The sequence below is a fragment of the Chiloscyllium punctatum genome, chromosome 19 (genome assembly GCF_047496795.1).
Source record: "Chiloscyllium punctatum isolate Juve2018m chromosome 19, sChiPun1.3, whole genome shotgun sequence".
In the NCBI taxonomy this organism is placed as follows: domain Eukaryota; kingdom Metazoa; phylum Chordata; class Chondrichthyes; order Orectolobiformes; family Hemiscylliidae; genus Chiloscyllium; species Chiloscyllium punctatum.
In genome coordinates this window covers 88,818,709-88,962,887 of record NC_092757.1, presented here as the reverse complement: position 1 = coordinate 88,962,887, position 144,179 = coordinate 88,818,709, and the positions used below count along the sequence as shown (strand labels likewise).

General features: G+C 42.6%; 2 protein-coding genes across 5 annotated transcripts in view; both read right to left on the bottom strand.

Annotated features, from left to right (window-relative positions):
- Positions 1-51,160, bottom strand: part of cltcb (clathrin, heavy chain b (Hc)) — a 62,724-nt gene extending 11,564 nt beyond the window's left edge. For both annotated transcript variants that reach the window (XM_072590016.1, XM_072590017.1), the window contains exons 1-29: positions 51,048-51,160; positions 50,780-50,947; positions 32,365-32,572; positions 29,281-29,549; positions 28,692-28,853; positions 26,963-27,076; positions 24,967-25,140; positions 22,472-22,669; positions 21,873-22,073; positions 20,430-20,582; positions 18,909-19,031; positions 17,801-17,938; positions 16,509-16,673; positions 16,155-16,335; positions 14,934-15,097; positions 11,921-12,046; positions 11,601-11,743; positions 9,873-10,107; positions 9,433-9,555; positions 8,461-8,606; positions 7,172-7,355; positions 6,897-7,089; positions 5,796-5,953; positions 5,101-5,265; positions 4,589-4,696; positions 4,188-4,355; positions 3,962-4,111; positions 912-1,043; positions 1-47 (exon numbers count right to left, since the gene is read on the bottom strand). The exon at positions 1-47 is cut by the window's left edge and continues 64 nt beyond it. In XM_072590016.1, the coding sequence (XP_072446117.1) occupies positions 1-47; positions 912-1,043; positions 3,962-4,111; positions 4,188-4,355; positions 4,589-4,696; positions 5,101-5,265; positions 5,796-5,953; positions 6,897-7,089; positions 7,172-7,355; positions 8,461-8,606; positions 9,433-9,555; positions 9,873-10,107; positions 11,601-11,743; positions 11,921-12,046; positions 14,934-15,097; positions 16,155-16,335; positions 16,509-16,673; positions 17,801-17,938; positions 18,909-19,031; positions 20,430-20,582; positions 21,873-22,073; positions 22,472-22,669; positions 24,967-25,140; positions 26,963-27,076; positions 28,692-28,853; positions 29,281-29,549; positions 32,365-32,572; positions 50,780-50,821 (4,370 nt within the window). In that variant the 5' untranslated portion in view covers positions 50,822-50,947; positions 51,048-51,160. The remainder of the gene's footprint in view (positions 48-911; positions 1,044-3,961; positions 4,112-4,187; positions 4,356-4,588; positions 4,697-5,100; positions 5,266-5,795; positions 5,954-6,896; positions 7,090-7,171; positions 7,356-8,460; positions 8,607-9,432; positions 9,556-9,872; positions 10,108-11,600; positions 11,744-11,920; positions 12,047-14,933; positions 15,098-16,154; positions 16,336-16,508; positions 16,674-17,800; positions 17,939-18,908; positions 19,032-20,429; positions 20,583-21,872; positions 22,074-22,471; positions 22,670-24,966; positions 25,141-26,962; positions 27,077-28,691; positions 28,854-29,280; positions 29,550-32,364; positions 32,573-50,779; positions 50,948-51,047) is intronic.
- Positions 51,161-65,196: 14,036 nt separating this feature from the next.
- On the bottom strand, positions 65,197-108,055 carry dhx40 (DEAH (Asp-Glu-Ala-His) box polypeptide 40). Of its 3 annotated transcripts, none has more exons than XM_072590013.1 (17): positions 107,410-108,055; positions 105,246-105,391; positions 104,717-104,836; positions 103,412-103,645; positions 100,755-100,821; positions 97,901-98,032; positions 96,376-96,475; positions 93,998-94,084; positions 89,232-89,414; positions 86,561-86,641; positions 84,938-85,095; positions 83,254-83,368; positions 82,039-82,147; positions 81,750-81,844; positions 78,158-78,227; positions 76,926-77,154; positions 65,197-66,388 (listed from the first exon to the last, which is right to left on the bottom strand). In XM_072590013.1, the coding sequence occupies exons 1-17, from the start codon at positions 107,618-107,620 to the stop codon at positions 66,261-66,263; spliced, it is 2,265 nt and encodes a 754-aa protein (XP_072446114.1). In that variant the 5' UTR covers positions 107,621-108,055; the 3' UTR covers positions 65,197-66,260. The 3 variants fall into 3 exon arrangements, with proteins under 3 accessions (XP_072446114.1, XP_072446115.1, XP_072446116.1); XM_072590014.1 differs by lacking the exon at positions 107,410-108,055 and adding an exon at positions 105,566-105,729; XM_072590015.1 differs by lacking the exon at positions 107,410-108,055 and adding an exon at positions 105,566-105,727 and having other exon boundaries at positions 103,412-103,622.
- Positions 108,056-144,179: the final 36,124 nt, after the last annotated feature.

The following is a 144,179-nucleotide window of genomic DNA, read 5'->3' as shown; positions in this document are numbered from 1 at the left end:
CTTTGTACAGAGCGCAGGTAAGGTTTAACCAAATTTAGCTGTTTCACCTGAAGCAAAAATACTTGTGACAGCTATGAGAAAATCTTAAATGAAGAAGTACAAACAAGTGATCTAAAAATCAGCAAAATCTCAAAATTGATTAAGTCTACTCCAAGAAATACAAGCTCCAAATACTTTCATGGAGATTCAAGGTCACCTTAATCTAATTAAGTCCCAAGGGCCAATATCCAAAAGCATCCAGGTGGTGGATGGCTCATTGAATTTGATCAACCCAATTTCAATATACTACAGTCAGAGGGATCTACCTTCTTGCAAGAATAGTTCAAACATTCAAAAGAAAAAAAAACATGTTAATCCCTTGGTCACCACTAATCAGGTTCAGTACCTACACTGAATCACATCCAGTACTGTGGCAGGCAAAAATGATAGCTTCTGGACACAACCTTTCAAGGCCAGAAAGTCTGGCAGCTTCTACACCACAAATATGGATAGCAGCTGGGTGGGCAATTAGAATATTAAAATCCAAATTCAATTTGATTTTAAAGAGAATTCACAATTTTAGGGGCAAGGAGAAAAGCAGGACAACAGTATGGATATTTATACTGAAAACAGCCTGCTGGTACTTGTCAAGGTCTGAACCCAAGAAGGCTAAAAATAGTGACAGAATTGTACCCAAATTGATTTGACAACCCACATTAAAATATTCTAAACTAAAGCTGATTTTTGCTCTTGCAATTACAAACAGCTTCTTCCCCGGAATGGTTTCCAGCAAGGCAGTACTTTACTTCTGCAAAAGAAAAGGGTTCTACACTACCCTGAATGTCACATGCCAGAATGACTCAGTTAGCAGATGTGACTTAAAATGCTTCCATGTGAAAAAATTGGAGTTTGTCTAGAAGAGTACTAAGTACCTTGGTAAAGTAGTTCACAGCACGTGTGTGGTCCAGACGAGGGGATAGCACCATCAGTAGGTCATTCAGTAATAAAGGCTTAAACTCCAAGTAGAACTGTGTTGCTTTGTAATAGAGCTCTACGTTGGCCACCTTAAGTGAAATTGAAGGCAATTATGAAAGCAAAGATTTATGTAGGCTAGCCAAAACACTTCATTTAAAGTGATAGAAATATTAAAACTAATTTACAGCAATTCAATTTATGCAGTCACTTTGCTGACAAAGTACTAAGTTTCCATTAGTGCTTAAAAACATACCTTCCCTTAGCCACCAGATGGCAGTGTCCAAGTAGTGTTTAGCATCACCTAGTGGTTAAAGCTGGAACTAAAGTCTTCCATCCAAATTTCACCATTGTGCAACAGGTTAGATTGCATGAAGTTCAGACCACTGCCTGATTCTAATGCAGGATAATGTTCCAAAACACTCACTTTTGCAAGTTTGAAAGCATGAACAAAGTATCAGTGCAATCAGACCAAGGGGCATGGTGGCTCAGTGGTTAGCACTGCTGCCTCAGCAGCAGGGACTCTGGTTCAATTCCATCCTCTGGCAACTGAGTTTACATATTTGTGCTTGCACAGGTTTCCTCTCAATGCACTAGTTTCCTCCTAATCCAAAAAGATTGGCAGGTTAGGAGAGTTAGCCATGGGAAGTGTCGGGTTAGAGATGGGGGTGGGACTAAATGGGATGCTTCAAGGTTTGCTTTCTACTTGAAAGGCCAAATTGCATGCTTTCATACTGTAGGATTCTATGATTTAGCCCCCTGAACTCAAGCACAAAAATCTCTAGTTTTAAATTCCACCTCCCCAGCTATTCCAGTAGCCTTTAATTCCTTTGTCCAATCTTAAATCTTACATTTTTGATTGGCCTGTGTTTTAAGTGTCCCCTAGATGTGACCCAACCCATGAAGTCAGCATGGAAATAACCACTCTTAAAGAGCATTCAGAATCTCCTACACTTTGAATCAAAGCACATGCTACAGAAAATGGGTATTCAACTAGTCATGTCCATGCCAACAATCATGTTCCTGGCCTATAGTCCTAGAGGTTATGGCAATGGGGGAAAGAGGAGACCAAATATTGCTCAAATGCCAGGGAGTTTAACTCAACCAGCCTTTCAGGCAAAGTCCCAGACAGGTCACCCTCTGAAAAAATGAGTCCAACTCTTCAGCCTTCAAACTCAGCTTAAAAATCTATGCCCCCTTGTTACTAACCAAGGTCAGATGGCCATCAATTCAACTATGCTAGAGTTACTAACATAGGACAGACCACAGATAAGAACTCTTGGAAGCTTGGTTTTCAACCAGGGAGGCTGACAGGCCAGTGTACAAACATCTAAAGACCCAGAAGTGACTCACCTCAACCTAGATGGAACAAAAACCCAAGCAGGACAAAACAGCACTCCAGAAGCCATACTGTTATCCAGTATGGTAATGAGGCATCTGCATGATAGCTCAGCTAACCAGCTAACCTCAAACAAGGCCTTTTGGGCCATCTCTTATCCTCTCAATCTTTGATTCAAGGAAAACAAAAGCCTCAAGCCAAGCAAATCTTTTAAGCAAAGACCTCCAACCCAAGCAGCAAATGTGATAAAGTTGCTCCACATCCTTCCTACAGGAATCACATGGAGCCTAGAATCACATACAGTACTCCAATTGTGGTCCAAGTATTTTGCATAGTTCAACAATACCTTTTGCTCTTAGCTTTATTAGCCCAGAAATAGCTACAAGTACCACTTGTCTGAGATCACTTTCACCTTGAGGGAATTGATGTAGATTAAAGTCCCTACCATGGGGCCACTGATTTGCCTGGATAGCAACAAGTCTTTACTATCTCAGTAAATGGGACAATAAATCAAGTGATCTGACTTGTTAGCCCACCATAATTTCATAGTGGTTCTTCTGGGTTGACATTTGATGCAACTCTGCATACCTGATTAGGATAGATTATAAACTGCTGGTTACAGCTAGCTATTCTTGCTATTGACCTCATTTAATCCCGATTAAAGACTGGTTCTGCACATCTTTCAGCTACGTCTGTCATAGACATGGCATTATACCAAAGCCTCTGTACCTTAATCTGATCTGTTCCTCAGGAAGCTTGCATTAACATATTGGTTTAATCTTTCTAAAGTTGGGCCTCTAGCTTATGTTTGACTTCAAAATCTTGCCTCTTCAATTTAATCTTAGGTTCTGTACCCTCTGAACTACTTGCCAGGATCCCGTCACCCTTCCAATCTATTTGGAGATGCACCCTTACAGCCTCAACAAACCACTTTTGGAGGATCTTCCTGTTCAGATGCAACTAAGTCAAAACAAAAAATGTCCAATCATCCTCAATTTTTCATACCAGGCAATCTAGTAAGGCTCCTCAACCTAGCCAGAAGCACTTGTGTTGCTGGAAAAGCACACAGTCAGGCAGCATCCAAGGAGCAGGAGAAATCGACATTTCAGACATGAGCCCTTCAGGCTTAAGGGCTCATGCCCGAAGTGTTGATTCTCCTGCTCCTTGGATGCTGCCTGACCAGTGCTTTTCCAGCAAAACTTTCAGCTCTGATCCCCAGCATCTGCAATCCCCACTTTCTCCTAAAATACATTTGTACTCATCCTTAGGGAGACCAAAATTGCATATTGTCTCACCAATACCCTTTATTATACTTCAACTCCTTAGATACAGCTCAAAAGGCTAACAAGACTAACTGCATACAAACAGTGCTACTTGTGCACTAGGACCCAAAATCTCTACACCTGAAATTCAGTCCATCTATTCAATACTTCATTCCTGCTAGGGAAAAAAAAAGGTTCATTGTGCATATTATACTCACTGCCAAAAAATGCACTGGGATAAAATTTAATTGCATTTAATACCTCAGATCAGTTAAGTGAAAGCAGGTAAAAAAAGGGAAAGTTCTCTAGTACCAAGGAACCTTACTCAAGCCACAAGCTAAATTAACAGTTGAATCCTCAAAGCAGCCCATCACCACAGGTTCAAATTTTGAACATCTGCAATGCTTACCTTGGTAATTATGTCCTTGAACTGTCCTTCCTTCCATGCATCAGTTGGATGGTTCATCATGGTAATGATAGCATTGTCATATTCTTCATACTTATCATACAGGAAGACTAGCTCTGCCCACAAGTGAGCCTGCTCAGCAGCTCTCAGTACCTGTTCAATTATAGCCAGTTAGTAACTGAACATCCACAATTCCCTTGCATTAAGTCATAAAAAAGTGTAAGCTTACCTTGGGAATGTTGACTCTGGACCAGAAGAGCTCCAGGTGCTCCCTCATCTTCTGGGGCTTGTATTTGGAGTATAGGATAGCCAGTTCAGTAAACATGCCCATATGAGCACGTTCCAGACCAAGTGCTGCCTCTAACATGGTGATCAGTTCCTCAAAGTAACCACGGTCCTACGAACAAGAAACAAAGATCAATACAAGCACAAGTTTGCTTTCAGCCACATGAAATTCAGCAGCTTATGGGGAAGTTTTAAACATAATTAAAAGCCAGGTCAAATTCATTCCTATTTGGGTGGACTAAAACCCATTCCTTAATCAAGTTTGAGATACAAGTGGGAAAACATTTGTCTGTATTGCACTTTGCACAAAGTACACAAGCTGGACTGATCAAAAGGACATGTTACCTGGTAATAGTTAATAAGTTCCTCCAGTTCATCAGCATGTACAACAATATGGAGACCACACATCTGAGCCAGACGGAACTCCTTTCCCTCAACACAGGCAAAACATACCTAAAAAAGAGAGGTTAATGAGCCAGAGATTTGATGTTGCATTCAACTTACTCCTCTGTATCAAGTTATGGAAAATTGCAAACAAATTTCCAACTTATCCTAGTTTCAGAAATACCTAGGGTCACAAACTTGTATTTAAGTTAAGTTTGATTTCGCTACTTGGATTCTTAAATTCTTCAGGTTACCTCCACATCTGTTCATCGCGAAAGAACTCCATTCCAAGTATTTAGCAATTCTTGGAACAGAATCAAGGGCTTCTCTTACTTCTATTCCTAAGGGAACTAAATTGCAATCCATTACTTTGGGGGAAACCAAAGACCAACCCACCACTGTCTAGAAATTAAAGTTGGATTAGTCAAGATGTCCTGCATGGTGATCAAGTTAGAAAGACAAAAAACATGTACCTCCTTCCAAGTACGAGTGCTGTTTGCTTTGCGGGCACCATCCACTGCAGCCTGATATTCCCCTAGATGAACCAGGGTTGATGCCAAGCGGCCAAAGTTGGACACATTATTGTACAACAGCTTAGCAGCTTCGTACATATGGTCATCATAGCAGCGATCACCCACCTGGGAACAGAAAGGTTTGCACTATAGAACCCATCAACCAAAAGCCAGGTCTCAATTCAGTGAGCAGCTTCAAATTAAATCCTGAATGTACTTACAGGGTCTAATATAGAACTAAAAAGCACCCATTTTTTTGAAAATATAGCTTGGAAAGTAAACTATAGACTTACATCCAGTCAGAGACTACTTGAAAGGCTAGAGGCCACAAAAGATGCAATGGCATATTCTTAAGAAAGGTATCAAAGAGTGACTCAAAACCAAGTTTGTCCAAGGTAATCCAAAAACTTCTAGTCCAGCACCACAACTTACAGGTGTTTAAAAATGGTTTTTGTTTGTACTTCAGACCCAGTCATGGATTGTCTGCACTTAATTTCAGTTTTTTGTAGCTTTAAAAATTTTACAGCTGATGTGCAATATGAAATTCAGATTTTAAAAGTATTAGATGTTGTGTCTGAACTAAATTAGTGGTGAAACATAGCACATTTTGTATCTGCGGATGGGTTAGACTTTCTCCAACACTTATCAAAACATACTTGCTGAATGTGAGCATTGTTGGGACCATTTATAAACTCTTCCAGCTCTGCTAAGCGGTTGGTTTTTGCCAGTGCAAAAATAAGTTCAGTCTCCACATAAGACTCACGGGCCTTCTTCCGAGCCATTTGCAAGTACTTTACAAGGTCCTCCCAGTTACCTGAAAAAAAAGCAGATTAAATGCAGGTGCAACTTGTCTGGTTTAGACAATACTAGTTGAGCAAGTCTATTCTGCTTTAATATGCAGACAAACTGAGCTCAAATTTAGAGTTCACAGCTGACCCATTTGATACTTTTTATTCCCTTGCCAAAGGATCAAAACCCATCTTAACATTCAATGACCTCATCTCAATCACCCAAGGCAAAGTTAGTCACAATCCTGAAGTGGCTGTAAGGCAGCACTCAGACATGGCTTCCCATTATGGAATCAAAATGCCATATGCCTTATCAGGGTCATTCAAGATTGGTAGGTGTCAGAAGTTACCAATCTTTCCTCATCAGGCAACTACTTGTTCCAAGTATTATCCTACAAGTTTGATCTGCCTTTAATACTTTCATCCTTCCTTAAAATTGAGGAAACTGAATAGGTATATTAATAGGGAAGGTGAAGTGGATGTTGACAAATGGTCCTAGATTAATTCAGGATCAGATTGGCACAGAAATTAGACCAAGAGGTCTGTTCCTATGCTGTACAGCTGACTATAATGGGAATTAAAACCAGCCACAGCATTTAAAATGCTGTCTCAGCACCTTGTGTAAAGTAAATGCTAATAGCAAAAAACACATTCTAATAGCATCCCATTAGCGTCCATGAGCTGTATGTGGAGTACAGCACAATGTCTTGGCCTTTAGATACCTTTGGCTGCAGAAATTTGAAACATTCTATTTCATGAACTCTGCATTTTTCATTCAAGTGACTAATTTCCCCACATTAGAGATTTGTGGAATTTGACTGTAGCTTTTGTTCTGAAGACTACTTTCACTAGTTGCAGTTTAGCAACCTCACCTTTGCTTTCTGTCAGTCAAGGGATTTGACTAGAGGCTTAAAAACTAGTTGAAATCGGAGTACGGATTTAGATGAATAATCTTTTTGCACAAGTTACCACTTTTGTTGGCTGCTTCTACAACCTCCATGTAGGATGATGGGTCATCTGCCTTTATATAGGAATCAATGGCCTCTTTAACCATCTCTTTTTGAAGCTGGGCTTTAGCAAGTTGGCTCCATACTGCAGGCTCATTGCACCTTTCAGCAAATTCATAGGCACGGTCCAGATTTCCAATGTGTTCAATCAGCACCTTCAGAATGCAGGGCAATGTTAAAACAGAGCAACTTAAAGGGATGCTACATTAAAAATTGCAAAAATACATTACATCTCACCTGCACTGCAGATGTATTCACATCAAATTTTCTAAAGATAGCAAATGCTTCTTCAAAGAGTTCATTGCTAATGGCTATGTTGGCAATGTCAGGTGCATCATAGTTGTCCAGACGATTAATGTACTCCATCACACGGGTACGGTCAGCTTTGATAGCAGTGAGAATCAGCAAGTTCTGCAGATTTCTAGGTTGGAGAAACTAAGTGTTACACCAAATTGTGTGCATTGGTTGTAGTGGTCTAGTAGACTCAATGGCAAAGGGATTGGTGAGGGAACATGACTGCAGAGATTCTAATAAAACCAGTGTCTTATTCAGCAAGATTTAAGGATTGCAGGAGATAAAAACAGCATTTGTACTGATCAACAGGAACATAACTGGATGAAAGACTCCAATTGATGTGGAATTCTGGAGATTAAATTTATGATTGCAGGTTCAGCCTCAAACTACAGTACTGTCAACCCCAGGTTGAAACTGAATAATTCTAGATATTAGGAATAGTTGGAGAATCAGACTGGTCCTGAGAGAAGACCAAGGAGTGAGTAAGCATTGGTAGAGGTGTTAAGTCATGAAAAAGGGCTTGAATGAAGTAGATGGAGAGAAAATTACAGAACTAGAGGGTAGATTTGTGACAATTGCTAAGAGCAATTAGTATGTACAAAACCCTAGTTAGTGTCTGAACTGCACTGCTTAAAGCGCAGAGGAGCCTGACTTGATTAAATGCTCAAGAACTGAAAAATACATGAAAAGTTCTATGGCTATAGCAGTAAGCCTTAAGATTTAGTGCTTAATAGCCAACAACATTAGCTCAAAAGTCCATCCTAATGACCCAACTTAAACTTGTAATTTGGTGTAGATGAGCATAAAGTAACTTATTGGACTGTTGTCAATTTGGGCATGTTTTGCTGCCAAGTCAAGTTTGATTGCCTTGCAAATTCAGGCAGTGCACAAGATCTGGGTTCTAGATTTGATGTTGCTTATCTTGGACCATTGCAAATGGAGTGCCAGACCTTTCCTATATCAGGAGTTCCAAATCCAGCAGCTAGGTGACATCAAGCATACTAGATCAAAGATATTATGCTCAGTTGTGTCAGGTCAAGAAGTTAGTTTAGCCAAACAGGGCTGTTGTTGCATCCTTTGGAATTGAAGTCTGTATTAAAACCAGCAACTTCAAAATAACCCAGGTTAGGATTTCCAAATGCCATAGCTGCTGGATCACAAGATGAATCAAGTTGGAGGTGAACATTAAACATAGCTGCAAGTGCAGATAAAGATCAACTTCATTGTGCTACCTGTGCTCACTGAAGACAGAATTGTCCAAAACAATTTTTTCCAACAATTCAATTAGTTCATTTGGAAGGTCAGCAGTCATGAAAGCCTTTACAGTAACAGAAACCTCCTCAGGGTCTTGAGTTTCTGACAGAGCTGTTTGTACAACCTGAAAATAAAAGCACAAGAGAGATTTCCAAACATTTGATAACAAACCCATTCTTTACAAATTTAATGAGTGCCCCCCGTTAGACTTGATTAACCAAAAGGAAATCTAGATTAATATTGATGAAGGTAATTTGAAACTTTGGCAAGCTCACGTTATTCAAACCAACCTTTCCTAGAAGGACTTTAGACTAAACCTTCAGTTTGGGAAATTAAATTGATGGCCAATAAAATAGCTGGAGTTGAAAAGTTGTCCTGCACATTACTCCAATGAATGTTAAAAATGTTGAATAGCTTTGTTGATCCCTGCATATAAAAAGTTACTTTTGAATATAGTTGGAAAGGAGTGTTGTCCAGGATTGGATGCCACCCTCCCACATTTTAGATCAATTTTAGATGGAAGTAGCAAAGATCCTAATCTTGGTTTGACCCAGCTATTGCTTATATTTTCACTTATTGTCCAGAGGTGAAAGTTCTAGTCACAAGTGTTCTTCTGATCAGATTCTAGATAAAATCAGTTAATAATTTGCCACCATCTGACAACTTTTAAAACTCAGACTTCTTTGGCAATACCCCAGATGAAAGTCAAACAATTTGACTCCCATAAGTGATCCTCAAACTGGTTTTCTTCAGTTGAAGGTTGTAGGCTTCTCCTCATGTTTAAAAAAGTCCTATTTTCACTAAGTGCTCTGAAAGTAAGCTTGTTTACTGCAGATAATGCAGTTTCATAGCAGTCATTCTAAACAACTGACAAGTGAAACAAAGTGTCAAATTTATAAGTTCATAAAGCTATTTGCAAACTTAAGTTTAAGCTGTCAATTAGTTCTTACCTGGTCAATAAGAGGTCTCCTATAAGGATTAGTCTCTTGCAGGACACTTGCCCAGAGCTCAGGATCTTTCCGACGGACTAAATAACGGGATAGGCTCTTGAACAGAGAGTTTTCATTACACACCTGTGGGTGTTAAAAAAAAAGATAGCAGCTCAAGGCAAGGTTTTTTAAAGACCAAGCAAAAAAAGTGCCAGTCTGAAGGCATGTTTTCACATCACCTGTAAATTAGAAGTTATTCTAAAGAGCTGCACCACAATTACTAAGCCATAGTCACATCACTTGGCAACATTCTAGCTGTAATATTTATCTACTTAATTCTCTATGCCAATTGAACTAAAGTATCTAGCTATAATGTGCTAAAAGACAGAACTAAAGTGCTTTACAGCCTGATTTGCATTTTCTGTATTCACCATACTTAAAGTGGAGTTTAAGTCACTTACATTGATGAGCTCCATGTCACACTGGCCACGCTCATAGGCCACACAAGCCAGGTGGGGGTCTCTCTTCTCACAGTATTTACCAACCACACGGCTATCATAATATGGGTTCTCCCGGAGGAAGCGCTCAGGGTTATTGTTGCTGTCAATGTAAATTTTAGCAAGTGCATTGTGGGTAGCAGGTTCCTCACAGCCTTCATGAATGCGTGATTCCAGCCAGGGCAGCAGCAACTTCAGTCTGAAAAATGAGCTCAAGTTAGTGAATAGTGCACTAGCATTAAACATTGCTAGTGAGTCAAGGCTAATCCAGAAAACTATGCAACTGATTGCAAGTTTAGTAGAGTCTTCGGACAAGTCCTCAGGAAAAGCAGTAGAGAAAAAAGGTCATGTGACTAAGGCATTGTGCAAAATAAAGACTGATCTTCAGAAAGTTGATGTGATGGAGACAAGTAGAATTAAAACATCAGGTCAGCCATGGCCTGAATAGCAAAGCCAGTTTAAGGAACTGGAGTGCTCGTTATGCTCTATGTTCATTAAAAAAGTTATCTGCAAATAGATTTAGTGGATCAGGTATGATAGCAGATCCACAAGTGCTTAGGAAATCACATTAAGTGTGGCCTATTGTAATTTCAAAAGCAAAGGGAGGGCCAATGGGCAGATGAGTTTAATTCAGATAACTGAGGTGCTGCATTTTTTGGGAAAGCAAATCTTAGCAGGACCTATATACTTAATGGTAAGGTCCAAGGGAGTGTCGCTGAACAAAGACCTTGGAGTGCAGGTTCATAGGATAGTGAAGGCAGCATTGACCAATAAAGAAAGCATACCCAGAGTATGAAATACAGGAGTTAGGAGGTCATGTTGCAGTTGTATAGTACATGGGTTAGGTCAATTTTAGATGGTGTGCTATCCTTCCTATTTGATATTGAAAAGGAAGTTGGCAGGTGAGCTATAGAGAGCTTGAATAGGCTGGGGCTGTTTTTCCTGGAGGGTCAGAAGCTGAAGGGTGACCTTAGAGGTTTGTAAAATCTGAGGGGCATGGATAGGATGAATGGACAGTCTTTTCCCTTGGCAGGAAAGTCCAGAACAGGAGGGGATAGGTTTAGGGTGGAGGGGGACGACAAGGACCAAAGGGGCAACTTTTCATAGAGGGTGGTGGATGTATGGAATGAGCTGCCAGATGAAGTGGTGGAGGCTAGTAGAATTGCAACTTTTAAAAAGGTACCTTGGATGGGTCTGCGAATAGGGGAGGTTTGGAGGGATGTGGCAATGGGACTAGATTAGGTTGGGAGCTGCTTGGCACAGACAAGTTGGACAAAAAAAAAGGTCTGTTGTTTCCCTGCTGTACATCTGTCAGACCTACTGCTCAGTCCCTGGATCACCTGGAAAAATCTGCTCAGTGAGAGAGAATGTGGGAAAGTGCAAAGCAGCTTTAAAATTAGAGGCTTGGAGACTAACATGTGCTTGTAGATTCTTCAAGTCTATTGAATGGCTTTTGAGACCAAAATAGAACATCTAGGAAAGGTTAGCATTACTAGCACTGAGCTGCAAGGAAGTAGTTCTGAAGTCAGACTTAATTTTACTCCAGATGCCGGATCAGTTCCTCCAGCAGTACATTCAACATAGTTATTAATTCACAAGTTATGAATTGGAATGAACAATACTCAGCTACCAAAATTTCAAGCTCAAATTAGAAAAAAAAAGTGTCCTAGACAAGTTTGAGATTTGCTATACCTGTTCCTTTTTTCTACTTCAGCAACCAGTTCATCAGTAGAGAATTGTCCACGTACAACAAGAATTAAATTCTTAATGACATCTTCTGAACAATCTACATCCAGAAGCCCTCCAACCACAACTGGCAAACGACTTGGGTTTACCTATCAGGACAAAATGTTATTGTTCAACAAGGATTTATTAATATTTCCTAGTGGCAACTAATCTACAAGAAAAAAAGTTGTTTAAATTTAAATGTACTACACAGTTAGCTAACATCTGCTCAAATTAGACATAACAGTTCATAGGTCCAAGCCATTTTGCACCTCCCCCACACTCACCTTCTGAACATATATCTCAATATACTTCTGAAGGTTGTTGCGGTACAGGTACAACACCAGATCATGCACGAAGTCAAAACGATCACAAACGATAATCAGAGGCAGCTGGTCAGTCAGTTTGGCTTCCTATAGAAATAAGGTACTTTGAAATTGGGTAGATTCAAACTAGCCACCAGAATTAAAAGCAAGACAAACCTTCTAAAAAGGCTTGGAACTTTTGAACTGAAGCCATTTCAGGTCTACATAATGGTTGAGAACACATGGGAATAAGAAAAGATTCCTACTGTAGATCAATTTACTAGCTTTGTTAGTTCAAACAGATGTTGAAAGGCAACTCTAATTGACAAAAGTGGCTCAAATCATTGAACACAGCAGGGACAAATCAAGTGTGCAAATTGAATGAGCCAAAACTGAAAATCTTGGTCAAATTAAAAAATTTTCAACCTTCAACTGATCAGGTTGAGAAATAAATTTTGTAGCTTGTTCAAAGTTGGTCTACTTGGCCAAAATGATTCTACAAAGTTGAAGTTTAATAAAATTTAAAAAAATTAATGACTGAGGACAGTGATGGCCAGGCCAGCATTTACTGCCTATTCCCAAGAGGATAGTCAAGTCAACCAAAATTGCTATGGGTATGGAGTCACATGCAAACTGACCAAGCATGGTAGACTTGCTTCACTATGAAGTTAGTAAACCAGATGGTTTAAAAGCCAAGTGATTAGGTTGTTCCATATTTTATTAAATTCAAATTCCATTTGTCACTGCAAGATTGGAACCTGGATCCCCAGACCTTACTTGGTCTCTAGTCTCCTATTGTTCGAATATCACAGGACAGAGATTTTAAGAGCCATCTTCTCACTAGAGTTGGATTTCACTTCTAGAGGCTTTGTATGAAACATGTAGGCAAATGTTTGGGTGAAGCTATTTATTCTTAATTCCCAAACATTCAAGTTTGGAAAAACTCATCTCCAAGCAATGGGTAGAACAGTATAAACCCTACATCTACAATAGTGATGGTATTGAAGCTAGCAATTACTGCAGGAACAGCACTGATTGTTTAGATTTGTAATCATTGACTGCTTTCCAAAGTATCACAGTTTAAGCTCATTAAGCAAATGAATAACTGCAGTTGAGTCTGACTGCAACTAATCAGAATTATTTTCCCTTTCAAGCTTAGCCGCAGTCTGTAGTGGACTTTTGTATGAGAAGAGGTTCTGGTCAATTTTAGAAATTCCTCTTTTTACAAAGTTAGTATTTAGGATACCACTGTGCTATATCCTGCTTTAGATACACCAAACAGGCAGCTTATTTCTAGTATTGGTTTGAGTCAAAGGTGCTAAGTAACACTCCAACTTGAATATATGGTTATTCCTTCAATGCTGGAAATCTCTGCAACTGGACCCCACAGATCTATACTGTCACAGGGAGCACTTGACCATTAAAGACATTAGTGGCAATGGACAACTGCCCACAAGCTGAATTGGGACAATGCAATAAGTGTCTTGCAAGCTGACAAAAAAAAAAAGAGGGGACTGTCAATTCATGACTGCAATAGCACGTAAGTGAACTTCATGTGAAACGGAGCCAACATTGCCAGCTGTGCAGTCATGCTTTGCATCACATCCTAACAGCTGGACATCTTACCCTAAACCCCCCCCCAAAAAAAAACCGAATACACGATCTAGCTTCCTCCATCTACACAGGAGAACTCCCAAATTCAGCCTGGTTTTGGACTTGAGACCATTAAAGGTTTGCAAGAATTAAGTGTTCAAATCACTTCAGTGCCTGAAGAGGTCTCAACTTGATTGAAGATGAATAGTTGTTCATACTTAGCTTTTTCACTGAAATCATGCTCTGCACTTTAAGTGCATTGCAAGATAAATGGCTAATTATTTTCCCCTCTGCCATTTATACCAGCTAGATTTATGAATGAGAGTCAAAATTGCTGCTTTGATCCATTAATGGAGTTAAGCTTTAGAACTACCTGCTCATTAGTTTTCTATTAATCCTAAAAAAAGATGGCTACATGATATTTGAGGGTCATTCTACTGTCACCAGTCCACAATGATATTCTGTCAATGTCTTAGCACATCTCAGAGCACTATCCTGCACAAGTAAAGGACACTGCTAGAAGGAAGGAAAAGGAAAGGGGTTGCCTATGCTGCAAGATTTACCTGGTACATGTCCTGCCCAGTCCAGACAAGGGACAGCACAAAAGATAATAGCTTCCATCAGGAGCTGGTCACTTAACATATTATACAAACTGACAAGCAGCAGAATAGGTTAAACATAGTTATTGAATCATCTGATTTACAGCTAAAACAAAACAGCCTCATGTAGGTGAAACTGGGTCTGAAATAAAGTGGTTTATGGGTCTGTTGACCAGTCAACAGAAGCTAGTTTCACTAGACTGCTTAGTCATTAAACCAGTTAAATTCAAGCCACAAATGTACTAGTTACTTTAAAAAATTGTATTTGATCACATTTCACTGGTTTTGAATGCATATCAGTAAAACCAATTTACACTACAGGAGGAGTGTAGCTAATGTAATTATGGCTAGCTCCAAGTTCAGGATGGGATTCAACCTCTGGTTAAGAGGGAACTGCTTCCAGTCAGGTATTCTTAGAGAACTTCTCACTTATGTATTGCTGTTTTAGAGAACTAAACTAAGTCTTGCCTGACCAAGCTGGGTTCAGCAAGAATATGCAAGCTGGTTGGTTTGGCAACAAAATTGGAAATGAGAAACTTGGTCCTGAACTTAGTCTTAGGCAATTCCTTTGCTATAAAAATCGTACTGCCAACACAACATTACAAGTCATTTATTGACTAAAGTGCAAAAAAAGCTTTACAATCTAAAGGAAATTTGAAACATTACTTTTTAAAGGCAAGCCACAATTCCAGTTTTACTCTGCAGTACACACAGAATTGCAAAATTTCTCATTTACTAAACTGAGTTACTTAAGTATATCCAGTGTATGCCCAAACCAAAAAACCAGGACAAATTGTTTTTACCTTAAGGAAGTTCTTCACACGTTCTGGATCATAGCAATTGCTCTCCCGACAAATTCGTTCCACTTCTTTGATCTGTCCAGTTTTACAAGCAGCCTGAATGTACTTGAAATGGACTTCTGGATCTTGACTGAAATTTACAATGGAGCCCAAAAAATAGAATAGGCCTTACAAATAAAGCAAAGTAGATGTCAGATAAGCAGGGAAATCTTGTCCAAAAAAGGTAGCTAGAAGTTTTGTTTGCTGTGACTTGGCCCACAAAGTATTTCAACTGCAAGATTCATTTCTATATACAGAGTTCCCACAACTTAATACTAAAGCGATGTTCTGTTGAAAGTTTTAGCCAGGTCAGACTATTAGTGGTCTTTATTTTTAAAAGGAGGCAATCCCATAATGACTCCCAATTAAGCAACCAGGTTCAAGGTTAGAAACAGACAATTACAAAATTATAAACAAGCCATTGCCTTTTCCACTTGTTCCAAATGCAATCTCTAGGCTGCACTGACTAGATGCCATGGCTGTTTAGTTAATTGCAGTTAGTTATAGGAAATTGAGATTAAATCAAGAATGCCCAGAGAAATTCACAAAAGCAGGCCACAGTAAACAAATTGAGAAGTTTGCATACAGGGTTCCAAAAAATTTAAAATGAGAGATTACTAAATTATTTGGTAGCTGAGAAAAAAGGATAGAGGGACAGGTCAAGTACAGTACTAACAGGGGAATAAGGTTGAAGATTTCAAAAAGATGGTATAGAACAAGCACTATGCAGTTTAAAAAAGAAATTAGATAAAGTCAATTTAGGTCAAAAACAAAAAACAATGGTTGCATGAACTTACAGCAAGAGAGTTTGACAACACTAGAAGGTTAAGAGGACAGGACTGGGCACTTTTGTCCCAGTAATGACTGGGACTTTGAATGCTGGAAAAAAGGTGTTAAGTGTATGAAGTAATGTGAACCAAGTTGACATAGCAATCTTAGTTTCCACTGCAAGTTGAAACAAGCACTGTTCCCTCAAAGGAACTCTTACATCTAGATAATTGTGCAAGCACTGCCACTGATTCATGGACTTGGTACAAAGACAAGTCAACTTTGTGCATTTAAATCTATACAAGAGGAAATTTGAGTGATGAAAGCTTAGCTTGTGTAATCCCCTTTCTACCATCTGAAATAAAGTTATCCATAGCTTTAAAAACTCCTTCAATTTATTAAAAGTTAAACATCTACCTTCAAAACTCTTGAAAGATTCAAACAATTCAATCAGCTGCTGTGTACCAAGTTGTTCATGGTATTTGGAAGCTACTTGCACACAAATCTGCAGATTCTGACGGATATTAGCAGACAGCATGGCACGTAGACATTCAACAGAATCTTCAACAGACAGGGAGCCGAAGTAATTGACAAGCCACTATAGGAAGGAAAAATGCAGTCGTTTCAGTTACAATTGGGGAAAAATTAGCTTCAACTGCTAAATATTCTGATCAAGCTATGTTAAGCTCAATTTTAGTTTTAAACTAGGCCTCCAAGTTGGATCAAATTTTAATCCTAAAATCTGAGATTAGACCATAACCATTTACTGACCTCTGGATTTAGCAGATGGGTGTGCACCACAGCACGCTTAATATCATACAGGTCTGTATAATGTTCTAGGGCTCTTTGTAGTAGTCCAGCTTTTTCACAGAGCTGAGCAATGTGCGCACGATCATAGTGAGTGAACATCTGGTTACCAAGAATAGCATCTGCAACCTGAAAACAAAGTAATAGTATTTAAGTCTAATATTCTGGGGAACCTCATTGGAAAGAGGGACTGAGTGAAGAGGGAGCACTAATTAAAACCTTCATCTATTGGGAAAAAAAAAACAGCTTTGCTGATGCAAAGCCAACATGCAAAACAAACTTGAGTGGAGGCAATCTGTAGGATCAGGGCACCCATGACTTAAAAATCAGTGACAAGGGAGGGAGAATGCTCAGAGCATATTAGGTAGATGCACCAATTCAGGAGGTGCAAACGCTGGAAACCAGATTCTGGATTAGTGGCGCTGGAAGAGCACAGCAGTTCAGGCAGCATCCAAGGAGCTTCAAAATTGATGTTTTGGGCAAAAGCCCTTCATCAGGAATAAAGGCAGTTCAGTCAGTCAAGAACCTAACTACTTGATATTAAGCTGTACATTGGTTGTCCAATTCATTTTTCCAAAGTGGTTAAGGTGCACATCATTCATGCAGCCACTAGGGGACTGAAATGTTAACAAGTTTATTACTGCAGTAACAGCTGCAAGATGAAACTAGTCATTAACTGGCAGGATTCTACCCAAATTTGTTCCCATAAAAATCAAAGCTGGATTTCACGTGACCTTGAAGTCTCACTGGAATAGATTAGTGATGTAGCAAGCAATTACAAGTCTTTAATACAGTGTGCAAGACAGACCCAAACATATACTCCAAGTTTGCTCTCACCCCTCCACATTTCACCTTAATGTGGTGCATTTCTTTTTAAAAAGCTTACTGTTCAAAACCATGATATGTACTAATTCTTTTTAGATTTAACCTATTTTTGTTGGCAACCTGTTTGGAAATGTCATTACAAATCTCTGGAGCAGGTGGAACTTTAACCCAGGCCTCTGGTTCAAGGCAGGGACACTACCTCCACCAAAAGAGTTACTTCTGACTAAAGTTCCATGTTGTGATAAAATAGTCACTGAATTTTATTGGCTTTTGTTACAGAGGTCAAACCATAGAAGTCAGCTAAACCAATTCCATGAAGCATATTTAGACATTGCCAGAGCTCAGTGCAATATTCAAATCTTGAATGCTCTGGGTAGAAGAGTAACTGTCTTTGTAAAGTACAGTGAAATAGTTAATGGAAAGATATATACTTGAGGTGCATGCATGAGATTCATTTCCAGGAGGCGAGTCTGCAATGGTCCTTCTGATGGACGGTTATTCTTGAGGGCATCCAGCAAAAAGGAAGTGCACTGTTGGATCAGGTTGTATTCCATGAACACATCAACAATCTGCAACAATAACCAATAGCAAGTTGAATTAAATATTTTCAAATGTTCGATACGTGATTGGAGTAAGTTTCATACAGTTGAAAGTTCAAGAGGACAATTTCAAGTTGCAGCAAGACAGTGGGATCAGAAGGTTACACCTTGAGGCAATAAGATACTTATCTTGCAAAGACTACTTGACAAACCATTTCTGGCAATGTGCCAAAAACTTCCTGAAGTTGGGGCTGAATGCTTTAAAAGCAAACTTTTGGCACAACTATTCATGTATACATGATTACCATAGGTTATTAAACCAAGACAAACTCATCCCACTACAAGTTCCCATTCAGCTCAGACACCCACTTCCACTTTCCGTTTCCTTTTATAAAAGGACTGATCTGTTGCCCACATCCACAAATGAGCAAATTCCAAGTCAGAACAAATTGCAAATATTTAAATACAAGTTGAAAAAACAACATATTGACATATACAGCTTCTATGTGAGACACTCAGACATTCCAGGGTTACAAGCTTTTCCAGGAGATATCACTAAATACCCTCTATAGTAATCAAATTAGATAAAATGGATCAAATCTGTAGCCTCCTGACCAAAAAAGGTCCACTTAAGAATAGTATTATCTCCATATCACAAATGGAAATTCAGCAATGGCAAGTACCTGCAAAGCCATGAGATCACTCAAGAACATTCTAAATCTTATACACTGAAGGCCATAGAGCCTGTAGTATAGGTTGGGTAATTAGACCTAAAGTTTTATTAGAAAGCCATCAACCCAGAGCCCTTCATTACAGGCACACTTCATGCACGTTCAATGCAATGCAATTTCTCCAGGAAATGGAGAAAAGTGAATTTAAAGAAGCTGGGGCAATGTGAATTTAGTTCAGAAACAAGGGTTTCACCTTTGCAAAGCCATTCAAAGTTGCAGCAAGTGGACAAAAAGTTTGTAGGAAAAATGTCTTAAGCAAAAAAGTTCACCTGAGTGATATCTGCAAGAGGTTCTTCATCCTGAACCAACATCTGAGCAAATTGAAGTCCTTGATCAGGGCCGACCCTCATTACATTCCTCAGCAGAAATATCCAATCAGGGGAGTAACCAACCTGAATAGAGATCATATAGGAGATTATAAAAAATCCAAGCATGCAATGTCATCTAGCTACATAATTTCAGCTGGTTTGCACCACATTTCTCCATTTTTGGAGAAGTTTACAGCAAGATTAAGTGACTGAAACAAAGTCACTAAGCAGGATCACAACCCAAAAGCACCATTTTAAAATGTGGACAAGTAAGAAATAGCAAGAATGGACCACTTGGCCCATTCTGATTACATCAGGTATGAACAGACTTTCTGCACTTGGTGGCATTCTTGATAGTCATTAAGAGTGTGACTGCCCCCAAAAGCCAGAAAGAATTTGAAAGATGGTGTGGAACACAAGTGTTAATCTTGATAAGCTATTATTTACCTACCATAAGTGGACCTCTTGTAATTACATTGGATCATACCAGATGGTTGCATATTGAAACATTTGCGAATGTTACAGGACTGCGGCTTGCAAGGTTTAATGTTTATCTATTTAATTGTTCCAACCTAAAGTAATTCAGGTTGCAATTAGTTTTTGCTCATCAGTGCAAAGGTCTCAGCTATTTAAAAATGTCATCTAAGGGGGCAATGAGATGTTTAAGGTTCCTGGTAGTAGTAGAGTCCAATTGGATATGGGCAAACCCTGGCAAATGGTGTCAAAGTAATGGGACATTTATTTATAATTAAAATGTCACTTAGACAGTAATGGTGTGCAGATGCATTGGAAGATCATGGAGTCATTTTAAAAAGTTAACATTTTAGGTATGGCAAGACAACAAGTAGCATTTCTGCCTTATCCCAAGGGATCAGAATACAAGTTCAAACAGTCTTGCTGAGCTCCAGATCCTGTAACAGAAGAACCAGTCTCCTTTTGTAAAGGGAGATGGATTGATCTTCAGGGCAAGGGAATGCAATATTCCAAAATTAGTAATGACAAGATGAAAGAAAGATAATCTCATTTGAATACAATGAGATAAGGTAGAGGCAGTTTGCCCTGATTTCAAGGATCTAAACCAGATGTGTCAAAATGAAGGGTTGGAGTAGAACATTTAAGGGTTCAGGTTTCTTACCAAATAGAAGGTATGTAGATATTTAAGCTAATCACACAGTCAAGGCAAAGATTTGTCACAAGGAAAGGTTCAGGTCATTGGATAAGATCAGGGAGGCTAGTCATGATCCTAGAGGGAAACAGTGCAGGTTGTTACAGCCCATTCTCGGCTTTGTGCTTCCAAGAAAGCCTTGTGCACAGCTACAATTAGGGATTTTGTAAAGCTTGGAACTTAAGTTTCCATTAAGTTGATCAGTTAGATTCAGGACAGCACTCTTGTTCTAAGTCTTACAGAATGAAAAGTTTAACAAGTTCTATATTTGATTAGTTTTGAATATTAAAAGTATGGACTAATGTTAGAACACTTACTTTCTTTGCATATAGCACAATCTTCTGAAACTGACCGGTTTCTGCAAAACACTGGATCACTTTGTTGGGGACATTTGCCCTCAGGTAGACACTCAATGCCAGTGTGGGATCCACAGACTTCACAATATCACCAAGCTCCTCAGAGCACTCCAGCTATAGGAACATCAATTGAGCCCATTACAAAAGTAACAAGTTCAAATTTTAGTTTACTATAAGATAGTTCTGTACCACTAAAAATTATACAGGCACATGAGAACTGGAAACAGTGTTAACACCTTTTCCTCCATTGCTACCTGTTCCTGTGGAAGCTTGTGATGTTCAAATTAGTTTTAATATGGTGTCTAAAGCCTGGCTAACCCATTAAATATTTGGTGCCAATGAAAATGAGATCAATTGAGCACAATGCATTAGCTTGAGTTATGGTCTACATGCAAATTGCAGATTTGCTACAGATGAGTTAAGGCACGAGTTCACAAATCTAAATACTGTAGTGCAGGGAAGAATGGATGCCTAGAGTTGAACAGATTGTGAAAGTGAAGACAAATGCAACAGATTAATACAGCCTTCCATATTTGGAAGGACTGCCAAACAACTTAAAGGACTGCTGGCTGCAGTAGATGACATTTTAAAAATGGACACTTTAGATATGATGCAAATTGGGCCAGTGAATACTTTTAGTCACCACAGCAATCTTACCTCCAAGATTTATCCGCCTGTTGCTATCCTACTTGTCTTCCCTAGCCCCACCCACTTTCTCAACCCCCCTCCCTCAGTCCTGCTTGAAATGTTGATTCTCCTGCTCCATTAGTGCGGTTTGACTTGCTGCACTGTTTACAGCTCCACATTGGTGGTCAACTGACATTCTAGTATCTGCAGTCCTCACTATCTCCAGGTTCAGAGGCTGCTAGTAATACTTTAGACAACATTATGTATTTAAGTGGAGACTTTAATTTAGACAGACTTCCTTTGAAGTGCATGAAAACAGTTATTGGCATGAGCCAAGTTGGTTTAAATTTAATCTTTCTGGTAAAGTCAAACCTTGTCTGACCCTAAAGTATTACAGACCATAAGGCTTCAGCCTTAGAGAGAAGCTGGAAAATAGGACAAGGAATTTGCAGCATTAGTGGATTGAGGGGTTGGCAATGCCAGGATTGACTCAAGTTTGAGTGAAGGGGTATTTAAAGTTCCATCTTTGTATGGGATTGCTCTCAAGTCACAGGTTAAGTCAGGAACTCATTTGGATGAGAACACACTAGCACTTGTTTCCCCACACTGAAAATCCAAAGTTACACAGTAGTAGAGATAACAGTTCACTTATTTTTGCCAAGACCAATGCTGCAAGCATAAGCAGGCTAATATTTTAAATCCTAAAGTAGCAAGCTTTAGTGCTTCATTGTACAAAGCAAGAGCACCTGGAATGAACAGAAGTGGAAATTCAGTTACCTTATCTTCTTTTAGCCACTTCTCAAGCAACTGCTTACGCCCCTGCTGTAACACTGGCCTACATAACTCCAAAGACTCAAATTTGTTCAGCTGTCCTTGATCAAGCAGTATTCCAAAGTACTGAAGCAAAGGGGATGTCTGTCCTGGCTGAGCAGTTACACTCTGAAAACGACGAATAGTGTCTGGAGTGCGCAAAATACCCTGGTTTAGAAAAAAAGACAGATTAAAATTAATATGCACAAACTTGAAAGCAAGCCAAAATTCCGTGATGAAGCTTCCAGTTGGCAAGTGTCCCCTTGTCCAAAAGGGATTTCAGATATCACATCCTAAATCAAAGAAACAAGGTTCGGATGGCAAGCAAAAAACAAGCCATAGGTTCAATATACTGTCCTGATTTAATACTAAGCTATTAACTGTCAGATTTTGTAGCCACCTTCTGTATTAATACTTGCATGTTTTAGGCAGATAGCACAATTTAAAAGAGCTGCAACATCTTTAAGCCCACCTGGGTTGTTACAGCCAATATCTAATGAACCTTTGTCCCAATTCAGGATACATTTATCTTGTCAACTCAATTTTAGACTACACTAATACATTACCTTTGGTGCATTTGCAGCTATTTTTGCTGCCTCTGAATAGTTTCCCTGAGCAAAGAGAGTATTGAACTTGCGAGCAAAGAGCTCTTCTGCCCCAGCTAGATTATTGCGCACAGCCATGCGCAGTGCAAGGTCTGGGTTCTGCAACACATTGGTGATATAAGGGATGATGTTTTCTTCCTCAACACAGACAGATAATACCTGAAATAACAGGAGGAGTCAAACATTAGCTTGAGAATGCATTTAACAATTCAACTAGACATTTTCATGGAACATTAGGCAACCTTTGTCAGAAACTATAGCATGACTGAATTACTGTTAGTACCATGACAAACATTAATTCAAACACAGTTTTGCTTAGGCATCAATGTCTTTCCATAGAAATGAAAGTTGGCTGATAGAACAGTTCTTGTATCTGTAAAATTTATTACTTGTTTATGCCCAGGGGATGCTGCTGTGCCCTTAACTGCAGTATCACTTCCTTAGCAAGTTCCCAGCTCACTTGTGTTATGTCTTTATGTCTAACTGTTATGCTACAAAGGCTCAAACATTCAATATTCATTAATTCAGAATAGGCAGTCCTTGTATATGGATTAAGATCAATATTGATCAATATTGATCTAACATATCCACACAAGTCATACATTCCCTTGTTGGTAGAAAACAGGTTTACTGCATCAGTGCTCAATCAAGAATTCTAATCCTCAACTACACAAATAGGAATAGAGTCATTAGAGCAAATAACTTCTAGGACCACAACAATATGACTAATTCAGGCTGCCACATCAACAACCCATCTCTAGTTTCTTCTGAAGGGTCAGGCCCATGCACAGTAGTAACTGCCTAAGCTGGAAGATACTGACATACCAGTGTGGCAACCTGAGCAACTGTACTGCTTGGAGGTAAAATTGTAAGGGACACTGAAAGGATGCAGAAGAGTTTGATTATTCCAGGGATTGAAAATTCTAGCTATAGTCTTCTGTTGGAAAAGTGGAGGTTGCTGTCCCTGGGATAGATAAAATTTTAGAATCTTTCAACACAAATTTAAAGAGAACTTTTATATGATAAAAGGACTTAGTACAGATTGAAAAGTTGCAAGATGCAAGCACTTTCTAATGTTACCTGGGAATGCAAATCAAGAGCAAAACGAATTAGGATTTGCACTGACTGGATTGGAAAGCAAGCACAGATTCAGTGGGCCAACTGTGTGCTGTAAGCTTGCTGCCATTTACACTAAACCTTGTAACAGTTGGTTCACTAAACACCAACTTAACTGTCAAGTTGAGTGAAAAGAATTCTGGCCTACATACTGGTTTGGTGTTGAAATAAGCGAGGTTAGCCTACCCACAGTAGTTTATGCTGACAACTATTTGATCAAGACTGGGTCAGGTTATGGGTCAATAATGCAAGCTGACAGCCATTGTACAGCTTTTAGTTTGAGAATCACTTGTGATGAAGTGACTTGGCCCATGAGTCTCCATAGATTTTATAGCTCGTTAAAATAGATAGAAGGATCAGACTGGAAACAACTGCATTATGCAGAATTTTTTACAAAAAATTATAACTGAAGTTCAAGATCATAGTAAATACTAAAAGGTCAACATAAACTGAAGCTTTTATTCTGACCCAAAAATAGGGTCATTTGAACTGACAAACAGCACCTCAGGTAAAGACATTCCAGGTTTTAGTTAAAATGAAAGTTAAATTGACATGCAATTTGTTCTACTGGTAACCAGAACAGTCTGTTTATAGCATTAGATCTGGCTTTACATTACCACAAAGGAAAATGGCTGATCAAGAATGCTGTGCCAGATGTCTTAGGAACAAAAAGGATATATTGGATGTCTCAAACAGAAGACTTAGTCCAGATGTTGGAAGAATTCACAACCGGAGTAGTTCAACTGATACTAGATAGGGAGATGTTTAAAATTTCATTGATTCTGAAGCAAACTTCAAATTAAGTCTACATGTGCTGACCTGTTGTTTGGGATCAGGTGATGCATAGAGTTGGAGAGCAGAGGCAGATCTGGAAAAATGTTGAAAGAGAAGAGGAACAATAGAAGTGGGTAAAGAGCTGGAATTGTAAAATATTTAAGTTGAATTGGTCAGTTGCAAATAGGCCTGTCTAGATTAATGGCTGTGGCCAAGAATATTAAAAATTATGGCATGACAAGGCCTTGCCACCTAATTGGAAGTAGTTACTGTCTTGGATGTGCCAGGAACTAGCAGCAGGGGGCCATAGCCAAATGTCGCTTACACAAGTTCATGGATATACAAAGGGGCAGCACATACATACTGTTGAGGTGTAGCGCAAGTCTCAAGACCAGGCATTGAATCCACTTTAAGCATGAGTACTTAAGATGCAGACTTAAGAATAAATGACATTGAAATCACTAGAAGCTTTTGCAGGTTAAATGTTGGATACAATTTTAAAAGCATTTATAATTCAGACATGCAAAAGCTACCAACATTTGCAGCCAAACCAAATGCCTCCATACCTGACCCTTTCTATTCACTCCAATTATTCCAGATGTAGCATCATGTCCTGCTGTAACAAAGATGGTCTCTCCACTGATTCTGTTCATGTAGATGCAGGTGCCGGTCTCCAAGTCATATAGATGGATGTATCCATATTTGGTGATCAGGAAAACAACATCATGCTTTGCACTTATCTTTAAGGGAAAGAAGTTTAATACTTTGTAATGTCTTAAATGGTATGCAATGTTCAGTTAATACACATTTGAGCCAGACTAGCCTCAGTTCAGTTGAGTTTTCACAGATCACTTAACTGGCTTATCACAGTATTTGAAGTATCCTATCAAGGGATCAATTACATCTGTTACTTAAGTTTAAGCATTGGGTAATTAAAATCCATTTGTGCCAAGGATAATCCTGCATAGAAGGACTTCAAATCTCAACTAAAGATTTTAAACAAAAACTTCTAGTGTTTGGTAGAAGTTAACAGGAGCATTCAAGTTATTAGGTTATAGTTATGTTGACAGCTATTAGCCTCATGGCATAGCCGGTTCTGTATTTGCCTGCATGGCGCATGAAGACTTGAGTTGAAGATACCTTTGGGATATTTGTAGCTGCCACTCCAAAGACCTGCCTGCTTTAAACCAAGCTGGAACCTAGATTTTGATCAGCATGCTGGCTACTACAAAGTTTCTCATCACAGCAACCAGGTCAAACAGTTTTGTCATCTAAGTTTAGATTTACTTCAAATGGCACCTGGACCAAAGTGCAATTCAGTGATCAATGACATTTCACACTTCCACTTTCTAGCATGGAGAAGCTACTCATTAGCTTTTATGTATGTTAAAAAACAGGAAGACTGAGGAGGAAGTCAAGTCAGTGGAGGAGCAAAATTGACTGGTTGAACTATTTCTACAAAGACTGCAACTGACTGAACTGTTGACTTAAATGAAGTGAGGCACAGGCATGTAACAGCATTCCACTTTTACACAAAAAAAAAAACACTAAAGAGAAGGTTAGTTCAATCTGATGATCTGTCACAAACTCCCTTCACCCATTAATTTGCATATACTTTTTGGACTTTGAGATTGGAGCTTGTGAAGGGTGATGAGATGACAAGCTTAGGGAACAAGTTTTAACCTTGCAGAGAAACATCAGGGTAGTGAAACTATGCATAAGTATTCAAACCTAGAAAGTTTCTCTAGGAATGTGAAACCATGCAGTTATATAGCACTTGATCAAGTTTCTCAAGAGCAGATCTAATGAAGTGCTTTACATGCAAGTTATTGTTGAAAAATACCAAGTACTAGCCAGTTGTGTACAGGATTCCACAACATGACAATAACCACAGTCTGTTCTGGAGATAGTTAGATTCATAAATATTAGATCAAAGAAAATACCCCCCCTTCAAGGAACTAATTGATCTTTAACATCTACCCAAGCAGGTGATGGGAATCATTTGTAGAAACCAGCACCTCAACAATAAGTACTCTCTCAGCACTGCACAAAGATATACTACTGATTTATACTTAGACCTGAAGTCAGTGAACCCAGAATTGGATGCCTCAGACAAGGGTGCTCTCCATCCTACAAGTTTCTAACCAGCCACTCCTACACAACCTTGAATTTCAAAAAGAGGTCAGATTGGTGGGCTGAAAGCCATTACTGTAATTTTGCTATCTTTTAGGATAGCCACAGTACAATATGCCAGACTGTTCATACAGGTTAAATGGGGCATGCAAATTAAACCTCATTTATCTGGCAAACATCCATGGCCATGGAGCTTCACTGAGACAATGCTGATGCCAGCTGCCAATGTACAGGTAGTTGCATATCAAGTCTACTTGAGCCAGCCAAGTTGTGTAGGAGCATAGCACTCAATCTTTGCTTATAGAAAGTGATCCAAACTGCATGCAGGAGTGTCATGGCCTTGAATCATTAGTGTAAACCATTGCATCATATCCTATATTGATTCTAGATTCTTCAAATCAGTATTTTTATTGCACATGTTCAAGTTACCTGCATTGCAACAGGAAAGTCATTTTGTGCCTCTGGTGGGAAGAAGACATCTACTGCTTTTTTGGCAAAGGGCTGGTTTCCTGTAGGGGGAGTACCCACCTCAATAATGTGAAGCTGTAAAGAATTAACATGCACATAGTTGTGAAAGTGATCTATTTAATATGAATGTTGTACAGTGTTTTAATATTTAAAACTGCAAAACTAAAAACTTATACCAGTGGTATGTAGAACAATTCAGCTAGAGATCAACTAGTCAAGCCAAAAGGTTACAATAACACACCATGAACCTACAGCACAAGTTATATAGAGTCAGATGTACAGCATGGAAAAGACCCTTCAGTCCAACATGTCTATGCCAACCAGATATCCCAACCCAATCTAGTCCCACCTGCCAGCACCTGGCCCATACTCCTCCCTATTCATATACCCATCCAAATGCCTGCAATTGTACCAGCCTCTACCACATCCTCTGGCAACTCATTCCATACACATACAACTTTGCATAAAAACATCACCCCTTCGGTCTCATCTTTCCCCTCACCCTAAACCTATGCCCTCTAGTTCGGGACTTCCCAACCCCAGGGAAAAGACTTTGCTGATTTATCCTAGCCATGCCCCTCAATTTTGTAACCTCTAAGGTCACCCCTCAGCCTCTGGCACTCCAGAGAAAAACAGCCCCAGCCTGTTCAGGCTCTCCCTGTAGCTCAGATCTTCCAACCCTGGCAACATCCTTGTAAATCTTGTGAAACTTGAAAGGGTTCAGAACATCTTTCTGATAGGAAAGAGACCAGAATGGCACACAATATTCCAACAGTGGCCTAACCAGTCATGCACAGCCACAACATGACCTCCCAACTCCTGTACTCAATACTCTGACCAGTCAAGAAAAGCATACCAAACACCTTCACTATTCTACCGACCTGCGACTCCACTTTCAAGGAGCTATGAACCTGCACCTCAAGGTCTCTGTTCAGCAACACCCCCTAGGACCTTACCATTAAGTGTAAGTCCTGCTAAGATTTGCTTTCCCAAAATGCAGCACCTTGCATTCTTCTAAATTTAACTCCATCTGCCACTTCTCAGCCCATTGACCCATCTGCTCCAGATCCTGTTGTAATCTGAGGTAATTTGCTGTCATTACATCTCCAATTTTGGTGTCATCTGCAAATTTACTAATTGTACCTCATATGCTCACATCCAAATCATTTAAGTAAGTGACAAATTAAAGAGCCCAACACCAATCCTTGTTATTTCAACTCCATTTACAGCTTAGGCCTGAAATTGTTTCAGAAAAAGCAACTGTATGCCACTCCATACTCCAACTTTATTCAAACAGTTCATTCCAACTCATGAGTAGCTGTGCATTGAACAGGCTAGACAGTGAACATAAATATTGCCACTCATCTCCAACGGATTTCTGGAGCTGGGAGAAGTTACCATCCATGGGCCCTCACTTTTGCTTTAATCAGTGCAGCTGTGGGCCAAAGTAGTCAGTCACTTTCACTAGCAAGTATCAGAAACCAAATTCAAATACCTAAACAGAAAGTATCTTAATAGATCAATAGCATGACAAATGCTGCTAATATCCCAAGCTGGAGATCAGGAAATTGAATGGTAAGCTAGCATATATGCATTTGGAGACAGCTTTCACCAAAAAGCTCAGTCATGAAAACATTTGCCCATCAACTTTGGGGCCAGTACTACCCTCTATATGCAATTGTAAGCTTACCTTCCCTCCTGCTTGCCCTCTGACTGCAAAACAGAATAATGTTGACTCTTCTGCATTGCCTTCCATCTTGAATTGCGCAAAGGCTGCTGCATGACCTTCAATTGGCTGAGATACCTTTCTGTCCAATGAGTAAAGCTGCATTGCTCCAACCACACGATTTTGCTGTTGAAAAATTCAAAAGTTAAATGTTTACAAAGTCCCTACAAATGCCTGTCATTTGCAGACATGGTTTAAGTCCATACATAGTCATTGGACACATGCCTTAGTTACCACAAGTACATTTAATTTCAATAAAAACAGCTTATGGGCCTGCAATTTAAGTATTTTAGCTATTTCTCAAATAGCTGGAAACAGAAGACCAGCTGTTCAACGTTTATAGAATGTTTTATAGAAACATCCTGGTAGGAGCTGGTTGCCAGAGTTGACTGTTGCTTATGCCATCAGCTCTGAGGCATTGATTGTAACAATTGCTGACAGCACTGGAGTATGCATAATGCAATTTAAGTGAATATCATTTACCACATCCCAAAACAGGCTTACTGGCAAAGCCTTTAGTACAAATGAGAAAAACATCTAGTGAATGCCATACCTGGGCAGAGATGCCAATGAGCAGTAACCATTTCTGCTTAGCATCAGTGCGGTAATTGATGATCTGGCAGCCTGCTAGACTAGAGTGTCTATCAAAAACTTTCATTGGCTGAGACTCTCCCTCCATGCTCCAGTGATACACTGCAGAGTCTGTTACCAAGGCAATTGTATTGAGAGAGATCCACTTCCAGAAAGTGACATCATCCACCATAGTGTGAGCCTTCATCTTACTTTTCATTTCTATATTAAATATTTGCAGTGTTTTTCCAGCTGTAAAAAAGTTAATTTGAAAGATTAAGTCAAAACAGATATTGCTTAAAAACTAGTTTGCCATATCCTTTTCCCTTCGATGTTTACTGGCCTATTGACAGTTAATTTTAAGATTAAAAAGGCATTAATGATTCCTTAAAAAGGCAAACTGAGAAGTTAAACAGATCTGATGACCTACACAATTAAACCAGGACATTCTTGGAAGCATTTTTCTTACTGGACTGGCCATGGTTATTAAATTTTTGTTGGCATTAGCTTTTTGATCAAGGATCCTTAAGCTCATAACTCAAGTTATCCATTTGACCCCAAGTGCATAAAGACACCAAGGGGTATGCAGTACTGGTCTACAGTTAATGCTTTGTAAAAAGCTAACCTTTTACAAAACTGCATTACATGTGAATGGCTGCAGGTCTGAACCAGAAACATTTGTATGCAGAGCACACAGCACTAAGGATGGGAACATCTTTAACTAGCACTCAATTCTCCCCACAAAAGCTGAGAGAATTAGTCAAAGATTGTACAATTTCCATATCATTCATCTGATGTTTGGATAGTATGAAATTGCTAACTTCTGGAGATGAGGGGCATCCCTAAACAGGGATCAAAAGAGCATGAATGACACCACCACATTCCACCTGACAATAAATGGAACACAAGGTGAAAAGCTCCTAGATGTAAAGTTAAGTACAATTCCAAAAGGACTAACTGCTTTGTGCCTTGTTCCCATCCCAAGTGTCCAGTTATACACAACACTACATAGCAATAAAGACAAAATTCCAGCTCATGGCTCTGGTCCAGTTCATAAACTAAATGCTACATTCTTGCCTGAAAATTTAGACAGTTCATGATTTTAGATCAATTAATGGATGTCAGCTCAAATTTAAGATACTTATCCTAACAAGATCAGATGCTACTTACTTGCTAGCCCCTTTAAGCTCTAAGCCAGAAATCTTTATATTAGGTAACATTTCGTACTCACCTACTCAAGTCAGCAAAAGCAGCTTTAAAATGGACTCAATTCTAACCTCTCTATTGTGGGGAAATGCTCAGCATTTAAACTTTGCTGCAAAAAAGTTGTACAAGCAAAACAGGCTTGTCAGTTTTACCTATGATTAACTGTTCATTAAACTTGAATGTTTCTGAAATATCAAGCAAGCTGGTCTTAAAACCCAAAAAGCAATATACTTTATAAACTGGACCAGGAGAGTCTATATTTAAAAGTAACTCACCATCTGCTTATACACAAAGAAAGCAGTAAAGAAATGCAAAGTTATTGGATCAGTAAAACAAATTCTAGATAATGACAAGCAAGCTTAAGGTTAACCTTTGGTAGCCCATGTTTAGATTTAAATCCCCACTTCTAGAAAAAAGTTGCAAGGCATTTCATTAACACGAGAGGAGACTGCAGCTTTTAAGAAAGTCCACATTTAAAAAGAGAACATTGAAATCTTCCAGGAAGCTCGTGAAATGGCATCAACAAAGTTTTTGAAAAAAGGTCTGGAATTAAATTATTTTGAATTAAATTCAGAAAGTGTATTGTCTAGTTGGGCTTTGAATTTGTTAAGAGGAAGTGTTTTCCCCCTTGTTTTTCCCAAAATAAAGCCCAAGGTTAGGGGCTGTCAAGGTAGTCAAAATCTGCTTCAAATGCAACAGAATACAAGGAAGCTACAGAAAATCTCCTATGGCAGATTTTGACTGGGCTTTGGAAATCCCATTAAGTTTCCAGAATCTCCAAGGCAATACAGCACTTATAGGCCACAAGACAAAAAAGTGATCTTAATGTGTGATCAATTTCTGCAATGAGGATGGTTCTGCATACTTCCCTGTTTATTTTTCCATTGCACAAGTGCATATTGCATTGAATGGAATTAGTGACACAGCTGGCCAAGAACACAACTTAGTTAGGTGTGATCTATACTCAAGTGTTTACATACACAGAACCAAAAAAAGGAGCATTGTTTGAAACCTGGATGTTCAGAAACTCAAGCCAAGTTTAACAAGCTATGGCACTTCTCAAATTTGTCAAAGTTTGACTTTACACCAAGGACAATTCTAAACTACACAACTGTTCACAATCATTCAGAAACAGAATTACCTAAAGTTTTTCAGGATGTCACTGCTCAAGGCAGTTGATATTGTACTCATCTCAATCCAAAGACAAAACAGGTTAGGAATGTATCATGCTCAAGACTGCAATTACTGAAGTCTTTCAAATGTCCCAGATCCAGATTAAAGTACTCAAGCAGTACAATAAGTGGAAGATGGCTACACTGAAAGAATTCTTATACTGACCAGATGAAGGGATGGGATTCAAAGTCAGAATCCACACTTTGTTCATATTGAACAGTGCAGAGGAATGCAAGTCTTATTTATTCACTCAACTATCAGGTTCAAATACACATTAACTAGCATCAATCACTTCACCTAGAATTGAACATTAAGCTACTAAAAACTTAATATTCTAAATCCAACCTTTTTTGAACATTGGAGTAATGTTTGTACAAATTAGTTTGAATACATCAGCTAAACTGGAAGTTTAGATAATTGCTACTGGAATAATCTTTGCTTAATGTGCACCTAAAACTACTGAGTTAAGGTAGACTTGCATCATGGTCATGAGTTCATACACCCATGTGAAGAACCCATACAGGTTATTTCTAGTCCAACAAGGCTAGTATAGGCCCAAGTTACCCAAAATCTAAAACTGAAGATCAAAAGAAAATCCAAAACAATACACTGCCTTGTAAAAAACCCAGTACTAAAAACCAGTCACCTGCTTGTTTTTAGTGTTTTAACCATTAAAATACATGCTTACCTTTTAATGCAATAACCTTGCTGGCTGGGTTCATAATAGCACTGTCAGCAGAGATTGGACGGCGAATAGGATTGTTTGGTTCATTCATATCAATTATGACTACTTGAGCTTGCTCACCAACTTTCTCCCGAATGCAGATGAATTTATCAGACTCCATAGTAAGGGTGCTGAATCCAATGTTTGCAGGATTGATGCCCAGATTTTGGAGCTAGAGGGAAAAAAGTTAGTGCATCAATGCCAGTCAAGCTCCAGCAAAAACTGGATTCTATAGTTCAAGCTGCACTTAAACTTATTTTCCTGTGTAAAAATCTAATACAAGCCTTAAAAAGGTGTAGATGCAGAACTGAAAGATACATTACATATACTCCAATTGTTTGACAATTGGTTCTACTGAACTAATGCTGGAAAGTTGAAATACTGGTCAGTTGCCTGGAAATAAATTCTGAGGGAGGGATTGGATTTCAAGAGGCCATATATACAAGTTTATGTACAAAATCTGAACCTAAAGATAATGCCCAGTCAGAAGTTAAGTGATCTGCAGTAATATTTAATATAGGAAAGTGAACTGAAGCTAGCTGCTTACAAGCCTAGGTCAACTACAAAAGCATTCTTTTGCCATGACATAACCAAGTATTTCTCAGTTATCCAAGCGCAACTAAGAAATTTGAATTGGCTCCAAGTACAATTCAGTGCAACTGTGACCTGAACACAAGGAAAAAGGAGACAAAAATGTTATTTCAACTAAAAAAGTTAAGGAAATTCCAGTAGCATTCTTGTTGGCAATAATTCACATTAAAGTACACCTCAAAAAAGAGAGAAACTTGCAGAGGTTCATCCTGCAGACAACAGGTGACATATACCTTTGTACAATCTAAAGTGATACAGAAATTGCAAGCTACAATTGAGAGCTGCATGATCAAATGAGTGAAACAGACTTGCTTTATTCTAACCAAAGCTGACAGACTAGAGTCAAAGTTTACTCAAATTCAGGCTGTACCAGGTGTCAATCTATTCCATTGCAGGAACAAGTGATTAGTTCAAAGTAAATTGAACCTGCACAAGTCTAGAAATTTAAGGATAGCTGGGATTGCAGGTATTAAGAACTTGTAGCACCAGGCTCATCTGCAATTGGGACATTTAAGCCATTTTAATACAGCATTTTAAAGCCATCAGATATTAATAGTTCTAAAATCAAATACATATGCCATTAGATACTGAAAAACTCTTGAAAATTCCTTGCACAATCAAGCCCACTTATGCTTACTGAAGATATTAAACATGGCTACCACATTGGTGCAAAAACCAGGTGTGCAAGAGAAGTTAGATGGGCAACATGTGGCTCAGTGGTTAGCACTACTGCCTCAGCACCAGGGACTGTGCTTGGTTCCAGCTTTGGGTGTCTAGAGTTTGTACAGTTTCCTCCTACAATCCAAAGATGTGCAGGTTGGTGAATTGGCATGCTAAATTGCCCAGAATGTTCAGGAATGTGTCGGTTAAGTACATCACTACTTTGCACTTACTCCTGACTGAAGGGGGGAGATAAAGAAATGGGTCTGGGGAGGACTTTGGGCCAAGCAGCCTGTTCCCACACTGTAGGGATTCTTTGATTTTGATGGAGCAAGGCAAACTTTGTAATTGTGTTTCACATTTATTGCTACAGACAGCTATCTAAATCAATGGGAGAGCAGGTACTACATTATTCATGGTCAGTGATACAGAAACATTATATTGGACATTCAAGAGTCAGTCATGCTCTCAGCTATAAGAGAAAAACACTATCCTGCTTGCTGCACAAATGCAAGCTGTGTTTACCAGTTTGATGCAGTCACAAGATTCTCTTGCAAAGGCATCCTTGAAGGACAAGCATCATACTGTTCATGCCATCTGTCTACATTATCCAAGGATTTTACAGACTTTTGTACATTTCATTCCAGTTCATTTAGAGATGCTAAACAAACTTTCCATTGGAGCTTGCTTAGCAAGTCACTGTACTATTACAAGTACAATGAAAACATTTGAACCCTTGGAGAATGGTCAATGGGCAAAAACCTCAGATTGAGATTAATGAATACTAAACAGATTCAACACATCCCAATGTATATCCACTCCAGCCAGAGTCTGAAAGACAGCTAGGAGTAAGCAAGCTGCTTATGCTTCACTGTTTCCCTGGTCATGGATGTAGGGGTATGGTGGGTTACGCTTCGGCGGGGTGGTGTGGACTTGTTGGGCCGAAGGGCCTGTTTCCACACTAAGTAATCTAATCTAATCTGCAATGTGCTGTCAGAGGTGGCAACCTTACAGTACTTAAGAAAAAAAGGGGTAGTTTTTTTTATTGCAGTGCAAGACTATTGATTTGCTGAAACAACATATGTTCACTGCCATTTGCCTGCAATGTCCATGCTTTCTTTATACTTTTAATGATAGCCCATCTTGCAAATGCTGCTAAGCCCCATTGCAAAGATGAGTCCTTAACCTAGACAACTGAGCTATGTAGAAAGATGGCCAGTGTGGATAATGAAGCAACAGCATTAAGAAAAAGGCCAGGTTCTGGAGTGTCTATTGAGTGCTGTGATATTTTACTAAGTGTTTAGAACATTTAACAGTACAGGCCACCTATGTTGTGCTGACCTTTTATCTTACATTAAAGGTCAGACTAACCCATCAGCCATGCATAATGTTAAAAGATTAAATCAGAAATTGAATGTGCAATATTACAAGGGTTGAACTGCAGAGTTAACATTGAAAGATGTGGGATGACAGGAATTCAAATGACACCCACTCCAATTAAAAACAAAACAAGTCATTTATTACTAAGCCCCCTATTAAAATAAACTTTCAATCTCTTCCATTCAGAAGTGCTTTTTAGCCATCCTGAATCTAGGTATGTCACACTTGCATTGTCCTTGGGAATCACTTATGCAAACTATTCACTGACTCAATTCCCAGGATTAGGCATTACTTTATCAGGATGATCTCATTGTCCTGGCATTGGTGTACATGTGACTGAGGGAAGTTACTGGGGGTTGCTCAAGTAGCATGTGACTAGAGTATCTGTAAGCATTGCAGACAGACCTATATGAAGGGATGTGTTCTTATTTCAGGACTTCACTTTGACCACTTCACATGCCTGACCCTCCCTTGAGGGGTCACCTAGCCTGTACAAGCTCAAGTAAACTAAATTGTTCACAAAGGTTGTTGTGAATTGCATCCCATTTATGAAACCTTGGGAAAGAACCCAACACTGCCTATTGAAGAGTTGTTAAAAATGTCTGACTTTACAATGGTTGGCAGTACATGCCACACACCCACTGATGAGCCTACCTCTGACATCTCTCAAACCTTCCTCCAATCACCTTGTGTACAACCTGTGATATAGAGATTTCCACTCTGGGAAAATATCTCTGGCTATCCACTATGCCGCTCACCATCTTGTACACCTCTATCAAGTCAATGCTCATCCTTCTTTGCTCCCATGAGAAAATCCCTTGCTCCTTCAACCTCTTCATAAGACATTACCAGGATGATGCCTGGACTAAAGGCAGAGTGTTAAGACTTTGAGAACTAGCCACAAAAGGACATTACAATCTCACTAGTATCCTCACATACAGATGAGGAAGGACAGCACTTCAACTAGGACAACACATTCCTCCTAGGATGAGCCAAAGACATGCACAAAAATTCCGAGAAGTCAGTCATTCCAACCAGAACTCCAGAGTTAGACCCCCATCTACCACCCCCTTAGAAAAAAGGAACTGTGAAGTTACTTCACAGAAAATGGCATCAACCCAAAGAAACCCAAACAAATAGAAAGCAGGAATTTTCAGCATTGCTTCACCCAAGGCCCACTGAGGATGTTACCTAGTAGGGTAATGAAATGAACCTTCCAGCTATACAAGCAAACCTACATCCAAAGCATCCTGGTAAGTCTCCTCTGCATCCTCTAGAGCTTCCACGTCCTTCAATGAAACTAGAACGGACCACAATATTAGTGTATGGTCTAACCAGGACATAAGAGCAGTAGCATAGCCCCTCAGCTTTTCAACACAATCCCTGCTAATGAAAGCCAACATACCATATACCTTAAAGTTGTCACCAAAGTTGGTAAGGTTAAGTGATCTATGGACAAGAACCCCAAGATACCACTGCCAAGAACCTGCCTTTAACCCCATCTTCTACATTCAAATTTGACCTTCAAAATTTAATCACTATTTTTCCAGGTTGAATTCTGAAAAGTTAAATCTTAAGGGATATTCAGCAAGTTAACCATTTGCCATGCAGAAAGGACTTTCAGTTGCAGAGTTTACCATGTAGAGGAGAATTATGCAATTCTAGAGACTAAAAAGTCACTTTCACTACATTTCAAAGTTGCACAGAACATTGAATGTTTATCAACAAATATGGTTGTAGGAAAGTTACTATATGACTGCATTTTAAGTATAAATTCTGAGGCACTCAAGACTGGTGCCTGATTACAAGTTAAAATGGAACTAGATTACTGACATGGAAAATTTACATTTATCCAGATGCCTGGCTTCTCATTTCTACTCGGTAAGATTTACACATTAGATTGTTAATTTGACAGGAGTATTGCCCACTGGCCAAGGTCACATCTGATGCATGCTTACTGCGAAAGTGACAAATTCGATTTGTTACTTCTGGCTTGGGGATCCTTCAGTCAAAATCCAACCAGGATTCCTATTGAAGGGATCAAAAACCAAACCATCTGTGCTAACTGCCAGCCTATTGGCTCAACAGGATAAAACCAGCTAAGTATTGGAAGTTTGCCTATGTTTAGACCCATAGCCCAGTATATGTGACCTTCAAGTGGGCAGAATTAGTAAGATGAAGGATCTTTGTGTCGAGTCAAAACAAAGTGAAGAACTATTACAAACAGCAAAGTGCACAATAACCTCAACCTTAATGCAATATTAAAATTGCTGCCTGTTCTTAGTTGAATACAAAGAATTTGTCCTTTTCCACATAATTCAGCTATTTTAGCCTGTGTGGCATTGTATTATGAGGAAAGTTAAGGATCATTCAACTTGTCAAATATCTAGAAGTGCATGTGGGGTGGGATCACCTTAGAAAAATGTTAGGCCTATGTTTCCCCAATTGCTTAATTAATGCAAAAAAAAGTGCAAGTTGCCCCCTACAAAGGGTGCTTGTGCACTGCTATTCTGTAGCAGAGACAGGAGGCACATGTTAAAGTTCATCTGCTCCAGGTGTGTAACAACCAGTTGACTGAAAACAATGTAGAACCCTAGAGTTACCATGGAGGAAGAGTGTAGCAGCTAGTACACAAACTAAACCTGCGTTGCGCTCAGGTTGAGAGAGAGAGTGCAAAGCATTGACCAAAGAACTTACCGGTACCTAGAATTAAAAATCAAAATGGGAAACCTAGCCATTTCAATAATATCATCCAGAGAATTCATAACTTGTTTGTAAAGTTCCAAAGTCAAACCATTTAGCTGATCCATCCAGAAGGGATGAACAGAATTTAAGATTTCTAAACCCAAAAAAGATTTCAGCAACATTTCTCCTTCAGAATAGCCAAAAATCAGTGGAAATTGAACCATTTCCATTAAATGTCTGCACTAAGTGTTACAGAATTGTACAGCACAACTGTACACAATTATGGCTATGACGATCAACTAAATAGCTACACAAAAGCTGTAGATTTGTTATTTTCCCCATTTACCCCAAGGCATAAAGTTAAAATTCTAGCATGGTAGCTTAGAGGAATAGTATATTAAGTGAGGGATTCATAACATGTTTGAATAGGTCATGTTCCTATGCTTACACAGATTTACAAGTGTTAACACTTGCATAATTTGGCTTGCTTTGTGTTAAAAAGACAATCTAGGAATAGTTCTTGCTGACTGGCCAGCATTTCTTGCTTGACCCTAGTTGCCATTAAGGTATGGACAGCTACTATAAACTACAGTCCACTACTACAGATTAACCCCCAATACCAGCAGGAAATTCCAGGACAGTAAAGTGATACATTAGTCAGTGGCTTGCAGGGAAATTTGCATGTAGTATACTATGTATCTACTGTCCATCATCCCAGTGCCAAAGGAAAATCATGTAGTGTGCCCCAGTGACTACTGCCCAGTGGCTCTGACCTCAGTATTCAAGGTCAGTCATGACTAATCAACGACCAAATTGCCTAGATCCTTTACACAATTTGTTCTGACAACAGGCCTGAAGATGCCACCTCCACAGACAACTAGGATATGTACATCTGGCCCTTTAATACAAACTGTATTCAATACCATAGTTTCAAACAAACAAACTCCTAATGTGCAGTGTCAACTCCTTTTAACTGAATCCTCTACCTCCTGATCCATAGACTGCAATTACTAAGTGCCACTGCCACAATGGTTGCAAGACTGCATACTGTCTATTTACTCAGAAGATTGTATCTCAGCACAAGACGATACAGGGAAGATTGAGTGCTTAGCAGCATGATGCCTATAGAAACTAAAAAAGGAACTGGTCTTTGACTTCAGGAAGTGGAGTGGAGGCCATACACCTGTCTGCAATGTTAGAGAGTCAGAGATAAATGTACAGCATAGAAACAGACCCTTCAATCCAACTCATCCATACCAGATATCCAATCTAATCCCACTTGTGAACACTTCACCCATCTTCCTCAAAACCCTTCTTATTCATATACCCATCCAGATACTTTTTTTAAAGGTTGCAATTGTATCAGGCTCCACCATTTCCTCTGGCAGCTCATTCTATATACACATCCTCAAGTTATCCCTCAGGTCCCTTTTAAAGACTCTTTCCCTCACCCTAAACTTATGCCCTTTTGTTCTGGACTCCCCAGCTCAGAACAATGACATTTACCCTATCCATGCCCCTCATGGTTTTAAACAGAGGCTATGGAGTGATCTTGCAACACTAGGGAAACAGCCCCAGCCTATTTGACCTCTTCCCTATAGCTCAAATCCAACCCTGGCACCATCCTTGTAAATCTTTGCTGAGCCCCTTCAAGTTTCATAACACCCTTCTAACAAAGGAGACAACTGCATGCAATATTCCAAAAGTGGCCTAACCAACATCCTGTACAGGTGCAACAGAAACTCAACTCCTGTACTCAAAGCTCTAATAAATGTTAGTATATCAAATGCCTTCACTATATCTACCTGCAACTATGTTGAGAGCTATGAAGTTGCACTGCAAATTCTGTGCAGCAACACTCCCCAGGACCTTACCATTAAGGTGTACAAGCCCTGCTAAGATTTGCTTTTCCAAAAAAATGCAGCACCTCATTTATCCAGATTAAACTACATCTGCCACTCAGCCCACTGAAGGATCAATCTAAATCCAATTTTAACTGAAGATAATCTTTGCTCCCCACTACACTTCCAATTTTGGTATCTGCAAACTTATATTCACGAATCATTTATATAAACAAGTGGATCCATCACTAATCCTAGTGGCACTCTGGTCACAGGCTTCCAGTCTGAAAAACCACCCTGTCTACCTTAAAGTCCGTTCTGTATCCAAATGACTAGTCTGCTCTGTATTCCATGAGATCTAGTCTTGCTAACCATCTCCCATGGGAACCTTGTCAACAATGAGGTTGATACAGATTAGGTCTCATGATCTGCCCTCAATCTTGTTACTTCTTCAAAGAAAGTCAAGCTTGAGACATTATGTCCCACAAAGCCATGCTGACTACCCCAATCAGTCCTTGTCTTTCTAAAGAAATTAAATTAGTCCCTCAGGATTCCCTCAACTTGCCCACCACCAACATCAGGCTCACCAGTCTATAGTTTACTGGCTTTTCCTTATGACTTAAGGTATGGCACCACATTATCCAGCCTCCAGTCTTCTGGCACCTCACTTGCGACTATGATACAATTATTTCTGCAAAGGGCCCAGCAATCATGGGAAGCAGAGTTCAGGGTACACTGGAATGAGGTCCTGGGGATTTATCCACCTTCTTGCATTTCAAGACATCCAGCACTTCCTCTAATATGGAGATTGTTTTTAAAAACACAATGTCACCATCCATTCTCTATCTTCCATGGTAAACAGATGCAAAAAGGTCACCTTGCTGATCTTTGAAGGGCCCCATTCTCTCCCTACTTACCCCTTTTGTCCTTCATTTATGGAATCCCTTTGGATTCTGCTTAATCCTATTTGCCAAAACCCATTCCCCCTTTCTGCCTTGATTTCCTGCTTAATTATACTCCTGTCTTTATACCAAGATCAGCTTGATTTCTACCTATACCCAACATAGGTTTTCTTCAAGGAAGCAGCCTCAATTTCTAGTTATCCAGCATTCCTATACCTACAGTCTCACCCTCCATCTTAACATTAAGATGGACCCTTTCCAGCCATTCCTTTACCTGTAAACATCTGCCACCTAACTTTTGAAAGCTTTGCCTAGTACTAACTAAATTGTTCTTCCAATTCAGATCCAGTCTATCCTTTCTTACTATCTACTTTAAGACTCCCTCAAAGAGTTTGCACATTCCCAGTGTCTATGTGGGTTTCCTCCCACATTCCAAATATGTGCAGGGCAGGTGAATTGGCCATGCTAAAAGAGTTGCCTAGTGTTGGGCACATTAGTCAAAGGGAAATGAGTTTGGGTGGTTACTCTTTGGGTCAGTGTGGACTTGTTGAGCCAAAGGGCCCGTTTCCACACTGGGGAATCTTGTCTTAAAGCAAGTTTACCAAGTCAGTTGTAACTGATATCAGTTTCAGTAGCATAGCTAAGACATGAATAAAATGGTTCATGACAGCAATACTGCCCTTTAGGCAGAAGACCTGGATTTAAAACCCCACCTAGTCCAAAAGTGGAATAACATCTGACCAGGTGATTAAGTATTAACAGTTGAGATGGAGCTTCTCAATAAGGGTTGGGTGTAACTGGAGATAAAGAGAGTTAATTCACACTGTCTTACAGGAAATTGTATTTTGAGGCTAGGGTGGGATGTCTGTTCCACAGATGGGAATGTAAAATCCTTGCATTCTATCTCCTGGCACAGCCATTTCTATTTATTCAAATGCCAGTTTACACTCATCTATTTACTTTATCCTCTTCAGAAATCAGTTGGAATTGACTACTTGCTGTAGTCAAAACTATTCACAACAGATTTGGCCATTAAGGGTGATTTACATATTTCTGGAGATGATCAGGTCACTGCACTGTCTTGACTGGCATGTGCCCAAGGGCTTGGCTGGGAGGGGGCTCACGTGGGCACTACTGAGTGAAGATGGTCTTGGAAAGGACTGTTCCATTGTTCAGAGGAATCTGAACACTGCAGGCCCTGCAAAGGATATTTTAAAGGTTCCTCCAGAATGTTTGTACTGTGTTTAATAAAAAACTTGGTTGTTCAGAAGTTGGTGTGTTGCAATTGCATAAAGTATTAAGGATCGGAGGAAAAACCTCAAACTAGAGGAAGTGGTGGCATATCTTGTTAAATTACAAGCACTCAAAATGCAGGGTAAAATAAGTGGGCAAGCAGTCAGATCAGTGATAAAAAAATCCTTCATTACATAGAGAACAGACTCAAATATAGATGGGCAAAGCCTTTAAAGGATATGAATTTCAAAAACTTGACACCTGGATAAAGTTAGAGAAAAATTCCTCTAGTCAGAGAAGCTACATGGAATGGGGATTAAGTCTCCTGCCTCCCCTATTTGGCAAATTTGTAGTAATTGCTGCAAACAGATCAATCTACAATATTGACCAAGGCAAAAAAGCTCAGTTGTTAATAATGCTTAAAGACAATGCTGCAAAGCTGTAGAATATACAATGAATAGTTAAACTGGCCTACGCAAGAGTACTAACTATTGTACAGCACTCATCACAAGAAAGGCCTGGTTAGTCCCAGATTAAAGTAGTTAGTTAAGCTGTCAAAACTTCATTGTCACCTTTAGATTCAGATTGCACTGAAATGAAGCACTTCTTGATGGAGCTGAAAATGTGTTGCTGGAAAAGCACAGCAGGTCAGGTAGCATCCAAGGAGCAGGGGAATTGATGTTTTGGGCATGAGCCCTTCTTCAAGAATGAGGAAAGTGTGCCAAGCAGGCTAAGATAAAAAAGTAGGATTGGAAATACAATAGGTGAAAGGAGGTCAAGGTGAGGGTGATAGGCCAGAGAGGTCACAAAGATGATTGCACATTAGGAAGGTGGTGCAGAGTTCAAGGGTTGGGACTGAGACCAGGTTTTTTTTTGGGGGGGGTGGTAAAGAAAGGTGTGGGTGCAAGTTTTACATTTCTTGCGGTTGCAGGGTGTGGAGGTGGGTGGACCTGACAAGAGAGTCAGAGGGAGTGGTCTTTTCAGAATACTGATGGGGAGGGGAGGGAAATATATCCCTGGTGGGGTCTGTTTGGAGGTGGCAGCAATGACAGATGATATGATGTATATGGAGGTTGGTGGGGTGGTAGGTGAAGACCAGTGGGGTTCTGTCCTGGTGTGATTGGAGGGGCAGAGCTCAAGGGCAGAGGAGTGGGAAGTGAAGGAGATGCAGTGGAAAGCATCAATCATGTCGGGGGGGGGGGGGGGGGAATTGCAGTCTTTGAAGAAGGAGGCCATCTGGGTTGGAACTAGTCCTCCTGGGAGATGTGGCAGAGATGAAGGAATTGGGAACAGGGGGCAGGGTGGGAGGAGGTGTAGTCAAGGTAGCTGTGGGAGTCGGTCAGTTTATAGCAAGTGTCCGTGTTGATTTGGTCGCCAGAGATAGAAATGGAGAGTACTGGAAGAGCACAGCAACGAGCAGCGAAATCAACGTTTCGGGCAAAAGCCCTTCATCAGGAATAAAGGCAGTGAGCCTGCAGCATGGAGAGATAAGCTAGAGGAGGGTGGCGGTGGGGAGAGAGTAGCATAGAGTACAATAGGTGAGTGGGGGAGGAGATGAAGGTGATAGGTCAAGGAGGAGAGGGTGGAGTGGATAGGTGGAAAAGAAGATAGGCAGGTCAGACAAGTCAAGGAGACAGTAAGTGAGCTGGAAGTTTGAAACTAGGATGAGGTGGGGGAAGGGGAAATGAGGAAGCTGTTGAAGTCCACATTGATGCCCTGGGGTTGAAGTGTTCCGAGGCGGAAGATGAGGCGTTCTTCCTCCAGGCGTCTGGTGGTGAGGGAGCAGCGGTGAAGGAGGCCCAGGACCTCCATGCCCTCGGCAGAGTGGGAGGGGGAGTTGAAATGTTGGGCCACAGGGCAGTTTGGTTGATTGGTGCAGGTGTCTCGGAGATGTTCCCTAAAGTGCTCTGCTAGGAGGCACCCAGTCTCCCCAATATAGAGGAGACCACATCGGGAGCAACGGATACAATAAATGATATTAGTGGATGTGCAGGTAAAACTTTGATGGATGTGGAAGGCTCCTTTAGGGCCTTGGATAGAGGTGAGGGAGGAGGTGTGGGCACAGGTTTTACAGTTCCTGCAGTGGAAGGGGAAAGTGCCAGAATGGGAGGGTGGGTCGTAGGGGGGTGTGGACCTGACCAGGTAGTCACAGAGGGAACGGTCTTTGCGGAAGGCGGAAAGGGGTGGTGGGGTCTTTTTGGAGGTGGCGGAAATGTCGGTGGATGATTTGGTTGATGTGAAGGTTTGTAGGGTGGAAGGTGAGCACCAGGGGCGTTCTGTCCTTATTACGGTTGGAGGGGTGGGGTCTGAGGGCGGAGGTGCAGGATGTGGACGAGATGCGTTGGAGGGCATCTTTAACCACATGGGAAGGGAAATTGCGGTCTCTAAAGAAGGAGGCCATCTGGTGTGTCCTATGGTGGACATAGTCCTCCTGGGAGCAGATATGGCGGAGGCGGAGGAATTGGGAATACGGGATGGCATTTTTGCAAGAGATAGGGTGGGAAGAGGTGTAATCCAGGTAGCTATGGGAGTCAGTGGGTTTGTAAAAAATGTCGGTGTCAAGTCAGTCGTCACTAATGGAGATGGAGGGGTCCAGGAAGGGGAGCGAGGTGTCAGAGATAGTCCAGGTAAATTTAAGGTCAGGGTGGAATGTGTTGGTGAAGTTGATGAATTGCTCAACCTCCTCGCGGGAGCACGAGGTGGCGCCAATGCAGTCATCAATGTAGCGGAGGAAGAGGTGGGGAGTGGGTAGAAATGGAGAGGTCTAGGAAGGGGAGGGAGGAGTCTGAATCAGTCCAGATATGAGGTTGGGGTGGAAGGTGTTGGTAAAGTGGATGAACTGTTCAACCTCCTTGTGAGCGCAAAAACTGCCAACTTTCCCCCATACATTCCCTCTTTCTCCTCCCCTCCTTTTTACTTCCCTCCAAGGGATCCTTCCATATCTGCCACAAATTCATCTGCACCTCCACACATTTACTGCATCTGCCGCACCCGATGTGGCCTCCTCTATATTGGGGAGACAAGCCACCCACTTGCGGAATGCTTGAGAACACCTCAGACACCCAGACCAACCAACCCAACCACCCAATGGCTCAACACTTCAACTCCCCCTCTCACTCCAAGGAGATGTCCTTGGACTCCATTGCCAGACCATAGCAACATGACAGCTGGAGGAAGAATACCTCATCTGCCTAGGAACCCTCCAACCAAAGGAATGAGGTCATTTCTCCTCCCCTGACTGCCACCACCCCCCCAAACTGGTCTCAGTCCCAACCCTCAAACTCAGCACCACCTTCTTAACCTGCAATCTTCTTTACCTCCCTGCCCCCATCTCAGCCTATCACCTTAACCTCCTTCCACCTATCACATTTCCAATACCCTCTCCCCCTACCTTCTATCTTAGCCTGCTGGGCACACTTTCCTCATTTCTGAGGGGCTCATGCCTGAAACATCAATTGTCCTGCTCCTTGGATGCTGCCTGACCTGCTGCACTTTTCCAGCAACACTTTCAGCTCTGATCGCCAGCATCTGCAGTCCTCACTTTAATTCTAGATTGAGCACTACTCATTGCTTTTTGATCAAGATGCAAAATTTGCCTTAAATAGACAACTGACCCAATGATAACCTGGAGTGCAGTAGAGTCCTACTGGCATACATGGGCATTTATTATCCAAATAGAAAGACCATGGCTTGCAAAAATTGGATAGATTCCCCAAATGCCTACACTTCAAAAGAATCTTTAATCAACTAAAGTCCTTCAGTTATGGACTGCATAGAATTTTCCCTTAGTCTTCAAGGGAAAATGCACCAAGACCATTAAGGGGCTACTTTAAAAACAAAACCATACCCAATGGCAGATATTAGTCAGTATATTCATAAAAAGTTAGCTACAGTAATTCATGACAGAGGGGTTCAGGCACTAGAAACCTTAAAGGGAAAGGCCCTTGGCAGATCTCTACTAATGAGGTGATGTCTATGTATTTTACTTGACCAAACAAGATTGTCCTATTTCACTTTAAAGTTAAAAAGTAATTAGATTTCAAAGGACTAATCTCCAATAGTATACAATCAAGCTTAAGGAATAGAAACCATGGATTTTCTGGTCAAGTGTGGCAATTTAAGAATAAAAGTTCAGGATAGTCAGTCAAAAACGCCAAACCCAACAAGTGTTTTTTTACATGATGCATCTTTCCTTTGAGGAAAAAAGTTGTGCACAGTTTACCATTTTCCTGAAGATTACTTCTATCAGCAAAAAGTGTACACTTCACTCAGTTCCAGGAAGGATGCAAAACTGCTGTTTAAAGCACCAAAACTGCAACAGGAAGCCAATCACTGGTCTTTGATGCAGACTTTAATCTAGCGCATTAGGAAACCAACAAGGTTTTAAGGTGCTTTCAACTCCTTCACTATGCACCTAAACACTTAGCATGCCATTGATGAGCCTCTGGCCTTGCTGACAGCAACTGAAGCAACAAATGGCTGAAGTCTCATAGCCCTGGTAAGTACAAGACAAATAGTTTAGGATATTAACTGCAGGCCAAATGCAAGTTATGCATATTAACCTGGTCTGGCAGCACCCAACAGGTAGGTCACTAATAATTTTAGTAATTAATGTCAGATGCTACAGATTGGTGGTTTCAATATTTCTAGAATTTGATTGTTGAATCCAGTTGAAGATTTTGGCATCTATTTAAAAAGTTTATTGATGAATCTTTAAAAGATTTCCTGCAGAGTATAGGCAAAATTGAAGTTACTCTTCCAACTCCAACTCCCTCAAATTCACATTTCTAGCTAGCCTGACTCCACCTATCAACTGGTGAGTGAAATCTCACTAGTGCTTTTTACTTGCATACATACCTAGTCCTAACTCAATTCTCAGGCTGGCAGGTCTAAAGACTAAAGGAATTTATTCAGTGTGGACATTCTTGGCAGGCCCTTCATTTAAAGCCCAACCTTTGAGAAATGGATGAGAAATGTCACAAAGAGTGAGGCTAGTGACAAGGAGGAGGTTTCTAGTCAAGATATTGACTGACCTGGACAGTCATTTGCAGCTGGAGGCATTGCTGTGCATTAGCTGCTCACTTCTAGATGTTAGAAGTCGTGATCAGACTAGTACTGTCCAAGGCGTCAATCTGCAGTAGCATGTTGTGCATCAGGAGGGGTATGTTTAGAGATGTGCTGCCAATTATATTAGCCCAGATGTAAAGAGTAAAAAAATGATTCTACATTCAAGTGAGTTGACGAGTTACTCTGTTCCTAGTTTAAGGATGTGGTTTCTGATCATAGTAACCTCCAGGATTTTGATTGTAGGGGCCTCAATAGCACAGAGGTCAAGGGTAGCGATGAAATATTTCAATGTGAATTTGCTAATTAGAAAAAGGTGGCAGCACTGCAGCTGTACTTAGTTACAGCAATTTTGAGGTTCACTGCCTCTACTTTTCAGACCATTCACCCAAATATCTTGGTGTTTCAATCTAAAGGTAACCACCTTCGGAAATTTGCTGTTACTTCACTGTCAAAAATTCTGGCATTTCCTCCTTAGCACTGCACTTGTACCTACAGCATAGACAGCAGTTCAAGAAAGCAAATCAAGGGCAACAAGAGACATGCAAAAAGTGTGGCCAGCCAGTACAGGGCAACAAGGTAGCTCAGTTGTTCGCACAGCTACCCTAGCACCATAAACTTGGTCCATTCAAGCCTCAGGCAAGTAGAGTCTGACATTTCCTGTCTGCAAGGGTTTCCTTCAGGAGCTCTAGTTCCTTCCTACAGTCCAAGAGGTGTGCAGGTTAGGTGGACTGGCCATGATAAATTACCCATTGTGTCCACATATGTGTAGGTTAGGTTGGTTAGCCATGGGAAATGCAGGGTTGCAGGATGGGTCAGGTCAGAGAGAGATACTCTTTGGAGGATCAGTGTGGGCTGATGGCCTGCTTCCACATTGTTAGGGATTCTATGATTCAGTGATGTCCAGTGATAAAAATTGCTATCTCAACCTGTTGAGGGCATTTTAAGTCAACCTACAGACAGAAGCTTGAGTCAACAACGTTTATTTTCATAATTACAAAAAGAGTAAAACACCATAGACTGCAATGATCAGGCTGAACAACTAGTGGAGAAAAACAGTCTTTATACTGAAGTGTTGTGTCTAAAAAAGCTTTTTAGACTAAAAACGACTGCACTAAAATCTTGGTGAGGACTGTCAAGCATTTCCTCACATCCAATTGTGGAATGTTAGACCTACTGCTACAAAAGAAACATGAACTATACAATTTGAGAAGGGAAATTTGGAAGGAGTATGCAGGCAGCTGAACTTATCTGCATTAGATTAAGCCTACATAGTGCCTCAGTTCAAAGAAAAAGGGAACTTCTTTAGATCAATTGAACCCCCAATGTTATTTTAAAAATCCATTAGCTGCCAAGAGAACTGCCACAACTTCAGATAAATGGTTAGCACTTTATATTGGCACTGAGCTATTGGTAAATACTACAGCCAGTAAGGAGCCAAAATAAAGCACACAGCTGGAAACAATGCTGCAATTGTATTTGCAGTCATTAAAAAAAACTAGCTTCTGTGCCAGACACCTACCGGAAGTAGATGGGTTTGACAAGCCAGCTTTCTGGTTTCAGATCAGCTCTCTATTCAATGAGAACACTTCAACTGAGATATTCAGAAGTTGCAAGTAGGACTGCTACATTAACCAATGGGTTTCAATACTCAGTTCCAAAGGAGATTTTTAATTTCAAGCCACTACATTTGATAAGTTACATTTGACTTTGGCTTGCAAGGAACAAACGAAAGCCTGAGTATGCCTGCAACTGTTCAAGCTTCTAGGACTGGATTGTTTGCAATGCCATTTGCCCCAGAGATGACTTTCTGATAAGCTATTTGTCGACAAAAATAACCCATTTCTAGCTCTAAAATATCACTTTTAGCCTGCTTTTATCAGCAAACTTGGTAAAGATTTGTAGCTCGGGTGCTCGTTGTTGTGGTTCTGTTCACAGAGCTGGGAATTTGTCTTGCAAACGTTTTGTCCCCCGTCTAGGTGACATCCTCAGTGCTTGGGAGCCAACATTGACTTGGACCCAATATACCGGCCACTATAGCGGACAGCTTGAACTGACAACCAGAAGTGGCAGAGACAGGCCAGTATAAATGCCAGAGGAAACAGCACAGAAGCACTTTACTGGAGGCTCCCAAGCACTGGAGGATGTCACCTAGACAGGGGACGAAACATCTGCAACACAAATTCCCAGCTCGGCGAGCAGAACCACAACAAACTTGGTAACTTGCCTCACATACTCAAGTACATAAAGCCAGTCAAAAATTCTGTAGCTTACATCCTTGCTCACAAGGTCTACACAGCTACATTAATCTAACTGGGACTAATGTTTTACTTACAGCCCAAAAGGCTGAACTCAAAGACAAACCAGCTCTGAAAGGTTATTGGTACTGACATGATTTAGAAGCCAAGTTCTCATGTGGAAGCGATTTCAGTTGGAAAGGCATCATTTAAATTGCAAATTGTCACAGGACTAGATATACACTACATTAATTCAAATTATCCACTGAATTGCAAAGTTTTCAAAGTTTGGAGATACAAGTATAGGTATTGAACCTTTTGCATTGATACCTTGTCAGGTGTTATCTAGCATCTGGTCAAGTTTTAACCACCTGTACAGGGGCCTAACAGGACATTGCTAACAATGAGGAAAAAAGTGAACAGCAATCCATCTGCAACCCTACACCTTAGAATGACAAGTTCAAATATTTGGGTCCCTAGTCAGACCAATAGCTTTACAGTGGCACAGGAAAATAGTGATTTAGCATCAGGAAAAGATAGGTTGACATGTCTACATATTTCAGACTAGTGCTTTGTACAGATTTATAAATTTTGCCCACACCTATTTGTTTCTAAAATTAGGAAACCATGTGACAACAAACACTTCAGCCCTACTTGAAGTGAAAGATCAACCTGATCATTGGTGTAGCAATGATAGCTATGGCAAACCTTGACTTTTCACATTCCAAGCTCTTTACATCATCAACCCAAGTAACACCCAGTTAGATTTGTTAATAACTCTACAAGTAACTCAGGAAAAAAAATGAAACCTTAGTGTTAAAGCTTCAGTTTTGTGAAGGGTGCTACACAGGTTAAGTTAGCAATTGAAGAATTCATCCACCAACACCAATTGTGAACACTAAAAGGTAATGTTGAGAAATTTCAAATTTGTTGCACCAATTAAAAATTGGTGTAGACTACTCCATTTAACAAACCAACACATCTATAAGTTTATCAAGCAGAATAACTTCAAATTAAAGGGCTGAACTGTCACAACTATTTTGTAATCACAGCTAGACAAAAGTTTACAAAGCAAAGTTGCAACTAGTTTTAAGATATAACTCATTTCCCAATAAAATACATAAATATTGGGAACAAAATCAATGCATTTGTTTATAGTGCAAAATCATTTTTAAAATGCAGGTTCGTTGAAAAGCTATTCAAATTCTAAACAGGTGATCTCAGACTAAAGACGGACAATCATTGTTAGGGTGAAAAACTTCATATGGGTAGCAGTAGGAATGTTTACACGAGCGACTCCAACGTAATTCAGGGCCTGAAATCTATTTTAGAAGCATAAGATGTGCATAGTATTTCTTGTGCCACCAGGAAGGTATAGCTTTAAACCAGGGCGGGGGTTAGAGGAAACAAGATATTGGTTGGAAAAAAAATTGTGCGAACACTAACATATTTCCTCATACGAGTGACATTGTGAAACGGTGCCACGGTGTAATCCCAAGGTTGAACTAAATAGTTCAAAAGGAGAAAAATGTTCAAGAACACGGGGGATACAGCGCAAGGGAAGCAAATCAGGGATTAAGAATAACCTAGAGCCAGACAGAAGGGAGGGAGGTGGGGTCGAAGATTACAAGCGGGAGTGCCCGAGAGGCTGTACGTGGGTGGAGGGGATGACATTTACCCAGGACTCGGGCTGAAAGAAAGGCCTAGATTGCGGGAAGGAAAGGTGACGATTTGAAACAGTTAAAGTAATCGATTAGTGAATTAACTAAATTGACGAGTTTATTACCTGCAGGTGCTCCTGGAAGCGGATAGGCAGAATCTGAGCCATGTCGACAGACGACGCTGGCTCTCGCCGAGTCAAAGAGCAGGCAAAAAAAAAAATTCTCCGGCGAGAGAAGAACGCAGCGACGCAAAAAAAATAATGAGACCAAGGGATAGAGATGTGTGTAAAAATCTGAAAAATAAAATAAATACGATACAACATCGAATGACATCAACTCCCGCGGGTTCTGCCAGCAAGGGGCAGCCACTTCTTTAACCATCCAGACACCCACCTGAAGCAGCTACTGCTCCTGTCCCCCTCCTCCTGCAGCCTCCCTTTTATAAACCGTCGACGGGGCCCCGAGCCGCAGCGGGAGCCGCAATGGCGGAAAACCGGAAACGGCGGAGCACTACCTTCTCCCCACCCCCGCCCGGTGACCCGCCCCTCCACCCACACCATCGGATCACTGGGGTGACGTCACACCCCAAGGAAAACACGAACAATCCCCACCCTATCCCACCTCATCGATTATTACAATCAAATAAAGACAAAGCTCGTCTTTCCGGTGCACCCTCCTTCCGGGTTTGACTGGCAATTGGAATTGGGTTGGCGGGGTAGTGGGACTATTTTCGGTCGTCGGAGGTGTTTTGGGGGGGGGGTCACATCACTGGCACATGACTAAACATCACTTCCGCCAGGGCTTCCGGGTCCCTTCACCTCTCTCTTTCAGCTGCTCATTCATTGCATAGGCAGGTCCTGCTATACCTGCAGTGATGGAGGGAATGTAGCTGTCTTCTCTCTTAAAGGGGGTGGGTGGTCAGTTTGTTTTTTTGGAGATTTTCTTATTCTTGGAATAAAATTAGTGCATTCCCAAAAATATGTGCATGGGTATGTGTGATATATAGGTTCACTACAAATAAATCAAAGATTTTATCTTTCATCTTCCAGCCTTTAATTTTTGGAACAGAGAGCATTTCATGGAATGGTGAAGTCACTTAATGATTTGAAGTTGCCAGTGTTGGACTGGGGTGGACAAAGCTTAAAAAAATCACACCTGACGTAGCTACCTGATGATGGGGCAGCGCTCTGAAAGCTTGTACTTTCAAATAAACCTGTTGGACTGTAACCTGGTGTGTGATTTTTAACAGTCACTTAAGGTACAAGGGAGGCTGTTTAGTCCATTCTGACCCTCTCTGAGCAATTCAGTCTCGTTCCTCCACTTTAGCTGCATAACTGGCAAGTTTATTTCCTTCAAATTCCCCCATCCAATTTCCTAGAAGGAACAAATCAGTTTAGCAATAAAAAAAGGTAACATTTGGAAACTGGAGTACCATTTTGAGGAGTACAAGTTCGTCAAGTGTGTCTCATTTGCCAGTTTAACTGGTTTTGTTTTCTTGGAAGTCAATGTGCATCAGTTAAAGACTACCAGAATGGTTTGGAACATTGAGTTGAGACCGCATCTATGATCTTACTGATTGGCAGACCATGCTTGAGATCTGAATGATTAATTCTGCTACTAATTTGTATGGTCAGATTTAGTATGCTATATGTAGCCACGCTGAAATGGCCTTTTGCTGTAGAGAAAGAGAAATTGAGTTAACATTAAATTAAATGATCAGTTTTCAAGCTCTGTAGTGTATGGTTCCTAGCTCTAGATGACATATTCTGGGAGATTTCATGACTACCAACCTTCCACTACCCCTTGACCAGATCTCTTCCATTGGTCATTCAGTATGTCAATCATTACACAAGGCATTTTCCCAAAACGTTTACTGTGTCCCGCTATTGACTTTTGAATGTCTGGTCATGATTACACTGAGGCAAGTGATTAAGGCTTGCACCAGAAGTACAGTGTCTTAGAGGGCCAAGATTTTAGTATGGAATGCTAGAGTTTAAGGTCTATACAAAAGTAACGCAGTGGGTGGAAATCAGAAAGCCATCCTAATAAATCTGACATCATGAGGGCTGCCCCATCTCCCCTGATCTGTGCATTGGATAGAACCGTTTTGCCAAGTCAATCAGAAAGAATGCAAAAACAAGAAGGGTGACCATCCAAGTAGTGGAGGCACAAAGGTCAAAGCTTTCTGTAGGTAGACAATGTCACCATCTTCTGCTCAGATCCACTGACAGTGAGAAAGGGTGATTAACATCTGTGGCCGGTTTGAACCTGTTTCAGGAGGCAACACAAATCAAGCAAAGAGCAAGGCCATGTTTTTTGGGAACTGAGCCAACCAATCTTTGCTGGAATATGGTTCAGAGGGGCCAGGGTATGTGCTAAAACTGGAAGGAAGAAGTAGTCATTGTCAAACAAGATATGATTACGTAGGAATGATGCTCCCTCTCCATTGCAGGGTAAGAACCCAATCATCAGGCACTCTCAGTGTTGCAGATCTGGCCCATTCCTCACTCCTGTGCCACAATGGTCACCTGACATATTTTCCACTTTATCTGGAGGTTGAAGAAGGACCATGACCCCAGAGACACACTGTATGAATCCCTAGATAGAAGGGGGCAAGATATATACAACATCACCTTCATCCTGATGGCCACCCTTCCAGGTGCCTGCATTCAGCTGTGTATCGACCGTTCATATGCAAACACAAATGTTTGCAGGTTCTACCTATCCCTTGGTGTTATAAAGGATGGGTCTATCTACGCTTTTGTAGAACACTGCAGCTAGATGGACTATGCCATATCACCTGTTCCTAATGAAGGGCTTTTACCTGAAACGTCGATTTTCCTGCTCCTTGGATGCTGCCTGACCTGCTATACTTTTCCAGCACCACTCTAATTTTGACTCTAACATCCAGCATCTGCAGTACCCACGTCCACCTATCCCATATCACGTATCCCTCATGGATAAGTTTAAACAAAACAAAAGTGCATCAGGAAGTAGTCTTCACATAACAGCATCTCAACCTTGTGGCAAAGGGAGATGGTGGATCCCATCAGGATTCCCCCTACGCTGTATGTTGTTGTTGAGGTGTCTATGGTGGAGCAGTCACTATTGTTCACCTCCTTATGGAATGTGTCTTGGCAAATGAGGTCTGGAGAGAGTTTATCCCAAGCAGCTTCATCACTCAGGATTCTACTGTATGGGTTGTTCCCAGTGATCGTCACCAAAACAAATATCTATCGGGGCTAGAGGATGATCAACTCAGTGAAAGATGAAGAGTCATCTAAACTCAAAATATTAGCTTGCTCTCTCTCCATGGATGATGTCTGACCCGCTGTGATCTCCAACATTTGTTGTTTTCAATATGGATTCCAACATTTACTCCGGTGCATTGAAAGATGCTCTGCCTGAAATTTGCCAGTCTTCCAGCTCAAAAACCTGTCTTCAGTCAAGTGATGTAAACTGGCACACTCCAAGACCCATGACTGTACTGAGCATTGTACTAAAGCTTAGGGCAGCCACTGCAGAAGAGCAGTAGAGAACAGTTGCTATTTAAAGCTTTTCAACCATTGTACAATGAGGACTGGAAACTATTGAACTCCTCAGGTTCAATATCCAACAAAGGATTATACATTTTGAATATCAATGGTAATGACATTGTTTTGAGGCACCTCAGCATGGAACATGGGTGTATGCAGAAAAGTTTGTTTTTATTACACTTTCTGTGATTTCCAATTTAAAATGTTTTGATCTTGGGCTGTACACCTTACATGGAATATATTTGTAAATATTTAGACTGTTTCAATCACATTGAGTGGAACATGGTATATGCAGACATATTGAATTTTATTGCAGATTCTGTAATATCCAAGTTGAAAAGTTTTATCATGTAATTTTACAAATTTATGAACAAATTATATTTTTGAAAAATAAATTACAGCTCATTGTGTAACCATTAATGGAGGGCATGGTGGCACTTGGTGAACACTGCTGCCTCACAACAGGGACCCAGGTTCGATTCAAGCCTTGGGTGATTGTCTCTGTGGAGTTTGTACACTTTTCCAATCCTGAATGAGTCTAAATTTTCTTTCGGTCTAAATTTTCTCCAGTCAGTTAGGAGGCTGAAGACATTGGCTTTGACACCAGCCGCAAATTGTTTACTAGCCACTGATTCCACCCGCCTCGCTCTCCACTGTCTCAGTTTGAATCAGGCCACACAAAACTTGGTGTCCTATTTGATCCTGAATGCAGGGCAGTAGAGGTAGGCAATAAATACTGCTCTTGACAGTGAAACCCACATCCCATGAAAATTGACCCCATATCATCTCTGTTATGAAGATTGTCAGCTCCCATCATCAGTCTTCTCCCCTGCTTCAGTCCCATCTGTTGCAGCTGTCATTTTTATTTGTATTTTTGGTATCACTTAATCAGCCTTTCATTACACCCTGAAAGAATTTGGCAGGATAGAACGGCTGTAGAGTCAAGGAAATTGTACCTTTACTTTGTATAGTTACTGCTACTCTACGTTTCAAAAGTATCCCCCTACATTGAGGTGATGAAATGCAGGCTGGGTGACTGCTTTGCAGAACAATTACGTTCTCTCTGCAAAGACTGTATTATAGTCTAAGCTTTGCATCTTACAGATGTCCTTTACGAATGTTCATTATTAACATCCTAGATATGTGCTTCTCTTAATCCATCTGCACAATTTTGAATACTATAAAAATACAACAGTGTATAAGAGTGTAGGTGATGTATCCATTACCGATAATCTAACCTTTTTTATGTAAACCTATTGCATTGACCAGAGTGATTCTCCCACTTTGTATCTGACATTTGCCACTTCACCAGATGAAACCTGAATTTAAATTCCATATTTCATGTGGTACCACTGCACTAGTCAACTTCCTTCCAATGAAAGCCCAACTAAAGATTTCTATAGAAAACCAGATTCTTTCTTCTGCAGAATCTGGTGCTTATCATCAACCGATTAATATATTAATCAATATTCAGCAGCATGTCTGGACTGGAGGCCTATAAGCAGCAATGTGCTGCAAGGATCGGTGCAGGGTCCAACGCATTTTGTCATGTATATAAGTTATTTGGATGAGAATATAGGAGGAATGATTAGTAAGTTTTCAGATGACACCAAAATTCATGATGTGGTAGACAATGAAGAGGGTTATTTCAGAGTACAACAGGACCTTGATCAGAGAGGCCAACAGTCCAACGAGTGGCAGATAATTTAGATAAATGTGAGGTGTTGTATTTTGTTAAGGAAATTCAGGGCAAGACTTATACATTTAATGGTGAGGTCCTGGGGAGACCTTGGGGTGCAGGTTCATAGTTCCTTGAAGGTGGAGTTATAGTAGACAGGTAGTGAAGAAGCCATTGGTACAGTTGCCTTTATTGGTCAGTGCACTGAGTACAGGAGTTGCGATACCATGTTGCAGCTGTACAGGGTTAGTCCACTTTTGGAATACTGTGTTCAACTCTGATCTCCCTGCTATAAGAAAGATGTTGTAAAACTTGAAAGGGTGCAGTAAACATTCACAAGGATTGAAGGGTTTTTGCTATAGGGAGAAGCTGAATAGGGCGGGGTTGTTTTCCCTGGAGTGATAAAGACTAAGGGGTGACCTTCTCAAGGTTTATAAAATCCTGAGGGGCATGGATAGTTTGAATAGCGTTTTCCCAGGGTAGGGGAGATCAAAGCTAGAGAGCATAGGTTTAAGGTGAGAGGGTAAAGATTTAAAAGGGACCTGAGGAGTAGCTTTTTCACGCAGAGGGTGATGTGTGAATGGAATGAGCTGCCAGAGGAAATAGTGGAGACTGGTACAATTACAACTGTTAAAAATTATTTGGATGGGTACAGGATCTGTTTTGGGGCCACTGCTGTTTGTCATTTTTATAAATGATCTGGATGTGGGCATAGAAAGATGGATTAGTAAATTTGCCGATGACACAAAGGTAGGTAGAGTTGTGGATATTGCCAAAGGAGGTTGTGGGTTACAGAAGGACATGGATAAGATGCAGAGCTGGGTTGAGAAGTGGCAAATGGAGTTTAACGCAGAAAAAAGTGAGGTAGTTCACTTCGGAAGAAGTAACAGGAATGCAGAGTACTGGGCTATTGGTAACATTCTTGGCAGTGTAGATGAACAGAGAGATCTCAGTGTCCAGGTACATAAATCTCTGAAAGTTGCCACTCAGGTTGATGGGGTTGTTAAGAAGGCGTATGGTGTGTTGGTGTTTACTGGTAGGGGTATTGAGTTTCAGAGCCATGAGGTCATGCTTCAGCTGTACAAGACACTGGTAAGGCCTCACCTGGAGTATTGCATACAGTTCTGGGTCACCGCATGATTGGAACCAGGTGGAAGCTTTGGAAAAGGTTCAGAGGAGATTTATTAGGATATTGCCTGGTATGGAAGGAAGGTCTTACAAGGAAAGGCTGAGGGAATTGAGGCTAGTTTCATTGGAGAGAAGAAGGTTGGGAGGTGATTCAATCGAGATGTATAAGATAATCAGAAAGTTAGACAGGGTGGACAGTGAGAGCCTTTTTCATCAGATGGTTAAGGCTAACATGAAGGGACATAGCTTTAAACTGAGGGACGATAGATTTAGGACAGATATCAGGGGTAGTTTCTTTACTCAGAGAGTAATAAGGGCGTGGAACGGCCTGCCTGCAACAGTAGTAGACTCGATGACGTTAAGGGCATTTGCATGGGCTTTGACCATACATATGGATAATAATGAAACAGTGTTGGTTAGATTAATTTCACAGGTTGGTGCAACATCGAGGGCCGAAGGGCCTGTACTGTGCTGTAACATTCTATGTTCTATGAATAGGAAGATTTTAGAGGGATATGGGCTAAATGCTGCCAAATGGGACTAGATTAATTTCAGATATCTGGTTGCCGTGATTGAGTTGGATCTAAGTGTCTGGTTCCATGCCGTTCAACCCTATGTCTCTATGTCTTTGGTTATGCTCACTAAAATGATTAGAGTGATTAAATTGACTGTTGCTTTAAGGTTAACCCTGGTTCAATGGCCTGGCACTACATCAAATTGACTTAAACTCCCCTGTTTATCAGGCAAAGACTAAAGGTTATTATTACTACAATATTAGGATAAATCAATAGCAGTATAACATTACCAGATTTCAGATACTTACTTAGCAACAGCACAAAGTTTAATTTTCACTACAGAATTGAAAACTTGAGAAGAGTTTAATGTAACACAGCATTTTGCAAATGATTAAAGAATGCACCTGTAAAAATTCCCTTGAAAAGCAACTGCAAGATAAACTGTATTTTCTATACATCCAAAGTCATCCAAGTCTAAGTCCTTTTTAATCTTTACTTTTCTCTAATTCTTCCTGAGATGTCTGGCTCCTTTGTACAGTTTTATTTCCACAATGTCCTTGCAGTACCTTTCCAAACCTCCATGGATAATCCTAGACAGTGAATATCAATACCTCACTCAACTAAAGCCGTCATCAGGGCAAGGCCCAAGTCTGTCCTCACTCAATACCTGTTGTGTCTGACCTTTAAGTGGGTGAAGTTATGCCTCCATTATACCTCAATAGAAAGGGAAATAATGCAATGTTTCATCATAAGTTCAGAAGTGGGGATGTTCACCGATGATTGCATACTGTTCAGCTCCATCGACTGTTTCAGTATCTGAGGTGTTGTCAATGTCCAAATGCAACAAGACCTGGACAATATCCAGGCTTGGGCTAAAAAGTGGCAAGTAACATTCACGCCACACAAATGCCAGGCAATGACCAAAAAGAGACAACCTAACCACTCCTGCTTGGCATTCAGTGGTGTTAGCATCACTGAGTCCCATACTATCGACTTGCTGGGGGCCACCTTTGACCAGAAACTGAACAGGACTTGCCATATATATAGTGGCTAGAAGACCTGATCAGAGGCTAGGAATATTGCGGCAAGTAACTCACCTCCTGTCTCCCAAAGCTTGTCCATCATCGACAAGGCACATGTCAGGAGTGTGATGGAATACTCCCATTTGCCTGGATGGGTGCAGCTCCAACAATACTCAAGAAGCTTGACATCATCTAAGACAAAGCACTGCACTTGATTGGCACCCCTTCCATAAATATTCAATCATCTACAAGATGCACTGCAGAAATTAACCAAAGATCTTTAGATAGCACTTTCCAAACCCATGATCACTTCCATCTCGAAGGACAAGGGCAGCAAATGAGAGTCAAACAGATTGCAGAGTCTGGAGGCACTTGCATGTCCAACCAGATCACACATAATAGGACAGATTGAATACCTCTCCACATAATACCCTACCACACACCCCCAACAATCACCAAGAATGAGCCAGATGGGTTTTTTAAATGATAATGATAACAGTCACTGTTACTGAAACCAGCTCTGAATTCCAATTGAATTTAAATTCCACCATCTGCCATGATTTGGATTCATGAACTGAACCCACGTCCCCAGAGCATTCATCTGATCTTGTGGATCACTTGCTGGTCAAGTGATATTCCACTGCACCATCAGACTCCACCCCCTGCTATAAACCATGACCAGAAAATAGTATTAGTTCAGAAATACTTCTCTACATCATGACTCTGCACCTTCTACAAACTTCACCTGAGATGGCAGACGCAAATAACGCAAAGGCCCCATGGAAGCTCTCTCTGATTAGCAGTGTGGTTTACTTAGGGAATTTATCTGGTAGTTAAACTAATCTACAAAATGCAACACTGCTAGATTTTAGCCCCAGCCCCTCCTCCAAAATTTCTGGAATACCTTCACTTACCAGCCCTACAGTACCTGTGATGATTCTTCATTATCAGACTATGCCAGCAGTCTGTATATTCTAGGGTCATCAGGGAACAGCGGGCATCACAAGATTTACATCAGTTGTTCTGCAGCCCCAGCTGAGAGCAGCTAAATTAGTCCAGGCGAGAATCTATCTAGTCTATAACTCAGTGGGTGACACTTATAGCTGTTCAACACCTGACAGCTTGTTACTGCATTAATGATATTCACAGGGTGTCCTAAAACTTATCATGGCTAACTAAATGTCTTCGCTGTTGTCTTGTAGACGAACATGATAGCTCGTCTAATGCGTCCATGGTCCAGCTAATTTGATTTGATGGTATTGCTGCAGGAGGAAAGGTGAGACAGAATCTCATGGGTAAGAGGCCACATACTTTCCATTTCTTGGGACTATAAACTGAAATGGAAGGTGTACTGTTATACAGTAATTGAAAACAAAGTTGGGTCACTTTGAAACCTGAAAGTCAAATATTGCATATTGTTGAGCTGTGTGATACGACGCTGCTCTTCGAAAACGGTCGGAGGGAGAACTTGAGACCAAATGGCACCTCAAAGCTTTCAAATTAAGGGAATTCTGCCGAGCAACAGCTCTCTGACTGGTTGAGCTGCAGAGCATTAAAAAACAGCTATTAAGTGTCACAAGCAGCAGAGAGTGGAAAACATCCAGAACCTGCAGACTGAAAGCAAACAACTCTCTCTCCCTCTCTCTCCATGGGATAAAGAAGATGGAAAAGCCAAAAACTCAGTAAAGAAAGAATTCATACAAGAAGAAAAAAAACTAAGATTAAATGGACCAACCATTGAATCAAAGGATGATGTTACTGGACTGTCAATATCATATCGTCATTGCAAAAATCAAAAGAACTGTGAAAGAGAAATAAGTCTACACCTTGTGGTCCAGACATTTGATCTTCAGAATTTTGCTAATCCTGTTTATATTCCTTTTCCACTCACAGTAAATGTGATAAACCATTTGGTCTTTTGTCCGTCTTAACTATTATTGAATATGTGCCTGACAGTTTTGAAGGGGCGTAATTTAAATTGTATAATTTAGAAATCTTTTTTTTATTATGTTGTCAGTAAATAGTTTTTTTATTCCATTACAGAAGAAACCTGAAATGAATAGTTTCTGTCTTGATTAGCAGCCAAGCAGGCAAATTGGTTAGTTTGATGTTTTATTTAGGATTTTATATATTTAAACATTTTGGAACCATGAACCATGATAATTGGTGCATTTTTCCAGTCAAATCATGACACTTGATCTTCCTTAAATAGCTCAATGCACCTTCATCGCTCACCTAGACCAGCAGACAGAGCTAGGTTTAGTGCCTCATTTGAAGGATGCCCTTTCCAATGCTCTCAGAACTTGTTTGCAACAAAACAGCATTAGTATCAGCATTCGGTAATCCCCAAACAATTTAGATTTTTTCCAGTATGGATCTGCACCAGAGCATTGGACTCTATCAGTATTTTTTATTCTCTCACAGGACATGGACATCTCTGGCTAGGCCAGCAATTATTGCTCATCCCTAATTAATTAAGAGTCAACCACATATGGATCTGAAGTCAAATGTAGGCCAGACAGGAAAGGTTGATAGATTTCCTTCCCTAAAGGACATTAATGAACCAGATGGGCTTTTTCAGCAATTGACAATGACGTCATGGTCATCATTAAATCTTTAATTCCAGATTCTATATTGTATTCAAAATCCACCAACTGCCATGGTAGAACCCAGGTCCAAAGAAATTTAGCTGAATTTCTGGAATAATAATACCATTAGGCATTAGCCCTCTACATTTGTACATGTTCTGATGTAAGTCTCATTTTTATTCCAAGACTTTTCAGAGTACAGGGAAAGTCCTATTCTGTTATCACTCACTGCATTAATGTTTCCATTGGTAAACTGCCCAAGCAGAAAATGCTTCTGAAATGATAAGTTGCAATATATCATTCAATATCAGATTTACAAATTATTTATTTGGTCCCCAGTCAAACCACATGAGGAAACCTTCCATCAAGGGAGTTGGCAACAAACCTGCTCCTCTGAATCCATCCATCCACAACAACCTTGGCTGCCAAATTTCTTCCAGCACCCAGGAGATTAGCAGTTTGGCTCTGATGGGTTGTCTGAGAATATCACAAACATGCATCAGCTGCCAATCAGTCCATTGGCTGCTGATGCATCAATTCCCTGCAGCAGTTCATCCTCACAAACTGAGAAAACATCTGCCCCCATTATTTTGGTGGGCAAATGTTCCCATATCTGGCAAGGTAAGGGTAACCAACCCAGTGTTCCCACTTATGATTGCTGCCAGTGACCATTCCCCCTTGGACACATTTCCCAAATGATACTGATATCAAAAACATGTATTTATGTCACACCTGAAATATTGTTATGCATTCCAAAGCTGCTGCACATGATTGTTAATAGCATCTTCTCTCAAGGGTGGGGGGAGTCCAGAACTAGAAGACATAGGTTTAAGGTGAGAGCGGAAAGATTTAAAAGAAACTTAGGGGCAACCTTTTTCATTCAAAGGGTAGTGCATGTATGGAATGAGCTTCCAGAGGGAGTGGTAGAGGCTGGTACGATTACAACATTTGAAAGGTCAGAAATAACACGGTACCAGGTTATAGTCGTTCAGGTTTATTTGAAATCACAAGCTTTCGAAGCACTGCTCCTTCGTCAGGTGAAGTGAAGAAAAGTACACAGGCACAGAATTTATTGACAGAGAGATCAAAAGATCATACAAATGGTGCGAGTGGAGAGTCAGCAGGCTGAATAACAAGTCTCTGCAGGTGATTGAAAATGTCAGATAATGTGAGTAAAGTTTAAAAGGCAGCTGGATGAATTTATGAAAAGGAAGCTTTAGAGGGATTGCGGGGCCAAAAGCTGGCAAATAGAACTTGATTAATTTAGGATACCTGATCAATATGGCCATGAATTGGACCAAAGGGTCTATTTCCAGTGGAGAGATATTACTTAAAAAGGGACTCAAAATGTTGACTTCTCTTTGACTCCATAGATGCTGCCAGGCCTGTTGAGTTTCTTCAGCTATTTCAGTTTTTGTTTCGAGATTTTAGGACAACTGACCAAAATTTGGTCAGAAGTAGATTTTGAGCATCATCTTAAAGATGGAAAGTCAGAGACAGAAAGGTGGAGAGGTTTTGTGAGAGAAATCCAGATTTTAGAGTACAGGCAACTAAGGGCATGTAATTAAAATTCAGGATATTCAAAAGGTCGAATTAGATACCTCAAGAGGGTTATAATTTGAAGGAGATTACAGAGATGAAGAGAAGAAAGACCACCAAGGGGTTTGTAAATAGGGATGAGAATATTAAAATTGAGGTATGACTTGACGTGCAACCAACATTGCAAACTGTGCATTAAGGATAAAAAAATTAATAAGATTTGGTGCAAATTAGGACACAGACTGCAGGATTTTGGATGACTTCAAGTTTACAGAGAGTAAAATGTAAATGGCTGGCTAGGACTGCATTGCACTTGGATAGCTTGCCATGACTCACCATCTGGACTGCTCCCAATCCTGGTCTCCAAACTATTATATCCCAGCATGGCCAAGAAAAGAAACATTTTATGAAACTAAAATACTGCAGATGTTGAAAATTCAACATAAGACGAGGTCTTGGAAATCAAAACTTGTAGGAGTTAACATTTCACATTTACTCTCTGCAGATGCAGCCTAACCTGTCTCCAGCAGTTTCTGCCTTTTTTTCCACTAAATTTACACTCAATCATAGCTCCATTGACAGCCAGCTTGACTCTTGAGTAAGGAAGGTCTGGCATCAAGTTCCACTAGAGAACTTGAGCGCATTAAGTCAAAGCTGAAACTCCCAGTATAGTACTGAGGGCATACAGCACTGTCGTAGCTGCTGCCCCTTAGATGAGACATTAAACTGAGGTTCTATCTGTCTTTGGGTTTGTGTAAAAAATCTCATGACACTATTCCAAGTAACAGAAAGGGACATGTCCCTGGTGTCTTGGCCAATCACGGTTCAATCAACATGACAAAGACACATTCCTGTTCATTACCATAGTGCCATTGTCAGGTGTTGTTGTGCCATGTTTGCTACATGAAGGCAGGCACAACATCAACAACATTTCATTGGCTGTAAAATACTTTGAGATGTCCAGTGGTTGTGAAAAGTGCTATTTAAATGTAAGTCTTTTTTTTACAGTTTCAAACAATGGCTCCCAGTGACTAGCCACAAGCCAGGAATCCAGAAAGGGTGATGATGAAAGGCAGTCAATTTTTCTCATAAAGGTGCTTTCGCAACAACTTTGCATCAGATTTACTGTGGATTGGTGCGAGCCTTGTGAATCCTTTCTGAGTGAATTCCACAGCTTGAAAGAGTGAGGTTGCACCAGATCTATAGTCTGGTTTGATCTTGTCCTTTCCAGTGTAAATTGGACAGCCACAAAAATACGAAAAAAAAAGACGCTCTGCACGTGTTTCAGATCATAAGTACATTTAGGTTGCAAATATTGGAATAAATGTTTAAATAAATACACCAATAGAATTTAAAATATTTGGAAACGGACGTATGTTTTCACTGGCACAAACAGAAGAGAGTGTGTGTGAATGAACTGCAACATTAAACGTTATTTCTTTGTTGTATTTCAGATCCACCTCATTAGCACACCCAGAGGCTGGCCTCATCCTCCAACTGAAGGGAACGAATACAGTTGGCCCACACCAACACCTAATTAAGCGGCTGTATCATTGTGAAACAGTACAAATCTTCCTCCAAAATTCTCTTCATCAAAATGTGAGAACCAATGGTCCCAGCCTTGCACCCCCACCTCTAAGGCAAACTCAAGCAACTGATGCTGTCACGGGGATATAACAACAACTCACATTTATGTAGCACCTTTAAGGGACTCGATGTAACACCCCTTTCATATAAGGCCTTGTCTAACAAAATTTGTCGTCAAGATATCAGGGATATGTGACCAAAAACTTGACCAGAAAGCCAGGTTTTATGGAGGGTCTTAAAGGAGGGCAGATTTACTGATGTAATTCCTGCAATCTACAAATTCACTATCACATAATCCAAACTGATGATGTTAATACTGTTTCACCTCTGATAAAATTCTCTGTGGAGAAAAACATGGTTAATAATTCATGTCTGATATCACCTTTTCTTTCCAGAGTCATATTGGACTCAACACTAACTCTGTATCTGTGTCTCTCTCTCTCTCTATAGATGCTGCCAGACCTGCTGAGTTTCTCCAGCATTTTCAGATCAGATCTCCATCAAACACAGTATTCTGCTTTTGCATGAAGATTTGTTTATTCCATTCCATCTTTTTTTTTACTGTCGATGGAGAACAAATGTTAAACAAATCAGACAGGAAGAGGAATCTAGGAGTCACATTTCATTGGGTAGCTGCCAAACTTGAGAGGAAGGTTTAAATCAGCCGGGATTTGCAGTCGTGCCTGCTGTCTAGTGAAACGTGGAAAGTGCATGTGTGGATGTTGTGAATGGGCTAGGCTAGGCTCCCAAGAGTGAACAGAACAGTAAAGACAGGCTTCATGTATCAAGAATTGCCATACTATACAAACTTGAATCAGAACTAAAACACATGCAGTATTGAGGGAAACAAAGCTATAAAAATAAATTATTTTCCTTTAAATATATTAGTTTCGTGATGGAACATTCTGCAAATGCATTTGGTGTAAAAGCACAAGTGATTAAGAGAAGATTCAGCAGAATTATTTAATAATGAAATATGAACAATGAAGCCTACACAGTAACCAGGGTAGTGTGATGTCCCAATAGCTTCACCATTGTCAAATCTGCTGTAAATGATAATCCTAAATGTTTTAAAAGACAAACAATAATTGTCTTGATACTCTTCATTTAGGCATGATTATAAACACTTTAAATTTTATTCTTAATTTTAAAATAAAGGAATATTACGAAAGTTATTTTTTAAACCTTTTGCTTAATTTCATTGTATAAAAATAACTGAGATTTTAATATATGCAAATTACTTTATCATAACATCCATTCATAAAGTCTTGCAATAGCCGTCATTTATTAATTTCATTTGCTTTTTCACCTAAACTGAAGTGCTGTGGAGGGATTTATACATTAAAAGGGAAATACAAACTTGCTTTGTTAAGCAAATATTATTGTATCGATAACAAACTCACATGAACTGCCTCTGCTCACTACACTCCAAAATGGATGTAAACCTGGCTAGTTACATTTTGAATATTCGGTTGCTAATATTTGTCTGGCAGAAATTCAAGGCACAGGTAATATTGCAGCCCTCAGGCGGCAACATTAGAGGTTGTGGACTGTTTGATGGCTCTTGTTCTTCAACATATTTACATCAATTGAAAAGGCTTTGACAGGTTGGTGTATGGGGCTCATTTGTAACAGAAACTGCACAAAATCTAGTCATGTTGCAATGGCATCTACCTGAAGTCAGAAGATGATTAGATGCGTGACACATTAATGTTGATCTTTTTGCTGTAAATGTGGAATTCATAACAGAAATACATTTTAAAAGTAAGAATGTACACCTTTAGAATAAATTGCCCAATCTCTGCCTCCACTATAGGAGTGGTACATTTGGCCTCAGTTCCACAGATGCATTGACACAGGCACTGAACTAGTATTCACTAAATTTTCCAAAGATTATTTGGAACCTTTTTCCTAGGGAGCCTAAGAGTTGTTAGCATCTACATCATTCAGCCGTAGTGATGCAGTGGGATCTATATGAGACGACTTTCATCTTCCACCAGCTCCTCTGAACCTTCACTGGCCCATCCAACTCTGCTGTGACTTGTCTAATTTGCGCTGTAGATATCTAGCCCGAGCATCAGATATAGATTTCTCATCGTTCCTCTTTTCCAGCTTCTTCTGGGCTGCTTCTAGGGTTTGCTCTAGAGGGAGAGTGTGTGGAAAGTTAGACATTGCCAGTTAAATCCTCAAAGCAGTAGAGTCATAGCACCACACAGAAAAATGTCCTTTGGTCCATTGTGTCTGCACCAGTCAAAAACAACCACTTGATTATTCTAATCCCATTTCCCAGAATTTGGTCCATAGCCTTGTATAACTCAGCATTGTAAGTATACATCTAAATATTTCTTCTTAAACATTATGAGGGTTTTTGTCTCTATGCCCTTAAAGGCAGTCAATTTCAGATTCCAACTGCCCCCTGAGAGTCGTTGAGTTATACGGCACAGAAATAGGCTCGTCAGCCTACCATGTCTATACCAACCAGCAAATACCAAATTACCTGTATTTGGTCCATAGCCTACTTCTCCATGGTATTTTAAGTGCTTATCCAGATGCTTGTGAAATGTTGCAGGCATACCTGCCTCCACCACCCTCTCAGGCGGTGCACTGCATAGTTTATCACCACCTGCACATTTCCTCAGATCTTTTCTAAACTACTTACACCTCCCTTTAAACTGATGCTACTGATTTTAGACACATCTGCCATGGGGAAAAGATTCTCACCATCAACCCTGTCTATGCCAGTCATAATTTTGGATACCTCAATCAGATTCCCCCTCAGTCTCCCCTGTTCCATGGAAAACAAACCCAGCTTATCCAATCTCTCTTGATAATGGAGACATTATCAAGAGGAGCATCTCCTCCACACATTCTCCAGTGCAATCACATCCTCCCGCTTGTGCACATAGCATTCCATCTGTGGCGTAACCAATGTTTTATAACATTGTAACAAGACCTCGTTGCTCCTATATCGTACACCTCGGCTAATGAAGACATCATTCCACATGCCTTTGTCACCACCCTGTCTACCAATGTTGACACCTCAGGGATCTATGGACCTTTACACCAAGGTCCCTTTGTTCCTTACTACTTCCCAGAGCCCTACCATTCATTGTGTATATCTTTGCTTTACGAGACTTACTAAAATGCATCACCTTGCACTTATCAGGATTAAATTTCATCCACCATCACTCTGTCCAATTTACCAGCTGACCAATATCAGACTGTGGCCCAAGATCATCTTCTTCACTACCAACATCACCAATTTTCATGTCATCTGCAAATTTACTAATTATACCATCTACGTTATATCCAAGTTGTTAAAGTACAATGATCCCTGTGGTACGCTGCTGGTCACAGGCTTCCAAAAACAAAAACAACCCTCCATCATCATCCTCTGCCTCCTATTTGCAAACCAATTTTGGATCTAGTTTGTCAACTTGCTTTAGATCCCATGAACTCTTGCGTTTTGGACCAGCCATCCGTGTGGGACCTTGTCAAAAGGCCTTAGAAAAGTCCACGTAGACCACAGCAACTGCATTCCATCATCGATATATTTAGTCACCTTTCCAAAAACCCCAATAAATTAATCAAAAAGGATTTCCCACTAATAAATTCATGCAGACTATCCCTGATTAATCCCAGCCTTTCCAAAGGTTGATTAATCCTGTTCCTCAGAATTTTTCCAATAATTTTCCTACCACTGACATCAGCCTTACTGGTCTGTAACTAACTTACCTAACCCTGTTGCCCTTCTTGAACAAAGGAACTATATTAGCTATCCTTCAGTCATCTGGCACTTCACCCATGACCAGCGATGTATTAAGTATTTTTGCCAGTGCCGCAGTAATCTCCACCACAGCAGCCAGGAATATCTCTCATTTGGCCCTTTCGAATTTTGTACCTTAATGTCTGCTTAAGAATTTAATGCCTCATCCTTAATAATCTTAACATATTCTGGAACCTCACCATCCCAACAAAAATCACCTACAACAATGTCATTCTCCTTTATAAATACAGATGAGAAATATTCATCTAAGACCTCACCCACATCCTCTAGCTCAATGTACAGAATGCCCCTTTGGTCTCTAATTCATCCCACACTTTTCATGGTAATCCTGTTATATTTAACATACTTATAAAATGCCTTGGGATTTTCCTTAATCTTATCTGTCAAAGATATTTTGTGGCCCCTCTTTGCCTTCCTAATTTCTTGTTTTAAGCACCCCCTACACACTCTATAGTGTCAAATATGCTATACCTAGCATATGCTTCCTTCTTTTTGTTTATTAACCTCTCAATATCTCTTGACATCTAAAGGTTCCCTGGACATGCTGCCCTTACCTTCACTCTTAGGGGAACAACTGGCCCTGAATTCTTACTATACTTCTTTTAAATGACAGGGGTCAAGAGTGTGGCGCTGGAAAAGCACAGCCGGTCAGGCAGCACCCGAGCAGCAGGAGAATCGATGTTTTCGGCATTAGCACTTCATCAGGAATGAGGCTTGTTGGCTGGAGGGCTGAGAGATAAAAGGATTGAGGTGGGGGAAGGTAGCTGAAATTGCGATAGGTAGATGAAGATGGGGAGGAGATGATAGATAGGAGAGGAGGGTGGATCAGACAGGTGGGAAGGACAATGGATAGGTCAAGAGGGCAGTGCCAAGTTGAAAGGGTGGGACTGGAATAAGCTGGAGGGAAGTGAAATGGGGAAGCTGGTGAAATCCACATTAATCCTGTGTGGTTGCGGGGTCCCAAGGCGGAAGATGAGGTGTTCTTCCTCCAGGCGTCGGATGGTTAAGGTTTGGCAATGGGGACAGCCCAGGACCTCCATGTCCTTGGCGCAGTGGGAATGGGAGGGGGAGTTAAAATGTTCAGCCATGGGGTGGTGGGGTTCCCAGAGATGTTCTCTGAAACGATCTACAAGTCAGCGTCCTGTCTCCCCGATGTAAAGGAGACTTCATTGGGTGCAACGGATACAGTAGATGACATTTGTGGAAGTACAGGTAAATTTCTGTTGGATGTGGAAGGATCTTTTGGGGCCTTGGATGGAGGTGAGGAGGGAGGTGCAAACGATTGCACTTCCTGCAGGGCAGAGGAAGATGCCAGGAGTTGGGTGTGGGTTGGTGTGGGCGTGGATCTGACAAGGGAGTTGTGGAGGGAATGGTATCTCTGAAATGCTGATAGGGGTGGAGGGAAATATATCCCTCGTGATGGGGTCTCTTTGTGATTGTGGAAGTGGCAGAGAATGATGAATTGTATATGGATAATGGTGGAGTGTAAGGTGAAGGGGGGGGTGATTCAGTCCCTGGGCTTTGGGAGAGGTGGAGTTCAGGGTGGACGTGCGGGAGGTGGAGGAGATACGCTGGAGGACATCATTAACCACATGGGGGGAAAACTGCGGTCTGAGATGTTTTGTCATCTGGTCATTGGAATTGGTTATCCTGGGAACAGATGCAGCAGAGGTGGAGGAATTGTGAATAAGTGATGGCGTTTTTATAGGAGGCAGGGTGGGAGGAGGTGTAGTCCAGGTAGCTGTGGGAGTCGGTGAGTTTTTAGTAGATGTGGTTAATCGGTCATCGGAGATGGGGATGGAGAGGTCCAGGAAGGAGAGGGAGGTGTCTGAGATGGTCCAGGTGAATTTGAGGTTGGGGTGAAAGGTGTTCGTGAAGTTGATGAACTGTTCAACCTCCTCATGGAAAACAAGGTAGTGCTGATACAGTCATCGTTGTAGTGGAGGAAGTGGTTGGGGATGGTGCCGGTGTAGCTGTGGAAGAAGGACTGTTCCATGTATCGATGAGGCAGGCATATCTGGGGCCCATGCAGGTGCCCATGGCTACCCCTTTGGTTTGGAGGAAGTTGGAGGATTGGAAGGACAAGTTGTTGAGTGTGAAGACCAGTTCAGCCAGGTGGACGAGGGTGTCACTGGAAGGGTACTGGTCGGAACAGCATGAGCTGTTCAAATGACTCCCATTTTTGAAACATAGACTTGCCTTCAAGTAGCTGCTTCCAGTCTATGTTTGCCAGATCCTGTCAAATGACTTTGAAATTGGCCTTTTCCCAATTTAGACACAAATTCTGCACTATCTTTATTTCTTACCTTAATGACTTTGAAACTTAAGAGTTATGGTCACTATTCTCAAAATACGCAGCCAATGAAACTTCAACCACTTGACTAGTTTCATTCCCTTAGATGAGCTCTAGTACTCCCCTGTCTCTAGTAGAGCTGTCTATACAGTGGCACAAAAAGCTTTCCTGGATGCACCTTAAATTTTTCACCCCAATCTTTTCACATTGATCCCAGTTAATGTTAACAAAGTTGAAATCCCTTACAACTATAACACTATTTCTCCCGCACATTTCTGTGGTTTGCTTATATATCTGCTCCTCTGACTTTTGCAGCACAGTCCCAGTAAAGCAATCGCCCCTGTTTTTGGTTCTAAGCTGTACCCAAGTATCCACATTTGAATAGCCTTCTCGGACATCCTCCCTTATTGCTGCAGTGATGTTTTCCTTTATCAATAAAGCAATGCCTCTACATCTCTTACACGACCCCATATTCTGTCTGAAATGTGTATACCTTGAAATGTTGAGCTGCCAGTCCTACCCTTCCTTCAACAATGTCTCAGTGGATGTGACAATACCATTTTTCCTCACATTCCCTATAAACTTCTTAAACCTATGCCCCCCAGTCATTAATTTTTCCACCAAGGGGAAAGTTTCTTCCTGTCTCCCCTGTCAATGCCCCTCATAATTCTATACATCTCAATCATATCGCCCCTCAGTGTCCTTCCTATCAAGGAAAACAACCGCAGTCTGTTCAATCTCTTTTCAGAACTAAAACTTTCCAGCCCAGGGAACATCCCAATGAAACTCCTCTGCACCCTCTTTAGTGCAAACACATTCCCATTATAATGTGAATTCTAGAACTGGACACACCAGCTATGGCCTAGCCAATGTTTGATACAATCTCTGCTCTTCACCTCTATGCCTCAGCTAATAAAGGCAGATATGCTCTAGGCCTTCTTAAGCACTTTATTCACCTGCCCTGATATCTTCAGGGTCCAGTGGACATGCACATCAAGGGCCCTCTGACCTTAGTGCTTCCCAGGGACTTACTGGTCATCATGTATTCATTTGCCTTATTTCTCTTGCCCACCTCACACCTATCCAGATTGAATTCCACGCCATTAATTTCAGTAGTGCTCAGCATTCTTGGTCACAGTTTAACCCTTGGTCCAGACTTTTCAAAACTAAACACACATTAAGCTTCCATGAGAAATGAGCAATAAACCTGGTCCAATGCTGAACTGCAGAGGAGGGGAGCGCTCAAGTTTGCTTTCTACTGTGTGTGGCATTAGCTGCTAACAGAAGAGCCAGTATTTGAGGTGTTACATTAAAGGATTGACCTGAGTATCTCTGGCCAAGGAAGGGCAGTGGGATAGAACTGTAATACATCCATTATTCCTGTTCTCAATTGCTACTGATGGTTTCTACCAGGAATTGCATGGATCTACATGCAGGCATGTGTTCAAATAGCTGTATAATAGGAGCAAGTGAAGACATTTCTGAAGAAAGGCTTATGCCTGAAACATTGATTCTCCTGCTCCTCAGATGCTGCCTGACCTGCTATACTTTTCCAGTGCCACACTCTTCAACTTGAGTATAATGTTACCTATTAGTCTATGACAAGCAGTACAAGTGCAAAGCATTAAAGGGCAAAAGGTGCACACGGAACTATTTACTTTTCAGCTCATGTTGTAAAGAGTGGAATGTTACAGCAATCAGTGTTGGGCCCTCAAACAGTTCCAACCATAGCCGCGACAATGGATGAAGGGAACAAATGTACATTTGTCAAATTTGTTGAGGATATATAATACGCAAGAAAGTAAATCATGAAGCAGACATAAGGTGTCTAGGTTAAGTGAGTGGACAAAAAAAAGTTTGGCAGATGGGGTACTAAGTGGGAAAACGTAAGCCTGTCCACTTTGGTAGAACCGAAGGAAGAGTGATACTGGACTCAAAATGTTCACTCCTTTCCTTTCTCTATAGATGCTGCCATACCTACTAGGTTTCCCCAGCATTCTCTGTGATCATTTCAGATTTCCAGCATTTGCAGTATTTTTCTTTTATTCACTGTTGTGTGTAGTAATTTGGCACTTTACACCAAGCAGCTACATATCCAAAGTTATTTTAATTTGTTCAGATTTCAGCTATATGGAATCAATATTTGACACAAGATTTTGAATGGCGCACTACGACTTATTCAGAACTGTGGTAACAGGATGGATTTAACCAACTAGCACAAGCTGAGATGGTGGCTGGACTGAGCCAGGGTAGGCTTGGAACGCGATTCCTGCTTCAGATCACCAGCACGCCAGGACAGAAAGCAATCAGGCTGAGGTGAATAACCAGCCAACATTCCCAAATCCATGGCTTTCATCCATGGGGAGGTTGATGGATGATGTAGCAGGGGGAACACCACTGCTTCCGCATCATTCTTCCAGCTCAGCATTTCCTTCACCAGATTCGGGATTAGTGGTGCTGGAAGAGCACAGCAGTTCAGGAGCATCCAAGGAGCTTCGAAATCGACGTTTCGGGCAAAAGCCCTTCATCAGGAATAAAGGCAGTGAGCCTGAAGCATGGAGAGATAAGCTAGAGGAGGGTGGGGGTGGGGAGAAAGTAGCATAGAGTACAATGGGTGAGTGGGGGAGGGGATGAAGGTGATAGGTCAAGGAAGAGAGGGTGGAGTGGATAGGTGGAAAAGAAGATGGGCAGGTCGGACAAGTCAAGGAGACAGTGCTGAGCTGGAAGTTTAGAACTAGGGTGAGGTGGGGGAAGGGAAAATGAGGAAACTGTTGAAGTCCACATTGATGCCCTGGGGTTGAAGTGTTCAGAGGTGGAAGATGAGGCGTTCTTCCTCCAGGCGTCTAGTGGTGAGGGAGTGGCGGTGAAGGAGGCCCAGGACCTCCATGTCCTCGGCAGAGTGGGAGGGGGAGTTGAAATGTTGGGCCACGGGGCGGTGTGGTTGATTGGTGCGGGTGTCCCGGAGATGTTCCCTAAAGCGCTCTGCTAGGAGGTGCCCAGTCTCCCCAATGTAGAGGAGACCGCATCGGGAGCAACGGATACAATAAATGATATTAGTGGATGTGCAAGTAAAACTTTGACGGATGTGGAAGGCTCCTTTAGGGCCTTGGATAGAGGTGAGGGAGGAGGTGTGGGCGCAGGTTTTACAGTTCCTGCGGTGGCAAGGGAAAGTGCCAGGATTGGAAGGTGGGTTGTTTGGGGGCGTGGACCTGACCAGGTAGTCACGGAGGGAACGGTCTTTGCGGAAGACAGAAAGAGGTGGAGAGGGAAATATATCCCTGGTATTGGGGTCTGTTTGGAGGTGGCGTAAATGTCGGCAGATGATTTGGTTTATGCGAAGGTTGGTAGGGTGGAAGGTGAGCACCAGGGGCGTTTTGTCCTTGTTACGGTTGGAGGGGTGGGGTCTGAGGGCGGAGTTGCGGGATGTAGACGTGATGCGTTGGAGGGTATCTTTAATCACGTGGGAAGGGAAATTGCGGTCTCTAAAGAAGGAGGCCATCTGGTGTGTTCTGTGGTGGAACTAGTCTTCCTGGGAGCAGATCCGGCAGAGGCGGAGGAATTGGGAATACGGGATGGCATTTTTGCAAGAGGTAGGGTGGGAAGAGGTGTAATCCAGGTAGCTGTGGGAGTCGGTGGGTTTGAAAAAAATGTCAGTGTCAAGTCGGTCATCATTAGTGGAGATGGAGAGGTCCAGGAAGGAGAGGGAGGTGTCAGAGATGGTCCACGTAAATTTAAGGTCAGGGTGGAATGTGTTGGTGAAGTTGATGAATTGCTCAACCTCCTCGCGGGAGCACGAGGTGGCGCCATTGCAGTCATCAATGTAGCGGAGGAAGAGGTGGGGAGTGGTGCCGGTGTAATCACGGAAGATCAACTGCTCTACGTAGCCAACAAAGAGACAGGCATAGCTGGGGCCCATACGTGTGCCCATGGATACCCCTTTGGTCTGGAGGAAGTGGGAGGATTCAAAGGTGAAATTGTTAAGGGTGAGGATCAGTTCGGCCAAACGAATGAGAGTGTCGGTGGAAGGATACTGTTGGGGATGTCTGGAGAGGAAAAAACGGAGGACTTGGAGGCCCTGGTCATGGCAGATGGAGGTGTAGAGGGATTGGATATTCATGATGAAGATGAGGCATTGGGGGCTAGGGAAACGGAAGTCTTGGAGGAGGTGGAGGGCGTGGGTGGTGTCTCGAACGTATGTGGGGAGTTCCTGGACTAGGGGGGATAGGACAGTGCCGAGGTAGGCAGAGATGAGTTCAGTGGGGCAGGAGCATGCTGAGACAATGGGTCGGCCAGGGTGGTCAGGCTTGTGGATCTTGGGAAGGAGGCAGAAATGGGCAATGCGGGGTTCCCGGACTATGAGGTTTGAAGCTGTGGGTGGGAGATCTCCTGAGGTGATGAGGTTCTGTATGGTCTGGGAGATGATGGTTTGGGGTCATGATCGAGGGGGCAGTAGGAAGAGGTGTCCTACGTTTGGCTTCAGCGGTGTAGAGGTCAGTGCGCCAGACTACCACTGCGCCCCCTTTATCTGTTGGCTTGATGGTGAGGTTGGGATTGGAGCAGAGGGATTGGAGGGCTGCACGTTGTGAGGGTGAGAGGTTGGAGTGGGGGAGGGAGGTAGACAGGTTGAGGCGGTTAATGTCCTGGATGCAGTTGGAAATGAAGAGGTCGAGGGCAGGTAATAGGCCAGCGCGGGGTGTCCAGGTGGATGCAGGGTGTTGGAGGTGGGCGAAGGGGTCCTCGGAAGGTGGGCGGGAGTCCTGATTGTGAAAGTAAGCTCGGAGGCAGAGGCGATGGAAGAATTGTTCGACCTCACGGCGTGTATTAAATTCATTGATGCGTGGACGGAGGGGGATGAAGGTGAGTCCTTTGCTGAGGACTGATCATTCGTCCTCAGTGAGGGGGAGGTCTGGGGGAGGGATGGTGAAAACTCGGCAGGGCTGGGAGCTGGGATCTGGTGTGGGTGTAGAGCTGGGAGTGGGGGCAGAACTTGTAACTGGAGTGGGTGTGATGGTGGGGGGAATGGGGGTGGAGTCATGAGCAGGGGTAGTGCTCCCCTTGGGGTTCTGGGGGTTGGGGATAGTGACAGTGGGGTTTGTGGGGGCATGTCAGCAGAATGCAGGTGAGTGGCGCTGGTGGGGGCGGAAGTGGTGGTGACCACGGCAGTAGGGGTGGCGGGAGTCACTGAGCATGTGGCATCAGCGATGATGTGAAGGGCAGAAGTGGTGTCAGGTGTGATGCATGAGGAATTGTGAGGGGTGGAAGTGGTTGTGGGAGTGGTCATGATGGGGGAGGAAGTGACATAATCAATCAGCGTGGGGGAGGTAGCTGCATCAGCCGCATGGCTAATAGTGGAATAGGTTCCGAGGCCAGGGGAATCTTCTGGAATGTTTGAGGAGCGCTGGTTATGGAGGTGGGTGGATAAAAGTTTGTTGTACTTACAGTTTTTGATGTTTGAGATGGAATTGAAATACTGTTTGTTGAGAGTATGAATTCTTCTGAGGATGTAGTACAGAGTGGGTCCTTTGCAATTCTGAGAGAGTGTGGCCCTCAGCAGGGGCAGGGCTGACTGGAGAGGGGTTCGGTGCCGGCGCATTGCTGCAAGCGTGGAGTGGAGGATCTTGAAGGAGAACTGTTGCTGGTGTTTTTGAATCTGTAGTCTGTACTGTTTGTCCTGTTCGGGTCCGAACTTTGCTGGTTTAAAGGTGGTCCGGAGTCCGTGTGGGATGAGTTGGTTACGGAGGCAGGCACTGAGGAAGCGAATGTGGCTGTGGTAGCGAGTTTGTTTCATGACATGGTTGAAGAGCTTCAGGGCAGAGGAAATAACCTGGGAGTTGCAGTGGGAGAGGGACTCCCTGAGCTTCTTGTAGAGAGAGGAGGAAAACTTCTTCAAGGCAGGCATTCTTGCAAGAGGATTCGCAGTCGGGTTAAAATCAACTCGGTAAAAACAATGACTGCAGATGCTGGAAACCAGATTCTGGATTAGTGGTGCTGGAAGAGCACAGCAGTTCAGGCAGCATCCAAGTAGCTTCGAAATCGACGTTTCGGGCAAAAGCCCTTCATCAGGAATAAAGGCAGTGAGCCTGAAGCGCGGAGAGATAAGCTAGAGGAGAGTGGGGGTGGGGAGAAAGTAGCATAGAGTGCAATGGGTGAGTGGGGGAGGGGATGAAGGTGATAGGTCAAGGAGGAGAGGGTGGAGTGGATAGGTGGAAAAGAAGATAGGCAGGTTGGACAAGTCTGGACAAGTCATGGGGACAGTTACTGAGCTGCAAGTTTAGAACTAGGGTGAGGTGGGGGAAGGGGAAATGAGGAAACTGTTGAAGCCCTGGGTCAACCCTCACTGACAGCACCTTCACCGCACAGGCTGCAATTGTTCAAGAAGACGGTTCACCGTTACCATCTCAGGGATGAGCAATGAACGCAGGAGTGAAGGGATTTATAAGAGAGAAGCTCACTGATTATGCTCAAGCACAAAAGAACAGACAACGGAGTAATTTACCAGACAGCAACTGAGGCTTAAGAAATCACATCCCAGGATAGGTCACTGTACTGGGAAAAGGAGGGTGAAGGGGAGGTGGTTGGAGAGCGAGGAGGAGCTCACCTGCTTGTTTTTTGGTCTTGTTTAATGCCTCTCTTGGTTGGGCGGTGCTCACTGCCATCTCATCCTTTGCCATGCTGCTCAGCTGGTAAACATCAACCTCGTGTAACTTGGGCAGCAGATCCTTCACCCACTCATAACGGACTGGACACAGTGTTCGCACATAAATCTTTGATGTGGCCATAACATCATGAAAGATGATCCAATCGAGCTGGCTTTCTTGATCAAACAGCTAGAAACAAGTTTGAGAAAGCTACAGTAATGAGATCTTTTATTTTTTAAATTCCATTTCAAAATTTACCCACCATACAACATTTTCAACTCGATGAAAAATATATGCCCTGTCCTTGACCTGGATCTAGACTCCTCACTATCTGTCACCTCTTTTAGCCCAATGAAACATTGTGCCCCTCTAATTCTGGCCTCAAATTATTTTCCCCAACCAGCAATGCCTCTAGCTGTCTAGTTCCTAAGGTTTTCAATTTCTGCAGTAAATTTTTGCCCCCTTTGATGTTCCTTGAAACCCATCTCAATGACCAAGTTTTTGGTCACCAAAGGAACATCTCAATTGCTTTTGCTTAATTATGCTCACGAGACACCTTGAGACCATTTTTTGACATGGAAGGCACTATATAAATGCAAATTTAGCTCAGATCATAGTACACACACTGGGTATGTGCACAGACATGTATCATAGAATTACACAATCATGGAAGGAAGCCATTCAGCCTGTCATGTTCATGCTGGCTTTCTGTTAGTTACTCAGCTAGTCCTATGCCCCTCCCTTTCCCTGTATCCTTACACTTTGTTTTCCACTTCAGATAATGATCAAATCCTCTTTTGAAAGCTGTGACTGAATTTGCTTCCTCTACTCTCAGGCAGGGCATTCCAGATCTTAACAACTCCTTGTGAAAGTATATTTCCTCAGGCAGCCACTACTTTTTTTAAACTAATTACCTTAAATTAGTGTCATCTGGTTACTGACCCTTTTACCAAGGAACAGTTTCGCCCCTGTCTACAAGCCATTATACAATCACAATGTGCTACATGGACTATGGTCTTACTGTCATTGTCTCATGATTTTGAATAGTTCAACCAGTTATCTTCCTAACATTCTCTTTGGGAGGACAGCCCAGTTTCTCTCATCTATCCACGGAACTGAAGTCCCTCAGCCCTTGAACCATTCTTCAAATTCTTGATAAATTCACGATAAACCCAATTATAATAATACATACAATAGAGGACGGATGAATGTGGACAACTGATCCGTGTCCATCCATGGTGTGAAAGGTTTTACCAACAGACCTGCAAGGACATACACCTAATGTTAGTCTTTTATACTTTGTCAGGTTATATATACACCAAATCCTCAGTATCCACAGGGGACAGGGGCATCAACGTTCTAGGATAACAGAAAATATAGATACTGCTACAAAGTAAATCCACCACAAAGAATTGCATAACCAGGTAGGACGAGTCAATGGGGAAAAGTCAGGTGAGGCTTACATCACAACTACCTAGTTCCATGATTAAAAGGAGTCAGTGTATTCTCCAGGCAATCTATGCCAGTCCTTTAAAAGCAAACTTCCTCTGAAGCTGAAAACCTGAAATAAAACAAAGTACTGGAGAAACTCAGCAGGTGTGGCAGCATCTGTGGAGACAGAAACAGAGTTAACGTTTTGGGTTTGGTATGACTCTCCTGCAGAACTCCTGAAGTCACATGGGGCACAAAATGTTAACTCTGTTTCTCTCTCTTCACAGATGCTTCCAGAGCTGCTGAGGTTCTCCAGCAGGTTCTGTTCTGCCCCAGGGTGTTTGTCAGTTTGTACAATAACTAACTTTTGTAAGAGGGTAATTTCCTTCATTCCCTCCCTGTGTGGGGTTTGTATCAGTTACAGAATAAATACAAACTCCTAACTGGGATCCAGGGAATACTTAACAAGGAGGGAAATGGGGCCGAGGAGAAAGTGAGGACTGCAGATGCTGGAGTACCAGAGTTGAAAAATGTGGTGCTGGAAAAACACAGCAGGCCAGGCAGCATCCGAGGAGCAGGAGAATTAACGTTTCGGGCATAAGCCCTTCTTCGGGAAATGGGGCCTGTCAAGGAAAAGATGGGAATCCTGGAAGGGGGTTAGAGATGACCATTCTGGCCTTGTCAGTGATGCTCACACACACTGAATAAATCAAAACCAGCTCAAGTCCACAGCTAATTTCAATTTAACATGAGCCAGAGTCAATTAGAATGCATCGGATTTCCTAATGCCGTCAATGAGAATCATTCCTAATAGACAGGAGATCTTTCTACAAGTCAACGTGGTTCTGCTGACAGTATGATCTTCTACTGAGCTATCGAGGAGACAGTGCATTCAGTCCTGGACTTTCACTTCTGAACTCCAGGTTCAGATTCACCCGAGAGCAGAGAAATTAAAAGCAGCCCAGATCTGCTGGCCGAAAGGGTTCTGTGTGACATGAGTTGGGCAGTCTCTGAAAAGAGGGAAAGGCACAGAGCCAGGCAACAAATCAACCCAAAGTTTGACACAGAATTGGTAGCACAGTTGTAGAGTCACAGTGACAGAACTAAGGGGAAATTTTATCCATATGAATTGGTATCAGCGTTGTCGACCTCGCACCTGCCCAAGTGAAGAGATAGGGAGTAAGGAGGAGGAAATTTGAAATTGGCAACCAATTTCACTGCTGAATGCAGATTACAAAATCCTATCTAAGGTCATCGCCAACCAAGTCAGGTTCGCTGTGGGATTGGTGATTCACCCCAACCAAATCCGTGCTGTACCAGACAGGACAAGCTCAGACAGCCTCACGGTCCTCAGAGATACAGTCGCCTATATGCAGGATAAGGAGTGGATACCTGCCTCAACAGCCTAGACCAGGAGGTCTTTGAGATGATATTGCACATCTACTTGAGGGACATGCTCTTCAAAACTGGCTTTGGGAAGGGAGTCTGCAATTGGATTTCTACTGTCATTGGTAGTGAGGTCTCAATTAACGGGTGGGAATCAGAAAGCTTCCCAATCAGATTTGGAGTCAGGCAGAGCTACCCACTCTCTCCTGCTTCATTTGTGTGTTGCACACAGCCTTTTACTGAATCTATCAGGAAGGATGTTAACCTGAGAGGGGTGACTATTCCAGACAGCGGAGGCCTGCTCAAAGCCTCCCTGTACTTGGATGACATCATCGCTTTCTACTCAGATCTGCTGTCAGTGCAGAAACTCATGAGGAATTGCACAAGTTTGACCTGCCTTCAGGCACCAGGTAAATCGAGGCTAGAGCGAGGCCATGTTCTTTGGGAATTGGACTGACCGATCCCTTATCCCATTGTCGTAAGGACATATTACCTGAAGGTGCTGGGAATATGTTTGGAGGGGCCGGGAAATGTGGAAAACCTTGGGAGGAGTGTATCGTGAAGGTAAGGCAGAAACCAGGCAGATGTGAGCACTGATCCCTCTCTATTGTGGGAAAAAAAGTCTGGTCATCAGGTATGTGTCACAGGTCTGGCCCATCCCTAGGGCATGCACTCCACTTCTTCTGGAGGTCAAAGATGGAATGGGTCTGAAGGGACACATGTACAAAGCCTTAGATGGGAGCAGGGCGGAGCAGAAAGTTGTAGGCTGCACTCAACATTACCTTTATCCTGATGGCCACCTTTGAGTGCAGCTGCGTCAAGCTGTGCATAAACCCTCGGTACACAAACACTAAGTGTCACTACATACTGAGTTTTACCTTAATTATGAAAGATAGGTCCGAACCCATTGCCACAGAACGTTCCAAGTAGTTGGGCCGTTCTGTATCACCTGTCCCTTGTGGAAAAATTTGAGAATGAGAAACACCTTTGACCAAAAGTCCATCAGAAAGTGATCAGCACACAAGGTCATCGAGATCTGCTGGGAAAGAAGAGGGTGGATCCTGTCGGGTGGTTCCCTGAGCATACTGTCAAAGTCATTTGCCTCATTGCCAGAACTTTCCAACAAGCACCAATACATCGTTTGGCTGATGGGGAAAAGGGCAATACCTGTGAGATCCTTCATGTACACTGTCTGCACCATCACAATCTGCCCTCGAAGCAGCTTTGGGGGATGGGGGGTTAGAAAGTCTCACACATCTCCTTCTGGAATATGCCTTTACAAAGGACATCTGGAGGAAGATGCATGATTTGTGTCGAAGTTCATCCTAAGCAGGATTCTGTGCTCTACTACACTCTGTTCCCCAGGACGCACAGCGAGATAAACATCAACTGCACCTAGAGGACCATCAATTTGGTGTAGGACGTTCTTTGGTCCATCCGAAATTTGTTGGTCTTTCCAGAACAAGGAATTAACCTCAATTGGAAATTGCAGACTGGCATATACCAAGGTCCAGGACTATGTGCTGAGGGATGCACTAAATCCAGGGGCAGCCACTGCCAAGGAGTGGTGGGGAAAGACCACTATCTAAGGTCTTTCTGCTAAAGTACAATAGGGGTCCGTTCAGGTAAAGGACTCTTCTGGTGCCTCAGATACATGTAAATAGTACCTTTGATTAATTAAGTAATGCCTTTGGGTTTATTGTAACTATCATGACAATAAAACTCCAATGTTTGTGCTTTTCCCTCTGTCCATAAAGACCATACAGATCTGAACTGCTTTAGCAACTGTGTGTACACAAAGTTTTTTTAATGAATGAAGTACATTTTTGCAATATAAAGAAGTGAAGAGATAGCACCAACGTCTCTCGTCTTGATGAAAGAAAAATTAAAGAATGAAAGTAAACCTGGTCCCGTGAGGGAAGCAGGAGATGGGAATCTCTGGCCATGCTAAGGAGGTACCTGCTTACCTTCTGGCCACGTTGCAGAAATACCCAGCACACAAACATCTTCTCAGCAGCTCAGACCTGGAGCCATTGAAGGTCTCTGAGGGAAAGTCCTTCTTCTGCAGGTAATAACAAAGATTATGGACATTTGATTAAAATTTAAACAGCTGATGGTGCCAGTGTGAGAGAGAGAGCGCACAAACAAATAAGAGTGAGCGACAGAAAATGAAAAGGAAAGTATTTTCTTCACCTGCGGCATTTAAAAATAGTCTTAAAGCTGAAATTCAATGAAAAGACACTCCAGCACTCCTACCTGTTTCAGTTTATCGAGTATTTCTCGTAGCTGTGTCTCCACATTAAATGCAGTCTTCATCGCTCGCCAGTGGATCCAATGTTCACGGCACCAGGAAGCTGGTGAATCACTGAGAATGAGCATCACATGTGAGCATGCACAGGAACAGGGTACAGCAGCAGGCTAACAACAGCTGAGAATGAACAGTTCCCAAAAAGTCCTTGGACTGAGGGGTGGAACTTGCACAGCGTTGTCCCAGATTTCATCCAAATCCTTTCCCGATGGTGCCATCCACACTTTGCCAAAGGGGACACTCTTCGGGTCCAGTGAATTCTGATGGATTTTTGACCACAGGAGGCATCACAGCTTTGCCATGATCCTGTCACTCAGGGTCCGTACAAGTCCCAGCAGTGATTAGCAAACGGAAGCTCTTATCCGATTTTCCCCACTCCAGCAAGGAGCATGGAGAAGAATCGAGATGGTCCTGTTGAGACCAGTTATCTGAGTGCAAACGAGTTATTTCACGGCCTCTAAAGGCCAGCACCACATCAGCTGGTGGATGCATTTGGTAAACCACTGCAATGCTGCATAGTGTGTCACACTCTCAGAGACTCAATTTCTTAATCCAGGCTGACACTCCCAGTACAGCACCAAGGGACTGCTGTTCTTTGGATGAGATAAATTAACCTATCAATTAGGAGCAACAAGATATTGTAAGGCCCCTTCAGCCTGCAATAAGGTCAAGGCTGCTCCAATCATGGCCTCAACTCCACATTCCCACCGACCCTCTTGATCAATCTATCTCAGCCTTAAAAACTTTCAACGATGCTACCTCTATTACTCTCTGGGGAAGAGAGTTCCAAAGGTTCATGATTCTCAGAAAAAGAGAACTCCTTTTCATCACCATATTAAACTTTGCCCTTCTTAAATATTAAAAATCCAGGTTCCCAACATTTCTACATTAACTACACTTCAAAATATTTTAATTGCCTGTAAAGTGCTTTGAGACTTCCCAAGGTCCCAACAGGTACCAGAGAAAAGCAGGTTGTACCTTTTTAATTACCTTTGAGAAGTCCCTTACCTACAACAATATAAAGGCAGCTAAGTTCAGGGATTCCCCACCTCTCCTGTCTACACAAGCCCAGGCATTCTGTACTCTTCCGTCTCTGTTCTGCTAAAGTCAAGTCAACCCTCCCAACAAATTCAACCTGCCATACAACCCTACTCCACACTTACCTCCCTCTGCACTTCTCGAATACGTTGAGTAAGGTGACAAAGTCATTGCTGCCCCCAGCCTCCAGGGCCAGTTCCCGGTGCCTCAGCTCGGCTTCCTGCTGTTTCTCTGGTTTCCCTGTAGGAAGAGTACACAGGATCTCAGCTCACTGTCCTCCTTACCAGCCAGCTATACACACCCCATGCTTTCCTTGTTTCTTTTCCATGACAGAAAGAACAGTTGGCAATTCAGTCCATCGAGCCTGCTCCTTTGTTCAATAAGATTGTGACAGGTCTGGTTGCAGCCTTAACTTCACCCTCCTGTCTGCCCCCCCCATCTCCCCCCCCATAACACTTGTCTCTATCATCAATCATTAATCTGTCCAATTGACCCTTGAATATATTCAATGAACCAGATTCTACTCCTCTGTGGGGAAGAGAGTTCCAAAGACTAATGACCCGAGAGAAGAAATTTCTCCTAATTTCTTCCAGCTGAGGGTGAAGTTGGAGGTAGACAGTAAGAAGGGGTAAGAGGTAGTTACCATGGCTGATCCTATATAACTTTAACACAGGCTCATCTAGCAGTGGCCTTTGCGCAGCAATCAAAGAGTTCCATTCCTGGCTGGTCCAGTTTTTCTCCTCAGTAGAACAAATTGTTGAGGAGGACCGTAGTAACACTGTAGCCACCTGTCGGTGTTCACTCAATAACTGTAGTATGTTATTTCTCGGGGTATGGTGCGCACAGCTGTATTTGGAGCTTTTATACAAGTGTCACCTATATGATTTACTCCCAAATGTGTGTTCTTGCATTAAATTGCTAAGATAGCAAGTCACTAGTATTGGATGGGCTCTCACCCGTAGTCAGAAGGTCATGGGTTCAGACCTCCTTACAGAAATTTGAACCAATAACCTAGGCTACTGCCCACGTGCATTCTGTTTCTTGAGTGACTTATAATAATTCAATTCAAAGTAGGTGGTTTTCCAGATTCTGTAACAGGATCTTCAAAAAAAGGCTTCTTTGCAAAGAATACACTGAGACTTGGATGCAGTGGTGGAACTGGATTAACATTTGCCCTCAGAGCTTACAACTCCACTCAACAATTCCCCGTCCCACTTCATGCTGACTGGCACTTCTTTATATAGATATCTACCTATTTGTTAATCAACTTGTTCAGAGATGTTACAACACACCTCAGAACCAGGTAGCACATGCCTCCAGGCTTACAAGCATGGACACTAACTACCACTGTAATATAACAGCTCTAGACATCTAAATATATTAACTAACAATTAACATTTGTTTGCCTTATTATCTTCAACAGGTAGATATTTAGAATCCATTAACAGAAGCTATTTGATGCAAATACTTTCCTCCAGCAACTAAAATCAAAACCAATATGCATTCACACAGCATCTTTTTTGGGGTATTTATTGGCCAATAATATGCATTCAACCAATTTCCCAGAACATCAGCCTCAGGTTTTGGATCACTAGTCTTAGTGACATTACCAATAACCCCATGCCATCCCTCTTTAATGTGACAAAATGTCCATGAGTTGGCCAGCCATTTCATTGCTGTAAAATCCTACAGAGTACAAAGTGGCTGCCATTTTTCCCCACGTAACAGTGCCTGCAGCTCAATGTTTGGAGGTGACATGATAAGTTGCCAATTCTTACCCAAGAGGTCATTCCTCTGCCCCATTTTTACCTGGTCGAACGAAAACGCTTTCCACTGACAGCATGGCAGCCACTGGAAGCAAAAGATATTCGCAGCCTATGGCCGCGGCTTTTATCAGTGCCCGGGTCAGAGACGGCCGGAGAGGAAACTCAACCATCAGCTGCCCAAGTTTGGTCACACAGCCTGTCCTGAGAAAAGGAGAAACAGAAATAAGCAATGATTAGCAAAGACTCTGCAAGTGCTGACCACTGCCTTGTCTCTCAGGTGAATGTTAAAGATACAAAAGATACACTTCGCGAAAGAGTAGGGGTGTTCTCTGCAGTACTCGGGCCAAAACATATCTCTCAATTAACCAAAACTGATTAGCTGTCCAGTAAGAAGAGGGGGTGTTTTCTTGGTAATGACACTGCACTAGTCACATCCAGAGGTTCAGTTCAACAGGTGCTGGGGCCATTTGAATACAAATAACAAAATTTGCAATTGACAGGTAGTGTCAGCAAAAGTGACTATGCAACTATCAGCAATTGTCTTTGTGAATCTACCTGTTTCACTAATGTACTTCAGGGAAGGAAATCTGCCTACCCAGTCTGGCCAACATGTGATTGCAAAGTCACTGCAGTAATAGTTGCTCTTAATTGCCCTTCAAAGTGGCCCAACAAATCACTCAGCTCAAAGGTAATAAGCAGTGGGTAAAAAATGCCAGTCTTGCCAGCACTTCCCACATCCCATTAAAGACTAAGGAAAAGAAATCTAATTGCTGTTTGCTGTGAAAAAAGAGCCACCATCTTTGCAACATTCCATCAGCACTTTGAGATGTCCTAAGGATGCGAAAGATGTTACATAAATGTAAGTCTTTGTCTTTTATTGGATATCAGGGGTCCTGTTCAGCCAGAGTTAAATGCTACTCTTTAATGAGCTCAGGACTATTAAGGAGGGAGCAGAGGGGTCCTCAATAGGTGAATTATTGTGTTACTCATTAATATGGACCTCTATGTGCCTCAGGTGAGCCAGCTGTCTTCTGTGATGGGGAAGCAGCCTATGTTTGCTTCAAAGTCCAGAGGGTGGTGGATGATTTAACTATCAATTGGAATTCTTTAAATAAAATCAGAACAAGCCAGAAATATGCAAATGGTTATTTAGCAATTTTATGAGAATCATAGAATCTCAACAGTCTGGAAGCAGGCCATTTGGCCTATCAAGTCCACACCACGCCTCCAAACAGCATCCCACCAAGACCCTCACTATCTCTGTAACCTTGCATTTCCCATGGCTAATCCACTTAGCCTGTAATCCCTGGACACTATCAGCAAGTTAGCATGGCCAATACACCTAACCTGCACATCTTTGGACTGTGGAAGCAAACTGGAACACCTGGAGGAAATCCATGCAGACACAAGGAGCATGTGCAAATTCCACACAGACAGTCGCCCAAGGCTGAAATTGAACCAGGGTCCCTGGCGCTGTGAGACTGCAGTGCTAACCAATGAGCCACCATACTGCCCTTTAGACAGTATAAGACAGTTTAACATTGTGTTTGGGCGAGTGTCAGTTGGCAGCACATTTTGTCACTGAGTTTCAGGATTGTGAGATTAACGCTGGCACACAAGCTCATATTCTAGGATCACTTTTTGCAAGATGGAGTCACTCACTCACCTGTCAATAGCATCATTCTGGTAGAGGTTCTTCAGTGCCTCCAGGATGTGCCTCTCCTCTGGGCTATCGAGGTAAGGAAACCTAGGGAGGCATTGAACAAAGCATACTCAGCAGAGTGGAAAATTTTACAGAGGACAATGTTTGCCTGGTTGTGAGAGGAACTGGACTGAGTGACTTATGCTGCATCAAGCAGGAAGACCCCACCCCATTCCATATTGATCTCAATGGAAAGGTTGCTTTAATTAGTCTTTCCTTGTTGTCCTGGAAAGTGGTATGATTGTAGATGGAACTCACCAATTGCTCCCTATCTGAGTGAGGATGCTCCACAATAATCCAAACAACGAATGAGCCTTCCTCATGACAGGATCCATTATTCTGGTCTCTGGATAATCCTGCTAACCAGTGCCATCCTCACTGGGTTAATGCTGAGCATTGCTAGATTTGCCAGTGTGATTTGAGCTGGTCAAACTCCAACAGGACCCCTTAGCATTCAGCCAGAAGGTGACTCCCTGAATCCTGGTTCTGCCAAATTCCAGACTTGGAGGGGGATGTCTGCACCTCTCGTCAGGGCAACAGAAAGTTTAGCCAAGGGCTCAGGAAACTCTTAATTTTTGATTGGCGTTCACACAAACAGAAGCAACCAGTTGATTTTAAATAAAAATCCTTAGTACCCCTCACAGGCAGGAGAGAGGGAAACTTAGAGATCCTACAACTCAGCACTATCCGGTGATACCTGCTGGAAAGTACATGTGGATGGACACCTGGGTTGTACACAATGTGATGCCTTCCATAGTTGATAAACCTGCTGCTGCTTGAGATGTGAAAGAGTTAATTTGTTCTGCTGACACGTAAGATTTGGATGTCCTGGGGGGAGGGTGATATGTTTCTCTGTATTCGCAGGCAGAATGTAAAAATTTATATAGCCATCTCCTGCAATTCAGAATCAATTTACTTACATTGTTTCTGGAAATAATCAAATCACTAAATTGTGTCTTGAGTGGTATGGGGGAGTGGCAGGGGATTGTCTTGTTGGCATTACTGATGGCGCTTGTTCCTTTGTTCAGAGAGCCTCGCTTGACATGCTCCGCAAGCATCACAAAGAGTGTTAAGTGATCCTCCAAAAGCTTGTACTTGCTTAATAAACTTTGGCCGTTCACAGGAGTTGGTGTATTGCAGTTGCATCAAGTGTGTAAGAATCTCAAGAAAAAGAACCCAACACTGTTCACTTGTGAAATTTGGAGCCTGGGACATGGTATCTTCAGGAGACATTTATGGATAAGATATTTTCCTGAGCGCATCAATATCATGTCTTTTGATGAAACCCATCTACAATGTCACTGCAGAAAATCACTCAAATGCTTAGGCGACTACAGTGATTAATGTCAATCTGTCCAATTGGCAAAGTCAGGGCTGCCTGGGAGGCATTGAGCAGAAATCAAGAAAATCCCCAATAGAGATGGAAAGCAGCTGGAGCCCTGGACTTTGAAACTTTGCTGCATTTGTCATAGTTATGTTGGCATGGAGGGAACTCTCTGTGAGAAAAGTATTCAACAGGAGAGGATAGGATTTGGTCCTCTGTGATTCAATCCAATGGAATGGAAAGGGATTTGATTAATTCTGACTCTACAGTAATCGCACACCAGCTCCAGATGTCTGCAGCAGTTTGTCCATACCTGGTTACCACATAATCTCTACTGCATACTTTATACACATGGAGAGTTATAGAGGCATGCAACATGGAAACAGTCCCTTCAGTTCAACTCATCCATGCTGGCTAAGCTTCCCAAACTAAATAAGTCCCATTTGCTTACATTTGGCCAATATCCCTCTAATCCCTGTCCAAATGTCTTTTAAATGTTGTAACTGTACCTGCATCTATCACTTCCTTTGGCAGTTCATTCTGTACATGTACCACTCTGTGTGTAACAAAGGTGCCCCTCAGGTCTCCAAAATCTTTCCTCTCTCACCTTTAAAACTGTACTATCTAGTTTTGTATTCCCCGACACCTTAGGGAAAATACCTTTGCTATTCACCTCATCTATACCCCTCATTAGTTTATAAAGCTCTATAAGGTGACCCTCCAATATCATATGCACCAGAGAAAATTGTCCCAGCCTCTCCAACCTTTCCTTATAACTCAAACCCTCTAATCATGATAACATTCTCGTCAATCTTTTTTGCACCCTTTCCAATTTAATAACATCCTTCCTATAGAAGGGAGACCAAAAGTGGCCTCACAAACATCCTGTACACCCACAACATTATGTTTTAACTCCAATAATCAATGCTCTGACCAATGAAAGCAAGCGTGCCAAATGCCTTTGTCACCACCCTGTCTACCTATGATGCCACTTTCACCCACCCTGTCTACCTATGATGCCACTTTCAAGGAACTGTGTACCTGAACCCCTAGGTCACTCTGTTCAACATCACTCCCCAGAGCCCTACCATTAAGTCCTGCCCTGGATTGTCTTACCAAAATGCCAAACCTCAGATTCAGCTAAATTAAACTGCATCTGCCACTCCTTGACCCATTGGCCCAGCTGATCAAGATCCCACTGTACTCTTAGATAACCTTCTTCACTGAGAGGCCCTGACTGCGGACAATATAATCTAACTCTGTGGCAGAGTGGGAGCAGGAAGAATGGAAACAGTAGCCAAACTACATTACCCTACAACATTATTCACACCAAGACACTTCAGGGTAAGGATCACAAATGATAAACTTGTTCTCTGGATCTCTGGGACCATGTGATCAGGCATGCATGTCTCCCAGAATAATTTGCTGTAAATCCTGTAACATTTTCCAGCAGATGTTCTCCCAGCTCTTCCTGCTCGTTGCACAGCTTCACTCCTGTGACAGACAATTGCAAAGGGGTTAAAGCTGTAAACTGGAAAGAATGTTCACCTTAAATAATACAGACACTTCTCCAGTGATATGCTGAAGAATCAAAATAGTCTTTTCAATCAATGAACCAATCGCTAATTTTAAATTGTTTTTAGATTTTGCGCACAAAAGAAAAATAGGAAATAGAGGCCATTCAGTCCACTGAGCCTGTACCATTATTCAAATAGATCAGGGCCGATTGTCCACCTCTATGCCAATTTATCCCCATATCCTTTGACGTCATTTGTCCCCAGGGTGAACAGGGAGGGCTTAGGGATATTAGATTGCAGATATTATATCATATCAGGGAGACAGAAAGTTACATGGATACCTTGTTCCAAGAGAAGGTCATGCTCCCTGGATTAGGTAATTCAATTTAGAATTAGATTTATTGTCACGTGTACTCAAGCACAAAGTACAAGAGCACAGTGCCATGTGTACAATGTAGCCACAAGTGGCGCCATCTTAGGTACAAATCTTAGGCACTAAAATAGATTAGGTACAGAAATAGAGAAAAGCTAAAAGTTGTACATTGTATATCACAGTTCATGTGTGTGTGTGTTTTCAAGAAAGGCACATATAGCAGGACTGAGGTGGTAGTGGTTAAAGTGTCTGTAAGCATCCAATAGTTATAAACTCTCTGCAAGCTGTGTGGGCAAGAGTAGCAACTGCAAGGTGAATTAGTGCATTGGTCACAACACCATGCTAACACGGGGCAATTCAAATGGGAGGGAGCAAATAGAAGTGTAGTGCTAGGGGACATTATAATTAGAGGGACAAATACTGTTCTTTGCAGGTGTTTGCACAAGTACTGAAGACTGAAATAAAAACAGAAATTTCTGGAGAAACGCAGGAGGTCTGGCAGCACCTGTGGGAAGAAAGCAGAGTTAACGTTCCAAGTGTAGTGACTCTTCTTCAGATTCTGCAGCAATTTCTGTTTCAGAACTTCAGCATCAGCAGGTTTTTGTGTTTTATTTAGTCCCAACGATTGTGTTGACTTCATGGAGTCTGGATTATGATATCTCCTCAGGATTGTGGAGGAACTGGGAGTAGGAGGGGAGGGATCCAGTTGTCATCGTCCATGTTGGTACTAATGACATCGATAAGACTAAAAAGGTTCTGCTGAAATATTTTGAATTCAGAGTTAAAATAGAAAAGCCAAAGTATTACCTTGGGATGACTACCTTTTCCACAAGCAAATAAAGCATTAGGCAAATAAATTCAAGGAATTAAGTGCATAGCTCAAAGATTGGCTTAGGGAGGAACAGGTTTCAATGAGCACTAACACCAACACTCAGGTAGAATGGACTAGCCCAGTTGTACAGGCTTCACTTGAACTGTGTTTAGACCAGTGGCCTGTTGAATCCAATAACCAGGGCTGCAGAGAAGGTTTGAAATAAATGAGTTGAGAAAGAGTATGGGAGGGGGGGAAACACAGGCTTACAATGCAACAGGATATCACTCATTACAGGGTAGCTATTTGAATAATGATGTTTAAAGTGGGACTGGAAGGGACAGGGTAAAAATATAGAAAACTATCAATACTTAGGGTCAAAGGGGGAGAAAAAAATGAAAAAAAGGCAAAAGGCTGGTGTAGCTAAATGTTTATCATATTTTGAACAAAATAAAATGAATTATCATAACAAGTACAAGCTCATGTGCATTATCTTGGAGCCATGATATAATCTTTTAGCCAAAACAGAGACATGGTTAAAAGGAAAACAAAGGTGGGAACAAACTATTCAGCTATTTGTGATTTTTCAAAAGGACAAGCTGGAAGGAAAGAGTGGAGGGGTAACATTGTCCCTATGAAATAGGCTGCATAGGAGAGTGAGAAATGAATATGCATCAGAAGATGTGGACCTCACACAAATGGGAGCAAGAAATAACAAAATGACTGGTGGGAGCAACGTACAGGACACACTAAAAGTAGTGTGTCTGTAGGACAGAGGAAAGATCAGGAGATATTAAGACCAATTAAAAACAACTGTAATTTAATCATAGGTGATTTTAAACTTCATGGGGGGAATCAAAGTGGCAGAGCTCGGATTCATAGAGTGTATTCTGGACAGTTTCCTAGAACAATATGTTGTGGATCCAGGTAGGGATTAGGCTGTCTTAGATCTGGAAACGTGTAATGACACTGGTTTTAAAAATGATCTTAGAGTAAAAAATCTCTGGGAAAAGAGACTATAATATGATAGAATTTATAATTCGGCTTGAGAGGGAGGACTCTATGACTCTAAGAGCTGTGTTAAAATTAAATAAGGATAAATCCAAATGAAAGATGACTGAATGGGCTGGAGTGGACTGGTAAAGGAATTTAACAGAAAAGATGGTTGGGGAACAACTGTCAGACAGTTAAGAAAATAGTTCATGACACACAACAAAGATATATCCTAACGAGAAGGAGGATTCTGGGAAGGGGATAAACAGACCATAGTTAGCCAGGGAAGTTCAGGATAGCATCACATTGAAAGAATTGGCAAGGATTAGTGGCAAACCAGAGGATTGGAAAAGTTTTAAAAACTAGTGGAAGATAGTCAAAACAAAACTAATGATAAAGAAAATAAACTTTAAGTGTAAACAAGCAAGTAATATCAAGATGGACAGCAAGAGTTTCTTTAAATATGGAGGAGGAGGAGAGAAACCAAAGTAACCATAGGAAATAATCACAGGAACCAGGAAATAGCAAAGAAGTTGAGTAAATACTTTGCATCAATCTTCATGATAGCAGATATTAACACCATTCCAAAATTATTAAATAATCAAGGAGCAAAGGAGAGGGAGGAATTCAATGCAACTGCTACCACTAGAGAAAAAGTGTTAGGGATTCCAACAGGTCTAAAGACTGATATGTCCCCTGGATCTGATGGGGTGAACTCCAGAATATTAAAAGGATGTAGTTACAGAGAAACTAGATGAACTGGTCATAAATCTTCTAATAATCCTTTGATACTGGAAACATCCTAGAGTATCAGAGTAACTGCCAATGTAACAATCCGTTCAAAAAGGGAAAAAGACATAGAAAAGTAACCATGGGCCAATTATCTTAACATCTGATACAGGGAAGATTCTAGAATCAATTATAAGGGATATAACAGTAGAATATTTAGAAATACATAATTGGAGTCAGGATGGCTTAATGCAGGGAAAATTATGCCTGACAAATTTATCAGAATCCTTTGAGGAGGTAACAAATAAGATAGATAATGGGGAAACAGTAGGTGTAATATATTTAGATTTATTAAGGCGTTCAACACATTGCACTACTTAAAGGAGCCAGTGGTGTTATGAGTAATATAGTGGCATAGATAGAGGACTGGCTAACTAATAGAAGACATACTTGGATTAAGGGATGATTTTCAGGATGGCAACTAGTGGACTGCCGCAGGGATCAGTGCTGGGGCCACAATTACTCCCAATATATATTCATAACTTGGATGAGGAAAGTGAATTTCCACAGCCAAGTTTGTAGATGACACAAAAGTAGGTAGGGAGGCAAGTGTTGAGATGACACAGTCTGCACAGTTACAGACAGGCTCTGCAAGTGGGTCAAAACTTGGTAGATGGAATATAATATGGGAAAATGTAAGGTAATGCACTTTGGCAAGAAGAATAGAGAAGAATATTACTTCTCTATTGCAGCACAAAAGAATTTGGGAATCCTTTGCATAATTCACAGAAAGATAGCATACAAACTCAGTAAGTAATAAGGGAATCAAATAGAATGTTGACCTTCATTTTAAAGAGAATGGAGTATAAATATAGGGAGGCCTTGCTAAATTTATGTAAGGCACTAGTTGGACTACATCTACAATACTGTGAACGGTTTTGGTTGCCTTATCAAAGAAAAGAAATATTGGAATTGGAGGCAGTCCATTAGGTTGATCCCAGGATGGAAGGCTATTCTTATGAGAAGAGGTTGAGTAGGTTGGCCCTGTATTTGCTGGAGTTGAGAGGAACGAGAGGTGACCTTATTGAAATGTACAAGACACTTAAAGGCTTTAACATGCTGGATGCAGGAAGGGTGTTTCCCTTTGCAGAAAAGTCTAGGACCAGAGGATATAACCTCAAAATAAGGGGTCACCAAGTTAAGACACAGCTGTGGAGCTGAGGAGTTTTCCTCTCAGAGGGTAGAGAATCTGTGGAATTCTTTACCACAAGAGGACTGTCGAGTATTGGCCATTACATAAATTTAATGCTGAGATAGACATTAGTCATTATAATTATTAATTGTACTTAAGGGAATCAAGGTCTACGGGTTAAGGCTGGAAAGTGGAGTTGAGGATTGTTGTATCAGACTTGATTTTACTGAATCACAGAGCACATCCAGGGCAGAACTGCCTCCTTCTGCACCTACGTCATATGGTTTTAAGATAACAGAAAGGTGATTTACTCCGTTGGAATTCTATTTCATTTGAATGAATAGGGTGTTCAGTGGATTAGAATTCTATACAATGGAACACATTGGAAACAGACCAGAATTCTGTGCATGTACCTGGTGTGTTTACTTTGAATGAATTATAATCATATTTTTAGAAACTTACTTTGATATTGGAACCACCTCCAGTATGTCAAGCCCAACACGTGGGTTGTGATTCAGCTGCTTCACAAAACCACAATCTACGACGTATCTGTACTTAAAGAGACAGGAAGTCTGTTAACTAACGTTACACAATTCCAGCAAGAAGTTCCAATCACAAAATGCAATCCATACTGCCTCATGAATGGACACTCAATTCTATGAGAATATTTCAGGTTAAAAATTAAATCTTTTACTCCTTGGCTGAAGTCCAGTTCTATTCAATGTTACGTTCATGTTGTAACTTTGGAGTCTATCATCTGGCACATCACTAAACAAACTTTTAAATGAGATAAATACAGAACTTGCATTTATATAGCACCTTTCACAATCTCGTCATTCCAAAGCACTTTACAGCTAATCAAGTGCAACTGAAGTGAAGTCACTGTTGAAACATAGGAAACATGACAGCCAATTTGCACACAGCAAGATCCTACAAATAAAGGAGGGATAATAATCAGATAATCTACTTTAACAGTGTAGGGTTGAGATTAAATTTGGCAAGGATATAGCAGAGAAATGTTTTGCTTCAGGGAGCAGACAAGAGTCTCTGTTTAGTCTTGACTGATAGGTGGCACCTCTGACAGTACAGTAATCTCTCTGTCCTTTACTGAAGTATTCACTTAGACTGTGTACTAAATGTTTATGGAATGCATTTTCCCTTTATTGGCAGAGGTCCCTCAGCATTGATTAATAAGTCAGGACACAATCCTGTGAGGGAAATTAACAGACTTATTCATTAACATGGTCTTGATAAAAGGACTATGTTAAAGGGTGCGCAGGAACAGAGACCTGGATGAATATGGACATACATCATTAGAAAGTGGCAGGACAGATAGTGAGAACTGTTGATAAAGCATACAATGTTCCAGACAACATTAACAGGAGGACAGAGTACAAGAACAGGGACATTATGATGGACTTGTATAAAATGCTGGTTAGATCTCAGCTGGACTATTGTGTACAGTTTTAGGTGCCATACTACACGAAGGAAGTGAACGTATCAGATAGAATGCAGAAGAGGGTTTTGAGAATGGTTCCAGGGATAAGAAACTTCAGTTATAAGGAATGATTAGATAAGCAAAGATTAGAGAAAGTAGGACTGTTTATCTTGGAGAAGAGAAGACAAAGAGGCGATTGAGAGAAGTTTGCAATATCTTGAGGGTTCTGCACAGAGTGGATAGGGAGGAACTGTTCCAGCTCATAAACGGATTGAGAACCAGAGGGCACAGTTTGTGTTTTTCAAGAGAAACAAATGCAAGGCGAGATAAACCTTTTTCACACAGCATGTGATTAGGGGTCTGGAGTGCACTGCCTGGAAGTGTGGAGGAGACAGGTTCAAGTGAGGCATTCAATGGAATATTACTTTATTTGTTGCAATGTGCAGCATTGCAGGAAAAAAAGGCAGGAAATTGGCACTAAGTCAAAATGCTCAGAGAGCTGGTACAGAAATGATAGGATGAATGGCTTTCTTCTGCACTGTAACAATTCTGGAATTTTATGAAATGTGTATGTGTGGATATTTGGCCTGTTCAGTAATTCCCTCCATGGTCAAACAGCACCAATGCTCAGTCTCGACTTGTGTGTCATTTCCCAGTGTGACTGAAGGTAACATAGTCAGTTGGACAGATGGTGGTTGTGGAATAAGGGTGAGATTGTGGAGGGCAATCAGACTCCAACAGTAACATCAAGGCTTCACGTCATAGAGGCATACAACACGGAAACACACCCTTCCAGCCAAATCATCCACACCAACCAGACATCCCAATCTGACCTAGTCCCATTTGGCCCATATCCCTCTAAACCCTTCCTATTCATATACCCATCCAGATGCCTTTTAAGTGTTGTAATTGTACCGACCTCCATCACTTCCACAGGCACCTCATTCCATTCCCATACCACCCTCTACGTAAAAAAGTTGCCCCTCATGTCCTTTTGAAGACTTTCCCCTCTCACCTTAAGCCGATGCCCTCCAGCTTTGATGTCCCCCACCCTGGGAAAAAGACCTTGGCTATTCACCCTATCCATCCTCCTCATGATGCTATAAATCTCGATAAGGTCTCCCCGCAGCCTCCAACACTCCAGGGAAAATAGCCCCAGGCTATTCAGCCTCTTCCCATAGCTCAAACATTCCAACCCTGGCAATGTCCCTGTAAATCTCTTCTGCGCCCTTTCAAGTTTAATGACATCCTTCCTACAGAAGGGCGACCAGAATTGTACGCAGTATTCCAAAAGTGTACAGCTTCAACATAACATTGCAACTCCGATACTCAATGTTATGACCAATGAAGGCAAGGCACCAGCATCTTCTTCACTTCCCTGTTGACCTGCAATTCCACTTACCTTATTCCATCAATAGTCAGGGAAGTGGCTGCAATATTTGTAGCAACGACGCATTTCCGAATGTGAGGTGGAGCAGGAAGAAAAACCTTCCTCTGTTGATCTGATTAAGAAATTACAGTTAGGATAGAGATCAGAGTATCTTACATTACAACTAAAACAATGCCTCCATAGTCAGACACAGCTTATTAGCTGAATGTCTGGCTGAGAGAAACTCTAGGTGCTGAGCATGGGTGTGTTTGGTTCTGGCGTCCCAATCAAATGCCACAGGGCAGGTGCAGCACAGGGTTAGATACAAAGTAAAGTTCACTCGACACTCACCCCATCAAACAACCCCAAAACAGGAACAGCATGGAGTTAGGTATGGAGTAAAGCTCACTAAACACTGTCCAAATAAACATTCACTAAGCAATTAGTGCACCAACTGGATACACAGTAAAGCTCTCTTTAGCAAGTGTACACCCAAATATTTGAGATGGGCTTTTGTAATACAGCAAAAGCATTTTTCTTCATTTTACACAAGAATTAATCTCATCTGAATTACTCTAACAATTTACAATCAGTCTGTGCTGGGGGCCAATATCTGTCATCAACCCAACAGGAACCACTACAAGCTCCTTTCACTGAGAAGGGACAGACTGCAGAAATGGGTTGGTACATACATCACCCCCAACAGTTGAATCGAAGTTAAAATTCAGGTCCACAGCTTGGAAATCTGCACGTAATACTCAGCACATCCCATCCCTCCTACAATTACTCCCACAACATTCAGTGGGGTGTCAACTTTTTCTGTTCAAGGTAAATCTGGTGAAGATGTTTAAATTTGAAATCCTGTAAAGGTCCACTGTCATAATCTCTTTGAGCGTTTGCTATCTATATCAAGTTCCCCATGACTATTGGCGGAACCACCACATAGCCAACATAATAGTTGATCACATTTAAGCAATTTCCCTTTTCTCCCATTTTTCTGATAACCTGTCAGTGTTTAGCCGAGAGGGACTGACTCATGTTCACAGTCACCTTTCTCCAAATACAAAGTCCTCAGTCCCAGCTATGTCAAGAAGGCTGCATGCATGAGGGACCATGGCTCTCTCTTATTCATGCTTTTGCTCCTTTTGTCTCTCGCTCTCTCTCTGTCCACCACATCCCCACTGTACGATAAAAAAACTGGATAAAATGAAGGATAATTGAAGCACCCAACATGGCAGGATCTTCGCTCCTACATTTTCCATCAGTCTTCAAACTCTCAAAATAAACCAAAGAACTGCAATTACTGGAGATCGGAAACAAAAACAGAAATTGTTGGATGAAACTCAGCAAGTCTGGCAGCATCTGCTGGTCCAGTGACCACTCGGCTCAAAATGCTGGCTTTGCTTTCCAGATCTGCTGAGTTTCTTCAACAATTTCTGTATTTGTCTTCAAACTCACCTTTGGCTCACAAATATGAAGTGAGGAAACTGTAGACAGGAAAATGAATAAAACAAATTACGAAAAAAAATTATAAAATGATTTTTGCTGTCAGTGTTACCTGTTGACATAGACCCATATAGTGGCAGTATGAGCAGCCCTTCGATTGATCTATCTTTCACATCATACCGGTAATTGATTGATTCTCCCTTTCGGAAAAGCAAGTCACACGCTCGCTCAATCTCAGACTGCCCTGGAAAATGAAGAGTTTAATAGCAGCACATGCTGGACTCATCCAAGGTAACAGAACAATTTTAATCATATCAATTTACAGACAGCAAGTGGCTACATGGTCTATTGTATCTCTTCGAAAGAGCAATTCTGATGAATCCCACATCCCCATTTTTCACCTGTAACTCTCATAATTCTTCATCATCAAGTACATTATCAAATCCTTTTTCAATTCAGGATTCAGCTTCCACCATCTTTTCAGACATCAATTACCTCGGAGTAAAATTTTCATCTCCCCACTAGATTTTTTTTTAAACCAATATATTTTTAATGTTGAGCAGGGGGAGTAGCTTTACTCTATCAAGATCTTCCTGGAAACCTCTATTAGGTCATCTTTTTCGAAAGAAAATGGAAATACAGAGTTCTTAAAATTTGTTCTTGGATTGTTTGCTGCTTATTCTGAATTGTCCTCGAGAAGATGGTGGTCATCACCTTCTTGATCCCTTGCAGTCTGTCTGCGAAGCACCACTGGAAAACATTCCAGGATTTTATATCTCCAAAAGAAGATTTTGTTTTTGGAAAAATTCATTTATGGAATGAGATCATCACTGGCATTTATTGCCCAATTCTAATAACGCAGAGGACAGTTATGAGTCAACCACATTGTCTTGGTTCTGGCAACACACGTAGACTAGACCAGGTAAGGACGGCAGATTTCCTTCCCTAAAGGGCATTAGTGAACCACACAGATTTTTGATATCAATTGTGGTTACTTGGTCGCCATGAAGCCAGCAATTTCTGACATGTATTCAGCCTCCAAAATTGTGGGCAACACAGAAAAATCTAATTTATTAACCATGCCCCAACTTGCCTGACACAATGATGTGTTCAGGCATTTTGAGGGCTAGCAAGAATCTACAAAGTTGCTTTGGGTCTGGAGTCACATGCAAACAGACCCTGTAAGGACGACATGTTTCTTTCCTCACAGTGTTTGAATTTGAAAGCTGCATGGTCATCTTTAAGGCTACCCAGCTTCTCATTTCTATTTTCCTTTTCGTTTAAGCCAAAACGTTGCTCTTGTGACCAAACAGGCCGGTCAGCAATCACAAGATGCCACTCAGAAAAGATTAGAAATAAAAGTTAGATAAGAGCTTTTGAATTGATAAACTTAGAGAAAACGTGAAATTAAATCCAAAATATTAGCAGAACAATTTAAAATCCAATCTCAAAAATGTTCCTGACATCGAGGCCTTTCACTAGCTGTAATCAGTGTTTCTCCAAGCACAGCAAACTTTCAGAAACTGGTCTCAGGCACAGTCAGCTGAACTGAATGGCCATGTAAAATTTCACCATGGTGCTGATCCAATACTTTTCATGAACTCAGGAAGTCCTTATGTGCTTTACAACCAGTTTAATATTTTCAAACATCACTGTAGGAAATGAGGCAGCTAAAGTGCTTCATCACAAAATTCCATAAACAGCAACATGTGAACTATCAAATCATCCGATTCAGTTATGTTGTTTGAAGGATGCATTTTGACAAGGGCAACAAGGAGAACTCCCAAGCACTTCCACAAATAGCGACCATAAATGACAGGAACAGGAGTAGGCCATTTGGCCCCTTGAGCCTGATCGGCCATTCAATAGGATCACAGCTGTTATAACACAATTGGGCAGTACGGTAGCACAGTGGTTAGCACTGTTGCCTCACAGCACCAGAGACCCGGGTTCAATTCCTGCCTCAGGCAACGGTCTGTGTGGAGTTTGCACATTCTCCCCGTGTCTGTGTGGGTTTCCTCCGGGTGCTCCGGTTTCCTCCCACAGTCCAAAAATGTGCAGGTTAGGTGAATTGGCCAGGTTGAATTGCCCACAGTGTTAGGTGAAGGGGTAAATGTAGGGGAATGGGTCTGGGTGGGTTGCTCTTCGGAGGGTCGGTGTGGACTTTTTGGGCCGAAGGGCCTGTTTCCATGCTGTAAGTGATCTAAAAAAAATTTCCTCATGCCCATTTTCCTGCTATTTCCCATGACCCCGATTTTCGACTGATTAAGAGTCTTAGTCTTAAACATACACAAAGATTCTGTCCTCACAGCTCTCTATGGCAACTAGTTCCAAAGACTCTCAATCCTCTGAGAGGAGAAATTCCTCCTCATGTCGGTCTTAAACTGGGGCCCTTTATTCTAAGAGTATGTCCTCTGGTCATCAGGGGAAAATTCCTCTCGCCATTTACCTTGTTAAGCTCTTTAAGAATCCTTTGTTGCAATGAAATCACCTCTCATTCTTCACAACTCCAATGAACAGAGTCCCAACGTGTTTAGCCTTTGCTCATAAGACAATCCCTCCATACCAGAGACCATCCTAGTGAACCAGAAGGAGACATCATAGTGTGCAGGGTGGCCATGGGATCATTTACATCCACCAGAGGGAGCCTCAGCTTAATACCCCACTCAAAAGATGGCACATCTGGAAGTGCAGCAGTCCCTTGACATTGCAGTGAAGTGTCAGCCTGGTTTAAGCACTCATGTCTCTGGAGCTTGAACCCCAGACTCAGAGGTGAGAGTTTTACCCATTGAGTCCAGATTATCTGGCCCACTGTAATAAGGTAACAAACATTTTCTAGAAAACTATGGAAAATGCACGTACATGTGGTGAAAGAGCGACTCTGATTGCTGCCACCACTTTGTGGTGTTGTGTGGAAGGTCAGTCTGACTGGTTACACTACAGACAATGCTTACACTGTGGCCCACCTGTTAAAAACACAAGGATGTCTCCTTCGGGTTCATTCATGTGAATATCCACCGTGATGTTTGCAACCTGAAAATGAGGAACACGACAAGATTAAAGATAAGCAGCACACACTATTGTTCAAAATGAGTGAATCTGCATGATATATTCCCAGAACGTCTCAGTAATGCTTCCCAGTCAAGTGCCCTTACAGCACAATTAATGTCCGATCAGCAAGTGTGCCATCGGAATGTGTAGGGCATTTAGCCCCTCAAACCCTGCCCCTCCATTCAACACAACCATTGCTGATCAAACATTGATGCCCTTTATCCACCTCATCCCCACAACCCTTTCCACTGTTGGTAATCAAACATTTATCAACTTCTAGCTGAAACATACTCAGAGAATGAGCTTTCACAGCCCTCTGAGGTAGAGAATTCCAAAGATTTAGGAGCGTCGGAGTAAAACAAAACGCTTTCATCTTGATCCGAAATGGCATCCTCTTTATTTTTAAATACCAGCCCGACTCGAGAACTCCCAAACCAGGGTAAACATCTTACCTGCATTTACCCTATCCCTTGCAATACTTGTCAGTTCCAGTGAAATTACCTCTCAATTTTTTAAACTGTACAGAGTGCAAGCCCAGTTTGCCCAATGTTTCTTAACAGGACAGTCCCGCCATCCTTGGATCAACCTGATGAACCTTCGTTGCACCCCCCTCTATGGCAATAAAATCGTGCCTAAGACAAGGAGTTAAATTCTACAAAAAGTACAGTCGAACTGAACTCTTGGACAACTAAAGCAAGACCTCATCACAGTCAGCTAATTTCATCCAGTAAAGTCACATGTTAAGACAAATGACCACCTGAGACAGAAGGCTAACTAGCCAGCGTACTTGGTACCGTTGGTCAAACTGAAAACAGTTGCTAACGTGAAGACAATCTGCATTTACGTAGTGAATGAACAATCCCAAGATGATTCAAAAAAGCCCTTCGTATAAAAGTTGACTCCAAGCCAGAGGAGACGTTACAGCAGATGAGTAAACATTTGGTCAAAGAGAGTGGCTTTGGGAAATGTTTTTGGTAAGAATGGTGGGACACATAGACTGAGAGATCTCACTGAAACATATCAGATTCTTAAGGGGTTTGACAGAGTAAATGCTGAAAAGGTGTTTCCTCCATGGGAGAGTCTAGGACCAAAAGGTATAGTCTCAGAATAAAGGGGCACTAATTTACGACTGATGTGAGGAGGAATTTCTTCTCTCAGAGGGCTGAGAGTCTTTGGAACTCCTTGTCACAGAGAGCTGTTGGGACAGAGTCCTTGTGTATATTTAAAATTGAATTGATTAGATTCTTATCAGTCGGGGAATCAAGGGTTCTGGATAGGGGCAGGCAAGTGAACATGAGGAATATCAGCTCAGCCATGGTCCAACTGAATGGTGAAGCTTAAGAGGCCAAATGGCCTAATCCTGTTCCTATTTCTTATGGTGTTATGGAGAGGTTTTGGGGGGGGGGGGAATTTCAGAGTTGGGTGCCTTGATGCTTTATAGGTTCAGCTGCCAGTGGTGGACAATGAGGTGAGTGATGCACAGGAGGTCAGAGTTGGAAGGATAATATATCTCCCTATTTGTTTCTCATTGGTGCGATGGGGTCATTTACAACTAACAGAACCGATGGATGTGGCTTAACATCTGTCAAAAAGATAGCACCGACAACAATGATAGTTTCATTTCTTTCATGTGTAAAAGTGAGATAACAGAGTCTTACGTGAATTCATGCAGTTTTTGAGCAAAGTACAATGTAACTCTGCAAGTACAAATTCACCCCACAAACATATATGTATATGTGTGCATGTGGGTCTTTGTGTCTGTGTGTCTGTGTCTGTCTGTCTAGGTTGTGATTGTGAGAGAGAGTGCTCTCAAGCTCTGCTCTCAAGCCTCCAACACAGACACAGACACAAAGACCCACATGCAAACATACACATATGCGTTTGTGGGGTGAATTTGTACTTGCAGAGTTACATTGTACTTTGCTTAAAAACTGCATGAATTCATGTAAAACTCTGTTATCTCACTTTTTAGATTAGAATCAATTTAAACATCGTGGCACAGACAGAACACGGGGGCTAACACCTTCAACATATTGTCTAGCTAACACCAATTGTTACAGTGAACATGAGAATGCAATTTTTAAAAAAAGGTTTTGTGATTTACACATGAAAGAAGTGAAACTATCATGGTATTCGAACAGATGAAAGACTCAACAGACAATCAAGGTATTTTTCAATGTATAATTTCAGTTACATCACACTGTAAACTTTTGTTATAAACTCTGTGCCTTACAATTGTGTCCTCCACAACCACCTGATGAAGGAGCGGCGCTCCGAAAGCTAGTGAGCTTCCAATTAACCTGTTGGACCTGGTGTTGTGTGATTTTTAACTTTGTACACCCCAGTCCAACACTGGCATCTCCACATCACGACAACAATGTAGCTTTCCCTCAAAGCTAGAGTGTCAGCTGAGATCAAATCCTAATTGAGCACCAGTTTCCCAGCTGCAACACGAAAACGTTATGCACTCAATTGTCTGCTGCCAGCTAAGAGCCCTGCTCAAACTGGGAGGGCACTAATTGTTGGGATATGCTCCCACGCGCATGGATCAGGAAAAGCAATTAAGAGTCACCTCTTTCACCAAGCCCGAGCCCTCTTTGTCCTTTGGTCCAATCAGGTTGCAGAATATTTCCTCGACAGGGTACATCCTGCCAGACACGTGACAAACGGGACAACCACCCAGGAACTGCATGAGCTTCTCCACCTCCAGCGTCGCTGACATCACAATGATCTTCAGGGGCACCTCGCGCTCTCGCAACACTGGCGCCCAGGCCGACTGACACCTGAGCAAACCAAAGAGAATATCCTGAGGGGGAGACAGCACCCAGTGTTAGGAGGAGGAGGAGGTTTGGCACAATAAACCCCAGCTATTTCTGCACACCTCACAGTTTTACATGGACCAGGCTGAATTCAGTTTCAAGGGTATGATGTGTTCAACGCAAAGGCTTGATACAAGTGAGTCTAAGATGTCTATTAACAGTGTGCATGCCTCATTGTAGAGACTACAGCAGACAAGGAAGGACATTTTAACTTGGGGTGGCTCTTGCATTCAGTCACATTTTGGTTTACCAGAAGTATTACCATTTATCAAAACCATTTTTAATTATTGATTGGATGTTTAATGTCAGATCAAACATCCATGTACCCATTTCATCAAAGCACTAATCCGTACCTCTGGATTACTAGTCCATCACCTCCACTCGATGCAAGGCCGATTGGAGAGGTGACAGCCTAGTGGTATTATCGCTGGACTGTTAATCCAGAGACCCAAGGAATGTTCTGGGGACCAGGGTGAATCTCACCACAGCAGATGGTGGAATTCAAATTAAATAAAAGACAAATCCAGAATTAGGAATCTAATGACAACCATGAATCCAAAACCCATTTGGTTCACTAATGTCCTTTAGGGAAGGAAACTGCCATCCTGACCTGGTCTGGACTACATGTGAATCTAGACCCACAAAAATGTGGTTAACTCCTAACAATTGGGGATGGGTAATAAAATGTTATCTAGTTAGCGATACCCTCATCCTGCGAGGCAAATAAAAAACAGGTCATGTGGGGAAAGATTCTGAAACTTCCCGCCTGACAGCATTAAGGTTGGAATGACACAAGGACGGCAGCAGTTCAAGAAGGTGGCTCAACACCAACCTCAAAAGGACCGGTAAGGACAGGGGTCAGCGCTGGCCCAGCCAGCAACACCCACATCCCATGAACAAATAAAAACACAAACCCAGCTGGTGGCCGTGCAAGTATAAAACATCTACAACGAGAAAACGATTAAGTAAATAAATCAAGCTCTCATTTAAAATCCAACTCTGCACTCTCACGGCAAATCAAATGAGACAGTATTTCCAAAAGCAAAGTTTCACATAACTGTGCTGAGGCTCCTCTCGTGGGCCTCGTCCAGGATGATGACGCTGTATCGGCTGAGGCAAGGGTCCTGAAGAATCTCCCGAAGCAAACAGCCATCCGTCATGTACTTTATTGCCGTCTCCTGGGGAGAAAGGGAGCTGCCATTACAATGGTATCTACAGCACAGCAACACGCAATGCTGCCTCATCCCACTTCAGCAAGGTGCAGAACAGTTTACTGCACTGCCTTTACTCGCCAGGCATTTCATTAAACTATTGAGACAATCCCCAAGGTCAGCACAGCATCAAGGTGTCTCTGATCTAATGGCAGGCAGCTGCACGATGACAAACATATGAAACAGGAAAACAAAGTGGCCAGTTGGCCCTTTGAACCTGCATCATCACCCAGCATGATCATAGCTGATCCTCTACCTCAGCTCTATACCATCTCACGCTCTTCAAAAATCTCCAAAGTTCTACTGATCTGGGGCCTGAGCAGCAAAGTCAACGTCATTCTGCGCAGGAAATTGTGACCTGCTGTTGGTACCTCACCTCAGAGGTGCAGTCGTCAAAGCGGACCTGGTAACCCACTCTGCTACCTGGAGGACAGGCCATCTCCTCCGCTACTCGGAGGGCCACAGAAATCGCAGCCACTCTTCGTGGCTGTGTGACCCCGATGATGCCATGTTGTCCGAATCCTGAAATACAGAAAGAGGAAAAGCTTCACATGTCAAATTGGAAAGCCAACTGTCAAGCTGTGCGCTTCTCAAAAGGAAGAGAAACAGAAACACTTAACATATCCCTGATCCTGGGTTCAGGAAGCCTTCACCCTACGGATGGAATGCTTCTGACCCCAGACCAAACTACCTTACCTTTTAGGTTGGATTTCCTGCAGTGCCCCAGCCAAGGGGCATTCCAGCCCATGGGGGCTAGACTGCAGCTGCTGGAAGGCTGCTCAACTGCAGGGGCATCGCACCCCATCCACTAACGTCTGCCTTGGTTCAGTGGGTCACACTCAGGGTTAGCAAGTTTCAGCCCCACTCCAGCACATGATGTCAAGCATGATCTCCCAGGACACTACAGAGGACGTGCCATGCTACTGGAGGTGCCACCTTTCAGACAAGGTATTAATCCAAGACCCATCAGTCTGCCCACCTAGGTGGGCGTACAGGATCCTGTGACACCACCTTAAAGTGGTGAAGGGGGGGGGGGGGGGGGGGAGTTATTTCCAGTGTCCTGGCTAATCTCCCATTGCCTTGAAACAGGAATGATATTCAAGTTACAGGAGGAACTCGTTCACAGGCCTTTTTAAACAGGGGATGGGGGAACAATGTGGAGGTGGTTTTGCACAATTACCACGTGGTCACAGTCGACTAGGAAATCATCCTGCCCTACGTGTCTCAAAAGGGTTTGCAAGTTGACGATCAACCAGTTTGACTGTGTCAAAAACTCACTCACCAGGGCCATCAGCTTCTAAGGTGGGACTTGAACCCTGGGCACCCAACCCATAGGTGGGGAGGCTATACATTCCATCAAGGTAAAAACAATGACTGCAGATGCTGAAAACCAAATACTGGATTAGTGGTGCTGGAAGAGCACAGCAGTTCAGGCAGCATCCAACGAGCAGCGAAATCGACGTTTCGGGCAAAAGCCCTTCATCAGGAATAAAGGCAGTGAGCCTGAAGCGTGGAGAGATAAGCTAGAGGAGGGTGGGGGTGGGGAGAGAGTAGCATAGAGTACAATGGGTGAGTGGGGGAGGAGATGAAGGTGATAGGTCAAGGAGGAGAGGGTGGAGTGGATAGGTGGAAAAGAAGATAGGCAGGTCGGACAAGTCCGGACAAGTCAAGGAGACAGTTACTGAGCTGGAAGTTTGAAACTAGGATGAGGTGGGGGAAGGGGAAATGAGGAAGCTGTTGAAGTCCACATTGATGCCCTGGGGTTGAAGTGTTCCGAGGCGGAAGATGAGGCGTTAACCAAACCGCCCCGTGGCCCAACATTTCAACTCCCCCTCCCACTCTGCCGAGGACATGGAGGTCCTGGGCCTCCTTCACCGCCGCTCCCTCACCACCAGACGCCTGGAGGAAGAACGCCTCATCTTCCGCCTCGGAACACTTCAACCCCAGGGCATCAATGTGGACTTCAACAGCTTCCTCATTTCCCCTTCCCCCACCTCATCCTAGTTTCAAACTTCCAGCTCACTTACTGTCTCCTTGACTTGTCTGGACTTGTCCGACCTGCCTATCTTCTTTTCCACCTATCCACTCCACCCTCTCCTCCTTGACCTATCACCTTCATCTCCTCCCCCACTCACCCATTGTACTCTATGCTACTCTCTCCCCACCCCCACCACCCTCCTCTAGCTTATCTCTCCACGCTTCAGGCTCACTGCCTTTATTCCTGATGAAGGGCTTTTGCCCGAAACGTCGATTTCGCTGCTCGTTGGATGCTGCCTGAACTGCTGTGCTCTTCCAGCACCACTAATCCAGTATACATTCCATCACCAGACCTCCCACTCCTGACCAATATTTATCCCTCAGTAAACATCACAACCATCATACCACTACTCATTGGATCTTGCCATGCACACATTAGCTACTACATTTCCAACATGACATCAGTGACTCCTGGTCGAAAGTACTTTACTGACTGTCCCAGTGACTTTTTGAATGTCCCAAGATTTGGGGACGATGTTATGGAAATGTAACTCTGGTCTTACCTGCCTGGTACAGGTACTGCGGTAACTGTGTGGTCTTCCCACTGCCTGTTTCCCCAGTCACAATCAAAAAGGGATGGTCTCTGACCGCCTGAACCAGCCGCTCCCTGTGCCGGTGGATGGGCAGTGACCCAGACCCAGCTCCCAGTTGGCTACCCCCTGACACCGCCTCCCTTTGGGAACGAATCTGTCCTTTTTCCCTCTCACGGGGCATCCTGCCTCAGCCAGGGCTCCTCACCAAGTGTCCACAGTACTCTGTATGGTTCTTCTCTATCCTTTGGAATGTGCCTTTTCCTGCTTTTCAAGTTAAATTTCAATCCTCCCTCCCTCTCTCTCTCATTTCCCTTTCTCTCTCTCTCCTTCCCACTTGTTTCCCTTTGTCTCCCTCCTCTTTCTTTCCCCTTTACTCCTCCTTCCCTCTTTCTCCTTTGCTTTCCCTCTTCTTCCCTCCTCTCCTTTTCACTCACTCACTTCCTCTATATCTATCTATCTATCTATCTATCTCTTTCTGTCTGTCTGTCTGTCTGTCTGTCTTTCTATCTATCTCTTTCTGTCTGTCTGTCTGTCTTTCTATCTATCTCTTTCTGTCTGTCTGTCTGTCTGTCTTTCTTTCTTTCTTTCTTTCTCTCTCTCTCTCTCTCTCTCTTTCTTTCTTTCTTTCTTTCTTTCTTTCTTTCTGTCTTTCTTTCTGTCTTTCTTTCTTTCTAATACACACTTCCTCCACTCCTTTCCTCCCTCTATCTACTGCTTCAGGGCAACAGGAAACACCAACCAGTCGCACTCTGATGACAACATGAACCCAATGATAAACAAAGAATGTGATGAGGGAAAGTGAAGTCCCAAGAAGCTGCTGCCTCACTGTTCCGCCCTCTGCTGCCTCACTCCAGAACAGCAGCCTCTACTGTGAACACAGGGAACCTGAACAGGACTCCCCTCCCAAAATACATAGCTCTGAGTCAGGGTGTTAAATCACTGCTCATTTACTGTCACTGTCTCAAGATCCTGGAACTCTCTCCTTAACAGTAATCCTGGTGTGCTGGAAGAGCACAGCAGTTCAGGCAGCATCCGAGGAGCAGTAAAAATCGACGTTTCGGGCAAAAGCCCTTCATCAGGAATAAAGGCAGAGAGCCTGAAGGGTGGAGATTAAACTGCTGTGCTCTTCCAGCACCACTAATCCAGAATCTGGTTTCCAGCATCTGCAGTCATTGTTTTTAACCTAGTAATCTTGGTGTCCCTACATCGCAAGGATGTAACAGTCATAGAGTACAGCACAGAAACAAACCCTTCGATCCAACCCATCCATGCCGATCAGATATCCCGACCCAATCTGGTCCCACCTGCCAGCACCTGCCCCATATCCCCCCAAGCCCTTCCTATTCATATGGGGGGAAAGTGAGGACTGCAGATGCTGGAGATCAGAGCTGAAAATGTGTTGCTGGAAAAGCGCAGCTGGTCAGGCAGCATCCAAGAAGCAGGAGAATCGACATTTCGGGCATGAGCCCTTCTTCAGGAATGAGGAAAGTGTGTCCAGCAAGCTAAGATAAAAGGTAGGGAGGAGGGACTTGGGGGAGGGGCGTTGGAAATGCGATAGGTGGAAGGAGGTCAAAGTGAGTGTGATAGGCCGGAGTGGGGGTGGGGGCGGAGAGGTCAGGAAGAAGATTGCAGGTTAGGAAGGCGGTGCTGAGTTCGAGGGATTTGACTGAGACAAGGTCGGGGAAGGGGAAATGAGGAAACTGGAGAAATCAGAGTTCATCCCTTGTGGTTGGAGGGTGAAGATGAGGCCCTCTTCCTCCAACCGTCGTGTTGCTATGGTCTGGCAATGGAGGACTCCAAGGACCTGCATGTCCTTGGTAGAGTGGGAGGGGGAGTTGAAGTGTTGAGCCACGGGGTGGTTGGGTTGGTTGGTCTGGATGTCCCAGAGGTGTTCTCTGAAACGTTCCGCAAGTAGGCGGCCTGTCTCCCCAATATAGAGGAGGCCACATCGGGTGCAGTGGATGCAGTAAATGATGTGTGTGGAGGTGGAGGTGAATTTGTGGCGGATATGGAAGGATCCCTTGGGGCCTTGGAGGGAAGTAAGGGAGGAGGTGTGGGCGCAAGTTTTGCATTTCTTGTGGTTGCAGGGGAAGGTGCTGGGAGTGGAGGTTGGGTTGGTGGGGGGTGTGGACCTGACGAGGGAGTCACGGAGGGAGTGGTCTTTTCGGAACGCTGATAGGGGAGGGGAGGGAAATATATCCCTGGTGTGGGGTCCGTTTGGAGGTGGCAGAAATGACGACGGATGATACGATGTATATGGAAGTTGGTGGGTTGGTAGGTGAGGACCAGTGGGGTTCTGTCCTGGTGGCGGTTGGAGGGGCGGGGCTCAAGGGTGGAGGAGCGGGAAGTGGAGGAGATGCAGTGTAGGGCATCATTGATCACTCACATTCAAAGCATTTATATAAATGATGAAAAGTAGTGAACCCAGCACCGATCCTTGTGGCACTTCACTGTGGCTCATCAGCACCTTCTGAAGGAGCAATCTGAGCAGCAAATATATGGTAGTCTCAGCAGTAATGTCCATATCCAATGATATACATTATAAAAATGCAGAAAAACACAACAGACTGAGAAATAAGGGTCTTGACATTTCTCTACCGTCTGCAAAGGTCTTATCTCAACTCCATCCCTTTATTATATTAATATGGATCCATTTTCTCTCCTCTGTTCCTTCTCACACTCAGCAGTGTCCAGTTCCTGAACTATCAGTCCCATCTCCATCGTCATATTCCTGAGAGAACACATGGTCCTCACCAACTGGCACATTGACTGTGTGTGTCATCACAAACAAAGCTGTCTATGTTCACACCTGCTAGTCACAAAAATACAACACAAGCTTGCATTTGTTATCCCCATTAACTTAAGTGAAAACTGGAAAGTGCTTTACAGGAGCATTATCAACCAACATTTAACAATGAATCATGTATGAACAGAATATTGTACAGAAGAGGACATGGTCATCAAGTCATTCAAGCCTGCTCTCCCATTCAATAAGATCATGGCTTGCCCTTGACTTCTACACTTTGTCTTTTTGTCCTATTCTGTTGTCACTTAGTTGCCTCAGTGTCAAAATCTATCAACCTCAGTACTGAATTTAGAAAGTGAATAAAGATTTGCATTTGTATATCACCTTCCATTGCACTAGTCATTTTTTGAAAATTGTATCCATTCTAAGTACAGGACTGATCTCTCTCTTTAGGAGGTACAATCTGTTCTAAATCTGACAATTAGGAGAAAGTGAGATCTGCAGGTGCTGGCGATCAGAGCCTCAACTGCAATGCTGGAAAAGCACAGCAGGTCAGGCAGCATCCGAAAGTCGACGTTTCTGTCTTTCATCGGGAATGAGGCTTGTGGACTGAGAGATAAATGGGAGGGGGGGTCGGTTTCAGGGGAAGGTAGCTGAGAAATTGATAGTTAGATGCAGGTGAGGAAGAAGGTGATAGGTCGGAGGGGGGTTGGAACGGATAGATGGGAAAGGTGATGGACAGGTCAGGAGGGTGGTGCCAAGTTGGAGGCTTTGGACTGGGATAACATGGGGGGGGGGAGAGGAAATGAGGAAACTGTTGAAATGCACATTTATCTCGTGTGGTTGTAGGGTTCCTACAACACCCCTTCAACACCCCCCCGCCCGACCTATCACCTTTTCCCTTACCTTCATCTACCTATCGCTTTCTCAGCTACCTTCCCCCAACCCCACCCCTTCCCCTCCCATTTATCTCTCAGCGCCCCCAGCCCACAAGCCTCATTCCTGATGATGGGCTTATGCCAAAAACATCAACTGTCCTGCTCCTCAGATGCTGCCTGACCTGCTGTGCTTTTCCAGCACCACACTCTCGACTCTAAATCTGACAATTACCAAAGTTTAGTCTTCAGCTTGAGGATAGTGTCCAGTTCTTAGCACTGAATTTAAGGAAGGATGTCAACATCTTGGATGGGGCACACTTGAGATCTGCCAAAAGGTTCCAGAGCTGTGGGACTTCAGTTTTGTGAAAGGACCAGAGGAGCCGGGTTGTTCTAGGAACATTGGATCAGGAAGAGGCCATTCAGCCCTTCAAGTCTGCTCCAGCATTCAGTAAAATGATGGCTGAGTTGGTTTGTGGTCTCAGTTCCATCTGGCCAGCATAATTCTCTTCTCTGTTGTCGATCAAAAATCTGTCTGGCCCAGTCTGAAAACATTTGCAGGGCTGCAAGAAAAAGGCCAGAAACTAATCAGCTGGTTCCTTCAAAGAGTCAGCACGGGTATGTTGGGCCAAGTGGCCCCCTCCTGTACTATGAGACGTCATGATTCTAATGTCCAGGCTACAAGTTTGCAGTCTAGCGAGCTTCCATTGTTATACCATGACACAAAAAGGTTGTGGAAATTCTAATGGAATGGTGCAATACTTGAGCTGTTCAGCAGAGGGCACTAATTGTCCATTTAATGGGTTATGTACAAATGGTGCTGAGATCGATTCAGGTGAAATTATTACTTTTGACCATTTCATTTGGGACCTTGTGGTGCAGTGGTACTGGCCCTACCTTTAGATCTGGATCTACCTGCTCGAGAAGTTTGTAATGAACTCCCTGAAGAGGTTGATTCAAAACTGCTTTTATGAATTAGTTTAATACTGGAATTACTAGGTTGGTTCTGGAATTGAGAGGGTTGCCCTATGAGGAGAGATTGACTAGACTGGGTCTCTACTTATAAGAATTTAGAAAAACGTTGGGGGTGGGATCTTATAGAAACATATGAAATTATGCAGGGAATAGATAAGATAGAAGCAGGCAGGTTGTTTCCACTGGCCGATGAAACTAGAACTAGAGGGCAGAGCCTCAAAATAAGGGGGAGCAGATTTAGGACTAAGTTAAGGAGAAATTTCACCTGAAGGGTTGTGAATCTGTGGAATTCCCTGCCCAGTGAAGTAGTTGAGGCTACCTCATTGAATGCTCTTAAGGAAAAGATAAATTGATTTTTAAATAGTAAAGGAATTAAAGGTTATGGTGAGCGAGTGGATAAGTGGAGCTGAAACCACGAAAAGATCAGCCACAATCTTGTTAATGAGTGGCAGAGCAGGCTTGATGGCCCACTCCTGCTCCTGGTTCTTTTGTTCTCATGATTTATGCTTCCCTTCAAGCTGAGGGATATAATTGTGAAGAAACAAGACATTTTCCCCACTTTGGGAAGAAGCGTAAAGGAGCATGAATTTAAAATGAGAGCCATTTCATTCAGAGGTAAAATTCAGAGTCACATTTTCACACAGAGGGGGTGGAACTTTGCAAATCTCACCTCTAAATGTATGTGAGCACAAGGGGACACTTGGACCTTTCATAGATTTTTGTAACATAAGGGTTTTATGAGCTGATATGGATAAATGAAGTTAAAACACTGATCAGTAGTGAACAAATCTAATGGCAAAACAGGCTGGAGGGGCTGAATAGCCTCCTCCAGTCCTTATTGTGGAAAATGTATCTCCCATTCTCAAATCAATGGTGTAAAAGCAAAACACCAGGACCTTGGCCAAATCCAGACATTTAATTTTCTGGGGATATTTCTGAATGAGTTCCCCATTCATTTTCATTCCATGGTCAATGTTGCAGAGTGAAAATGGATCGAAACAACTTACATTCATGTTGCCCCTTTAACATAGTAAGGCACTTCACAGACATATTATCAGGGCCAATAAACGGGATTCTGAACCATGGAAAGTAACATTAAGAGGCAAATATTTGGGTTTTAGGGAGTGTCCCAGAGGCGGCAGTAGAAGTAGAGAATAGATTCCAAATCTAGTAATTAAGGGAGCTGAAGGCTCAGCTGCCAAACAGGAATAGGTGTAAAGGAGCAACAAGTAAGAGCCAAGAATTGTGGGAGTGCAGAGATCTTGGATAGATGCCAGTCATTATCAGACAAAAGAAACCTAACAATGATCTTGCACGCATCTTCCAAACCTGGGATCTATTCCATCCAGACGCACAAGGACTATAGATAGATGGGAGCACTACCACCCACAAGTTCACTTCCAAACCAAACACCATCCAGGTTGGGAAATATATCTCCATTCCTTCTCTGTCACTTGGTCAAAATCCTGTAGCTCTTTAATTAACAGCATTGTGGGCATGCATACACCGCATGGACTGTGGCAGATCAAGAAGACAACTTATTACCATCAGCAGTTAGAGATCAGTAACAAATGTTGGCCTATGCTGTGAGCGACTTTTAACTAATTTAAGGAGAAATAATGGCAAGTGAGCAAATGTTTTGTTTAAAGTGGCAGATTTCAGGGGATGTTCCACAGGAGGGTTGAGAGACAGAATTCCAGAGTTGAGCTTATGGTGGGACAGAAATACAAGGAAGCTACATTCAACTCCCTGTTCCATTCTGTACATGTCTGTGATAGTCCAGCAATAAATAGCACAGAGAGGCTACAGGAATCCAAATCAGAAATGAACGAATAAGCTTTGGGATAAACATTCACATATAGTCAGTCACTAGCAAGGACTAAATAAATAATAACACATTCACCTTCCAGCAATCTATTGAAGATTGAAAGCTCATTGGTTGCAAGGAATCCCTGTGTCCACATAAAGTGCAATTTGATCAAGTAATGGACAAAAATCAACCTCAAAACCAGGACTGGATAAACACATAGACCCACACTGGGTACACAATAAAACTGGAATGACTCTCAGCAAGAGGAGGACTGGTTCAGCAGCCAAACCTTGATTGCATCCAGAGAAAAGCCAGGATCGGATCCAAATCAAAACCAGGACTGGATCCACAGCAAAACCCGGCTTGGATTTACATCATGATCCCATCAAATGATACCAAATACTGCAGTTGTAGGAGATCTGAAATAGGAAAGAAAATGCTGGAGAAACTCAGCAGATCTGTAGAGACAGAAACAAATACAATTCCTCCAGAGCAGAATTATTCTATTAACATGCTGTTTATCTTTTGCTCTGGAGCACCTTTACCATTAGTTTCACTTGCTCCTCCTTCCTCCCTGTTTCTACAGCATAAAAATGGAGGCCCCATCGGTTCTCTCAGTTGAACTTATAAACTCCCACAGCTGTTATTTTGAATGTGACAAAGGAATTCTCTGCAGGGACCAGCCAGCACTCATCTCACAAACATTTGCCGTCGACTGAAAACAGACTCATTAAAATCATTATCGTATTGTTATTGGTGGGAATTTGCTTTGCATAAATTGGATTTGTCGGACCTGGTTGTACACAGAGTAGCTGGCACATTTCCTACAACAGTGACCACACTGCAAAACAATTCCTACATTGGCTGGGAAGCAACTTGGACAGGTCAGCAAGGGAGAAGGAGTTTTCAGGGAGAAAATTGAAGTGTTAAAACTGGGTACAAAAAGATCTAGGGACGGACAGTTTCAGGAACTTCCAGGTTGGATGGTCTCAGGTTTGGAAGGGATGTGGGCGGGAGGCTGGGAGGATAAAGTCTATAAAAGATGGAAGGAATGTTGTCACAGACCATTCTCTCGCTGTCCGAATTATTTGTTCTGTGCTTGTTACAGTGGTCTGTAACTTCGAAGCTGACAAGAGCTCATGCAGAATCAAACCAGGAGTTGAGGAACCTAGATCTTATTTTGGAGCTCATGTGCCTACAAGATTTAAAAGTTTGGGAAGGTCTACATTTGCTTAATGTTTATAAAATTAACACAACTGGGGCCATGTAGAGGGTACAGGACTAGCGTCATTGCCATAATACTGGAGTACTGGTCTCGTGGGTACTTTCAGGTGCTTTTAATAAACTATGCCTAGCACCAGTCCCCAGGCGATCCCACACAGTCCATCAATGGCCACAACTGGTGATGTTCCATGTCTCAGACACGGAACTTGTTCTCCCTTCCTCATTCTTATCCCTCTCCCTCTCCCTCTCATGTCTGCATGCAAGACCTGAACAGCATTCAGGATAACTGTTGAGTTTAACCAGCTCTAATCAGGCATTGTAGTAACTCAGAACCACAGTTCAGTGCACTGATAGATCACAGGTCTTGTCAGCAATCTAGCTGATGACCCTCTGCTTCAGTCATTTAACTGAGGTCTTACCAGCAGTTGGGCAATTATCCATATAAGTCTTATCCATGAGAAAGAGGCAAATCTAACCTTTCCCATCAGTCTCTTCCCAATTCACACTAATGTGCAGTGGGGTGGGGGGAGGGGGGTGAAATGCCATCAACAGCAACATGAAAGGACATTAACCTGCCAGTAATCTACTTGCTGATACACACTTCCCTTTGGACCGATCATCCTTCCCTTTCGAGTGGAGTTACCTTCATTGATGTTGGGTCAAAATCCTGGAACTCCCTTCCTGTTCACTTCCTGTGGCCATCTTCACACAGTCTTCAAGGGGTGGGAAAGGAGGCCTGGGGCAACTATCAGTGGGCAATAATTGTCAGCTATACCCACATCCCAAGAACAAAGTGAACAAAACACTGATTTCACACTGAAGCAGCTAAGGTGACTGGAATCTCAGGCTCACTGACCCTCTAGCGTCTGTGGGGCAAAAGGGTTAGGGTTAGCCCTAAGCCCTATTACAGAGTAAGGAGCAGGTGGAGAGAATGCTGTGCTTTTCAGTATTTTTCTTAATGCTAAAAATTCCTGTGTGAGTACTTTAGTTACACTTCAAGCTGATAGTGCTCCTTTCTGCTCTTACACCTAATTAGTTTTTATGCTTGAAATAATTAATGAGTTGAACTGACTAATATTCCCTCAGTGAAATGACACACATCAGGGAGAAGATACCACAGTGTCTCCCAGTCTAACCACTCCAATAAATGGGAATGGGACTGAAGTGGGTCCGGCTCCTTCAGACCCCCAGATCCTTGTGGTTTCTACGGAGACACTTCCCACATCATTGGCAACAATCCCTTTTTCATTTTGACAGGTCTCCACCTTCCTCCCTCTGTCTCTAACTCAGGGACTGGGCTGACTCCTGGGTGGAAAATAGAGACGCGATCAAAGAAAGAAACACTGGCATTTCTAAAGCATTTTGCACAGCATCAGGATGCCCAGAATGTTTCACAGCCAATGGAATGCATTTATCATTTCGTTACAGGGCAAGGTGGGAAATGGTTACCATTTTGAGCACAGCAAGCTCCCACAGGGAGCAACATAGAGTCATGGAACTTTTCAGCACAGAAACAGACTCTTGAGTCCAACTCATCCGTGCCAACCAGAGATCCAAAATTCATCTTGTACCTTTTGCTAGCATTTGGCCCATATCCCTCTAACCCTTTCTATTCATGTACCCATCCAGATGCCTTTTAAATGTTATAATTATACCAACCTCCACCACTTCCTCTAGCAGCTCATTCCATACATTCACCACCCTCTGTGTGAAAACGTTGTCCCTTAGGTCCCTGTTAAATCTTTCCCCTTTTACCTTAATCCTATGCCCTCTAGTTCTGGACTCTAACCTGGGAAAAAGACCTTGTCTGTTCAACCTAATCATGGCCCACATGATTTTATAAATCTCTATAAGCCTCCACCACTCCAAGGAAAACAGCCTCAATCCATTCAGCCTCTCTCTGTAGCTCAAACCCTCCACTCCCGGCCACATTCTTGTAACTCTTTTCTGAACCCTTTCAGGTTTAACAACATCTTTCCCATAGCAGGGAGACCAGAATTGAATGCATTATTTTAGAAGTAACCTAACCAAACATGTTAATGAGCAGACATTTTACTGATGTAGACTAATGGATAAAGATTGGTCAAGGTGCTCAGATAACCCCTTTATTCTCCTAAATAGCATCATGGGATCTTTGGCATTCAGCCAAGACAGGGTCTAGATTTTGATGTCCTGTCAGAGGGAGAGTAGCCCGAACAGTGCAGCACAGTGGTTGCATACCTCAGTGAGGTTTAAACCCACAGTGTCCTAAATGAACCACAGAGAGCACGGCAAAAGGCCAACTTTGTGAATTGAACTGATCTCACTTGGGATCTAGGCCCATAAGGAGGCCATTCAGTCCACTGCAACCATGTAAGCTAGCAGAAAGGGCTACATACTCAGTTACATTACCCTGCTCTTTGAACACAGCCTTTTCAATGTTTTCTCTTTTCAAAGGGTGTCCTAGTACATGAATCACAAAAAGGTACAATGCAGCGTACAATTAGGAAAGCCAATAGAATTATGGTCTTTCTTGTGAGGGGAGTCGAATACAAAAGCAGGGATGTCATGCTTCTGTTTCATAGGACACCAATGAGACCACATCTGGAGTATTGGCAATAGTCACCTTGTTTAGGGAAAGATGTAGATGCATTGCAGACAGTTCAGGAAAGATTTATTTAATTAATACTTGAAATAGGGGAGTTTTTATCTAAGAAAAGATTGGACAGGTTAGGTTTATATCTGCTGGAGTTTAAAAGAGTTAAGACTCTACTTGATTGAATCATATAAGATCCTGAGAAGTTTTGATAGGGTAGTTTAGATTCCCTACAGTGCGGAAACAGGCCCTTCGGCCCAACAAGTCCACACTGACCCTCTGAAGAGAAACCCACCCAGACTCATTCCCCTACTCATGCACCTAACACTATGGGCAATTTAGCATGGCCAATTCACCTGACCTGCACATCTTTGGATTGTGGGAGGAAACTGGAGCACCCGGAGGAAACCCACGCAGACACAGGGAGAATGTGCAAACTCCACACAGTCACCCGAGGCTGGAATTGAACCTGGGTCCCTGGTGCTGCGAGGCAGCAGTGCTAACCACTGAGCCACTGTGCCGATGTTTGCTTTAGTGGGACATGTCTCTGTTTGAAAATAAGGAGTCACCCATTTAAGATACAGATGAGAATTGTTATTCTCACAGCCTTGTAGCTTTGGGGGTCAGGGAGTGAGTTACTCACTGAAGGTTCCTAGCTTCTGATATGCTGATGTAGCCATTGTATTTTTATGATAGACAAGCAGGAGGCTGGATGAACACAGGAAGCCAGGCAGCATCAGAAGATGGAGAAGTCAATGTTTTGAGTGTAACCTTAATGCAAGTCCTACTCAGTTTCTGGTCAATAGTAATCCCAGGATGTTGATAGTGGGGGATTCAGTGATGGTGACACCACTGAATGTCAAGAGATTGTGGTTAGATTGTCTTTTATTGGAAATTGTCATTGCCTGGCATTTGTGTGGTGTAAATGTTACTTGCCACTTGTCAGCCCAAGGCTGGGTATTGTCCAGATCTTGTTGCACTTGAACATGGACTGCTTCAGTATCTAAGGAATCATGAATGCTGCTTAACATCCCCCACTTCTGAATTTATGATGGAGGGAAGATCATTGATGAAACAGCTGAAGATGGTTGGGCCTAGGACACTATCCTGAGGAACTCCTGCAGAGATGTCCTGGAGCTGAGATGACTGACCTCCAACAACCATGACCATCTTCCTTTGTTTTAGATATGACTCCGACCAGCTGCGAGATTTCCCCTATATCTCATCAACTTGAGGTTTGCCAGGAATCCTTGATGCTATACCTAGTGTAATGCACGGGTAGGCAGGAATGTGGAGTAATCAGATCAGCAATATGTCTATTGAATGGATGAGCAGGCCCAAAGGGGTGAGTTGTTGTTATTTTTATGTTTGTACATAAACATTTGCTGAGCTATGGTAAAAGACCAAGGGAAGGATGACCAAACTGGACACATCTTCTAAATGGCTGACCCCATCAGAAAAGCCTAAATAACTCCAACCAGCTGAGCACTTCTATGATTCAAACTAGTTCTCCATTTTGCTTTCAAAAGCTGTTGTGCTGTCTGTTCAATGGGGGATGTTCCATGTTCAAAATATCCTTGACAAAAGCTTTTCACTTCCTCTGGAACTGTGTGTATGGATGCATTTTAGATTGGGGGAGGGGGAAGGTTTCACAATCAAAGGCACCAAAAGTAACACTGGCTGAGATCAATGAACCATTGGCAGAACATGAACAATAGCCACATCCACTCTGGATGATGGCATATCAGCAGCTGGTTGAATATCCATTCCACACGGATACATGTAGAAGTCAGTGTTTGCTCTTTGGGATTGTGTGATAATCAATAGACAAGAAAAATCTGTTTCTCCGTCAAGAAGTCTCGGACAAAACCAAAAATAATCGTTCCTGGATCTGAACTATCTTTGGGTAATGTCAGAGAGACCCTCCTCACATAATGAAGGAATTGAAACCAGAAACATTGAAACTTGGAACAGCAGTATGGCCATTTGGCCCTTCAAATTTGATCTGCCATCATGGCTGATCCTCTACTTCAATGTCATATTCCCACTTTCCCTGGACACCCCTTTGTGCCTTTAGAATCTAAACATGTATCTATCTCTATCTTGAATATATTCAGAACTCCTTTTCCAACTCACTGGAGGGTGGGGAGGTGGTAGTCAATCGATAATTTGAAAATTGACATTGACCTAGATTTTTGTTGATTGCAGGGTATTAGGATTACAAACTCAAGATGGTTAGGTGCAGTCATTGAAATTCTAGATTTCAATGAGATGTACTCATTGAAATCTAGAAGAATGAGAGGTGACCTTATTGAAACATCCAAGATACTTAGGGGCTTCACAGACCATTGCAGAAAAATTGTTACCCCTTGTGAGAGAATTCTAGGATCAGAGAGCATAATCTCACACATTTTGGGCAGAGATGAAGCGGAATATCCTCTCAGAGGGTTTTGAGTCTGTGGAATTCTTTGCCACTGAGGGCTAGAGAGATGGATACATTAAGTATATTTAAGGCTGAGATGGACATTTTTAATCAGTAAAGGAATCAAGGATCATCAGGAAAAGGCAGGAAAGTAGAGTTGAGAATTATGTTACTGAACGACAGAACAGATTTGATAGGCTGAATGGCCTACCTCTGTTCTTACATCTTATGGTCTTATCAGCAATGATCCAATCAAGAGGCTGGGGCTGAATGACCTCCTGTTGTTCCTGTGCGTGCATTTTAATGGAGGAGGGAGGGTAGAATCCAGCATTCCAAGGGTTAAATTCTGCCTCTCTGTGTTGGTATAGTTCGGGGAGGTAGAGTTACCAGTTTAACAGGTGGTTTGCTACAAACCGGACTCTGTCTCATTCATCTCTGCATTAGCAGCAGCATGTTCAGTAGCTCAAGTGAAACTGTCATTTACACTATAAGCTGCTTTCCTATTGTTCATCCAGAGAATTTACAAAGGAAGATGTACACATATATTATCAGGTGGAAAGGCAAGCTGCTGTAATCTATTTACATGTTCTTTACTCGAAGCATAGAAATCATCTTCACAAACATTCTGTTCCCAAGGACATCAATGTGTCGCCTTGGTTACCCATGCAGATGGGACTATAAATGCTTCTTGTCTCCATGGCAATATTGCTGCCAGTGATAATCAAATGTAATAATGGTGCTTAAGTCTCGAATAGACACATGTGCTTTGTAAGGAGAAAGAGACACTCCTCAAATACAATGTGCCTGATTTTCACTCATCGAGAGTATTTTGAATGGGTTAAAATCAGGCTCAATACAACAGGATCACCACTTGACAGGCTGAAGACCAGAGGCTGGTGAATACATTGGTTCCAGGTTACATAATCCCTGTTCCTGTTCATCAGTGTGTGCGTGCTTGTAGTGTGTGACTATGTATGTGGGAATGTATGTGCATGAGTGAGTGTATGGGTGTATGTGTGTGTAGGAGTCTTAGTGTGGGTGTGTAGGGGAGTGTATGGGTGTGGTTGTGTGGGAGTGTTTGTATGGCTGAGTGTGGAGTGTGTGGGAGTGTGTGTGCTAATGGGTGGGAGTGTTTGGGTGTGTGTGTCTGAGTCTTGTGAGAGTCTATCTGTATGAGAGTGCATGGATATGGATGAATATGTGTGTGTAGGAGTGTATGTGTGTGTGGGAGTGTATGTGTGTGTAGGAGTGTATGGATGTGTGTGTAGGAGTGTATGTGTGTGTGGGAGTATATGGGAGTGTGTGGGTATGTGGGTGAGAGTGTATGTGTGTGTGGGAGTGTATGTGTGTGTGGGAGTGTAGGGGTATGTGGGTGAGAGTGTATGTGTGCGTGGGAGCGTGTGGATGTGTTTGTGTGGGGGAGTGGGGGTGGGGAGGGAACACGGCTTACGTTTTATTTACAGCCGAGGCCTGTACAAGCGTAAAATGCCTGACCAGGGCCTGCACAAGAAGCAGGGTGAAATGTCTTCACTTATATAGCGCCTTTCGCCACCTCAGGCTGTCCCCAAGCTGAGATAATTGACTACTCTTTCAAGCACACCCAACTGTCGCAATGTAGGAAACGTGGAGGGCAATTTGCACATAGCAAGATCCGTAATGTGGCTCAGATAATCTGCTTTTGCGATGTTGGACGAGAGATAAACATTGCTAAGGGCATATGAGGCGAGGGACGGAGAACTGGATCCTGCAATCACTTACATCCACCCATCGGGGCTATGAGGTTTAAAACTGGGGTGGCGCCAGGTGCTAGTGTAGGTAATCGAGCTCAGGATCAAGGCAATGAGATTGGAGCTGAGCTTTAGTTTAGGGACAGAGAAGACTGTGCAGGGGGGGCACTACATATGTGAATGCAAAGACACTTTTGAAATTGCTTTCAAATTGCTGTAAGGCTTTAATTGCTGGTCCATCACTCTAACCTACTAAAAGTTTCCTGTCGCTAATGGGTTCCTTTCCTTAAGTCTCCAGGATTCGTAAAGATTTTGTACAAAAACAAAATTAAGTAAAATAAATGATTTTTAAAGTCCAAAGTCACCCCCTCTCAACCGCACGAGGGGTGTCAGCTGCAGACTCTCCATTCCCTCCCCTCAGTCAAGGTTCGTGTCACTGGACCAGATGGAACCGGGGGATCCTATTGGGTTGGATCGAGGGAGCAGAAATAATCAGACTCAGGCTGTTGCCGTGGAGACAGCTCCGCAACTTGCACTGTCACCAGGGAAACAAGCCGAGTGATGGGCAGTGAATGGAATCCAGGGCAGGGTCAACAAACGACTCGCAACCGAGCCCGAGAGACAGACCTCAAGGGAAAGAAAGTGAGGATGGGGTTTAAAGAAGGAACTTCCTTGTAATTTTACAGGGACAGGGGCTTCTTGTGAACAGGCTGGATAGGCTGGGACCTTTTTCACTGAAGCGTAGGAGGTTGAGAGGCGACCTGATAGAAGTTTATAATATAATGAATATAGATAGAGTTAATGGTCGTCTTTTGCCTAGGATGAGGGATTTCAAGACTAGGGGGCACATTTTGAAGGTGAAAGGAGAGCAATTTATAAAAGAAATGCGGGGCAAATGTTTTACACAGAGGGGTGTTCCTGTGTGGAATGAACTTGCAGAGGAAGTGGTGGTTGCAGGTATAAAAGACATTTGGATAAGTACATGATTAGGAAAGGTTTGGAGGGAGGTGGGCCAGGAGCAGGCACAAGTTTAGTTTGGATTTATGGTGGGCATGAACTGCATGGACTGAAGGGTCTGTTTCTGTGCTGTATGAGTCTATGACTCTATAACAGCTGGCATATTGTCTTCCGGGAAACAGAGAGATTTGTATTTTAAGAGGGGGGCATCAAGTCTTGAAATAAATGAAAAATATGACAATTTGCATACATCAAGATTCCACAAACAGTGATGTGTTTCTTTTGCCAGTGAAAGGTAAAGATCAGAAAGTGGAGTAAAGGTAGAAGATTAGAGCTGAAAATGTGTTGCTGGAAAAGCGCCGCAGGTCAGGCAGCATCCAAGAAGCAGGAGAATCGACATTTCAGGCATGAGCCCTTCTTCAGGAATGAGGAGAGTGTGCCAAGCAGGCTAAGGTAAAAGGTAGGGAGGAGGGACTTGGGGGAGAGGCATTGGAAATGCGATAGGTGGAAGGAGGTTAAGGTGAGGGTGATAGGCCGGAGTGGGGGTGGGGGTGGAGAGGTCAGGAAGAAGATTGCAGGTTAGGAAGGTGGTGCTGAGTTCGAGGGTTGGGACTGAGACAAGGTGGGGGAAGGGGAAATGAGGAAACTGGAGAAATTTGAGTTCATCTCTTGTGGTTGGAGGGTTCCTAGGCGGAAGATGAGGCGCTTTTCCTCCAGCCGTCGTGTTGCTATGGTCTGGCGATGGAGGAGTCCAAGGACCTGCATGTCCTTGGTGGAGTGGGAGGGGGAGTTGAAGTGTTGAGCCACGGGGTGGTTGGGTTGGTTGGTCCGGGTGTCCCAGGGGTGTTCTCTGAAATGTTCTGCAAGTAGGCGGCCTGTCTCCCCAATATAGAGGGGAGACCTCTCCGCCCCCACCCCCACTCCGGCCTATCACCCTCACCTTAACCTCTTTCCACCTATCGCATTTCCAATGCCCCTCCCCCAAGTCCCTCCTCCCTACCTTTTATCTTAGCCTGCTTGGCACATTCTCCTCATTCCTGAAGAAGGGCTCATGCCTGAAATGTCGATTCTCCTGCTCCTTGGATGCTGCCTGACCTGCTGCGCTTTTCCAGCAACACATTTTCAGCTCTGATCTCCAGCATCTGCAGTCCTCACTTTCTCCTAGAGGTAGAAGATTAGCCATTATCTCATGGAATGGCAGAGCCAGAGGGGCATTTTAACTATTCCTACTATTCAATACATCTGCTTTGTTTTAGTGATAAACATTGTTCAAGACTAGAGCTAAAATCAGCATAGTCTTCCTCTCTCAGTAGTAGATGGATGACTGGTAGTGGTCTAACCTGAGGATCATGATGCCTCAGGCAGAGGGTGAGGTTAAGAAGGAGTATCCATCATGGTAACCTCAACCAATGCAGGAAGTGAATGCATACTGTTAACATCACTCTGCATTGCAGACTAACCCTCCAGTCATCTGAGCTAACTGGACTACAGGGCAAAGCTTGATGGCATTTCCTCATATAGACCTGTGAACTGCGTATAATATCCAACTGAGAAGGTAGGCAAGGCCCCAGTGTAATATCTCAGTTAAGAAACCACACGTCTAACAGTGCAGTATTCCATCAGTGCTGAACTAAGAGTCATTACTCTCAAGCCTCTGGAGTAGAACTTGAGCCCACTACCTTCTGACATGACATGACATCACTGAGCAATTACAGACAGAGTCCATTAGGGGAGTATGTGTGGCGTAGAACCTGATTAGAGTGAAGAGATTTGCTGAGCAGGAACTGGGAAAAACATATGAGAAATGACAAATTGGAGACAAGTTTCTATTTCTGTCACAGTCTAAAGTATTAAACATATTGATGTCAGTGATGGCTCAGGCCACTAACTATCCAGTTCCCAGTTAATTAACAGTCAAATCTTTCTCTTACTCAGTTTCAAGAAACGATACCTCAGCCCTAATGTGACACTGAATGTCGACATTAATTTCCGTAAAGTGATACTGTGATCTGATTATCAGTATAGTAATAGTGATAGTAATTTATTGTTACATGTATTTATGAAAGTACAGTAAAATATGTATGTCACAATAAGCCAGTGCTATTTTAATTACAAAATTGTAAAAACAAATAAATCATACAAAGTTAGGACAAATTTCAATTATTTTCCACACATGGTTTCTTGATTTCCTAAGTGGCTATGGGTCACCATCATACTCTGCAGCGGCCAAAGCTGTCCCTGACACTGCAACACCAATGAGGAAGTACACCGAAGAAGCCCTCACCACTGACCGGACCCAGAACGCCACTTCTAACAAAGCCACATCATCGCTGAACATAGAACATAGAACAATACAGCACAGAACAGGCCCTTCGGCCCACGATGTTGTGCCGAACTTCTAACCTAGATTAAGCACCCATCTATGTACCCATCCAAATGCCGCTTAAAGGTCGCCAATGATTCTGACTCTACCACTCCCACGGGCAGCACATTCCATGCCCCCACCACTCTCTGGGTAAAGAACCCACCCCTGACATCTCCCCTATACCTTCCACCCTTCACCTTAAATTTATGTCCCCTTGTAACACTCTGTTGTACCCGGGGAAAAAGTTTCTGACTGTCTATCTATTCCTCTGATCATCTTATAAACCTCTATCAAGTCACCCCTCATCCTTCGCCGTTCCAACGAGAAAAGGCCGAGAACTCTCAACCTATTTTCATACGACCTATTCTCCATTCCAGGCAACATCCTGGTAAATCTCCTCTGCACCCTCTCCAAAGCTTCCACATCTTTCCTAAAGTGAGGCGACCAGAACTGCACACAGTACTCCAACTGTGGCCTAACCAAAGTCCTGCTGCTAATACTCCAGCTGATGCCATAGCCAGGAGACTGTCCCAACTCTTGGGGACCAGGGTTCATCTCAACTTGCAAGATTGACTGACTGTCCAAATTACTCCTGAGGACCAAGAAATCATTCATTCAAGACATCATTCACTCTGCCCCATTGCAGTAGCTGCCAAAACATCAGCAGAAAAGAACAGACCCCAATTAATTGACAAGTTACTCAAGCCCTGACTTTCATGACCATGAGGAATGGACCAGATCCACCACTCAACAGCTCCCCACAACCTCTCTCACCACCGCAGCCACAGAAAGAAGAAAAGCTGAATTGATTAAAAAGTTAAATGAAGAAACAAAAATAAAAATTTTAAAAAAGGATATGGTCAGTTATGCAAGAGGGAGCAAACAAGCCAGGAGTCCTAACACCTCCTACCCTGCTACCTCCACCATCTTAACCTAGTATCATCTAGTATGCAGTCTGTACAGATCTCTGTCAGATGATTAAGGCACTCCTATGTCCCTCCATCTCTCCAGTGGCAGAGGGGGAGAAGGAGGCAGGCAGCTCTTCACTCGTTACCTCTCATCTCTTCACTCTTCATTCACTCCTGCTGCTGCTGTCAGAAGGAGAGAGGTGGATCAGTTGCTGTGAATTAGGGGCCGAGCTAGAATGACATTGAGGGATTGCAGGCTTGAAACAGGAGAAGGTTAGGGAACCTTCAGGAACCAGAACCTTTAACTTTCAGGCTTTCATGAGAAGAAAGACTTGTGATTCTTTCATGAGTTTAATGCATCTAAAAACAATTTGCAACCAATAGAGTACATTTTGAAGTGTGGTCACTACCGCAATGTTGGAACAGCAGCAGCAGTTCATTTGTGCACAGCAAGCTCCCACAAACAGCCATGAGATAGCCTGTTGCTTGAGACATTAGTATTAGTTAGCACCCAGGGAGATCTCCCTTTTATTCTTCTGAACAAAGGAGAAGGTTCTTTTGTGTCAACCCAAAAACAGCAGTGAGACCTCAGTTTTCACATGGCTTCATGTTTTAACATAATGGCATATCTGACACAGTGACATTCTCAGTTTCAACTCAAACCCAGAGCTTTTAGGCCCAAAGGTGAGATAATGATTAGAAACAGGAGCAGGGACAGGCCTTTCAGCCCCTTGAGCATACCCCAATATTCAATTAGATCATGGCTGACCTTTTCCCACAATGTTCTTTCCCCCTACACAATTCTCATATTGTTTAATATTATTAGCATCTAGTAGTCTATCAACCTCTGTCTTCCATAACCACCTGGGCTGGAGAGTTTCAAAGATTCTTCCTCATCACAGTCTTAAGGAGTCAACCCCTTATTTGGAGATAGTGTTCCCTGGTTGTACAACCCTCCCTAGCCAGAGAAAACATTCTTCTTGTATCTGTCCCGTCGAGGTCTCACTGCTCATTCTTCAAAGCTCTGGTCAACATAAAGCTCGAAAGCAGGAAGAATAAGTTTTGAAGCCAACTGAAATTTGGGCAGACAAACTAACATCAAAGATTGATGCTCAACAGCTATCAGTACAGAAGGAAAGACTTGCATTTATATAGTCACCTTCCCGACCCTAGGATGTCTCAAAGTGCCTTACAGCCATTGATGTACTTTACAAGCAGTTGCCCATATTGAGAATCAAGAAACATGGTAGACAATATGTATACAGTAAGCTCCCAGAATAGGGGGTTTCAGCATGAGCAGGTTGTCTATTTAGTATCATTGGCTGATATTGGATGGGAGTCAAGATTAGAGTGATGCTGGAAAAGCACAGCAGGTCAGGCAGCATCTGAGGAGCAGGAAAATTGACGTTTTGGACAGAACCCTTCATCAGGAAGCCTCGGAGGTGGAGAGATAAATGGGAGGGAGTAGGGGTGGGGAGAAGGTAGTTGAGAATGCAATAGGTGGATGGAGGAAGGGGTAAAGGTGATAGGTCAGAAAGGAGGGTGGAGCAGATAGGTGGGAAGGATGATTGGCAGGTGGGACAAGTCATGAGGATGGTGCTGAGCTGGAAATTTAGAACAGGGGTAAAGTTGGGAGAGGGGAGATGAGGAAACTGGTGAAGTCCACATTGACGCCCTGGGGTTGAACGGTTCCGAGGCAGAAGAAGAGGTGTTCTTCCTCCTGGCGTCAGGTGGTGAGGGAGCGGCGGTGGAGGAGGCCCAGGACCTGCATGTCCTCGGCAAAATGGGAGGGGGAGTTGAAATGTTCAGCTATGGGGCTGAGGGGTTGATTGGTGCGGGTTTCCCAGAGATATTCCCTGAAGCGTTCTGCGAGAAGGCGTCCAGTCTCCCCAATGTAGAGGAGACCGTATCGGGAGCAACGGATACAATAAATGACATTTGTGGAAGTGCAGGTGAAACTTTGATGGATGTGGATGCTGCCTGACCTGCTATGCTTTTCCAGCACCACTCTAATTTTGACGCTGATATTGGATGGGACCCCAGGAAGCTCTCCTCTGCTTTGCTTTGCTCAAAGGTAATCTTTTATGTCCATCTTATACATGGGAGGAGGCACTGACTTCAGTTTTACATCACATCCAAAAGACAGTTGTTGGAATTTTGAGGTTTTGGTAACTTGGCTGTAGGACACACAGATACTACAGAGAATCCCATTGTCATCTGATGTCTTGAAGCTGTTTCTAGCCTTTCACATTGATTTTCCACAGGCATTGAAAGAGCTGGTCATCAAAACTCAAGCGCACCATCCAGTCTGTGATACCAGTTATTAAATTTACTGGTCTGCTTTCTACATTTCCATCCCACAGTATAACAATGTTAGAAATTGTCTTTTGCTTTCACAACCCACAGTCCTCAAACATTTTATTACTTTGATAGAATATCTGGGAAAATATGAAATTGTCCATTTTGATAATAGACAATAGACAATAGGTGCAGGAGTAGGCCATTCTGCCCTTTGAGCCTGTACCGCCATTGAATATGATCATGGCTGATCATTCCTAATCAGTATCCTCTTCCTGCCTTGTCTCCATAACCCTTGATTCCACTATCTTTGAGCGCTCTATCCAACTCTTTCTTAAATGAATCCAGAGACTGGGCATCCACTGCCCTCTGGGGCAGAGCATTCCACACAGCCACCACTCTCTGGGTGAAGAAGTTTCTCCTCATCTCTGTCCTAAATGGTCTACCCTGTGTTTTTAAGCTGTGTCCTCTGGTTCGGCACTCACCCATCAGCGGAAACATGTTTCCTGCTGCCAGAGTGTCCAATCCTTTCAGAATCTTATGTGTCTCAATCAGATCCCCTCTCAGTCTTCTAAACTCAAGGGTATACAAGCCCAGTCACTTCAGCCTTTCAGTGTAAGGTAATCCCACCATTGATAGGAGAAATCAAAGAAAAAAGCCTATTATCTAAATGTTGAGAGACTGCAGAGTTCTGCAATGCAGAAGGATCTGGATGTCTGAGGAGATGAATAGTAAGAGGTTAGTATGTAGATACAGCCAGTAATTAGAAAAGCTAATAAAATGCTATTTTTTATTGTGAGGAGAACTGGGCATGTAAGTAGGAAGGTTATATACATGGTGAGATCACATCTGAGTGTTTGCCACCATATTTAAAAAAAGGTGTAAATGTTTTGGAAGCAGTTCAGAGAATGTTTATCAGACTAATATCTGAATGAGTGGGCTGCCTTTTGAAGAAAGTTTGGACAGGCTAGGCTTGTATCATCTGGAGTTTAAAAGAGTAGGATGTAGGGATCACTTCCATTTTTTTGGATTGTGAACAGAAAATGGGAAAAGGAAACTGTTTTCAATGAAGGAAGAAAATGTTGCAGATTGAAAACAAATTCCTGGAGCACATAGTGAGTTGTATCTGCAAAGTTATCTTATTCAAACAGTTGGGGAGAGTGTTAGAGAGCAAGAAATAAGAGCATGTTGTATGTGTGTGTCTGCAGTTTTGCCCACAGACAACCTTTAGATTTTTTTTCAATTGACCTGCCATGTGGATTCTGGGGAACTCATCATAGTAACATCCATTTGATTGGCTCCTGGCAAGTAGTTCCAGGTGGGATTGCAGATTTGAAGTTATAATCAGATCGGTCGTGATTTTATTGAATGCTGGCTGAGGGGCTGAATAGCCTATGCCTGCTCCTTGTTCATATATTCAGATACTCATAGTATACAACAAAATGCACCACATACTTTCAATCTTGCTGATCATACTCTATGCAGTCCTGGTTTTCATATTGCAACAAGGATATAGAGGCACTGAAGAAACCACAAAACAGCATTCACAAAACTGACACCAGAACTGAAAGGTTATACCCTTATATCAGGAAGAAGCTCACAGTCTAGAGATCACTTCTCTAAAACAGAGAAAACTGAGAGAGGATGTTATGATCGTGGTTCGATAAGGTCAATGTGGAGGAAACATTTCTGCTTGTCAGCAAGTCCGCTTTGAAGCAATTTCATGACTATGAATAAGTACAAATAAATCCGATCAAGAATTCAGGAGAAACTCATGGCCACAGTAGCTAAGGTGCCTATTAATGAAGCTATACTGAGACAGCCAGAATTAGCTACTCTCATTTCCCTCTCAAAGTTTCTTCTGTATTTCACTGCTTCAGCTCATTACAAGCTTGTAGGGGTTAGCCCAAGTTCAACAAGCATGTGTTAGAGTCGTAGAGTTTTCTAACACAGAAATAGGCCTTTCAGCCCACTATGCCCACCAAGCATCTATCTAACCTAGTCCCCTTTTCAAGTACTTGGTCCAAAGCCTTGTACACTATGGTTTTTCAAGTGATTATCTAAACAGTTCTTAAAATATTGGGACACTTCCTGTCTCAACCATCCTTTCAGGAAGTGAATTCTTCAACTTTACAGGAACATCTTGGCCCTGCACTCACACTATTTCCTTTTGAAAGATCCCACTCCTCTGATGTAGATATTCCTACATGTAGCTGCTCCCAGTCCACTTTGGCCAGATCCTGTCTTATCATATTAAAAACATCCTGCCCCATTCAGAACCTTTATTATCAGTCCAGCTTTGTCCTTTATCTTGACTACCTTGGATCTGACTGTGTTTCTGTTCCCCACTGACACTTTTACCACTTGCCTGGCTTTGTTCCCTAAAATTAGGCCCTGCATAGCTCATGCTCTTGTTTGATATACTGACTTAAAATGCTCCTCCTGTATAGAATTGAAGAATTCAACCTCCTTTAAAGTCTTTTGCACTTTATCTATTGCAGTTAAATTATCACCCTATTATTTTATATAATCTCTTAAATTTGATTACATATCCAGCCTTTTCTTTCTCCTGGGCTGTTTGGGGGTCTATAGTAAAACTTCCAACAATGTGATTATCCACTTTTTGTATTTTAGGTTCTACACATTTGGCCTTAATTAAGAAGCCATCTGAAATCATTCTATATTACCCTCGGATAATTGACTCCTTGCTCAATATTGTGATACCTTCCCTGTCTCAGCTAAAGATTTAATATCCCAGAACAGTGAGCTGCCAGGCCTGAACATCCCTCAGTGATGTCTCCATGATAACCATGTTATTGAATCCCCAAGGATTTCCCTTTAAAATGAGACAATTCGACTTATGTAGGTTTTGGGCTGTTGAGTTTTTTTCTTTGATGAATTGGTATCTGAACACACAGAGGAATCCATTACCATGTCACAGGGAGGGTTGCCCTTGTTTTTGTGTGCAATCAGGGCATTTCAGTCTGGAGGGAATAAAACTCTAGAGAGAGTCCTTCCTGGGACAGCAGTCACTAGTCCTCTCATTAGACAACTATTAATATGGATCTGGACTTTCACCAGGTCGACACCCACTCTCAGGATCTCCTAGCGGTTTGATTCGAGCAGCATGAATCACTGCATACCATGACCTGACCACAGAAATGGGCAAACACCAACAAACGATGAACACACCACTTGGGTTATGCAACTTCAGCAGCCATTATTGACCTCAGTATAATATCAGGATACAGGAGCATTTTATTTCTTCACTAATGTTCAGAGATCAGCTTTTTCCAACTTTTTAAAATTCACTCATGGGACATGGATGTTGCTGGCTGGGTCAGCATTTATTGCCCATCCCTAGCTGCTCTTGAGAAGCTGGTGGTGGAGGGAATTCCAGGATTTTGATCCAGTGACACTGAAGAAAGGTGGTATATTTCCAAATCAGGATGGTGAGCGGCATGGAGAACTTGCAAGTGGTCATGTTCCCATGTATCTGCTGGCCTTGTCCTTCTATATGGAAGTAGTTATGGCTTTGGAATGTGATCTTTGGTGAATTTCTGCAGTGCATGTTGTAGATAGTACACACTGCTGCTACTGAGCATTGGTGGTGCAGGGAGTGAATGCTTGTGGATGTGGTGCCAATCAAGCAGGCTGCTTTGTCCTGGATGGTGTCAAGCTTCTTGAATGTTGTTGGAACTGCATTAATTCAGGCAATTGGGAAGTATTCCATCACACTCCTGACTTGTGCTTTGTGGATGGTAGGCTGACCATGGGGAGTCAGAAGAGTTACTTACTGCAGGATTCCCAACCTCTGACCTGCTCTTGTAGGCACTTTGTTCATCTCCCCCTGCACCAATCATAGGGACTCTCCACTTTGTACATCTTCCCAGCCTGTTACCACTCCCCCAGCAAGGACCCAGTGTATTTTTTAAGCCAAACCTTTAATTCTATAAAAATAAACCATTTTCTAATGTTTTCTAATCAACCTGTACAGAGATGTTATGTCACACCTCTGGATTTGGTGAGATTTAAATACAGACCTCCTGTCTCAAAGTCAGGGATGCACTACTGCACCACAAAAACCCTTACTGCTAACTTTTAGTCAATACTAATCTTAATCAAAGGCTTTCTGGAATTCTAGATTGTGGCCTATGGATGGTAAGAAAGGAGGCAATAAATTTGAAAACACGATCTAACCTTTTTTATGGGCACAGTGCACACTTCATTCATCCTATTTAAGAGAAAAAGCAGGAGGCCTCCAAATATTTACAAACAAAACACTTTATTTGTGACAATTAAGCACCAACACCGCTTTACAAATGCCTCTTCTGGAAATACCGACTATATACGAACACACTTGAAGACGCGGGGACTGCCGAATGATTCCAATGCAACCCAGTCCGAACCTGGGTGCAGAGGGGCGAATTCTGCTGCATGGGTAAAGCCTAGCTACTGCTGCACCCTCTGAATCTGAGACTCTCGGACCTCCCACATCTCCGGGGAAACAGGCCGTGACTGCCCTGCTGCGCCGGACTAACTTCAGAGCACTTTCAGAGCTGAGCTGCCTCAGCATTTCCTCTGGGGATCTGGACAGGAGGAACCAAGCAATCCAAAGAGAAATGCTTTGTTCCTTCTCTCTGTGAACTGCAGTTGTTTTAACCGAAAGCTTTCAGATTGAACTGAGTTGCACCTGGAGGCGTAAGATAAAAAAAAGTAGCAAACGTTGCAAAGAACCAGGAGGAAGTCGTTCAACTCATTGAGCCTTCAGATCATTCTGATTAAAGATAATCCATATCTTGTATCTGTGAAACCTCAATGTTCCCTATTTAAAAAACAACAACTGCATGTATGTTTCAATGGCCCATCTGCATTAACAGTCTATTTGGAGTTTCAGATTTTCACTAACGTTTTGTGCGAAGGTTCCCCAACATCATGAACAGCTTGGATCTAGTTTTAAGGCGAAGTTGCCTTGTTTTGGTCTCCCATCCTCCCCAATACATGAAGATATAATCTCCTCTAGTCGCCAACACTCTTGAAAATAACCTAGGAATCTCAATTGGATCCGGTCTCACTCTTCAATCAAGAGAATAGTCTTTTTAAAAGTTATACTCATAAACCACTTTTTGCTTCAGCCTCACATGCAACAAGTCACTTTGGAAAATAAAACGAATTCAAGTACAATCCCTCAGTACTTGACTTTGAAAAAACTCACACGCTAGCTGCTGAAAGGCTTATGAAAAGGAAGGCGATCCACCAGGCTTTCCGATCTCGATCAGTGACGAAACAGATTTTCCTGGACACAATGTGGTGAGGTTAGAGTCGAGGGTGGGATCTGGGAGATGCACCCCATAGTCAAACAGTCTCGGGGCAGGCAGGCAGAATAACTCACCCGACAGGCTCCTCACGCTGATGGGATGGCACCGAGCAAGGGCCAGATTGTTGGGGAGTGTTGGTTTTGGGGAAGGCAGTGTGTCATAGATTTTAAGAAAGTTTGAAGAAAAGAACCTGGTGTGTCGAGGATAATTTATTTTAGAAAATCAGTTGTGCCCAAAGGGTTGAAATAGTGAAAACGTGTTGGATAAATACTTGAAAAGGAGGAATTTGCAGGGCCGTGGGTAAAGAATGGCAGTAATTTGGATTGGAAGAATTGAGAAGCAAGCACTGACACAATGGGCCAAATGGCCTCCTGTGCTGCAGAATTGCACTGGGTGGATCAGAAATGGGATGGACAAACCCGTTTCCTAGACCAGCTCTATGCCCTCCTCTGGTCAGCCAGCTGTGAGTGGCCGGTCACTATCCCAGCCTCCTTCTAACGGACAACAGCAAAGCCAAGGCTGTCTGCTCCCACAAAGATTGTGAATCACAAATGAGCCAAACACTGATGCTCGCGGCTTTGCCTATAAAATGAACTGTGAACACAGAAACAAGAGTAGACCATTCAGCCCCTCGAGCCTGTTCCACTACTCAACCAGATAGAACATGCTCCTGCCCCACTGAACTCATCTCTACCTACCTCGACACTGTCCTATCCCCCCTAGTCCAGTAACTCCCCACATATGTTTGAGATACCACCCACGCTCTCCACCTCCTCCAAAACTTCTGTTTCCCTGGCCCCCAACACCTCATCTTCACCATGGCTATCCAATCCCTCTACACCTCCACCTGCCATGACCAGGGCCTCCAAGCCCTCCATTGTTCCTCTCCAGACGTCCCCAACAGTACCCTTCCACTGACACTCTCATTCGTTTGGCCGAACTGGTCCTCACCCTTAACAATTTCTCCTTTGAATCCTCCCACTTCTTCCAGACCAAAGGGGTAGCCATGGGCACACGTATGGGCCCCAGCTATGCTTGTCTCTTTGTTGGCTACGTAGAGCAGTTGATCTTCTGTAATTACACCGGCACCACTCCCCTCCTCTTCCTCCGCTACATTGATGACTGCATTGACGCCATCTTGTGCTCCCGCGAGGAGGTTGAGCAATTCATCAACTTCACCAATACATTCCATCCTGACCTTAAATTTACCTGGACCATCTCTGATACCTCCCTCCCCTTCCTGAACCTCTCCATCTCCATTAATAATGACCGACTTGACACTGACATTTTTTACAAACCCATCGACTCCCACAGCTACCTGGATTACACCTGTTCCCACCCTACCTCCTGCAAAAATGCCATCGCGTATTCCCAATTCCTCTGCCTCCAACATATCTGCTCACAGGAGGACCAGTTCCACCACAGAACACACCGGATGGCCTCCTTCTTTGGAGACCGCAATTTCCCTTCCCACGTGGTTAAAGATGCCCTCCAACACATCTTGTCCACATCCCACACCTTGGCCCTTAGATCCCACCCCTCCAACCGTAACAAGGACAGAACGCCCTGGTGCTCACCTTTCACCCTACCAACCTCCGCTTAAACCAAATCATCTGCTGACATTTCCGCCACCTCCAAAAAGACCCCACCACCAGGGATATATTTCCCTCCCCACCTCTTTCCGCCTTCTGCAAAGACCGTTCCCTCCGTGACTACCTGGTCAGGTCCACGCCCCCCTACAACCCACCCTCCCATCCTGGCACCTTCCCCTGCCACCGCAGGAACTGTAAAACCTGCGCCCACACCTCCTCCCTCACCTCTATCCAAGGCCCTAAAGGAGCCTTCCACATCCATCAAAGTTTTACTTGCACATCCACTAATATCATTTATTGTAATCGTTGCTCCCGATGCGGTCTCCTCTACATTGGGGAGACTGGGCACCTCCTAGCAGAGCGCTTTAGGGAACATCTCCGGGACACCCGCACCAATCAACCACACCGCCCTGTGGCCCAACATTTCAACTCCCTCTCCCACTCTGCCGAGGACATGCAGGTCCTGGGCCTCCTTCACCGCCGCTCCCTCACCACCACACGCCTGGAGGAAGAACGCCTCATCTTCCGCCTCTGAACACTTCAACCCCAGGGCATCAATGTGGACTTCAACAGTTTCCCCATTTCCCCTTCCCCCACCTCACGCTAGTTCCAAACTTCCAGCTCAGCACTGTCCCCATGACTTGTCCGGACTTGTCCGACCTGCCTATCTCCTTTTCCACCTATCCACTCCACCCTCTCCTCCCTGACCTATCACCGTCATCCCTCCACCACTCACCCATTGTACTCAATGCTACTTTCTCTGTACCCCCACCCTCCTCAAGCTTATCTCTCCACGCTTCAGGCTCACTGCCTTTATTCCTGACGAAGGGCTTTTGCCCGAAATGTCAACTTCGCTGCTCCTTGGATGCTGCCTGAACTGTTGTACTCTTCCAGCACCACTAATCCAGATAGAACATAGAACAATACAGCGCAGAACAGGCCCTTCAGCCCTCAATATTGCGCCAACCTGTGAACTATTCTCAGCTCGTCCACCTACACTATCCCAAAATCATTCATGTGCTTACCTAAGGATTGTTTAAATCTCCCGAATGTGGCTGAGTTAATTATATTTGCAGGTAGGGCATTCCACGCCCTTGCCACTCTCTGCATAAAGAACCTGCCTCTGACATCTGTCTTAAATCTATCACACCTCAATTTGTAGTAATGCCCTCTCATACAAGCTGACATCATCATCCCAGGAAAATGTCTTTCTCTGTCTACCCTATCTAATTCTCAGATCATCTTGTACGTCTCTATCAAATCCCTCCTGAGCCTTCTTCTTTCCAATGAGAACAGACCCAAGTCTCTCAGCCTTTCCTCATAAGACCTTCCCTCCAGACCAGGCAATATCCTGGTAAATCTCCTCTACACCTTTTCCAATGCTTCCACATCCTTCCTGTAATGGGGCGACCAGAACTGTACAAATATTCCAAGTGTGGCTGCACCAGCATTTTGTATAGTTACAGCATGATATTGCGGTTCTGGAACTCAATCCCTCTACCAATGAAACCTAAACACCATATGCCTTGTTAACAGAACTATCCACCTGGGTGGCAACTTTCAGGGATCTATGTACATGGACTCCAAGATCCCTCTGCACATCCACACTACCAAGAATTTTTCCATTGACTCAATACTCTGCCTTCCTGTTATTCTTCCCAAAGTGCATCACCTCACATTTAGCTGCATCGAACTCCATTTGACACCTCTCAGCCCAATTCTGCAGTTTATCCAAGTCCCCCTGCAACCTGTAACGTTCTTTCAAACTGTCCACTACTCCACCGACTTTAGTCGAAATTTACTATTCCATCCACCTATGCCTTTGTCTAAGTCATTTATAAAAATGACGAACAGCAGTGGTCCCAAAACAGATCCTTGTGGCACACCACTAGTAACCAGACTCCAGGCTGAATATTTTCCATCAAATACCACTCACTGCCTTCTTTCAGAAAGCCAGTTTCTAATCCAAACTGCTAAATCACCCTCAATTCCATGCCTCTGCATTTTCTCCATCAGCCTACCATGTGGAACCTTATCAAAGACTTTACTGAAGTCCAAGTATACCATGTCAACTGCCCTCCCGTCATCGACATGCTTGGTCACTTCCTCAAAAAAACTCAATGAGGTTTGTGAGACACGACCTGCCCTTGGCAGAACCATGTTGACTCTCTGAAATCAAATTGTTGCTTGCTAGATGATTATAAGTCTTCTCTCTTATAATTCTTTCCAAAACCTTTCCTACAACAGAAGTAAGGCTCACTGGTCTATAATTACCTGGGTCATCTCTGTTGCCCTTCTTGAACAAGGGCACAACATTTGCAGTCCTCCAGTCCTCATGTACTAAACCTGTAGACAATGACGACTCAAATATCAAAGCCAAAGGCTCTGCTATCTCCTCCCTAGCTTCCCAGAGAATCCTCGGATAAATCCCATCGGCCCAGGGAACTTGACTACGTTCACTCCTTCTAGAATTGATAACACCTGTGCGTAACTAACCTCGATCCTTTCTAGTCTAATATCTCGTACCTCATTCTTCTCCTCTACAATATTCTCCTTTTCCTGAGTGAACACCGATGAGAAATGTTCATTTAGCACCTCTCCGATCTCTACAGGGTCCACACTCAACTTCCAACTTCTGTCTTTGACTGGCCCTATTCCTACCCTAATCATCCTTTTATTCCTCACATACCTATAGAAAGCTTTAGCTGATTTGCGGCCTGACTCCATATACCTGCCTTTGGTCTCTGTCCTTTAACAGCTTTGCTCAACAAAAATAATTTTAGATTTAAAATTAACAACTAATCGAACATCAATTACCATTTGTGGAAGATAGTTTCAAATATCTACCACCCTTTGTGTAAAAGTGCTTCCTAACTTCTTTCTTGAATGGTCTGGCCTTAAGTTTCAGACAACGCCGTAGTTGTAGAATGTCCCATCAGAGGAAATAGTTTATATTCATCTACTCTATCTTTTCGTCTTAATATAGAGTCATAGAGATGTACAGCATGGAAACAGACCCTTTGGTCCAACCCGTCCATGCCGACCAGATATCCCAACACAATCTAGTCCCACCTGCCAGCACCCGGCCCATTTCCCTCCAAACCATTCCTATTCATATACCAAGCCAAATACCTCTTAAATGTTGCAATTGTACCAGCCTCCACCACTTTCTGTGGCAGCTCACTCCATCTTGAAAGTCAGATCACCCCTTACCTTTCCACATTTTACAGAAAACAGGCCTCTTCTGTATAATCACCCCTCATAACCTAACTCCTGAAGCCCAGGTATCATTCTTATAAATATATGTTGCATTTCCTCCAAGTTCAATATATTTTTCCCAAGGAGTGGTGTCTAGATCTGCTGACGGTACTCCAAGTAGGACCTAACCAGGGTTTTATGCTTCTTACCTACTTTGGGGTGGTAGGCAAATAACACATATTAAATTGCCTTAAGGTTTTTGAAGGCAAGGAAGTGGGAAGAGGAACAGGTTGCAATAGAAGATATTTCCAAGGGAGCATTGAGGGAAGGAGATATCTTTTGAATGTTCAATTGACTTGAACTCACTTCTTATTAATGTGCAGGATCTACTTGTGTTGTTCAGGCAGGTCAAAGTCAGTACTCAGCAACAAACCAGAGCCTGGCAGATATCACAGCTTCAACATAACCATTCCTTCTGTGCAAATTCCACCAGAACAGTTCACAGAACTGAGCACAGCAAGAGAAAAAATGAATCAGATTCCCACATTCTCAAAGCTCCCGCTTAAGAAGATATGACCTGCTAACCGATGTTACCAAACAGTTGATGGGGCAAGGGACATAGATTAACTGTGGTGGTTGGGGGGAGCTACAACCATTATTTAATTTTTGGTTGATATTTAATATCAGCTCTCTCCACCATTCCTTACATCCCCCATTGCCTCCACCTCTCCAAATCACAAAAAGAAAGACAGATATTAGTCTCAATTTGACGCATTATAGTATGTGCCTCATTACTCAATCAGAGTTTTCCAGTTGAGAGAGATGTATAATTCTGGAGTCTGGGTGGTTTGCCAATCTGTCTTCTCAAGGAGACATTTGTTGAACCCCACTCTGCTGTTCAGTTCTCAAATAATTTAATGATCTGTTCATTTGAAAAAAAATTGTAAGGTAGTACAAGGAAGTAACAGGAACAAGAGTATACCATTCAGCCCCTCCAATCTACTCAGTTGTTTGTGGAGATCAAGACCTCTCTAACTGTATGGTCTTAACTTTATTTTCCTATCTACTTCCCCCAACACCCCATACCTGCTCAGCACATAACTCTAGACTCCCTTGATGAGTAAGAAAACTAACCTTGTTTCCAATCCAAGAGGCATAATTTTAAAGTGAAAGGCACGAGGTTTAGATGGGATTGGAAGGAAATCTTTTTCACTTGGAGGGTGCTGAGGGTTTGGAATGCATTACCTGAGAGTAGTTGTGGTGCAAAAACCTCATAACCTTTAAACATTACTTGGATAAACACTTGAAACATCAGAACATTCAAGACTATGGGCCCAGTGTGGGAAACTGGGATTAGTATGGATAGTAATGTATTTTTGGCAGTACACACTTGATGGACCAAAGGGCCTCTTCTGTACAGCATGATTCTATGACCTGTATTCAAAGACCCAGCCTTCACTGCTCACCAAGGAAAAAGACTCCACAGATTAACCACCTACTGACTGGAGAAATTCTCAGGAGCTATGGGATACAGGGAGATTTGGCTCTCTGGATTCAGAATTGGTTGGCTGATAAAAAAGATAGAGAGTGGTTGTGGATGGAAAGTAATCTGCCTGGAGACCAGTAGTGAGTGGTGTCCTGCAGGGTTCTGTTCTTGGGCCTCTGCTCTTTTTAGTTTTTATAAATGACTTGGATGAGGAGATTGAGGGATGGGTTAGTAAATTTGCCGATGACACAAACGTTGGAGGTGCCGTTGATAGTATCGAGGGCTGTTACAGACTGCAGCACGACATTGACAGGATGCAGAGGTGAGCTAAGAAATGGTAGATGAAGTTCAACTTGGATAAACGTGAAATGATGAACTTTGGAAGGTCAAACTTTATGCTGAAGACAGGATTCTTGGCAGTGTGGAGGAACAACAGGATCTTGGTGTTCAAGTGGGTAAATTCCCCAAAGTTGCCACCCAAGTGGATAGGATTGTTAAGAAAGCTGATGGTGTTTGGGCTTTCATTAACGGGGGATCCACTTTAAGAACAGCAAGGTTTTGCTGCAGCTCTACAAAACCCTGGTGAGACCACACTTGGAATATTGTCTCCAGTTCTGGTTACCCCATTATAGGAAAGATGTGGAGGCTTTGGAGAGGGTGCAAAGAAAGGTTTACCAGGATGGTGCCTGGACTGGAGGGCTTCTCTTATGAAGAGACGTTGACTCAGCTCAGACTTTTCTCTCTGGAAAGGAGAAGGAAGACAGGTCACCTGATCGAGGTGTACCAGGTAAGGAGGGGTATGGATAGAGTCGATAGCCAGAGACTTTTCCCCAGAGCAGGAATAACTGCCATAGTTTTAAAGGTGTTAGGAGGAAGGTAGAGAGATGTCAAAGTTAAGTTCTTTACACAGAGTTCTGACCACATAGAATGAGTTGCCAGTGGTGGTGGAAGCAGTCATTAGGAACATTTAAGTGACTGCTGGACATGAACATGGACATAAGTGAATTGAGGGATGCGTAGGTTAGGTTATTTTATTTTAGATTAAGATTAATACTCGGCACAACATTGTGGGCGGAAGGGCCTGTTCTGTGCTGTACTTAACACTGTTCTACGTCAGTGGGAGACCTCTTCTTTTAGAGCTGCATTCCCTCATTCTAGAATGCCCCAGAAGGAATCTTGGCATCCTATGTTCAGAGCCTTATATGGTTCAATTATCTCAAATGCCAATGGGATCTTAAGACAAGTCAGTGCAGTATTAAAGGGCTGAAAGACCTTTTCTGTGCTGTATGAGTCTAACATGCCAAATTCAGGAGTTTACCAGAATGATGTCAGGGACAGCAGACCTCACTTATGCAGAAGTTGGTTTGCTGAAGAGAGAAATGGTAAAAGGAAGATTTAGCAGATGCATTCTAAATAATTGTGTTTGTGATACCACCTCCTTATTCACTCAGTCATGTTAGGCATGTTGGGAATTAGAGGATACAGATTTAAGGTAAATAGCAAAAGATGTAGAGTGGGTTTGGTTTTATTACCACATAGTGATTGCAGAGGCCTGGAGTGCTCTGGTGAAACAAATACAACAATATTTTCTGAAGGGAAATTAGATTAATGACAGTGAAGGAAAATGCAGGACAATGGAGGAAACAATAAGGATAGTGTGACCAATTGCATTGCTCCCGAGATTGATAGGTTCTTGTTGTCTAGAGGAATTAAGGGCTACGGGGAGAACGCTGGCAAGTGGAGCTGAAATGCGCATCAGCCATGATTGAATGGCGGAGTGGACTCGATGGGCCGAATGGCCTTACTTCCACTCCTATGTCTTATGATCTTATGATCTGTGGGCTGAATAGCTTTCCACTAAGTTTATGGTTCCAAACATGCAGCAGGACAAGTAGGTCACAGCTTTGGATCCTTTGCAACAAAGGTTTGCAGATGAGAGACTCAGCCTGGCTCACAACTGGAGGTTCCAACTATCTATTCTGCAATGACTGCACAAGCTCAAGGTCATATGGACTGTTCAGAAACGTACTGTTGAATAAAGAACGACAAACTTACTGCTGCCAACATATAATCCTGAATGGACCTTGTCTTAACAGCTAAATGATAATGCATCTTTGAAAAGTAGGCTTCAAACAAGGATACAACCGAACTGCAAGGTTGATTGTAGCGCAGTGGTAGCATCCCTACCTCTGAGCCAGGAAGCCTGGGTTCAAATCCCACCTGCCCCAGTGGAGTGTCACAATGTGTCTGAACAGATTGATTTAAAAATAACTCCAACACCTTGGCCTATGGCTGTAGTCTAAAATAGTCTGATCTTAGAAGATAAGCAGACTCCGATCTGGTCATTACTTGGATAGATTGCTTGGGAATACCAGGCACAGTAGGCTTTAGGGCTCTTATGTAGCAATGATAATGTCTCTAACTTGGCTGCAGGTTTCAAGTCCCATCTCCTCTACAGGTATGTCATAACATCTCTGAACAGATTGATTAGGAAAATACCTGCAGCTAATTACCAGGGTGGTCTTGGGTTCAATCGTCCTTCTTTAGTGGAGTGTAACAAAAGGACAGGTTTATAGATGGAAAACTAAAGGCAATCGAGATGCAGAGGTCTCTGACCTCATCATTCACTATATGAGACTGAAACTGTAGATGAAGCACAAGGACAGACTAAGAATGTTGGTAGAAACTCAGCAGATCTGGCAGCATCTGTGGAGAGAGAAACAGAGTTATGTTTTGAGTCCAGTGACTCTTCTTCAGAACTGAGGACACACTTGTCCAAATGCTGAATGGCTCACATTAAAGATGGTCATCGAAAACATGTGACAGACAGCAGCTGATGATGGTGACTCAGCATCCATGACAATAGAACCTAACAGATGATAAAAGATGGGAGATTTCAACTGATCTGCCTTTAGCTGAGGCCAACCTTTTACATTGCTGGTGAGCTGAAAGCAAGAACGGGTATAACTAAATTGCACAGCTCTCCAGCTCCTATGACTGGTTTATGAACATAGATTGAGGAACACATGCTAAAATCCAGAAGAGAGTGAGAGGTGATCTCCATGATGCTTACACAATCTTTACAGGGTTTCTAAGGATGCGTCCCCTGACAGGGGCTTGTCTAAATCCCACAAGGCACTAGTCTCAGAATAAGGAAAGTCTGGAGAGAGATGCAGTAGTTTTTGAGGTTCGTCCTGAGCAGCTCTATGACGCAGGACTTTGTGCTCTACAGTTTATTCCCTGGGATGCACACAGAGACAAACATTGACTGCGTCTGGAGGATCATCAACTTGGTGAAAGACACTCTTTGGTCTGCCCGAAACTTGTTCCTCTTCCAGAGCAAGGGGTGACCTTGACCAGTCGTTGCAAACTGGCACATTCCAAGATCCAGGACTTGAGGGACACACTAAGCTTGGGGCAGCTGCCACCAAGTTGCAGTGGGGAAAGACCACTATCTCAGGTTTTTCTGCAAAAGTTAAATGGGGGTCCATTCTGTTGTCAGACTCTCCTGGTTCTCAAACTTACATAAATAAATTCTGTAAACTTATGTACGAGAAACATAATTGGCCATGCTAAATTGCCCATAGTGTTAGGTAAGGGGTAGATGTAGGGGTATGGGTGGGTTACGCTTCGGCGGGGCGGTGTGGACTTGTTGGGCCGAAGGGCCTGTTTCCACACTGTAAGTAATCTAATCTTTTAAAAAAAAAAAAACCTTGGGCTTGTTTGTCCTACATATGTTAAGACTGTGTACAGAATTGAACTGCTCTAGTGATCTACGTATGTAAACATAGTTTTATGAATAAAGTATATTTTTGAAATTTAAAAAAAACTAAGTCATTTGAGATTGAGATGAGGAGGAATTTCTTCATTCTCTGTCCCAGAGGGTTGTGGAAACTCAGTCATTGAGCATGTTCAAGACCGAGGCTGATAGATTTGTAAGAGATCAAATAAAGGGGGGGAAGTGTGGGAAAATGGAATGGAGATAGAAGATCAGCTAATAATCTTACTGAGTGGCAATGCTAGTTTGAAGGGTCGCAACTGTAGACTGAATCACAGAATAGTACATTACAGGACATCTTTCATCCTGTGCTGTCTATGCCTGCTCTCTACAAGACAAATTTACCGAGCATCAATTCCCTACCCTACAATTTCTTTCCTCTTTCAGATAATGATCCAATCTTATCTGAAAGACAAACTGGATCTATCTCTACCACATTCACAGGCAGTGCATTCCAGATCTTAACCCTTGCAGCATTTAAACAAG

Excerpts from the sequence above, each read along its gene's own strand:
- dhx40 (XM_072590013.1), bottom strand. The coding sequence starts at position 107,620 with ATGCCCCGTGAGAGGGAAAAAGGACAGATTCGTTCCCAAAGGGAGGCG. Across the intron at positions 89,415-93,997 it reads GAGGTGGTTCCAATATCAAA|GAGTGAAGCTGTGCAACGAG; the intron begins GTAAGTTTCTAA and ends TGTCTGTCACAG. Across the intron at positions 82,148-83,253 it reads TTCGAGAAGTGCAGAGGGAG|TGATTCACCAGCTTCCTGGT; the intron begins GTAAGTGTGGAG and ends GCTCATTCTCAG.